At 42.4% G+C, this 144179-nt stretch overlaps 1 protein-coding gene and 1 long non-coding RNA gene across 15 annotated transcripts; both read left to right on the top strand.

The window, feature by feature from the left end:
• The first annotated feature begins 16032 nt into the window (after positions 1–16032).
• LOC139683017 (uncharacterized) lies at positions 16033–20987 on the top strand. 7 transcript variants are annotated; one of them, XR_011699722.1, is made up of 5 exons: positions 16058–16247; positions 16832–16926; positions 19587–19706; positions 19908–20056; positions 20201–20987. It is a non-coding gene; the product is annotated as an uncharacterized lncRNA (long non-coding RNA). The 7 variants fall into 7 exon arrangements; XR_011699723.1 differs by having other exon boundaries at positions 19587–19735; XR_011699727.1 differs by having other exon boundaries at positions 19587–20056; positions 20201–20362; positions 20889–20987.
• Positions 20988–29994: 9007 nt separating this feature from the next.
• Positions 29995–111316, top strand: LOC139683039 (chromodomain-helicase-DNA-binding protein 1-like). 8 transcript variants are annotated; one of them, XM_071577753.1, is made up of 37 exons: positions 29998–30363; positions 31858–32050; positions 60678–60861; positions 63070–63171; positions 64492–64559; positions 66832–66981; positions 67281–67534; positions 75882–76107; positions 76988–77088; positions 77349–77527; positions 78075–78202; positions 78284–78500; positions 79114–79203; positions 80421–80611; positions 81658–81846; positions 82020–82182; positions 83814–83966; positions 84257–84328; positions 88957–89106; positions 89755–89903; positions 90181–90277; positions 90359–90454; positions 93097–93273; positions 93481–93641; positions 94309–94350; positions 94771–94901; positions 95331–95469; positions 95851–96001; positions 98914–99036; positions 99404–99529; positions 101029–101286; positions 101723–101863; positions 104677–104855; positions 108002–108098; positions 108307–108361; positions 109444–109651; positions 109826–111316. In XM_071577753.1, the coding sequence occupies exons 2-37, from the start codon at positions 31998–32000 to the stop codon at positions 110187–110189; spliced, it is 5364 nt and encodes a 1787-aa protein (XP_071433854.1). In that variant the 5' UTR covers positions 29998–30363; positions 31858–31997; the 3' UTR covers positions 110190–111316. The 8 variants fall into 8 exon arrangements, with proteins under 8 accessions (XP_071433856.1, XP_071433854.1, XP_071433855.1 ...); XM_071577754.1 differs by having other exon boundaries at positions 29999–30363; positions 77349–77464; positions 108304–108361; XM_071577747.1 differs by having other exon boundaries at positions 29999–30363; positions 108304–108361.
• The last annotated feature ends 32863 nt before the right edge of the window (positions 111317–144179 follow it).

The following is a 144179-nucleotide window of genomic DNA, read 5'->3' as shown; positions in this document are numbered from 1 at the left end:
ATAGAAACATGATGCCATATGGTATGAAATATCCTTTTGGTCAGTTGATGTCAGCTGTCCTGGCTGTGTCACCTCCCAGCTTCTTGTGCACCTCCATCTTACTTGCTGTGGGAGCAGTGCGAGAAGCAGAAAAGGCCTTGAATCTGTGCAAGCACTGCTCAGCAATAACAAAAATATCCCTGTGTTATCAACACTGTTTTGATCACATATCCAAAACAGAGCCCCATGCAAGCTACTATGAAGAAATTTAACTCTGTCCCAGTTATAACCACTACACTGGAAATGTGAATCAAGACAGTTTGCAAAACTGAAAGCCATTTAGTTTGCCCTAGAGATTGCCAGTGGCCAGTACTCTATCTCTGTACTGACTCATGGATGGTGGCAAATGCCCTATGAGGATGGTTACAGTAATGGAAATGGACCAACTGACAGCACAGATGCAAACCCATCTGAGCAAGATATTGCTCCCCGGATAGAAAACATTGCTTTAAAGGTCCATCATATAGATGCTCACATGCCCAAAAGCCGTGGCACTGAAGAATACCAAAACAAGCAGGTAGACCAGGCTGCCAGAACTAAAGTGACTCAGGTGAGGGAAACTGAAGAAGCTAAGAAGATTAAGTAGAATACAACATAAAATGTAGATTTCTCCCAAATTTTGCAATTAGTAGTTTAACTGCTGAAACAGAACTTTATTCTGCTTGAATCTTAAGCTTGTCTAATATTGGCAGCAATTGCAGGTGAGGTTGGCCAATGTAAATAAAGCACCTCCATTTTTGAGCACATAAAGGGCATGTGCAGGTACTTCCTAGGGGAATTGCATTTTGAGAGATGTTTAGAAGTCTTAGGGACTGGAGAGTATCTCTTGGGTTACAAAGGCTGGCTAGTGTTTTTACAGAATCACAGACTATTCTGAGTTGGAAGGACCCACAAGGATCATCGAGTCCAACTCTTAAGTCAATGGCCCACATAGGGGATTGAACCCATGACCTTGGCGTTATTACAGCCAAGTTTTAACCAACTGAGCTAATCTCAGGGTTAAGTGCTGTGATCAGGAAGCAATTTAGTTTTTGTGGACATAGGCTAGTATCTCTGCTACAGACAGAAAGCAAACATACCTCACAGCCCTAAGTAAACCATTAAACTTTACAGATATGCAAATGATTAATCCTCATTGGAAAAGAGGTAGGTTTAACCATGTTAATTTGGATGCGTAAACTATTGGTGTTGAAGTCCTGGCCAACGAGATAATTTTTAGCAAACCACCCAGTTGTTCCTGCGAGGTACCTTCTGCGTCTGGGGATGCAATCTGCAACAGTATGGTTATTCTCCTGGTCCTGGAGTTTATTCCATTCCCTAGGAGAAAATGTGCTCCCCGCTTTCCCTGACCATGTGGTCCCCTGAGAGCCCGAGAAGGACACACAGAGACCACCGGAGAGGGAGGAGGAGAGAGAGTTTATTGCTGGTCAGGGCTTTATATGGACCTTGGAGGGATCCAAAACCCACCAATAGGAAACAAGAGGTGGTTTTGCTCTGGGCCAATGGGAATAAGAGGAATTACATTCAATAGGAAGGGGGTCAGGTAACATGCATGTCGCAACCTTCCTCTAGACCCCTGAGATAACAGGGTACCTCAAGGTATTCTGGGAAGGAGAAGCAGTGACTGCAAAAAACACAATTGAAACCATTTTGTACATTTAAACAACATTAAAAACATCAGTTGTTAAAGCATTAGAGGCAGCTTCTTCATTTTCTTCATGAATCCATTTCTGGCAGGACTTTCTCCATTCCAGATATTGTAAACCAATCCCTACACCCAGTAGTAACAGATTATAGTAAAAATTATGTGTAATGTCTTCCTGGCAAAGGGGTGTTTGTAGTGGGTGCAAGTACATGCATTATTGCTTAATTATTCCAACATATCATCATGAATTCCAGAGTCTTCTAGAAACCATACAGCAGTTCTCCATGGACATTTGATATGCTGGCTTGGATGTAACTATACAAGTCCTGTGCATCTGCAAAAGGAAGCATGCCACAACAGGTGATATTAGAATTTTGATAGTACTGCTGGTAAGTTTCCCTAGCATGCAACCTTGATGGGAAGAGAGACGGTCCCCGCCAGTCCCCCGAGGCCGGGAGCACAGTTCGCTCAGGGAGACGTGGCGAGAACGTTTATTACAAAATTACAAGGCATTTTACATGGTCCGGCAACCAAGGGGCGACGACGGGCTAGCAGAGGCAGGCGGCAGCCACCCATGCTGCTTCAGCTCACAGAGCCGCCCTCGCTTGGCCACCCCGACCTACCCCCAGCGCCGCTGCTGCCGCCCTGGCAGCGCGGGGGCGAGGGGAGGCCAGGACCGCGGCGACCCTGGGGCCTTCTGAGGTGGGGGTCGGGGGGAAGGGGACCCGCCCTCCCCTGGAAGATGGTAACCCTGGGAACCTGGTAACCCCGGGAGATAGAGAGAACAGGGCAGGGTGTGGTTAGCTGCCCTGCCTGGAGGCGATACGCAGCTTCCCAGGTCTTAGATAATACTTCAGCTCTGCAGCCTGGTGTATTCACCACAATTCTTCCGTACGAGCAACCAGCAGCAAATCCAAGGCAGGTAGCAGCAGCAGCACAGCACGAAAAGTAGTCCGAGGTGGGCAGCGGCAAGACAGCCAGGAAAAAACCCCAGCAGTAACCAGCAGGGCAGCCTGCCTCCTTCGAGCCCCCACTCCCCCGTTCCGCCGCCGAGCCAAGACTCCAGAGAATATCCAAAAAAAAAAAAACCAAAAGAGACAAACCTGCCCCCACCCCAGCGATCAACAGTTAATTGCTTCTTTTGTTAACCGCTGGCCTGGGCAGTTAAGTGGCAGGGGAGAGAATTTACATAATAATCCCAAACTACAACATTATCCACCCCTAAATTCTCTTCCATGCCGATACTCTACATTAAACTTAAATTTTCTTTCAAATAATTAAGTGTTTACAAATACAGTAATATGAGTCGTTTACCCAGAGATAAGTTCCCCTTGAGGTACACATCGTGTCTCTCCATCTTCCTGCATCACCCACCAGGTGGAACCAGATCCTTGAGCAAAGACAACCCCACGAATGGGTTTGCCTTTGCCTGAGGTAGGGTTGATCCAGACTGTTTTCCCTAGCATACCTCTCAGGTGTATTACAGGGACTTTGTCTCCATCTACAGTGTGAAGGGGTTCTGATTGGGCAGGACCGGCTCGATTGACAGAGCCTCTAGTGTTGACTAGCCATGTAGCCTTTGCTAAGTGTTGATCCCAGTGTTTGAAAGTCCCTCCACCCAACGCCTTCAAAGTGGTTTTCAACAGTCCATTACACCGCTCAACTTTCCCGGCAGCTGGTGCATGGTAGGGGATATGATACACCCACTCAATGCCATGTTCTCTCACCCAGGTAGCAACTAAGCTGTTTTTGAAATGAGTTCCATTATCTGACTCAATTCGTTCTGGGGTGCCATGTCGCCACAGCACTTGTTTTTCCAGGCCTAGGATGGTGTTCCGAGCAGTGGCGTGAGGCACTGGGTGTGTCTCCAGCCACCCTGTGGTTGCTTCCACCATGGTGAGCACATAGCGCTTGCCTTGCCGGGTCTGTGGCAGTGTGATGTAGTCAACCTGCCAGGCCTCCCCGTACTTATACTTATCCCAGCGTCCACCATACCACAGGGGCTTCACTCTCTTAGCCTGCTTAATGGCAGCACATGTCTCGCAGGCATGGATAACCTGAGAGATAATGTCCATGGTTAAATCCACCCCTCGGTCTCGTGCCCATTTATAAGTGGCATCTCTGCCCTGATGGCCCGAGGCACCATGGGCCCATCGAGCCAAGAACAGCTCTCCCTTGTGCTGCCAGTCCAGATCTGTCTGTGATACTTTCACTTGCGCAGCTCGGTCTGCCTGTTGGTTGTTGAGATGTTCCTCATTGGCCCGATTTTTGGGCACGTGTGCGTCTACGTGGCGGACTCTCACAATCAGCTTCTCTACTCGGGTGGCGATGTCTTGCCATATATCGGCAGCCCAGATGGGTTTCCCTCTGCGTTTCCAATTGGTTTTCTTCCATCGGTCTAACCATCCCCAGAGAGCATTGGCCACCATCCATGAGTCGGTGTAGAGGTAAAGCTTTGGCCATTTCTCTCGTTCAGCAATGTCCAGGGCCAACTGCACGGCTTTAAGCTCTGCAAACTGACTTGACCCACCTTCTCCTTCAGTAGCTTCTGCAACTTGTCGGGTGGGACTCCATACAGCTGCTTTCCATTTGCGATTAGTCCCTACAATGCGACAGGAGCCATCGGTGAAGAGGGCGTAGCGTATTTCTTCTTCTGGCAATTGATTGTATGGTGGAGCTTCTTCCGCACGTGTCACCTGCTCTTCCTCTTCATCTGCTAGACCAAAATTTTCACCTTCAGGCCAGTTCGTGATGATTTCCAGGATCCCAGGGCGATTTGATTTTCCTATACGGGCGCGCTGCGTAATCACGGCAATCCACTTGCTCCAGGTAGCATCAGTGCCGTGATGTGTACAGGCAGCCTGTCCTGACAACATCCACTTCAGCACTGGTAGTCGAGGTGCCAGAAACAGCTGTGCTTCTGTGCCAATCACCTCTGAGGCGGCTTGAACTCCTTCATAGGCGGCTAGGATCTCTTTCTCTGTGGGGGTATAGCTGGCTTCAGATCCTCTGTAGCCTCGGCTCCAGAATCCAAGTGGTCGGCCTCGAGTCTCACCAGGCACCTTCTGCCAAAGGCTCCAAGACAGGCCATTATTCCCGGCGGCGGAGTAGAGCATGTTCTGTATGTCTGGTCCTGTCCTGACTGGTCCAAGGGCTACAGCCTGAGCAATCTCATGCTTGATCTGGTCAAAGGCTTGTTGCTGCTCAGGGCCCCAGTGGAAATCATTCTTCTTACGGGTTACCAAGTAGAGAGGGCTTACGATCTGACTGTATGCTGGGATATGCATCCTCCAGAACCCTATGGCACCCAGGAAGGCTTGTGTTTCCTTTTTGCTGGTAGGTGGAGACATTGCTGTGATCTTATTGATGACTTCTGTTGGAATCTGACGGCGTCCATCCTGCCACTTCACTCCCAGGAACTGGATCTCTTGGGCTGGTCCCTTAACCTTACTCCGTTTGATGGCAAAGCCAGCTCCCAAAAGGATCTGAATGATTTTCTCTCCTTTCTGAAAAACCTCTTCTGCTGTGTCCCCCCACACAATGATGTCATCAATGTATTGCAGGTGTTCTGGAGCCTCACCCTTCTCCAGTGCAGTCTGGATCAGTCCATGACAGATGGTGGGACTGTGTTTCCACCCCTGGGGTAGTCGGTTCCAGGTGTACTGCACGCCCCTCCAGGTAAAAGCAAACTGTGGCCTGCACTCTGGTGCCAGAGGAATAGAGAAGAACGCATTAGCAATGTCAATAGTGGCATACCACTTTGCTGCCCTGGACTCCAGTTCATACTGGAGCTCCAGCATGTCCGGCACAGCGGCACTCAGCGGTGGGGTAACTTCATTCAAGCCACGATAGTCCACAGTCAATCTCCATTCTCCATCAGACTTATGCACAGGCCAGATGGGGCTGTTGAAGGGTGAGTGGGTTTTGCTGACCACCCCTTGGCTCTCCAGTTCACGGATCATCTTATGGATGGGGATCACAGCATCACGGTTCGTTCGGTATTGCCGACGGTGCACTGTCGTGGTGGCAATTGGCACTTGCTGTTCCTCAACTTTCAACAGTCCAACAGCAGAAGGACTTTCTGAGAGACCTGGCAATGAGTTCAATTGTTCAATCCCTTCTGTCTGTACAGTGGCTATTCCAAAAGCCCATCTATGCCCCTTTGGGTCCTTAAAATATCCATTCCTGACGTAGTCAATTCCCAGGATACATGGGGCGGCTGGACCAGTCACAATGGGGTGTTTCTGCCAATCTCTCCCTGTCAAGCTCACTTCAGCTTCTAGCACAGTCAACTCTTGAGACCCCCATGTCACCCCAGAAATAGAAATAGTTTCTGAGCCCACATGTCCTGATGGCATTAATGTGCATTGAGCGCCAGTATCAACCAAAGCCTTATACTTTTGTGGGTCTGATGTACCAGGCCATCGAATCCACACAGTCCAATAGACACGGTTGTCCCATGCCTCTACCTGGCTAGAGGCAGGGCCCCTCTAACACTGATCCTGGTCATAGCGGTCAGAACCTTTTCTCGATGAGTACACCTGGGAGGTGCCCTCCTGTGGGTCAGATTCTTGCCCGGGGGAAACTGGGACTGCACTTACTCTCACTGACCTTCTTCCATTCTCCTTCAGTTCTTGTACTCGGGCTGCAAGGGCACGGGTGGGTTTCCCATCCCACCGTCCCATGTCTTCTCCATGTTTGGCCAGGAAGTACCACATCTCAGTTCGTGAGGTCTGTCCACTTCCTCTGGCTAGGGGGCGTCTGGCTCTGACTTCAGAGGTTCTCATTCGCACTGGTGCCACTTGGAGACTTTCCCTAATTTCCTCTCTGATCGCTTTTACCTCTGCAGGCAGCGTCTTGAGACTCTCAACCAATGTCTCTACAGCAGAAATACGGGCCTGCATTGGGCTGTGGGTCATGCCTTCATATATCCGGAGCTTATTTGCTACAGCGCCCACTGTTTCTTGGTTCTCTTCCCTATACATGGATGCCAGGAAATCGGTGTATTCAGCTGGCCCGGAGTGTGAAAGGTTCCACCACATATGTGGTGTGCATCTGACCTTGTCAGGGTCATTATTGGTTTGCCCACCTCTTCCAAAAAGCACATCCATCATTGCCATCTCCCTCAGATGTAAAATTCCTTCTTCCATCGTCTTCCAAGTCTTCCTAATATGATGTTCCTGCAGGATTTCTCTATAAACAAACTTCTCTCTTACACTCATTAGAAGTCGTGCCCAGAGTGAAAGGGGCTTTGATTCCCTCACGAACACCTGTTCAATAGCCACATCCTGGGCCAGAGCCCCCAAAAACCTGGCTTCAGCACCATCCAGTTGTAAGGTTTCACCCATAAGGTCCCAAACTCGGATCAACCAAGTCAGGATGGGCTCACCCGGGTGACGAGCAATGTCTTTCCGCAAACTACGGAGATTATCAAATGACAGTGACTCAGTGATGATCTCAGGCTCTGGGTCTGCTTGCTGTGGAGGTGCAGCAGCCCCCTCATCGTCCGCTGGATGGTCTAATTTGGTCTTATATTTCCTTTTCTGGATAGGGGCAACTTCCATAGGCTTGGCCTGTCCTCCTGGTTTAGCCTCGTCCTGCATCACTGTAACATCAGAGGTTTTACCCTCTTCCCTTTTTTTAGCCCCATCCTGCATCACTGTAACATCAGGGGTTTTACCCTCTTCCTTCTCCCTCTTCACTGTAACGTCAGGGGTTTTACCCTCTTCCTTCTCCCTCTTCACTGTAACGTCAGGGGTTTTATTCTCTTCCTTTTCTCCCTTCACTGTGGCATCAGGGGTTTTATTCTCTTCCTTTTCCCCTTTCACTGTGGCATCAGGGGTTTTATTCTCTTGCTTTTCCCCCTTCACTGGGCTAGGCTTCTGAATGCATTCTGGAAAAACCCTGGCCCTACCTTCAAACATTCTGTAAGCCGCAGGGATACAACCTTGCAGAAAAACCATAAAGAGCAAGATATCTCTGGCATCCAGGGAGAATTTAAACATCTCAAAGCTGTTGTAGCAGACTTGAATGGGGAATGGACAAAGGGTTGGGAGAAGAGATTCCCCTTTGTTCCTTCCCAAGGGTCCATACTATTATCACTGAATCCCCAGAGGTAGCAGCTTAGGTTGCGGCAGGAAAACAGTTTGGAGAACACCACCCAAATGACATCCAAAGGCATTGAATTCATGCCACCATAAATCCAGAGTAAGAACTCAATAATAATTGCGGCTATTTGAGTTTTACTCATTGATTTGTTGATAAGACTTAAACCTGCCGCTCCTTTTGGCATGAATTTGTACCAACAAAAAGCCAATATATTATACAGGATGGTCCTGATGAACCCTAAGCTCAAGACCCACATGGTGCCACAAAATAGCAATTATCCTTCTTTGTTTACAAGCCCCACGTTGGGCGCCAAGAAATGTCTCGGTTTGAGGGGAAAAAAAACCAAAATGTTTTACCCACAAGCAGGGGAGGGGCCTCCTCCACGATAATCACACCACTCTTTATCAAATTTAAGAAAAGGAATTTTAATACAAGAAGGATAACTGCTATATATATATATGTAAACAGACTAGTGCAACCCACTTCCCCAACACCACAAGAGAGGAAAAAAAAACAAACAAAAGAAACAAAACAACAACAAAACCCAGCAGGTTTTTTCTCCGGGAGAAAAGGTTATACTTAAGTGTCCTTGTCACAGCCCGGCTGGCTGCAGAGTGAGTTTCAGTCCCTCTCCAGCGAAACAGACAAGCAGTGAGCTTTCAGATGGACTCAGTCTCTTCCCCCTGTGTTCCCCGTCCAAGAAGCAGAAAGGTACGAGCAACCAGCAGCAAATCCAAGGCAGGCAGCAGCAGCAGCACAGCACGAAAAGTAGTCCGAGGTGGGCAGCGGCAAGACAGCCAGGAAAAAACCCCAGCAGTAACCAGCAGGGCAGCCTGCCTCCTTCGAGCCCCCACTCCCCCGTTCCGCCGCCGAGCCAAGACTCCGGAGAATATCCAAAAAAAAAAAACCAAAAGAGACAAACCTGCCCCCACCCCAGCGATCAACAGTTAATTGCATCTTTTGTTAACCGCTGGCCTGGGCAGTTAAGTGGCAGGGGAGAGAATTTACATAATAATCCCAAACTACAACAACCCCAAAAGACACCTAGCAAGGCAAAAGAGAATAACAGTAAAACATTTACTTTCCTGAAATCAAATAAAATGCAAAGTAGCGTCAAGCAGCAGCAAGGCCTAGGACAGCAGGACAGCTGTAGCGTGTCCTGTCTCTACTGCAACCATGATGCCAACTGAACTAAGCCAGTCCTACACCGGCTTTTATATTTTGAGATGATGTTGGAATATGGTATGGAATACCATCGGCCAGTAGTAATCAGCTGTCAGCTAGCCCAGCCCAGCTCATGTCTGCTGATAGTCTCAGGCCTGCTTTGAAATCTAAAGTCTAAATTTAGGCCTACACCTAACTAAACCCATAACAAGGGCCTACCCATTCACCTGTTATAACATCTTTATAGGCAACCTTGGCATCGGTACTGACTTGATTTCGGTGTGCCTTAAAGTGTCTTTGTATGGGTGATATGTCTTGATCTAATCTGTTTAAAAAATTAATGACATATAATGTTTTGTTTAATTTTTCCTGTCGTGTGAGTCCAATTGTAGTGTTTTGCTCTTTGGTTAGCATGTTTTTAAGTGTTTTATGGGCATGCTTTACCACTTCTTGACCAGTGGGAGAGTGGGATCCCCGTGACATGGGAGATGCCCCACATGTTGAAAAATTCTTTTAAAGACTGGGAATTGTATGCAGGCCCGTTATCTGTTTTTATCTTTTTGGGGATGCCCAGAATGGATATTGCTGCTAAAAGATGTCTCTTGACATCTTGGCCCTTCTCCCCAGCATGCGCTGTCGCTACAATAGCAGCTGAACACGTGTCTATGGATACGTGAATGTATTTTAATTTCCCAAATGGTGAATAGTGTGTTATATATGTTTGACAAATGTGAAGTGGGTTAATGCCACATGGGTTTACCCCCTCAGATGGTAGAGGAGTAAATCTCTGGCAGTCAGGACATGCAGAAATAATTGCTTTTGCTTGAGCCATTGTGAGGTGGAATTCTTTTTTGAGACATTTTGCGTTTTGGTGGAAGAAGCTGTGTGACAGCTCTGCCATTTTGAAATTGTTAGGGACTACCACAGTTTGTGCAAGGCGTTCTGTATTTGCTCTTTGGTCTGCCATACGATTTCCTGCTGTGATGGGACCTGGAAGAGTTGTATGAGAACGAATATGGATTATGTGGAATTTGTGTTTACAATGGCTAATCTCAAACAGTAGTTTTCTGAACATATAGGCCAATTGTAATTTAGAGATGTCTTTTAGATATGAATTTTCAATGCGTCAGACAATGCCCACAACATAGGCCGAATCAGAAACAATGTTCAAAGGCTCTGGCGATGCTGTAGGGGTTTTTTGATTTTTCTGATTTTTTCATTTTTATAGATTTTAGAAGTACTTGTAAACTGTAGTAAAAGGCAAATTTTGTGTGTTTATATTTCTGGCAGCTTAAGTTCAATGTCTATACATGCCAACCTCTGCCACATATCAGTAGCTCAAATTCTTTTAGCTGTTTAGACTTCTCTTCAAGGTAGAAAGCTGAAGAATATCAGAAGGATTGCAGAATGAGAGATAAACATGAGCCAACAACCTTGTGTCTAAGAACACTGGTGTCTAGGTTTAAATTGGCTTCTTTGCCAAGCCTAAACTGCTTTTTTCTTCTTTTTCTTACTCTTCTCAGCAAAGGTAAAAAAAACTGAAAAGAAACTGAAAACTCAAAAGAAACTGAATCACATCAGAATATACATATAATTTTTAACATTTACAACTACACATACAACTTGTACACACTATCAAGGGGCTCCCAGAGGAAAAAGGGAAGAGGGAACGGGGAGCAGGAATAAGGAGGGACAAAATAAAAAACAAAACAAATACAATCAAAAACTCTAGAGTAAAGAAACTGGCAAAAATACAATCTCACCAACAACTTCCAAGAGAAAAGACCAGCTCCCTCTGCATGGCTCTGAACAAGGGACCGATGCCTAGACTCCCTCTGCTCCTCCAGCCTCGCTGGAAGAAGGAGGAAAAAAAACCCTTCCTATCTCTCTTAGACATCTTTCCTTGTTACATGGAAAACACATGTGGAATACTTATGTAATGCCCACTTCCCTGGTTACAACTGGTTACCAAGGGGGCCTGGATCAAAGCTATCACATTCTCCAGTCTTTATTTTACACCAGTCTTTTTAAACGCAACATTTATGTTTTTGCGTTTGTTTATATTTGTACATATATACATATATATATAGTTTTTATGTAGTTTTTGAGGCAAATGTTTTGTTACTAAGGATCAGCACTAGTATCAGTTTAGCTTGGATTTTTTGCTTTTTTTGTTACAGTTACAGTTTTGGGTTTAGGACTGGTTCACGGGTTTGGGCTGTCTTATTGTTGGACATTACTGGATACTGGTATCAGCTTTGTTTAGGTTTTTTTAATTTGGTGTTTGGTTTCATCCAAAACACAACTTAAAGCACATAGTTAGTTTTTTTTCAAAGCTAAGTTGCTTTGAGGCACACACTGGATCTTGCTTTTTTTTTCATTACTTACTAGGTATTTTTGGACTTTTGAGCAAAAACAGTCTTACGAATGGGTTTGTCTTGGCTTGAGGGAGGAGTAATTTAAACAGATTTCTCTAGCATGCTTCTTAGGTGAATCGCTGGAACTTTATTTACTGCGTGGAGGGATTCTGCTTGGGCAGGACCAGCTAGATTGACAGAGTTTCTAGTATTAACTAACTAGGTGGCTTTGGCTAAATGCTTATTTTAGTTCTTGAAAGTTTTTTTACTTAGTGCTTTTAGAGTTGTTTTTAACAGTCTATTGCATTTTTTAACTTTCTTAGCAGCAGGTGCATGATATGGAATGTGATATACTCATTCAATACCATGCTCTTGTGCTCAAGTGGCTACTAGATTATTTTTGAAATGAGTTTCTGTCCTAGTTCAGCAGGAGGGACCAGCTAACCCTGTGTGGGGGGATCAAAGCTGTGTATTCTACCCCCTCTATTCATTCCCCAAGGACAATGGGCCATTAGCAGCAGCTGCCCAGGGAGCCATTATCACCTTCACACCCAGCCTGAGGGGGGCGGAGCTGCTAATGGGCCATCAATAGTTCAATACCCCCTGGCTCCCAGAGTTAATCACCCATTGTGTGAGTCCCCGCCCAGGGGGAGGGACTGAGTGCTCCCTGAGGGTACATAAGTGGTGGGTAAGAAGACCTCAGGAACTTCTCGTCAGATCCAGAGCAGCAGCAGGACCTTGACAGGAGGAGATCACTGCTCTCGCCCAGACCACAGCCCTCGCCTGCACTAACAGGTTTTTCTTTTCCTTTTGCTCTGGACTTGGGGGAGCCACAGGGGTCTCAGCACAAGGGCAAACAAACCCCCTTGGGTTTGTGCCCCAGGACACTGGGTTATACTGCTGGGGTTTTGTGAGTTGAAAGCAATCTCCCTTGTGTGTCAGTGTTGTTATTGTAATATTATTATTAAATTTTAGCTCAGACTTATAATCTCTCTCGTGGTGAGTTCATTTCCCCTGCTGGTTCACCTTTAAACCAGCACAGTTTCATTGTCTGACTCAATGTGATCTGGAGTATCATGCTTCTACAGGACTTGTTTTTCAAGGTCCAGAATAGTATTCCGGACTGTTGTACTGAATATGTCTCTAACTATTTGGTGGTTGCTTCTACTATGGTAAGCACATAGCGTTTACTTTGGCAGGTCTGTGGCAATGTGATGTAGTCAACTTGCTAGGCTTTTTTATATTTATATTTGTTTTAGCGTCTACTATACCAGAGGGGCTTTAACTTTTTTGTTTGCTTAATAGCAGTACAGGTTTTACAATTGCGGATAACTTGGGGGATAATGTCTATTGTTAAATTTACTCCTTGGTCTTGTGCTTATTTATAAGTGGCATTTTGGCTTTGATGGCTTGATGCATTATGAGCTCATTGAGCTAGGAAAAGTTTTTTCTTTTGCTGCTAGTCTAGGTCTACTTGTGACACTTTGATCCGTGCAGCTCGGTTTGCTTGTTTGCTATTATTATGTTTTTTATTAGCTTGACTTTTAGGCATGTGGGCATCTCCATGGCGGACTTTTACTTTTAGTTTTTTTACTCTGGCAGCAATGTTTTGCTACAAATTAGCAGCTCAGATGAGGGATTTTTTACACATCTATTTTTTTTTACTGATTTAGCTATTTTCATAGAGCATTTGCTATTATTTATGAGTTGGTGTATAAGTAGAGTTGTTTTTTTTTCCTTTTTTGCGATGTTTAGGGCTAATTGGACAGCTTTGAGTTTTGCAAATTTACTTGATTTGCTTTTTTTTGGTGGCTTTTGCCACTTGTTGGGTGGGACTTTACACAGCTGCTTTTTACTTTTGGCTTTTTTTTACAATATGGCAAGAACTATTGGTGAAAAGGGCGTAGCACGTCTCTTCATTTGGCAGCTGATTATATGGTGGAACCTCCTGGGAAATGCCGGGTGCTGTAGGTTCTAGTCCTGAGGACTTCACTGGCACCGTCCAAGCTCGCTCGGCCGTGGCAGATGAACCTCAGGACTTAAATGGTGGGGCCAGTTCTGCGCACGCTGAGCCTCACCTAAAAATCCACTGCGCAGGCTGGAAGGGCACACCCATGTGGGGACAGCCCTTCCCAAATCTTCGTTCGCGAAGTTTGGCCATACATACATACATATGGTGGAGCTTTTTTAGCTTGACTTACTGACTTTTTTTTATTTGCTAAACTGAAGTTTTTACTTTTAGGCTAATTGGTTACGATTTTTAAAATTCTGGGGCGATTTGAGTTTTTAATTTGAACACGTTGCGTAATTAAAGCAATTTACTTGCTCCACGTAGCATCGGTGGCATGATGCGTAGAGGGCACTTTTTCTTTGAACATTTAGCTTAGCACTGGTAGTTTGGGTGCTAGGAAAAGCTGTGCTTTGGTACTAATTACTTCTGAGGTTGCTCGTATGCTTTCATACGCTGCTAAGATTTTTTTTCTATAGGGTGTAATTGGCCTCAGAACTTTTATTGCTTTGGCTCTAGAAACTTGCTCAAGAACAAAGTAAAAATGTGCACACCTAGGCAACGTAGACATGAAGCGGAACAAACTGACCTGGAGGGGGGGGGAGACAAGAAGTCCCAGGTGCAACCTTTAGCAAAATCAACCCTAGGAGCCAGCCAAAAAATGCAGGAGTTGAAAAGTTCACCGAGGAAGAGGAGCTGGATACGACCACCACCAGATTAAGTAACAGGATCTCCCACCATAATATTCCTCAAATAGACAACTCCACCGATGACTCCGCCTAGACCCCGCCTGCTATGAATATTATAATCAAGTGTTGCAATCATATGAATATTTATGCATGTATGTTGTAATCACTTATCGGCAATGTATAAATACTGCAGCTTTACACTGATGATTTTGGAACTCTATTGTCCGACACTAGTCGGGGAGTTCCCCAATGTTGCACCAATAAATAAATACCTTGACTGTTTTCTGACTAAAATTATGTCTCTAAACAGTTTTATTTTGCCTTTTTGGACTTCACCACCGAGAAAAGGGAGGAAAGGGGAAAAACCCTTCAAACTACATTTCTTCTTAAACTAACTATATATATTTATACAGAAAAGAGAAAAATTAAACTACAATATAACACACACACAAGTTAGAAATAACAAGAAATAACTTCCCACTCACCATTGAAAAGAGATTCTATCACTGTAGATCTATAAGCACCCTAAAAGACACCCAGCAAGAAACAGAAAGTATAACAACAAAATGTTTCTATTTCCCTGAATTCAAACAAAATGCAAGTAGCAGCAGCAGGAGCAGGGCCCAGCACAGCAGAACAGCTGTAGCATGTCCTGCCTCTACTTCGGCCATGATGGCACTGAGTGAACACCTCCTACTTCTGTACTCATATCTCAGGTTTGTGTCATCTGGTATGAAATATTTCTTTGGTTACTTACGTCAGGGGATACCTGTCTCTCCCAATCCATGCAGACTCCTTGAGCCTGCTAATTTGAGGCCTAACTAAAACTACCACACCCTCTTTATCGAATAGCGGTCTGCATTCACTCGCCCAGTGAGGTCCTTTTCTGCAGCGAGGACACAAGCTGTGTGATATTGCAGGTGTTTTCTTTTTCAGCTCAGGGCAATCCTTTTCGAAATGTCCAGTCTGTTTACAATGGTGGCAGGTAGTGTCTTTTTGTTGCTGTTGCACTGCCATAGTCTCTGTTATCAGGGATTTGATGTACGTATGTGACCCTACGTTTTTGCATGCTTTGACCGTATCCATTGGAGTTGGATCTTTCAGGGTTTTTAATATTGCTTGACAATCATCATTGGCTTGTTTAACGGCTAGTTTTAAAAACAGTTCGTCTTGTCCTTGTGACTGTTTAATTTGTTTTGAAATAGCATCTTTCAGCCTCTCAGCAAAGTCTATAAATGGCTCTGTGGGTTTTTGTTATACTTGAGTAAAAGAAGGTGAGGCTTCAGACACCTCTGCAATGGTTTGAATCACTTCAAAAGCCAAATTCTTTGATATTTCTAATTCATTTAAAGGAATTTTTTCCTGTGCCAAATTGGAAATATATGGTCCAACTCTGAACAATTTGTTAAGTGTGCAGTACTAGCATACCAGTGGTGGAGAAGGTAAGTTTGGCTTGTTTTTGAATTAATCTTTGCCATTCGTCCTTAAATAGTGAAGCTTGTATGTGTGTGAAATATGTGTGAGCTAGTGTCTTTATGTCGTTTGGTGTGAATGCGTATACCGTGAAAAGTGACTTGAAAATGCTAATAGCATAAGGGGAGTTAATACCATAATTGGAAAGTGCTTTTTTCACATAATTCAGAACAGGGAAGGGTACAGGTTCATAGGTGGGTGGGTTGTTAAGGTGGTAAAAAACAGGGAATGCCTTCACTACATCTAAATCTTCCACTGCTGTAGCCTGTTGCCTGGCATGAGACTAGGGATAGGCTTTTGGGGCGTGGGGTGGGGGGGGGGTGGGGGGGCACTTGGTGGTATGGCTGGAGGGACAGCGCCACGTAGTGGTGCGATAGGATAACTGCAACTCGGTGGTATTACACAACCGGCAGTATTTCTGGGCAGCGCCGCAGAAGAAATGCCACTTGGAGTCACTGTGGGGGGGAAAACTCTCCCTGTGAGGCAGAAGGGTACCTCACGCCTGTGGGCGGTGATGCAGGGGGGGCCGCTCCGCCCTGTGGCATGACGGGATACGCCACACCCCCGGGCAGTTTGGGAGGCTCTACGGCGTCACCTTCCGACACAGTGAGGTGCATTGCATCCGTGGGTGCCACCACGGGAGGGGTCCTCCTCCCCAATGGGGCGGTGGGGTAAATGCAACTGCTCAGTGGTGGTGCAAGAAACGCCGCACCTTGTGGCTGCATGGCGAGTTAAGCGCCGCCGCCTTGTGATGTAACCTCTGGGCAAGTAATTTGAATCCTTTGTGTGGGGTAGGAGGGAGCTGACCTTGCCATGTGGCTGTAGCCATCTTGGGTGGGGGGATACCGGGGGTGCCCTGGTCTGTGTATGATGAGAGTGTTGGAAGTGTATTTTCTTTCCCTAATTCTGTTCCCGACTTTTTCCGCGTGCAACGATCACACTTCTGTTCTGTCCCTCTCTCACATGCATGCGTGTTTTCTGTTTCATTTTCTTCTAATGAGTCTAGAATAATTCTCCAAGCTAGTATCGCCTGACATCCTAGAAAATCGCTATTTTGTGTAGCTTCCCAGAGTTTTTTTTTCCAAGCTCATCCCATTTTGTATATGTTATTTTGTTAGGAACAGCATATTTGTTAGCAAAAATCCATTTTGAAAGTGCTTTAAGAGATTCTTTGTCTATTGGATGGCCATGGATATATATTATTGCCTTCAGGCATTTATAAGTTTCTCTGGCGTTTGGAGGGTAGCGCTCCCATTTTTTTCAGGTTTTTTTTTTGTTTTTTCGAGGCTCTGGTGAGGGAAAATAAAAAGGGTTGCTACACAGCTGCTGCCTATCTTTTCTGCGGTAGGTTGCAGTCCAACTCGCTGAGCTGCGGACGCTGTACTGCACGGGATGTTCCACACTTCACGCTTGAGCCAGGAAATCGGGAGAGAAATCTTCACGGTAGAAATTCTGCCTGGGTCCAAGTCCATAGAAGCATCACTTATGCAACGTTGAGGAGAAGAGAGACGGTCCCCGCCAGTCCCCCGAGGCCGGGAGCACAGTTCGCTCAGGGAGACATGTGGCGAGAAAGTTTATTACAAAGTTACAAGGCATTTTATATGGTCCGGCAACCAAGGGGCGAGGACGGGCAGAGACGGGCGGCAGCCACCCATGCTGCCCCAGCTCACAGAGCCGCCCTTGCTTGGCCGCCCCAGCCCTGCCCCCAGCCCCGCCGCTGCCGCCCTGGCAGCGCAGGGGTGAGGGGAGGCCAGGACTGTGGCAACCCCGGGCCCCCTCAGGTCGGGGTGGGGAAGGGGACCCGCCCTCCTCGGGAAGCTGGTAACCCTGGGAAGTTCGTAACCCCGGGAGATAGAGAGAACAGGGCAGGATGTGGTTAGCTGCCCTGCTTGGAAGGTCTTAGATAACTCTTCAGCTCTGCAGCTCTGCAGCCTGGTGTATTCCCCACACTAGCACACACTTGAATAATTAATTTACGCTAATCCTGGTGTCCTAGTTCAGCAACCACTGCCCCGGGCAGCCTTTTCTAATGCTTGACAACCCTTTCAGAGAAGAAATTTTTTCTAATGTCCGATCTAAACCTCCCCTTGTGCAACTTGAGGCCATTTCCTCTCATCCTATCAATTGTTACTTGGGAGAAGAGATCAACTCCCACCTTGCTACAACCTCCTTCCAGGTAGTTGTAGAGAGTGATAAGGTCTCCCCTGCCCCTTCTTTTCTCCAGGCCAAACAACCCCAGCTCCCTCAGCCACTCCTCATAAGACTTTTGCTCCAGACCCTTCACCAGCTCCATTGCCCTTCTTTGGATGTGCTCCAGCACCATGCCCTCCCTGTAATGAAGGGCCCAAAACTGAACACAAGATTCGAGGTGTGACCTCACCAGTTCTGAGTACAGGAAGATTATCACTTCCCTAGTACTTCTGGCAACACTATTTCAGATACAATCCAGGATGCCATTGGCTTTCTTGGCCACCTGGTCACACTGTTGGCTCATGTTCAGATGGCTGTCAACCAATACCCCCAGATTCTTTTCTGCCAGGCAGCTTTCCAGCCACTCTTCCCCAAGCCTGTAGCATTACATAGGGTCGTTGTGACCCAAGTTCAGGACCCGGCACTTTGCCTTCTTGAACCAGATACAACCAGCCTTGGTCCATTGATCCAGCCTGTCCAAATCCCTCTGTAGAGCCTTCCTACCATCAAGCAGATCAACACACACAATTTGGTGTTGTCTGCAAATTTGATGTGGGTGCGTTTGATCCCATCATCCAGGTCATCAGTAAAGATATTAAACAGAACTGGAGCCAATACTGATCCCTGGGGAACACCACTAGTGACCAGCCACCAGCTGGATTTAACTCCATTCACCATCACTCTCTGGGCCCAGTCATCCAACCAGTTTTTAACCCAGCAAAATGTACACTCATCCAAGCCATGTGCAGCCAGTTTCTCCAGGAGAACGCTGTGGGAAATGGTGTCAAAGGCTTTACTAAAGTTTAGATAGACAACATCCACAGCCTTTCCCTCATCCACTAAGTAGGTCACTCTATCATAGAAGGAGACCAGGTTAGTCAAGCAGGACCTACATTTCATAAACCCATGCTGACCGGGCCTGATCCCCTGGTTGTCTTGCATGTGCTGCGTGATGGCACTCAAGATGATCTGCTCCATAACCTTCCCAGCACTGAGGTCAGACTGACAGGCCTGTAGTTTACCAGATCCTCTTTCTAGCCCTTCTTGTTGAACACATCACAACCTGGATCAATGGGCCGAGGGCAGTTGTATGAGGTTCAATAAGGCCAAGTGCCTGGTCCTGTACTTCAGTAACAACAACCCCATGGAGTGGTACAGGCCTGTGGCAGAGAGGCAAGAAAGCTGCCTGATGGAAAAGGATCTGGGGTGCTGGTCAACAGTTCACTGAACATGAGCCAGCATGTGCCCAGGTGGCCAAGAATACCAATGGCATCCTGGCTTGTATCAGAAAGAGTGCGGATAGCAGGACTAGGGAACTGATTGTTCCCCTTGGCACTGGTGAAGCCACACCTTGAATCCTGTGTTCAGTTTTGGGCCCCTCACTAGAAGAAGGACATTGAGTTCCTGGAGTGTGTCTAGAGAAAGGCAACAAAACAGTTGGAGGGTCTGGAACATAAGTCCTACAAGGAGCAGCTGAGGGAGCTGGGGTTGTTTGGCCTGGAGAAAAGGAGGAGGCTCAGGGGAGACCTCATTGCCCTCTACAACTCCCTGAAAGGTGCTTGTGGCAAGGTGGGAGTTGGCCTCTTCTCCCAGGCAACTAGCAATAGGACAAGGGGAAATGGCCTCAAGTTGAACCAGGAGAGCTTCAGGTTGGATATTAAAAAAATTTTCTTCACTGAAGGAGTGGTTAAGCATTGGAACAGGATCCACAGAAAAGTGGTGGAGTCACTATCCCTGGAAGTGTTCAAAAAATGATTGAGCGTGGCAGTTCATGATATGGTTTTGATGCCTAAGGATTTTAGTATATATTTTGTAGATTTTTAGATTTGTATAGGTTACATGGATTTTCCTGGGTTGCTCACATATTAGGTGGTAGTAGAAGTTACTAAAACGTTTTCTCATACATTCTTAAGCTCTCTCAGGGACACGCTGTTTTGAAGATGCCACTTGCAAGACAGCTTGGAGACAAAACACAAGAAGAAGGCCTAGAAATCCTGAGCTTCTCCAAAGGGCAGTTCTGAAGACCCCTATAGGTGGGGCTCCAGGGGAAATGAGAATCATGGTTGGTTATAGATATCTCATATGTTAATTTCTGGAGATGTTATAAAAACTGAAACATCCCTGGTCACATGTGTGCATGTGTGGGCCTGTGCCTGTGTGTGAGCAGACCTTGGGTGTGCACCTTGAAAGCTTTCATCTTTCTCCATTAATATTGTTTCTGTCTACTTCCACAGGAATTTAGACAACAGGCAACAGTTTTGTGGGCATGGGGGTATTAGGCCAAAGGTTGGACTTGATCTTGGAGGTCTTCTCCAACCTTAATGATTCTATGATTTGCTAACTTCCAGTCAACTGGGACCTCCCTGGATAGCCAGGACTGCTGGTAAATAGTTGAAAGTGGCTTCCTCAGTACCCTTGAGTGGATCCCATCTGGCCCCATAGACTTGTACATGTCTAAGTGGTGTAGCAGGACACTTACTATTTCCTCTTGGTTTATAGGGGCTTCATTCTCTTCCCTCTCTTGCAGGTCAGGGGGCTGGGTACACAGAAAACAACCAGTCTTACTATCAAAGACTGAGCCAAAGAAGGCATTAAGTACCTCAGCCTTTTCCTCATCTGTGGGAGAACGTGAAAATGGACCTCCGTGGAGGACGGCACTGGGGAACAGCTTCGACCTGACCCGCTATATGTATGAGACTTTTGTTGTTGGAGTTTAAAAGTTATGCATTTTACTGTAGGTTTCTTGGTTCGGAAAGTTTTCTGTATCCCCCTGTGTGATTGTTGTCCCTTCATGTTTATTCCCCCAGTGGCTTTTTCCCCGATTAGTCACCGCACCACTCACCACCTGTGGGGCAGGCCCTGTCCTGCGCTGCCAATGTAGCTGCTGCTGCTGCTGCTGCTGCACGGCAGCATCTGGGCCAGGGCGGCCCTGTCTGGAGATCGCCCTGCCTCGAATTGCTGATGCCGCCGCCACCACCAGCGATGCACCCGCCCCTTCTGCCTGTTTCCGCCTCTGCCCTAATCCCTCGGGTCCTATTGGTTACTTCTCCCATCATTTGATGAGTTGTTCCCCATTGGCTATCCGGTTGCCAGTTACTCACTCCGTCCCTACCCTCACCCAATCGCGTCCAAGTTCCAGAACCTTCCCCTCAGAACCCTATAAATATTAGTGGCGTTCCTAAATAAATATTCACTTTGTGTCTTTGTTCCATCAGGTGCAGAGTGGGTCATTTATTTCCCCGATCAACGGCCGTCACTCATCCTTTGTCATTATGTTTCTCCCTGCATCTAATAAAGGACAAATATTCTCCTTAGCCCTCCTTTTATTAGTTATGCATTTGTAAAAACATTTTAATTGTCTTTTACGACAGTAGCCAATTACCTTCTAGTCGGGCTTTGGCTGTTCTAATTTTCTCCCTGTATAACCTCATGACATCCTTGTAGTCCTCCTGAGTTGCTGTCGCAGGTTTGGCCTAGCTGTTGCCAACCCTGGACTGGCCCCCCTTCCCCCTCCCAGAACCTTCCCAGCAAAGGAAAGGAAAAAAAACTGAAAAGAAACGCACTCTAAGAAACTGAACTGAATAAAAAGAATAAATTATATTTTCTAACATTTACAATTACACTGTATACACAGTACGTGGGATCCCACCCTCAGGGGAAAGGGAAAGGGAAAAAGGGAATAGGGGACGGAGTCCCTGGAAATTGAGAAGAACACAAAACCAAACCAAAAGAAACAAATGTATCAGACAAAACAACTAAAACCCTCAAGGAAGGGGAATAAATATGAAACAATCTCACCCAGGACAGGAGAACCATGAACAACCGGAGGGACCAGGCTCCAACCACCTCCCACCAGCTCCTCAGCCAAGGAAGGGAAGCCAAGCACAAAACCACTCCCCCCCTGCTATGTGGAAGACACGTGTGGAATACTTGTAACTTCCTTAGATACAATGGTTACTGAGGAAGCCATGGATCAAACTATTACATTCTCCACCCCTTATTCCACACTGGTCTTTCCACGCAATCCTTCTATTCTTGCATTTGCTTGTATCCCGCACATATATATATATATATATATAGTCCATATGCGATCCTTCGAGGCAGATGTCTTGTCATCAAGGATCAACGCCAGCATCAGTTCAGCTTTGGTCCTTTGCCTTTTGATTAGAGTCACAGTTCCAAGTTCAGGCCTAGTTCACAGTTTAGGGCTGCCTTATCGTTGGACATCATGGGATACCAGTACCGGCTTTGTTTGGGTCTTTCTCATCTGGTGTCTGGTTTCCTGCAAAACAAAACTCAAAGCACATAATTAGTTCTTCCCCAAGGCTAGATTGCCTTGGGGCACACACTGGATCTCACCATTTTTCCTCATTACCCACCAGGTGTTTCCAGACCCTTGGGCAAAAACAATCCCACAAATGGGTTTGTCTTGGCCCGAGGGAGGAGTAATCCAGACAGATTTCCCTAGCATGCCTCTCAAGTGAATCGCTGGAACTTTGTCTCCATCTACCGTGTGGAGGGATTCTGCTTGGGCAGGACCAGCTCGATTGACAGAGCCTCTGGTGTTAACCAACCAGGTGGCCTTGGCTAAATGCTTATCCCAGTTCTTGAAGGTTCCTCCACCTAGTGCCTTCAGAGTTGTTTTTAACAGTCCATTGCACCTTTCAACCTTTCCAGCAGCAGGTGCATGATATGGAATGTGATATACCCATTCAATACCATGCTCCCGTGCCCAAGTGGCCACTAGATTGTTCTTGAAATGAGTCCTATTATCTGACTCAATGCGATCTGGAGTGCCATGCCTCCACAAGACCTGTTTCTCAAGGCCCAAGATAGTATTCCGGGCTTTTGCATGTGGTACCGAATATGTCTCTAACCATCCGGTGGTCGCTTCTACCATGGTAAGCACATAGCGCTTACCTTGGCTAGTCTGTGGCAACGTGATGTAGTCAACCTGCCAGGCCTCTCCGTATTTATACTTATCCCAGCGTCCACCATACCAAAGGGGCTTCAACCTTTTTGCCTGCTTAATGGCAGCACAGGTTTCACAATCGCGGATAACCTGGGAAATAGTGTCCATAGTTAAATCCACCCCTCGGTCCCGTGCCCATTTATAGGTTGCGTCCCGGCCTTGATGGCCTGAAGCATCATGGGCCCATTGAGCTAGGAACAATTCTCCCTTTTGCTGCCAATCGAGGTCTACTTGTGACACCTCAATCTGTGCAGCTCAGTCTGCCTGTCTGTTATTATCTTGTTCCTCGTTAGCTCGACCTTTGGGCACATGGGCATCTACATGGCGGATTCTCACGTTCAATTTCTTTACTCTGGCAGCAATGTCTTGCCACAGATCTGCAGCCCAGATGGGCTTCCCTCTACGTCTCCAATTCATCTTCTCCCACTGGTCTAGCCATCCCCAGAGGGCATTTGTTATCATCCATGAGTCGGTGTACAAGTAGAGCCTTGGCCATCCTTCTCTTTCTGCAATGTCTAGGGCCAATTGGACAGCTTTGAGTTCTGCAAACTGACTCGATTCGCCTTTCCCCTCAGTGGCTTCTGCCACCCGCTGGGTGGGATTCCACACAGCTGCTCTCCACTTCCAGCTCCTCCCTACGATACGGCAAGAACCATCAGTGAAAAGGGCATAGCGCGTCTCTTCATCTGGCAGCTGATTATATGGTGAAGCTTCTTCAGCTCGGCTCACTGACTCTTCCTCTTCTTCATCTGCCAGGCTGAAGTTCCCACCTTCAGGCCAATTGGTTATAATTTCTAGAATTCCAGGGCGATTCGAGCTCCCAATTTGAACACGTTGTGTAATCAAAGCAATCCACTTGCTCCACGTGGCATCGGTGGCATGGTGTGTAGGGGGCACTTTTCCCTTAAACATCCAGCTTAACACTGGTAGTCGAGGTGCCAGGAAAAGCTGGGCTTCAGTACCAATTACCTCTGAGGCTGCTCGTATGCCTTCATATGCTGCTAGGATTTCCTTCTCCATAGGGGTGTAATTGGCCTCAGAGCCTTTGTAGCTTCAGCTCCAGAAACCAAGTGGTCGCCCTCGTGTCTCACCAGGCACCTTTTGCCAGAGGCTCCAGGAGGGACCTTTGTCTCCAGCTGTGGAATAAAGTACATTCTTCACATCTGGTCCCGTCCTGACTGGTCCAAGAGCCACGGCATGTGCGATTTCTTGCTTGATCTGCTTGAAAGCCTGTTGTTGTTCAAGACCCCATTGGAAAATGTTCTTTTTACGGGTCACAAAATAGAGAGGGCTCACGATCTGGCTGTACTCTGGGATGTGCATTCGCCAGAAGCCTATGGCTCCCAGAAACGCTTGGGTCTCCTTCTTGTTAGTCGGTGGAGCCATTGCTACAATCTTATTGATGACGTAGGTTGGAATCTGGCGACGTCCATCTTGCCATTTCACCCCAAGGAACTGAATCTCTCTGGCAGGTCCCTTGACCTTGCTCTTTTTGATGGCAAAACCAGCTTTGAGGAGAATCTGAATAATCTTTTGCCCTTTTTCGAAGACTTCTTCTGCTGTGTCTCCCCATACAATGACATCATCAATATACTGGATGTGTTCTGGGGCCTCACCCTTCTCCAATGTGGCCTGGATCAGCCCATGACAAATGGTTGGACTGTGTTTCCACCCCTGGGGTAGTCGGTTCCAGGTGTACTGCACGCCCCTCCAGGTGAAAGCAAACTGTGGCCTGCACTCTGCTGCCAAGGGAATGGAGAAAAACACATTAGAGATGTCAATAGTGGCATACCACTTTGCTGCTTTGGACTCCAGCTCATACTGGAGCTCCAACATATGTGGCACAGCAGCACTCAGCGGTGGCGTAACTTCATTCAAGCCACGATAGTCCACAGTCAGTCTCCATTCTCCATCTGATTTACGTACAGGCCAGATAGGGCTGTTGAAGGGTGAATGTGTTCTGCTGACCACCCCTTGGCTCTCCAGCTTCCTGATCATTTTATGGATAGGAATCACAGCATCTCGGTTTGTACGATACTGTCGCCTATGTACAGTTGCAGTGGCCATCGGTACTTCTTGATCTTTGACTCGGACTAATCCCACAGCAGAAGGGTCTTCTGAGAGACCAGGAAGAGCAGACAACTGTTTGGACTCTCCTTCAATCACTGTGGCTACACCAAAAGCCCATCGGTACCCCTTCAGGTCCTTAAAGTGTCCTCTTTTTAAATAGTCCATACCAAGGATGCTAGGGGCTTCTGGCCCTGTCACAATGGAATGCTTTTCCCATTGGTCTCCTGTTAGGCTCATGTCAGCCTCTACCACCGACAGGTCCTGAGACCCTCCGGTAACTCCAGAAATAGACACAGTCTCTGAACTCTCATGTTCCGATGGCATTAATGTGCATTGGGCACCAGTATCTACCAAAGCTCGGTATTTCTGAGGATCCGATGTGCCAGGCCATCGAACCCACACAGCCCAGTAAACCCGATTATCATCCTCGTCCCTCTCCTCCTCCTGGCAGGAGGCAGGTCCCCTCTATTGTTGTTCTTGGTCGGAGCATTCTCCATCTGACGTGTGCGATGCTCTGTCAGAGGCTCCTTCATCAGCATGGGAGGAGTTGTTTCTTTTGCGTCTCGGAGATCAATGTTTCTTTTCCGGGGTCTTTGCTTCAACTATGTTGACAGCTTTCTTGCCAGCTACTTTCCGTTTTAATTCTTGCACTCGGGCTTTAAGTATGGAGGTGGGTTCACCGTGCCATTTTTTCATGTTTTCCCCTAGTTCGCGCAGAACAGTCCATAAGACACTACGCTCACTCCCTGTCTTACTCCTGGGGCTACATTCAGAGCAGGTACGCGTTGAGCTGTCTGAACTCACAAAAACATTCAGTACAAGGAATAAAATGAGGATCCAGTAGCAAGAGAATATTGTTTATATTAGATGTACCCAAGCAATGCAGATATCAAGGAATGTTTCTATAACAATGCTCCCGAGAGCCCTGCCAACTTTCTGGGACACTTGCTAGTGTCCTTCGTTTGCCGGCCAATGTACCAATTATCTGTCCTGGGTTGAGCTGGCAAAACGCCAACTGTCCAGGACAGGGTGAAGGGGGTTCCTCCTCCCCCCAACCAGCTAAGGGAAAAAGAAGAGGGAGAGGAAAGAAAAACCTTCAAACCAGGTTTATGCTGAAACTAACTACATGTATTTTTACAGAGAAGAGAATATTAAGAGGATACTACAATATAACACACACACAAGTTATGTATAACAAGAAATAACTTCCCACTCCCCAATTAATACAAAGCCCATTACTCTAAATTCATAAGCACTTCAAAAGACACTCAGGAAGAAAGAGAAATTATAATAACAAAATATTTCTACTTCCCTGAATGCAAACAAAATGCAAGCAGAGGCAACAGAAGCAGGGCCTAGCATAGTAGAGGAGCTGCTAGATGTCTTCCTCTTAGTGCAGCCGTGATGGAACTAACCAAGCCACTCCCACACACTGGATTTTACACCCTTTGAGATGATGTAGTATGGTATGGAATACAATATTATTGGCTGGAAGAAGTCAGCTGTTAGCTAGCTCAGCCCAGCTTAAATCAGCTGACAATCCTAGGCCTAGCTGAACTTTAAAACCTAAATTTAGGCTCACCTGGCTAAACCCATAACAGTTGCCTGCCCCTTCTTCCAAAGTTCCTAAACTCTCTTTTTGTCCTGAGTTTCAGCCAAAGCTGTCTGTTCAGTCAAGCCAGTCTTTTTCCCTGCCAGCTCATTTTTCAGCACATGGGGGCAGCTTTCTCCTGCATCTTTAGGATTTTCTTCTTGAAGAATGTCCAGCCCTCTTGAACTCCTTTGCCCTAAATACTTATCAGAGGAATGCCAGAAAACTGTGAAAATATTCAAAATGTTTGCAGACTGGGGGTCTTATCCAACAGCTAAGCACCATGCAGCCACTCACTCAACCTAACCCCAACACAAGCAGGACAGGTAAAAGAATAGGAAGACCAAGAAAACTGTGGGTCAAGCTAAAGATACTTTAATAAGGAAAGAAGAAAATTAAAGAAAACAAAATCACAATTGATGCAAAAAAAACCACTCACCACCTCCCAAAACCAGATTGATGTTCAGCAAGTCTCTGAGCAATGGCTATGTCTCCGAAAACCCTCTCCTCTCAGTTTTTATTGCTGAACATGACATTGTATGGCACAGAATATTCCTTTGGCCAATTCAGGTCACCTGTCCACGTTGTGTTCCCTCACAGCCTTCATGCCCACCCCCAGACTACTTGCTGTTGGGGTATAGTGGGAAAAAGAAAAAGCTTGGATGCTGTGCAAGCATCTTTCAGCAATAGCCACAACAGTGTTATCAACAGTTTTAGTTACAAATCTGAAATACAGTGCCATGCGGGTTGCTACAAAGAAAATGAACTCCATCCCAGTCATACCCAGTAAACCTTGGTAGTGTTTCAGGGTTATCTTAATTTAAATTAAAATTTTAAATTTGAATTTAATTAAAAGCACTTTCATTCTGACATTCTTGAGTTTAAATTCCATTGATCTTGTGGTGTCATTGTCTATCACAATGAAGTATTATCCCTTAAGCTGACGTAAGCAAACTTACATGCCTCAAGAAAGAATATAATCTAATACAGCTTTTTTGCAGGCTTTGAAGCTATTTTCTTGTCTAAACACCTTCTTATGCTTTTTTAATTATTATTTCTAAGGGGGGAATAAAGTTTATTCTGTAACTTCTGAGATTTTGAGGTATTTTCTATGGTGGTTGAGAGATGGACTAGTGGAAGTACCTCACCTAGCCCCTGCTGCTGCAGTCTGGCTCCAAAAAGGAGATGGCATTGCTTTGTATAACAGCTGATCCCAACAGTTGGTGGGCTGAAGGAGCAGCCACAGGAAACCCCTACAGCCCTATTGAGGGGATGGCAGGTGCCTTGGCTGCACAGCTTTGCTCACCCTAGAGGGAGCAGCCATGAGATAAACCCTAGGCCAAACATCTCTAACTGACTTACTGTGACTCCTGGCCAACACAAATCTTCAGGTATGAACTGATTTGACAGTTAATGTAGTCACCTTGCTCTGGCATATCCACATAATGACTCTCTTCTTTCAAGCCTTTTCTTCCTTCATGAGCAAACTATTATTCATGTTAATCTCAATCTCTTTTACTCTTGCAGGGTGCTGAAGAAAATTCCAAGTATGGTACCACATCTTGGTCAGTAATGACCCCACAGTCCTCCCTAGCATAATGAAGTGTGATTACATATGTGTCATGATTTAACCCCAGACAACAATTAAGTACCACACATCCACTTACTCCCCCCATAGTGAGATTGTTGGGAAAATCTTTAATTGTAACAAATAGCGTTTAGTCTTGCTGATACTGACATCTCAAGAGTCAGAAACAGTTACCAATATGCTCAGTTACAGGGAATGAGAAAGGAGTTATGAAACAAGGTTCTGCCTAATTGTTACAAAATGTGGAATATGTAAAAATTTCTTAAGAAAGGATGTTCTTTGATGTTTGGTCTTTGTAAACTTTCAAGCCTAATCAACAAAAAGGGAGATTTAATCCATGAAACAGATTAGCAGCTAGCTAGCAAGCAAGCTCCAGGTGATGTCCATATGTTAGAAAAACAAATTAAAGTTTAGAGCTTGACATGCTTCAATGATCTCAGACCTGGGGGGGGGAGGCTAACAAAACTTGGGAGGAAATGCAGAACTTATGTGCCACAAGGACATTTGGCAGAACTCCCAGGATAGGGAGGAAACTAGTAAAGCCAACTCTGCAATTGTGCTGAAATCAGCTCCAACTGGGTAAAAGGTAATTCTGGTAGGGGGAGATCTGTGACCACTGACCTGAGAAACCCACAGACCCAAAAGAAGAGAAAGACTGAGCATGCAGACTAATTAGCATGAGAAGCGAGAGAATCATTAACCAATGAGAATACTAATTAATAAGAGAACTATATAACTTGTAACCAATGAACACTAATTCCTTTGTTTGCTAAAATGTATAAATAGTTAAAAGTTTTGATAGTTGGCATGTGCATATTAGGAGGAGTGATCCCCCACACAACCAGTGCTGAAATAAAGTAATGCCTGCTTTCTAATACTGAAATTACAGTGCTAGAGTTTTATTTTCACAACATTTTTGGTGACAGGATGGGGGAGAAAATTGGAAGAGTAAAAGTGAGAAAACTTGTGGGTTGAGATAAAGACAGTTTAATAAGCAAAGCAAAACAAGGAATTAATTCAGTGGCAGGCAGGTGTTCAGCCATCTCCAGGAAAGCAGGGCTCCATCATGCATAACGGTTACTTGGGGAAGACAGATGCCATAAATTCGAACATCCTCCCCTTCCTTCTTCTTCTCTCAGCTTTATATGCTGAACATGATCTCATATGGTATGGAATATCCCTTTGGTCAGTTGGGGTCAGCTGTCCTGACTGTCTCCTCTCAACTTTTTGTGTACCCTCAGCCTACTCAGTGGTGGGGTGGTGTGAGAAGCAGAAAAGGCCTTGGTTGTGTGTAAGCACTGCTCAGCAATAAAAGAAATATTCCTGAAATATGAACACTGTTTTCAGAACAAATCCAAAACATAGCTTCATACTAGCTACTATGAAGAAAATTAACTAAACCCTAGCCCAAACCAGCATGATATGTAGGAGTCCAAAGAGGACAAAGAAGATAAATTACTTCCTCTTTCCAACACTGTAATTGTGTTGCTCAGAACATAAGTTTTTCACTGAAACAGCCACTACTTTCTTTCCACTCTGGGAACAGGTAGACTCCAGCAGTAGGACTATTTACTTTTTTTTTTTTCTGATCATGAGCCACTTTAAACAAACAGCTTTCTTATTCATCACTTCAAAACAACTCGAGTTAGATATCAAGAGGAAGGAGTGTTCTGCCTCCAGCTGGGGGATGCTTTCCTCATGAAGGCAAGTGTTTTCTGTGCAGCTGCATGCCAAGCCTTCCTAAATATGCCTTAATGCTAACTGTAACTGCATAGGAAGACTAAGAAATGCATACGTGTTTGTTAGGGGGCTCTGATTTTAGACAGGAAAAACCCGAAAAAAAAAATCACAAACCACACCACACTAAACAGTAACGTGTGACTTAGGCCAGGTTTCCTGCTACGCTGGGCACGCCCTGCCCCCTCACACAGGAGCTGCAGCAGGCACCAAGAGCGGCACCCGCCCCAGCGCCCGTTCGCTGCTGCGCCCTGCAGTATCCGGCGCAACTAGGAAGCCGTTGCGCCATGCCCTCCAAGTGGCCCTTCCTGCCGCCATTGTCCCGGCGGCGCCGTCCCCTCCCGACTGTTGCTCCTCCTCCTCCCTGCTCTGTCCCAGGGCGCAGGACTGACATCACGTCCAGGGTTTCCATTCAACTAATGGAGGAGGAGGTTGAGCGGAACGGCAGCGCGATGGCGGTGGTTGGGAGGACATAAGAAACGGCGGCGGAGCAACAGAGCACTTACTCACCAGGGTTCTCCCTGCTCGGTTTGGGGCCCTATTGCTCAAGCCGGTGGGGGCTGCAGGCGAGCCCACCGCGTGGGCCTGTAAGGAGCCGGCGGCCCAGACCTTGTGGCGGCCGCAGGAGCAGCCTCCGACCTTAGGTTGCAGCACAGACCTCCTCGTGGGGTGTAGCGCCGTCTCAGACCAGAGCAGCCCTAGGAAAGCCAAGGCGGGCACGCACACACGCAGGTAGGCAGAGGCCCGCCATGGCTCCTTTCCTTTGCCCTGGTCCTCAGTTGCGCGGTGGTTGTCGCTTTCGAAGATGAATGGAGGCGACTGGCGTTGAGAAGAAGAGGTTGGATGCCCAGCGTGCCGCTGGGTCCCTGGATCCGGTCGCTGTTTTCTGAAGAGGGAGGGAGAGAGCTGTGAGAGCTGAGGCGGGCAGTCGGGATTGAGCCTCTTTCGCTGGGTCCTGCGGGGGGAGTGTGACGAACCGGCTGGGAGGCCTTCGCTCTTCTCTAGCCATGGGGGGGGGGCGCTGGGAGGGGCGAGCAGGGAAGACAGTGGCAGCCTTGGCAATACTTCCGGGGAGCCTTGGCCAGGAGCGGCGCCTGTGCGGGTCGCGCCACCAGCAGAGGGCCGTTTTCGGGGGCGGGAGGTGAACTCGCGAGAGGTAGGGAGGAAGCACTGGCCTAGGCTCTCCTCGGGAGCGGTCGGTCACGGGAGGCCGCGAGAGCGCGGTGCGGGTGGTCGGGCAGGATCGGCGCGGAGCAGGGAGTGGCTGACAAGGAGAGTTTCATGGCCACTAAAGATCTTTCCTGGGGCCCAGAGAGTGCAGGTCCCGGAAGCGGCAGAGTGTTCGCACCCTGGGCCTGGGAGGGCAGATAGCGCGGATCTTGGCCTCGTTGGGCAGCCAGCGGCCGATCCGTGAGGAACCACCAAGCTGCCTGGCTCGTCGCCGCGGGGGTCCTAGTCTCGTTTCGCGGCTTCTCTGGGGTTACAGGGCTCTTTCCTATAACTTTTCTTCCGTCATTGTCTTTGTTTACTATTTGGAGTGGCCCTGGTGTCTGAGATAGTGTCACAGCACAGGGCTTTTTCCATCCCGCAGCGAGGCGGCCCCGCCTCCATAATGAGCTGTACGTTGGGCTGTATTAAAGAGCACCTCGGGGCCGGCAACCTGCAGGCGAGCCCCTACTCGCTTTCACACAACTAAATCTGTGAGAGGCGTTGCTCTTTAGCTTATTAACAATGAGTTCATATTTGCATTCCATTTAAAGTGAATCTAAACTTTTCCTAGGTGCATCTGACATGGTAGAGATCTGATTTAAGATGTTCCTGTGTATTAAATAACGATCACTCAATCTGTGGCATCTTGTTAGCTTGATGTAGTTGAGCCATTTTTTAAACTACCCCCAACAGAATGTAAACTTTATGTCTGTCTAGAACTGCTTCCGATATGTGTTTTGTGCCAAAATGATTTTGCTAATCAGATCTTAGAGCATTAATAGTCATAATTTTTATTTATGTATTTCAGGAAACTGTTTTCCTTAAAAAGTAAGATCAGGTTGTTCTTAAGACAGGACTATGGCACACCAAAAGCTATTTTCAATTAAAAAGAAGGTGCCAAATGTGATAGATACTCCCTTTCGGTGGTGTTATGACAGGATAGGTTATTTTCAGTATGTTTCAGTTGCAACCATCAAATATTTCAAATTATGTCAACATTTTCCTTTACTATTTTAGGCAATTTGGGAAAAATCTTGCAGAGAACAGTTGAGTAAAAAAATCACCTGGAAAACAGAGTACCAAGAAGTAACTTCTTGATATCTGCCTTCTAACCTGAGTGGACTTCTATTTATCTTTTAAACTTCTTAATATTTACAATGAATGGGCACAGTGATGAAGACATTGTAAGAAACAGTAGTGGAGAGTCAAGGTAAGCACGTTCAGTCCTTGGTTACATATTCTCCTTTATTTTGTTTTTTTTAGAACTGCTTTATGTTTTAACTTTGTGCCAAAGCTTCCTGGTGAGCAAGTGGACTGACCATGCTTTTTTACAGATGCTTAATCTGCTTGTTAGAATCAGTTAGTTTCATTTAATGACTGTAACAATCATGTATATACCTTACATAATAGAATTTTAATTCTGTTTAAGCTCTATCAGCATCACTTTTTTCCTCAAAAGTTGTCTGAAGTGTCAAAAGCTTAAACAGATTAGATTGAAATGATAAAGTAAAGCTCATGTCTATCTATAGAGTACATGGCATGCATACATAATACGTGCTATATAACCCCCAAACTATGCTATCTCTAAAGTTGTAACAGTGGACTGTTAATTCCAGGGAGGCTTTCTTTTTTTTTTTTAATTTTTATTGAGTTGTCAAAGCAGTATAATGGAAAGTGTTAACTTCATGTTTGTTTTCCAAAGTGAAAGTACAGTTTCCCCAGCTATTTTCTTAATTAAAAAACAATCTGCTCCTCTAATGTTGATTACTGATGTTCTAGGATGTGTAGAGGGTTCACTTGGTTGGAAAAGCCTGGTTAGAACTTCCCTGCTGCAAGATAAGGATAACAGTGAACTTGTAGGGGTGGAATTGAATTCTTATTCTAGAACACTGCTAAGTTGAACAAGTATCTACTGCGCTAAGAAATTAATATTTCTAAAACTGGGAATATGATGAATGCTTCAGATTTAAGAAGGCAAGGCAAACTTACAAATAGAAGCTGTTGTGATCATGCTGTTAGTCTACCCATCTGTTTTGTCTGTCTCCTCCTTTTTCTGATCACAGCCTGTTGAACCTGTTAGTTGATTTCATGAGTCAGAGGTCATAAAGAAAACTGAGTTCTGTGGGCTTTAGGAAAAGAGCCAGTTGGGTAGAGGGGATAGATTAAATTATTGGCCCAAGTGAAAAAAAACCAAGAAGATAATGACCAGCTGATCATTCAGCACATGCTGGCCAGTAAGCCAGCATGTAGCATAGTGAGTAATGGGGTGGGAGGAAGGGGGAAAAGAGAAGTGTTTAGGTAATATTAGGTGTAAATTTGTAGGAAACCTATGAACAGTAAAACTAAAGAAACTTAAAAAAATACAAAAAAGTTGTTAATGTCAAGCTTTGATGTTATACCTAGAAATATTCTAGAAAGTTAGTATGCTCCTGAATCTTGTGAATAATTTGTAAGCTTTTTTTGTTGCTAGATTTCTACTTCTAGTAAAGATGGTACTTATTTAATTAGTAAACAAATTTTGTATTTCTTCTAGTAAGTGGCAAAATATTCTGGATTACTTAAAATGAAAAAAATACCCAAACCAACCAAACAACTCCACCAAAAACAAAACCAAAAAAACCCCAACCCAACCAAACAATAAGCCTTGTCAATTGAGTAGAGGAACATGAACAAAATAAAGCAGTGTGACCAAAGCTAGTTTTCTGAACTTTTAGAGAGCTTTAACTAAGCCTCCCCAATAAACATTAACTTACTGGGGACAACTCTGATGACTTTGTATTTAGTAAGTTTTTTTAGTACTTCAAATAAGCCACCAAGCTAATGTAGGAATAATATTGCATATCAAACTATGACCACTTGTAAATAACAGTATATCAAAGTTACTCAAAAGCTGTAGCAATTCTCAAGACTAAACCAACTAAATATCAAAAAAGCATTCAGACAACTTTATTATAAGCAAATATCAGGAAAATGCAAATTACTTAAAACATGATAGTTACCTGTGAAGTAAGACTTTGTTTTGTATCTTAAATGTGCTGCTGAGCACAATTTAAAGCTATAAAGAAGTTTTAAAATTTTAAACTTTTTTCCCTTATGCTTGTATCAGTCATTAACCCTGTAGCCTAATTCAGACAGATCCTGGAAAACCTATTTGTGTGCTTGCCATTTGCTATCAGGAAACTCTTGAATAGACCTTACATCTCTGTAGGTCAAAAAAGGTGTACTCAGTAAAACTTAACTGGAAAGCAGGTGTCTGGGGTGCAATTGTACTTCCTTTTTCCAGGAAGCAGAAAGTGGCTTCTTGCATCAAGGTCCCTTACCATTTTTTATGTTGTGCTGGTTTAAAGGTAAACCAACAGCAGAAACAAGCCCACCACAAGAGAGATTATAAATCAGAGTTACAATTTAATGAAAATATTACAATAAATGCAATAGCACAAAGAGAAAATGGTTTTAACCCACAAAACCCAGAAGTGTAACACAGCACCCTGGGGCACAAACACAATGGGGTTTGTTGGCCCCTGTGCTGAGACCCATGTGGTTCCCCTGACTCCAAAGTAGAGAAGGTGAAAAACTTGGTACAGATGACAGTCACAGCCTGGCCGAGAAGAGTGGTCTCCTCCCATTGAGGTTCTGGTCCTCCTCTGGATCCAACAAGAGGTTCCCCAAGTCCTCAAACCCCCAAGATTATATCCCCTCAGGTCCAGGTGGGAGCACCCAGTACCTCCCCCAGGGCAGGGAGTTACACAATGAGTAATCTGACTCTGATGAGTCATGGGGTATTTGGAATAATTGATAGCCAATTAGCAGACACACCCCCTCAGGCTGGGTGTGAAGGTGCTAAGGACTCCCTGAAGGGAAGTTATCACAACTCTTATCTCCAAGGTGTCTTTCACACCCAGCTCATACCCTGAGGAGTCGGGTGTGCCCTGGGCAGCTGCTGCAAATGGTCCATTGTTAACACTTCTTGGGAAATGAATAGAAGGTGTAGAATACATAGCTTTGGTCACACCCACACAGTGAGAAACTGATCCCACCTGGTGAACTAGGACATATGTTCTTAAAAGCTGATGTTAATACAAGACACTAATTTCTGTGGATTGAATTTGCTTTGTTTATTTAATAATCTGTGGACCACAAAAAATAATTAAGTAAAGCCAGCTCTTTGTTAGCAGGCTTGAATTTACTGTATAAACTCGTACCTTCCACAGAAGATTAAAAAGATAAATTGAAAGCCACTATTCTAAGTTCCTTCTTTCAAGAAACCTAAGTGGGAGTTAAAAGAAAGATTCCACAAATATAATTGCGGAAGTATTTTCATCTATTGGTTTCTTTTTGGTAGAAGTAGGTAATACAAATTAGGAAAAAAGGAAAAAGTGCATATGTAGAGAGAGAGTTAATTTGGTTTATGTGGTGAGGTTTTGGTAGTGAGGAGACTGTAGGAGCAGCCTCCATCAGAAGAGACTAGGGGCTGCTGCTGTGCTGGGCAAAACCAGTTCCAACTGGCTCCAAAATAGATCTGCCACTGGCCAAACAGGAACCAGTGAAGCTGGGGAGAACATTTAAGAAAGGAGGAAATGCTGTACATCAGAGTGTGTGTGAGGGGAGGAATGAGGGGGAAAATGCAAGAGAGAGAGCTTTGCAGACACCTAGGTCAGTGATGGAGGAGTAGGAGGTATTCCAGGCGTTGGAACAGAGATTTCCCTACAGCCTGTGGAGCAGACCTCTCTAGAGCAGATATCCACCCTACAGCTCATGGAGGGCTCCACGCCAGAGCAGGTGGATGTGCCCTGAAGGAAGCTACAGCCTCTAGAGATTGTACCTTCAGAGAGGAGGAGGTTTTCTGTCAGGAATTGCAGCCCCTAGGCGACCCACACTCCACTGAAGGACTGATTCATGCTGGAGCAGTTTGTGAAGGACTGTCCTGTGGGAGAGATCCTATGTTGGAGCAGGAGAAAAGTGTGAGGAGGAAGGAGTGGCAGATAAGCTCTTGAGAACGGACTGCAACCTCCCATTCCACAGGGGAGTTGGAACTAGAAGATTTCTAAGGTCCCTTCCAACCAAAACCATTCTGTGATTTTCTCCCCGTCCCTGAAATGGGGAGGAAGAGGTATAAAGTTGGAAATGAAGGAGTGAAAGTAGCCTGGGAAGAAGGGGGTTGGGGGGAAGAAAGTGTTTTAGTTTTGTCTTTGTGTCTGTCGCTCAGCTCAAGTCATCTGACAATTTCAGGCCTAATCTGAACTTTAAAGCCTAACTTCTTGGCCTACTTGGCTAAACCCATAACAGTGTCTCACCATTCTACTTTATTTTTAATTGACAAGAAATGAATTTGAGTTGTCGGTCTAAGTCAGGAAAAGGGAATCAAGTTCATGCTTCAGAATAGATGAGGACAGGAAATAACACTTCTTGGTAGCCTGAACTTAATACTCTTTGTTCCCTTTGCTTTATATTAGTGGTGATTAATAAGATGAATGTCTTTTACACATCTAAATCAGATTGAGTACTTCAATTTCCTTTAATAAAAAAAAAGCCCACTTGAATTGTATTTGCCTAAATAAACTTACCTATGAACTTTCAGTTTTAAGAGTTTGGCATTTAGTGTCTGTTACTTCTATTCATTCTGAAAGGAGCTCTTCAAATACATGACCTTCCTTGGACCTCTGGTTTATTAAAACAGGGTAAACTGTCATCTCAGATGCTTTTCAAAGACTTTGCTGAAATTAATCTTTTCTGGTTTTAATGGGTTAAATTTTATTTTGCTCAAATTGATGTTCTGTTTCCTGTTGTTTTTAAATTGGAGGATTGTTAAGGCAGTTTAGTGTAAGGAATGCCCTCTAAATCATCAGTGATAAATTATCTTCTCTTTGGTCCTTTATCAAACTAGACCTTATACAGTAGTCTAAATGCTCTAACAGTGCTTTTGCAGCATAGCTTGTGTAACTGTCTGTCTTGAAGTTTCTCTTCCTAGTGCCTTATATAAATTAGCCGACTGTTCCTAGTTGTGTGTTCTGATCGGGGGACCTTGTTTTAAGAAGTAAACTAGTGAGGCTAAACCTAAGGCTACTGAAAAGAACTAGTGACTCTGTGACAATACTTGTTTTTAATGTTTGTCAGTGATGTTTTTCTTTAAGTCTGTCTCTCCTGTCATCTCCCCAAAGCATACTCTGATTTTATTCCATAGATATTTGTCACAAATGAGTGTTTTAGGTCACTCAAAGAATCACTGGCAAAGCTATCAGCAAAAGCAGGTTTAATATAAAAATGAAAGCATGACAAAGTTCATTGGCAAGGTTCACTCTACTATTTACTAGATGGTTAAAGCACACAGAGAAAAATTGGACTAAAATATAAAATCAATCTAAGGCTAAAATGGACAAAAAACATCTACATAGAGGCTAGGGATGGAAAAGAGTAAGGATATAAAGGAATAAGGAAGACCCTCCTGTTGAGTCACAGGGTTCAGAGTGGACCACCTTGCCAAACTGAGCCTCAGACTTGACCAACAGTTTAGGCCTAAAGGTTTTAACTACTTAAACTTAACAGCACTTAATAGCCTAATTTAAACAATTTAACAAGAGATTCTATTGAACTTACTATAAACACAACAGGTACTCACTTATGCACATGCACAGGCCCACACTTGCACACAGACATGCACACCCGTGACCAGGGATGTAACGGCTTTTATAACTTCTCCAGCAATTAACATATGAGATATCTATAACCAACCATGACTCTCATTTCCTTCTGTGCCCCACCCATAGGGGTCTTCAGAACTGCCCCTTGGAGAAGTTCCAGAACCTCCAGGCCTTCTTGTGTTTTGTCTTCACGCTATCTACAGGTGGTTTCTCACAAACACCACGGCCTTGGCAGGGCATGAGAAAGCTCACAATCTGTGAGAAAGAGCTTTAGTAACTTCTAATACCACCTCACCTAATATGTGAGCAACTCAGGAGAATCCATGTAAGTTATATAATCCAAAAAAATCTACAAAATATACTAAAATCTGTAGGTATCAGCCTAACTGAGCATTTCTGAGATCATAATGCAACTGAAGGAGGGAGGGGAAGCACTACCAAAATTGGGGTTTGAAAAATTAACATGTAACAATTATGTCTTGATACTCACAGTATCTTGCTTTTCTTGCAAAATAGTTTGAAAATAAATATTGCTTTTGTGGATCTCTCTTCAGTTGCTCTTGACTATATCAATAATATCCACAGACAGTATCAAACTTTCATACCAAATCAGATTTCACATCTGCTGCTGTACAAATGCAACTATTTGACTCAAGGGCTAGGGGTGTGAGAAGTTTCTTTACTACATATCCTGGAAGATGTTCTTTGTAGACTTTACATTGGTTTGCCAACATACATGAAATGATAATTTTTCATGTAGAAATCCCATACTGAGAGCATGCTATTCACTCAGTATATATTCCTTCATGCCTACTACAGGTTAGCACTGTCAGTTAACTTCGGCATCACTGCAGTGATTTGTTTGCATAGTAGTCTCACTTCAGTAGGTCGGAAGAGGCCATTCTTGCTTTATCCGTCACTTTTGCTTCTTTTTTTCATGGTTCTGTGATGCTCCTGTAACTGTTTTGTACAGTCTCATGCATTCCTGTCTCTGTTTAGTGTTGTTGGTTTTGAGTTTGGTTGTTTTGTTTGTGGGTTTTTTCCAATTGAACAAAGTACAGTCTATGTAATGTATGGTTTCTTATTCAAGAATATATTTTATCAAATAATGCTGTTTTAATTTTACTGGGTTTTATATATATGATATATAAACATATGATATATAAACAATATAAACATTATTTGAAGCACAGAGAGGAAGGCTTATAGGTTCTAATTTAGGCTTAGGTGTCTGAAGATTGCCTTCTACCTTCTAATTTCAGGCAGGCTTTTTTGAGAGGGGAAAAAAAAGGCTGGTTGTGCTGTACTCAAACTCTCTCTTTTAAGCTACTTTAGGTGTCCACAACAGGATAAGTGTGGTGTCCTCTTTCACCTTTTGCTGAACTGTTTCAAGAAAAGCATCTAAAGAAAAGGCACTGACCCTGGACTGTACAGAAGAGATGGGGGCAATAGATGAAGTACTTTGCTTGTCCTCTTATGTAAGATGACCTCTGAAGAGCAGAGGATCAGAATTGCTGTTCCTGAGATTATATTTATGTAACAGCACTGGGTAGCAGGTAATTATGACAGCATTCTGAGTATTTGGTTGAAGAAATATTTGAGTTTTAATGTTCCTTGCATCCTAAAGCTAGAGATACAATACCAGAATCTCAGTAATTAGTAGTACCACTTCAAGGGATTAATCTTGTAGAGGTCAGTGGGGCTATTTTGTGTTAATAGGCATTACTCATTGTGAGAAAAGTTAGACAAATTATGGACCTGTTGTGGTTTAACCGCAGCTGGCAACTAAGCCCCATGCAGCCGCTCACTCGCTACCCACTCAGTGGGATGGGGGAGAGAACCCGAAGAGTAAAAGTGAAAAAACTCATGGGTTGAGGTAAATACAGTTTAATAGGGAAAGCAAAAGCTATGTGCACAAACAAAGCAAACCAAGGAATTCATTCACCACTTCCCATTAGCAGGCAGGTGTTCAGCCATTTCCTGGAAAGCAGGGCTCCATCACACCTAATGGTGACTTGGCAAAATGCCATCACTCTGAGCATCCCCTGCTTTCTCCTTCTTCCCTCAGCTTTATATGCTGAACATGATGTCATGTGGTATGGAATATCCCTTTGGTCAGTTGGGGTCAGCTGTCCTGGCTGTGTCCCCTTCAACTTCTTGTGCATCCCCAGCCTACTCAATGGTGGGGTGGTGTGAGAAGCAGGAAAGGCCTTGAGTCTGTGTAAGCACTACTCAGCAGTAGGGAAAACATCCCTCTGTTATCAACATTGTTTTTAGTACAAATCCAAACCATATCCCCATATTGGCTACTATGAAGAAAAATAACTCTATCCCATCCAAAACCAGCACACTCTCCACCCCTTCCTTATTCCATACCATTTATATCATGCTTAGGTCCCACACTATCCAATATATCCTCATTAACCACCACCTCCCTTTCCATCCTTTGATACAATACACAAATATCATTCCCTTAGTCTATGGACCACCCCTGCAAAATGTCCATAAATGTCCACTGATTTCATTTAGTCCATGACTTTGGGCTCCATCTGTTATGGTGGTCACTCGGGACAGGAGAAGTTGATATGTTGGGTGCAGTTACTGGGCACCAAAGCCAGGTCAGGTCAGGTCACTGATGCACTGCTTCTTGTAAGGCTTCTCCTCCATTGAGTCAGGTGGTTCCTGCTATAGTAATTCCCATAACAGGTGACTCAAATCATTGGTTGCAACATTTTAAATGTATTTCTGCTACAATCTCCATCACTGGTCCCTTTGGACCACTTCCTAGGCTTTAATATTGCAATCAACTCCTCCCCTTTCCCCTGCTCTGGCTTGGACTTATCCACAGACTGCAGTACCTTAGGGGTGTACCTGCTCCAGCATAGCCTTCCTTACCCATGGTTTCAGGCCTTCCAGGGGTGTACCTGCTCTTTTGTGGGCTCATGCATGGCTACATGCTTTGAGGTGCTCCAGAGAGCAATGGTATCTACCCAGCAGAAAGCCATGGCCTCTCTAAGCTCTGCACCCACCATGACAGACACAGCTGCCCTAATAGAGCTCCAGTGGGAAGATGTGTCAGGCTGCAGGGTGTACCCTGCTCTTATGCCAGTACCAGATGTCAGTAGTGAGCACACCTGTGGGAGGTGCAGCTAGGTAGAGAAACTCCTCCACTTAGTGGCAGAGCTCTAGCAGGAAGTGAGTAGGCTGAGGAGTATCAGGGAGTGTGTGTGTGAGAGAGAGAGAGAGAGAGAGAGAGAGAGACTACTGGAATCACACCCTACCTTCCCTGCGTCAGGCCTGACCCGCAGACAAGGTATGTGATATGGAGGACTCCCTATCCTCTCTCCTCCCAACTGAACATGGTGACATAAGGGATAGGGGCCAATGGAGATAAGTGCCTGCCTGGCACAGAAGGCATGTCTCCTCTGTGACTGCCCCACTTTCCCAGGTGCCCTGGCATAATAGATATGAGACTGCAAGTGGAGCTGAATAATAATGAGGACAGTAGTTCATCTAGCATGGAGGTGTCACTGAGGTTGTCGCCCTATGCCCTGCATCAAAACTGCTTCCATAAAGAAAACAGGTTGTTGTTGTAGGAGACTCTCTTGTGAAAGGAACAGAAGATCCCATATGCAGACCAGACCCACTTGGGGAAGTCTTCTGCCTTCCTGGGACCCAGGTTAAAGATGTGAAGAGAAAGCTTCCTTCCCTGGTATGGCCTTCAGATTATTATCCATTATTGATTTTTTTCAGGTAGGCAGCGGGGAAGTTGCAACAAGAAGTCCAAGGGCAATCAAGAGAGACTTCAGGGCCTTGGGATGACTTGTTAAAGGATCAGGAGCACAAGTAATATTCTCCTCCATCCTTCCAGCCACAAGGAATAATGAAGGAAGAAACAGGAAGATCGAGCAGATCAATACCTGGCTCCAAGCCTAGTGTCACTGGCAGAATTATGAGTTCTTAGATCATGGGTTTGTCTGCATGACACCACGTCTGAGTGCAACAGATGGGGTACTATTTTGCCAGGGGATGAGGCTCAGCACAAGAAACACAGACACCAACTTTAAAGAATAATTGTATAAATTTGCTATAATGCAAAACAGCAAAGAATTACAAAAGAAGCAAAGAATTATAAAAGGATAAGCTTAGCAATGCACCTAATCATTACTACAAAGAGTGTCTATAGTGATTAAGAAAGATGCATCACCAGTCACCCTTTAATACATTACCATCAGCATCATCCAGACCCATACGTCAGCTGGGGAGCCCCTGATCACAGTGAAGGGTTGGAGAACCACTCCCAGTAACTGGGAAATCCTACACAGTGCGTCCACTTGTAGGTGAGGTCTCTGTCTTTGCTGTGAAAAGGGTCCAGCTTTTATATTGTTAAACAAACAAGCTTACATAATCACTTAGTGCAGAAAAACATCTGGCTTCCTTCTCTCCTTGGGTTTCACTCAAAGCCTGGCCAGGGCTCAGAGTAAAATCAAGAGGGTCAATTTTGACCATCTACTGTGAAACAAGGCCAGCCATCTACTTCCATGAACTTGACTAGTCTCTAAATACAGAAAGATAGATACATTCAGATCTCATTAATGAGCAGATACTAATCTTCACTAATAAGCAGATACCAATATATCTTACTAACAAGCATACATGTTTACACAGGTGTAATCTTATTATCGTATTTTACTGAGGATTATACAGAATTTTGGCTAATAAGCAGATACATGGCTAAATATAACATTAGGTTGGAAGGTTCATCTAGAGGTCGACTCTGGCTCAGGGCCTGTTGTTCAGGCTTCAGCACTTGAGGTACACCTGTCTCAAAGGGGGGAAAAGATCTTTGCATAGGAGTTAGCAGGACTCATTGAGAGCTTTAATCCAGATTGAAGGGGGGAAGGGATAAACCCAGGCTATCTAGAGATAAGCCTGGAGGCAGCATGCCAGTGTTTGAGGAACTAGTGAGGTCCTTTGGTCTGCTGTCTTAGTGGAGGTAGGGGACGGAGATCCACATGGCAGCAAACACAAGGGTTATTGATGTGTTATAAACTACAGATGCACCTGAGAATGGCCACATAGGAATTAGGGCTTCTGCCCCCCCCCCCCCCCCCAAAAAAAAAAACAGTGTCAGGATCAATGGCCCAACTGAAGTGCACCTACACCAATGCACATAGCATGGGAGGCAAACAGGAGGAGCTGGAAAGCCATTGTACAGCTGGAAAACTATGACATAGTTGCCATCATGAAGATGTGATGGGATGACTTGCATGACTAGAGTGCTGCAATGGATGGCTGTAAACACTTTGGAAGGGATAGGCAAGGAAGGAGAGATGGTGGGGTAGCCCTCTATGTTAGGGAGTGTTTTGATTGTCTAGAGCTTAATGATGGCACTGATAGGGTTGAGTTTTTAAGTGTCAGTATTAAGGGGAAAGCCAAAAAGGCAGATATCCCGGTGGGAGTCTGTTATAGGATGGAGAGGCAGATGAAATATGCTATAAACAGCTGGGATAAGTCTGAGGATCACTAGCTCTTGTTCTCATGTGGAATTCTAACTTACCAGATGTCTGCTGGAAATACAATACAGCAAAGAGGAAACAGTGTAGGAGGTACCTGGAGTGTGTGGAAGAGAACTTCCTGACACAATCAGTGAGTGAGCCAATTAGGAAGGCACCCCACTGGACCTGTTGTTTGTGAACACAGGACGACTTGTGGGTGATGTGATGGTTGGAGGCTGTCTTGGGCACAGCAATCACAAAATGATAAAGAGTTTTATGATTCTTGGAGAAGTAAGGATGGGGATCAGCAGAACTGCCACCTTCGACTTGCAGAGGGCAGGCTTTGTGCTGTTTAGGGGCCTGATTGACAGTCCCTTGGGAGGCAGTCCTGAAGGGCAGAGGAGTCCAGGAAGGCTGAACATTCTTGAAGGAAATCTTAAAGACTCAGGAGCAGGCCATTCCTATGTTCTGAAAGCCGTCGGGGAAGAAGACCATCCTGGCTGAACAGACAGCTTTGGCTGAACTCTGGGAAAAAAAAAAGAGTTTATGACCTTTGGAAGAAGAGGCAGGGAATTCAGGAGGACTACAAGGATGTTGTGAGGTTATGCAGGGAGAAAATTGAAAAGGCCAAAGCCTAACTAGAACTTAATCTGGCCACTGCCATAAAAAGCAACACAAAGCATTTCTATAAATACATCTGTAGGGGTTAACTCAGCAGGTCTGTGGACCCCCTAATGTTTGAGGAATTGATATGGAGCAGGTCAGAGTGTATTCTTGAATGAAAGCAGTTTGCAGTGCACCCCTAAAGGGGAAGAAACCACCTGCAGAATGCAGGAGACCTTTTGGCCAGTAGAATTCTTCCATGTATGTTTGGCTGAGCTGACTGATCAATTATGGGATGACACGGTGTGTGAGAAAGTAGATAAAAGTAAAGTTGTAACTAAGAATAAAGTCCTTTATCCTCAGTGTAAGCTTTCTGGTCTAACTGCTGCCTGAGTTGTCTCTGCCTCCTTGACTGCCGCTAATCTACCTTACCTCAAGAAAGGGTGACCCCCACATACATCAGCAACAAAAGGAGGGCTAAGGAGAATCTCCATCTTTTATTGGATGCAAGGGGAAACATAGTGACAAAGGATGAGGAAAAGGCTGAGGTACTTAATACCTTCTTTGTCTCAGTCTTTAATAGTAAGACCAGTTGTTCTCTAGGTACTCAGCTCCCTGACAGGGATGGGGAGCAGAATGAAGTCACCATAGTCCAAGGGGAAATGGTCAGTGACCTGCTACACTACTTGTCTATGGGGCCAGATGGCATCCATCCAAGAGTACTGAGTGAGCTGGCAGAAGAGCTCACCAAGCCACTTTCAGCCATTTATCAGCAGTCCTGGCTATCTGGGGAGGTCTCAGTTGACTGGAAAGTAGCAAATATGATGCTCATCTACAAGAAGAGCCAAAAGATCCAGGGAACTACAGACCTGTCAGTCTTACCTTACTGCTGGGGAAGGTAATAGAGCAGATCATCTTGAGTGCTGTCTTGTCAGATGCAACCAGGTGATCAGGCCCGGACAGCATGGGTTTATGAAAAGCAGGTCCTGCTTGATTAACCTGGTCTCCTTTGACAGGGTGACCCACTTAGTGGATGAGGGAAAGACTGTGGATGTTGTCTACCTGTACTTTAATAAAGCCTTTGACACTGTTTGCCACAGCATTCCCCTGGAGAAACTGGCTGCTCAATGGCTTGGATGGGTGTACACTGGGTAGAAAACTGGGTGGATGGTCAGGCCCAGAGAGTTGTGGTGAAGGGAGTTACATCCAGTTGGTGGCTGGCTACCAATGGTGTTCCCCAGGGATCAGTATTGGGGACAGTCCTGTTTAATATCTTTATCAATGATCTCGATGATGGGATCAAGTGCACCCTCAGTAAATTTGCAGATGACACCAAGTTGGGCAGTAGTGTTGATCTGCTTGAATGTAGCAAGGTTCTACAGAGGAATCTGGACAGGCTGGATTGATGGGCTGAGGCCGATGGTATGAGGTTCAACAAGGCCAAGTGCCAGGTCCTGCACTTGGGTCACAATAACTCCTTGCAACACTACAGATATAGGGAAGAGTGGCTGGAAAGCTGCCTGGTGGAACTGGACCTGGGAGTGTTGGTCAACAGCTGGCTGAATGTGAGACAGCAGTGTGCCCAGGTGGCCAAGGCCAATGGCATCCTGGTTTGTAGCAGACAGTGTGACCAGCTGGCCTAGAGAAGTGATCATTCCCCTGTACTCAACACTAGTGAGGCCACACCTTGAATCCTGTGTTTAGTTTTGGGCCCCTCACTACAAGAAATACATGGAGGTGCTGGAGCATGTCCAGAGAAGGACAATGAAGCTGGTGAAGGGTCTGGAGGACAAATCTTATGAGGAGAAGCTGAGGGACCTGGGAGTGTTTAGCCTGGAGAAAAGGAGGGGCAGGGGAGACCTTATCACTCTCTACAACTACCTGAAAGGAGGTTGTAACAAGGAGGGTGTTGGTCTCTATTCCCTAGTAACAATTGACAGGATGAGAGGAAATGGCCTCAAGTTCTGTCAGAGGAGGTTTAAATTGGATATTAGAAAAAATTTCTTCACTGAAAGGTTTGTCAAGCATTGGAAGAGGCTGCATAGGGAAGTGGTTGAGTCATCATCCCTGGAGGTATTTAAAAGACCTGTAGATGTGGCCCTTAGGGACATGGTTTAGTGGCAGACTTGGCAGTGCTGGGTTAATGGCTGGACTGAATGATTTTTGAAGTCTTTTCCAACCTAAATGTTTATAATTCTAGGAAAAAGCAGCCACTAATGAGCAGTAGACTAATATACAGTGAGGCAAACAAGCACCATAGCAAGCACAGGATCCTGTCAATTAATAGCTAAACAGCAATAACAGCTATAAATTCTGTCTAGCACATCCTAGTCAATCTGTCATTATCACAAACCCTTCAAGCCAAAAAGGTGCCAAAAAGGACTGTCATGGTTTAACCCTAGGTGGCAAGCAAGCACCACACAGCTACTCACTCACTTCCCCCTGGAATGGGGGATTCAATCAGAAGGGTAAAAGTGAGAAAACTTGTGGGTTGAGATAAAGACAGTTTAATAGGGAAAGAAAAGCCATGCACACAAGCAAAGCAAAACAAGGAATGCATTCACTTCCCATGAGCAGGCAGGTGTTAAGCTATCCCCAGGAAAGCAGAACTCCATTATGAGTAATGGAGACTTGGGAATATAGAACACCATCATTCTGAATGTCCTCCCTTCCTCCAGCTTTATCTGCTGAGCATGATGTCATACAGTATGAAATATTCCTTTGGTCAGTTGGGGTCAGCTGTCCTGGCTGTGTCCCCTTCAACTTCTTGTGCACTCACACTGGCAGGGTGGTACTAGAAGCAGAAAAGGCCTTGACTCTGTGTAAGCACTTCTTAGCAATGACAAATATATTGCTGAATTATCAGCACTGTTTTGGTCACAAATCCAAAACATAGCTTCATATTAGCTACTATGAGGGCAATTACCCCAGCCAAAACCAACACAGGTCCCTAGCTGGACAGCATCAGGTAATATTTAAAGCTCTTCAGTTAGAAGAGGAATTGCTTGTATGCTACACCACAGATAATGCAGGGAAAATCAAAGAAGCCCACGGGCAAAGGAGGAAAAAAATGTGACAAGGATGTTAAAATAGGACTACCTCACAGCTATTGTTTCCATGGATTTACCATTTAAATGCCTATATTATAGAACTTAAATTCTGAGTCTTTTAATAAAAGGATGAAAGGAAACAGTCTTGCTATCATGAAAATATGTTGTGTTTTTCTGGGGGGGGATGTGTTTTCTCTTCCCGTAATGGAACAGCTGTTTTAAAAATCAAATTTTGGTATAGCCTGAAATGCTTTCTCTTGCAGCTTGGTTAGCAATGATAACTTGCAGTGATTATTTCTAGAAAATGTAGATGATGTCTTAAACTGTATATATTTTCGACCTCAAGGAGGATTAAACCTCTTTCTGGCATGCTGTTGATAGAAGTTGTTGGATTGCTTGTCTTTTAAGTTCTCAAAAGAATGTGAACTTTTCTCAAGCTCATTATGATTGGCTTTGCCCTATAATAGCTATTACAGTATTCATTTTAGTGGATCAAGAAAATGTCATCTGAGCTGCTAGAAATGTGTATAAACATATATCTTGTATGGTTTTTTCCTACAAGCTTTAAAAGCTCAAACAATTAGATTTTTAAAGTTATGGCAAACAGGTTCTCTGAACTTAGAGCGATGCTGACAGATGGTGTAGTGTAATTAGTTCTAGAGTACCTTTGGTTTCTTAGGTTTGGGTTTGTTTTTGGTTTTTTTTGCTACGTCAATAATCTTCCTTAAAGAAAGGCGAAAAGGTATTAGACTGCGTAGCATTTTAAGCACTTGGAAAAGCAACTGAAGTCTTGTGATGATGCACTGTGGAATGTTTATGCATGTACTAAAACTGAAAAAAACCACCAAAAGAAAAACCCATTACATCTTAAATTTATTTCTTTATTTTTCCTAAATTCTGTATTGTTTTGAACTGGTTTATACTTTGTTTCAGGACAGGAGTCTTGAGAAATATTGATCTGTTCATTTGCGCTCACTTGTTACACTGTTTTGTGGGGTCTGTAAGTTGGTAGGATGTTTTTTAAAAGCTGAATCTGTTTCTTCTACAGACTGTACTGACACCACTAAGGGGGGTGGTGTGTTGGGGGAAGGTTGGAGAGGGCATTAACACCAATGTCAAAATAAGCTGTTCTCATGGAGCATTACTCACCAGCAGGCAAATACATGGTTTGAGGACCAAGACTGTGTTTTCCAGGTGCTTTGCTTCAGCTATGATAGCTCATAATGCTGCTTTGTGGCATTTTTTGAATCGTTTGAAAATTGTAGAAATTCAAAATGAATGTAGTAGCATTTAAAGTGAAATTTTGAAATTGCTTCTTCTTTAGTTCTCCCCCTATTTGTAAGGAGATGATAGATGTAAGGTTTGGGTTTTCTTTAAACACATACATGTGTGTCACTGTGTCCCTTTTCTTAAATAACTCCTTCCTTCTTCCTAGGGTTAGCATCTGAATTACTGAGGTTTAATCTGAATTACTGCTCATGTGGTAGAGGGTCATAATTAATTCCCTGACAGGGAATAGAGATTTATATTCATTTTTAATAACTAAGGGTTGCTTAATGTATCTGTGTTAGGGAGAAAAGAAAGTTGCTCTCCATTATTGTTTTTTTACCCCTTAGCATGCCAGTAATTTTGTGTTTGTAGTAAAATGTGGGGAGGCTGGGGGAGGAGAATTCTGTTTTTCTTTCATGAATACAACAGCTAAAATACAGTACCAAAAAAATTGACTACAATTAAGTCCTGAGACAGGGTGCATCTGGGCCCTGCTTAGGTGATACTAAGAAGTAATGACGATGTTAAATTTTTACTAGGTCAGCATTAGACAATTGAAACAAAAATAAAAGGCCAAGTACATATATATATTCCAGTGAAGTTACATCTGCATAATCAAAGTGCTAGAAAGAGAAGCTCTCTGGTGGTGAATTGACATGGCGTAGCTGATTGTTTTCATTGTGAAAAATTTTCCTCTTGTATCTAATTGGAATCTCCCCAGGAGTAACTTGTACCCATTACCCCTCCTCCTCTTTTCCATGTAAAAAGAGAGTCTCTATTTTCTTTGTCACCACCCTTCCAATACTGGTGATAAGGTCTCCCCCTAAGCCTTCTTTTCTCAAAGCCAAGTTCTCTCAGACTTTCTTCATATGGCAGACTTCACAGTTCTTTGATGATCTTTGTGGTCCTTCTCTAGACACTCTCTAGCCTATCCACATCTTTTTGGTATAGCAGGGGCCAAAACTTAACACAGTATTCCAGGTGTGGCCTGACAAGGTGCTGAGTAGAGTGGGATAATGACTTCTTTATCTCTGATGGTGATGCCCTTGTTGATGCAACCCAGCATCCTGTTGACTCTCTGCCACAGCAGCTCACTGTTCATTCATGTTGAACTCATTGTCCACCGGGACCCTGTGCTGGTTTAAATGTAAACTGGCAGGAGAAAACGAACCCAACACAAAAGAGATCACAAGTCAGAGCCACAATTTAATAACAATATCACAACAAATGCAATGGCACAAAGAGAAATTGGTCTCAACCCACAAAACCCAGAAGTACCACCCAGCACCCTGGGGCACAAACACAATGGTGCTTGTTAGCCCCTGTGCTGAGACCCACATGGTTCCCCCAAGTCCAAAGCAAAAGGAAGCAAAAAAACCTGCTGGTGCAGATGACGGTCGCAGTCTGGTGAAGAGTGGTGGTGGCCTCCTCCTGTCAAGGTTCTGATCCTTCTCTGGATCTGACAAGTGGTTCCCCAAGGTCTTCAAACCCCCAGATTATGTACCATCAGGTCCAGGTGGGGAGCACCCAGTACCTCCCCCAGGGCGGAGAGTTAAACAATGGGTGATCTGAATCTGTGAGTCATGGGGTATTTTGGAATCATTGATGGCCCATTAGCAGACATGACCCCTCAGGCTGGGTGAGAAGGTGCTAATGACTCCCTGGAGGGGAGTTATCACAGCCCTTATCTCACAGGTGTCTTTCACACCCAGCTCACAACCTGAGGAGTTGGGTGTGCCCTGGGCAGCTGCTGCAAATGGTCCATTGTTAAAAGTTCATGGGAAACGAATAGAGGGTGTAGGATACATAGCTTTGGTTACCCCCACACAGTGAGAAACTGGTTCCACCTGCTGAACCAGGACAGACCCCCAGGTCCCTTTCCATAGAGCTGCTCCCCAGCCAGGTAGATCCCAGCCTGTGCTGTGCTCCTGGATTATGGTTTCCCAGGTGCAAGATCTTACATTTATCTTTGTTGAACTTCATAAGGTTCTTGTTAGTCCACTCTTCTAGCCTATCCAGGTCTTTCTGCAAGGTGGCTCTCCCTTCTGAAGTGTCTACTTCCCCACTTGGTTGGTATCATTGGTAAACTTCATCAGGGTACACTTGATCCCATCCACCAAATCACTTATGAAGATATTAAACAGCATTGGGCCCAATATCCATCCCTGGTGGGGCCCACTTGTGACAGGTTGCCATTTTGAAAAGAAGTTATTCACCACCACTGTCTGGGAGCTTTTGCAGGAACTTAGAGAAAAAAAAAGAGGGTTTATCACCTTTGGAAAAAAGGGCAGGCAATGCATAAAGTGTTTAAGAATGTTGTTAGGTCATGCAGAAAAAAAATTAGAGAGGCAAAAGCACAATTTGAACTGGATCTGGCCACTTCTATTAAGGATAACAAAAAGTGGTTTTAGAAATACATTAATAGCAAAAGGAGGAGGAAGGAAAACTTCCATTCTTTGTTGGACATGGAGGGGTGCAGCATTGAAGGGAAGGGAAAAGGGGTTCTCTGCTCTCCCCTTTGTCCAAGGGGGGCAGAGACGGGAGACAGAGACAAGGAGTTCCAGGCAGTTGCAAGGCAGGAGAGCATGAGAGAGTGGTGTTTATTCAAAAAACCACAAGGTATTATCAAAGCTCTGGGGGCAGTCCCCAGGTCTGGGCTGGACTGGGTGAAAGGTGAGGGAGAGGCAGGGTCAAAGGTCCATTAACCAATGAATTTGGAACAGGGGCAGGGCCTGCCGGAGCCCTGGACCTGCCTCCCCAGCCACGAGGCACAAACGGGGAGGGGAGGAGGGCCCAGGGACCCTCATCACCGGGGCTTCGCATGGGGGGAGACTGTGTCCAGGGACCCCCCAAGAGTGGGGAGGCCATTACCCAGCCTGGGAAGAAACAATAACATGCTCAACCTCAGGTTGATGGCTTGTTAAGAGAAACAAAAAAGCCTCTGGGAGACACAAAGGAGGCTGGCAGCATGTGGTTTAACAGCCCCCCAGGGGAACTGTAACAAACTGAGAGAATGAGACAAACTTTGCAACTAAGCAAGCAAGAACATAATTTTAAAACTTAAATAACAAGTCTCTTAGTTGAATCTTTTCAGATTCGAAGTGCTTTTCCAGCGCAGCTCTGCTTGAAATTCATTCCAGCATCTTCCTACAGAGGGGGGGTAGGACATAGTTACCAAAGATGAGGAGAAGGCTGAGGTACTTAACACCTTTTTCACCTCAGTTTTCAACAATAGGACAAGTTGTTCGCAGGACAACTGGCCTCCTGAGTCAGTAGACAGGGACAGGAAGCCTAATAGCCCTCCCCCGAAATCTAGGAGGAAGCAGTTAGTTCCCTGCTGAGCCACTTGGATCCTCAAGAGTATGGGACCAGATGGGGTCCATCCTGGAGTGATGAGGGAGCTGGCGGAAGAGCTCTCCATCATCTATCAAGAGTCCTGGCTCACCAGGGAGGTCCCAGATGACTGGGAGTTGGCTGATGTGATGCTCATCCACAAGAAGGGCCAGAAGGAAGATCCGGGGAAACTACAGGCTAGTCAGCCTGACCTCAGTGCCTGACAAGGTTATGGAGCAGATCATCTAGAGTGTGATCACATGGCACCTATAGGATGGCATGGATTTAGGAGGGGCAGGTCCTGCCTGACCAACCTGATCTCCTTTTATGACCAGGTGACCCACCTGGTGGATGAGGGGAAGGCTGTGGATGTGTCTACCTGGACTTCAGCAAGGCCTTTGACACTGTCTCCCATGACATACTCCTGGAAAAGCTTTTGGCCTGTGGCTTAGACAGGTGCAATCTTCACTGGATTAAGAACTGGCTGGATGGCCAGGCCCAGAGAGTGGTGGTGGTTGGTGCTGCATCCAGTTGGTGGCCAATCACTAGTGATGTCCCCCAGGGGTCAGCGTTAGGCCCAGTCCTGTTTAATGTCTTTATTGATGATCTGGATGAGGGGATCAAGTCTACCCTTAGCAAATTTGCAGATGACACCAAGTTGTGGGGGAGTGTCAATCTGCTGGAGGGTAGGAGGGTTCTGCAGAGGGACCTCGACAGTCTGAATAGATGGGTCTAAACCAACAGTATGAGGTTCAACAAGACCAAGTGCCGGGTCCTGCACTTTGGCCACAATAACCCCATGCGGTGCTACAGGCTGGGGACAGAGTGGCTGGAGAGCAGCCAGGCAGAAAGGGACCTGGGGATTCTGATTGACAGGGAGCTGAACATGAGCCAACAGTGTGCCCAGGTGGCCAAGAAGGCCAATGGCATCCTGGCCTGTATCAGCACTAGTGTGGCCAGCAGAACCAGGGAAGTGATTCTTCCCCTATACTTGGCACTGGTTAGGCCACACCTCGACTACTGTGTCCATTTCTGGGCCCCTCAATTTAGGAAGGATATTGAGGTGCTGGAGCATGTCCAAAGAAGAGTAATGGGGCTGGTGAAGGGTCTGGAGCACAAGTCCTCTGAGGAGAGACTGAGGAAGCTAGGGTGGTTTAGCCTGGAGAAGGGGAGGCTCAGGGGAAACCTCATCACTCTCTACAACTACCTGAGAGGAGGTTGTAGTCAGGTGGGTATCGGTCTCTTCTCCTAGGCAACCAGCAGTAGGATGAGGGCACAGTCTTAAGCTGTGCCAGGGGAGGTTTAGGTTAGTGTCTTAGTTTTGAGGGGAAGAACCAAAATGTTTACCCACAAACAGGGGAGTGGATTCCTCCACAATAATCACGTCACCCTTTATCAAATTTAAGAAAGGGAACTTTTATTAGAAAATGGGTATAAGAAGGATAACTGTTCTTAACTGCTATATATATATATATATATATGTATGTGTGTCTAGGTATAGATATAACTGTAAACAGACCAGAGCAAACTGCTTCCCCAATACAAGAAAAAAAAACAAAACACAACAACAACCAAACCAGCAGGTTTCCTCCTGGAGAAAAGTTATACTTATGGGCAATGTCTGTGTCACAGCCCGGCTAGCTGCAGGGTGAGCTCCCAGTCCCTCTCCAGCGAGACAGACGAGTGGTGAGCACTCAGATGAACTCTGTCTCTCCCCCTTTGTCCCTTGTCCCGAACGAAGAAGGAAAGCTGGAAAACGGAGAACTGCAGCGTGTCCCAGAAAGCAGCTGCGACCTCTCTCTCCCGGGTCGCTGCTGCAGCCAGGGCGGGCCAGTCCCAACACAGGAGGCGGCGGTGAGACTGGAGCGGAGACCGGGACCCCAATGCCGAAACCAGGAGCAACAGCAGTGGCAGGGGAAAAACTGTCTTACTCCACAGTAGCAGCAAGGAGGAGCAGCAACGGCCTCTCTCCCACAGCAGCACACACACCGCCAGAGCCGTGTGTAGTTCCCAAGAACAAAAGAGACAGTCCAAGCCCAAGCCCGTTTCCCAACACATCTTTCCCCAGTCTCCTTCAGCCAAAACGATCAAGAAGGAATTGGTAGTAGTTAGCTACTTCTTTTGTTAACTAATGGCATGGGGAGTTACTGGCGGGGAGAGAATTGACATCAAAAGTACTACAACAGTTAGACATTAAGAAGTCCTTTACAGAAGGAGTGATTGGACATTGAAATGGGCTGCCCAAGGAAGTCATGGAGTCACCATCCCTGGAGGTATTTAAGAAGAGACTGGATGTAGCTCTTAGTACGATGTTCTAGTTGACAAGTGTTAGGTCAAAGGATGGACTTGATGATCTGAGAGGTCTTTTCCAACCTAGTTGATTCCGTGATGCTTTGATTTGCAAAACAGCCTATAGCCATCCATTGCAATCCTCCACTCATGTGAGTTGTCCCACCATGTTTCAGTTATTCATGTGTGTACTGGTTTTAAAACCCCTGTGGTTCCCCCAAGTCCAGAGCAAAAGGAAAAGAAAAACCTGTTGGTGCAGGCGAGGGCTGTGGTCTGGGCGAGAGCGGTGATCTCCTCCTGTCAAGGTCCTGCTGCTGCTCTGGATCCGACGAGAGGTTTTCCAAGGTCTTCTTACCCACCACTTATGTACCCTCAGGGAGCACTCAGTCCCTCCCCCTGGGCGGGGACTCACACAATGGGTGATTAACTCTGGGAGCCAGGGGGTATTGAACTGTTGATGGCCCATTAGCAGCTCCGCCCCCCTCAGGCTGGGTGTGAAGGTGATAATGGTTCCCTGGGCAGCTGCTGCTAATGGCCCATTGACCTTGGGGAATGAATAGAGGGGGTAGAATACACAGCTTTGATCACCCCCACACAGGGTTAGCTGGTCCCTCCTGCTGAACTAGGACAAGTTACAATTTTACTGAGGTAAAACTCGCAAATAACACAATACAGAGAAAAATGGTTTACCCACAAAACCAACAAAGGCAAAATGTTACCTGTCCCCCCACCCCTAGGACAAAACAAAAAATGGCTCCTAATCCTATACTATGTACCACGTGGCCTGGGAGAACAAAGTGCTGTGGCAAACAATTTTCCACAGTGTAACACCCTCCCTAGCCAGACAAAAACAACAGGGAACAGGGGCAAAACAAAACCTGTAAGGCTATTTTGTCCAAAAGGATTTATTCTGACAAGATGCTGGAATGGGTCCTGGCATAGCAGTGGCTAGCAAAAGTGGTGGCCACAGTCCCAGACAGCAGCTACAGTTGCAGGCAACAGCTGGCAAAAGCAGCAAGCCATGGCAGCAAGCAGAAAAAAAAGTGGTAAACTGCGGCAGCAAGCTAAAAGTGGCAAGCCGCCGTGGAAGCTTTGGCAACAGCAGTTGCAGTGGGTCCAGTGGTGGTAGCTGCCGTTAAGGCAGCTCTCTCCTGGTGCCAAGTGGCCATGCAGTCCTGACTCCTGGTTCCACCCACCGTCTCCTGCCCGCATGGCAGCAAAAATGGAGAATCTTCCATTTCTGGCTGTGGGTCTTAAAAAGACAGTCCACCAAACATGATGTAAAGGGTGTAGAATATAGTTTTGTCAACCCCATGTAGTGCTGAACTCTGCCTCCTATCCCTGTAACTAGGACACTATAATATAACTTTCTGACTGGGCACGGACCTCTAATTCCTTGTGTTTGTTCCCCAGGCTGAATGCATTAGTGTATATATATACTTGAGGTGGTTAGTCTTCTGGTTCTTATCTTGGGAGGCAGCTAAGGAACACTTGTTGCTGCTCTGGTTGGCCTCACTTATTCCTCGGTTGGGTGCAATGGCATGAGCCTTCCCACCTTGGACTCCGCCCCCTGAGTCCTTCAGTTCAAAGTCTGCCTCACCAAGCTGTCCAGCCTGCTGCCAAAGATTCTCTTGCCTCTTCTAGTTAGGTGGTACCATCCCTCCCTAACAGGCTATACGCATCAAAGAATGTCCTGTTGTCATAAAAGCCAAAGTCCTCGCAATGGCACCAGCCACAAAGCCAGACATTCATTTGCAGTATATGGCTGTTCCCTTTCCTCTAACTGGTAAAATGGAGGAAAAGATAACTTGGGCATCAATACTTTTTGCTTGCATCCCTGGGACTCTGTATTCTGCCCAGGTTCCGACTTGCAGTGTCATTTGTGCCCATGTGAAAGAGTAGCTATGAAGATTGATATGCACACAGTTAACCCCAGGCACCAGGCTACTGCTAAGGTTTTAAGGAAAGGTTTCTTTTTATAGTCAGAGACCCTAATGCACTTGTGCTGGTTTAAAGGTGAACCAGCAGGGGAAATGAACTCACCACGAGAGAGATTATAAGTCAGAGCTAAAATTTAATAATAATATTACAATAACAACACTGACACACAAGGGAAATTGCTTTCAACTCACAAAACCCCAACAGTATAACCCAGTGTCCTGGGGCACAAACCCAAGGGGGTTTGTTTGCCCTTGTGCTGAGACCCCTGTGGTTCCCCCAAGTCCAGAGCAAAAGGAAAAGAAAAACCTGTTGGTGCAGGCGAGGGCTGTGGTCTGGGTGAGAGCAGTGATCTTCTCCTGTCGAAGTCCTGCTGCTGCTCTGGATCCGACGAGAGGTTTTCCAAGGTCTTCTTACCCACCACTTATGTACCCTCAGGGAGCTCTCAGTCCCTCCCCCTGGGTGGGGACTCACACAATGGGTGATTAACTCTGGGAGCCAGGGGGTATTGAGCTGTTGATGGCCCATTAGCAACTCCGCCCCCCTCAGGCTGGGTGTGAAGGTGATAATGGCTCCCTGGGCAGCTGCTGCTAATGGCCCATTGTCCTTGGGAATGAATAGAGGGGGTAGAATACACAGCTTTGATCACCCCCACACAGGGTTAGCTGGTCCCTCCTGCTGAACTAGGACAGCACTGCAATACACTGCTGAATGATCATGCAGCAGGTGGAAAAAGGAAAGCAGGAAACAAGTTTTGGTGCTTTTATATCAACACCTTTTGCATGCACATAGCTTTAAGGCTGTATTCTCTGTGCTTTACGGCCTGCTTGACTCCCAGCAGGGGCCCCTAGGCATGTCTGTGAGAATCTTCTCTCTTCTTGTAGCAGGGGAGTTAGCTCTCTACAGACAGACAGAGAGAACATACACAGCACCATGTGTGAGAAAGAACTCTTTCCCATGCTAGGTCTTCCCTGGCAGCCAAGGTTTCCTTGAGTGAAAGCTAACTTTTCCCTCCTCATAACTTCTCCAAAAGCCTTTGCTCCTGACAAGTTGTGGCATCCTCTTGGCAACATCTCAGACCTTAGCTCCTGGAGTACTGCATACCTCTCATGACTGTCAGGCTGGCAGATCGGTGCCTCAGTGCCCCCTAACGGAAGGTCACCCACTGTTAAAGTTTCTCCATCCTAGGTATCTCATAGCAGAGTTTCAGGCTTTAAGTCCAGTAAGGTAATTTATTTGAGTGGTACAGTAGTAGAAACAGCTTGAGCTGGGTGCTTCCACAGAGAAACCCTGAACAAAGAAAACTCTGGGCATTATATCTTTATAATCTAAATTCCTCACCCCTCTCATGACAGTTCTGACCAGTTGTAATATTAAGGTCTGGGGTCTTCCCATTCCTTACTGGGTCCCTTCATTGTCTCTAGGCAAGCTGTCTCTTATCTCTAAGGCTGCAGCTTTGGCTGAGGAGTGTAGTGGACTTTCTTATCTTCCAACTAGAACAGGCTCCGGGGTCTCCTTTTATTTAACTAGGTAAAGGTTCAGCATATCTAGGTGAAAATTAACAGCTTGCAGCCTAAGGCTTCAACACACCTAGGTACTAATGCTAAGTTATGCTAGGCAACTAATATCCTTTCTTTACACCTGGTATGAGTACTTGCCATTTTTTATTTGTTTTGCAGTATCCATTGTGTGCTGCTGGTACAGTTTCTCCTTGCAGACCTTGCTTGTGGGTGTCTACAGCTGTTAAAGCTTCATATTTGGTTTTGCTTGTAATGCTGAAGGGTGGGGACTGAAGCAGAGTCCTGCTTTTGTGGGTCACTGTTAAGGAAACTTCCTTGTCCGACCATCCAAGAGCCACTCTGGTAGTCACACCCATACCACCTGCGCTAGGACCAAAGCCCCTTTGCACTGGGCAGCTCCAGTGAGCCAACAGGTGCTCTGCTTGACTCCCTACACACACCACACACACACAGTCAGACCAGGTTTCCCATAGCAAAGTCTCAGACGTCCAGACCTTTCAAATAGTTTAATCTTGGAACAATAACTAAATAACAAAGTAACAGCTTGAGCTGGGTGCCTCTGAGGAGGAACCTTCTACCCTCACAGGAAAATTTGGGTCCTTGACTCCTGCTGTCTCAGTGTCCAGTCACCTGGCTTTGCCACAGGTCCCTGTACCCTTTGTTGAGCAAAGAGTTGGTGCCAGTTCACAGCCTCTTGCCTCAGGCTCCAGCCACCCAGAGCTCAACTTGCAGCTCGGATTGCAGCTGCGCCTCAAGCTACCTGCACTAAATGTATTCCTCAACAGTCACCAAGGTCCAAGGTGCCTCATTCTCTGTGGTGTCCATCACAGCAGCAAGTTTCTGAAACCACTTATCTATGTCTTGGCCCTTTCAATACTGCTCAGCGTTTTAACTGTTTCCTGCAATTCGGTCACCTGATGCAAGAGATCATCAACCATCTTTTGCGGGTTCTTACCTTTTCTCCAGGATAAGGGTCTGGGCACTCATTGCAACCTACCATCTATATTGATGTCTCCTTCCTTACCAGTTCTGTCTGGGTGGAAGCGTTAGACATCTTGGGGGCTTTCTCTGTAGAAACACTGGTTTTAACTCTGGGGCGAGTGCTTAACATTATGGCAGAGACCTACAACATTTCCCTGGACTGTGGGCCTACAAGCAGGGTGCATGACCCTTCTCACACACACTCTTCTGAACAAACTGCTGCACCTTCTCAATCCCTCATTGCATGCCCTATTCATATTTTTCCATTTTATTTTTATGCATGTGTATCTATGTGTGTGTATATAAATATTTTCCCCTAGGTTTAAGAAAAAAAATATTTCTATGAGAGAGCAGGGGCAGTGAGTTTGATAGAGGAAGTGGCTAAATTGAATTCCTTGTTCATGACACCTATGTTGGTGTAAAATTGAATTTGAAAGATGCTAGTATTAAGTTCTTCTTTAAAAAATAAAAGTCAGTTGAAGAACCTAGGTTAAAATAATGACCTATCAGTTTTACACTTTCTGAAAGAAGAAATGTTTTAAAAATAAAATACTTTTTTTAAGGTTTGGCCAAAGTATGGGGAAAACAAGGACATAGTCTGCACCTGGAAATATGTGAGAGCTTGTGATTTGCCTTGGAATGAACTTGTTCTCTTCTGGCTCTTAGACTACAGTGATCTCAGTGGTAGAAATAAATATATCCATTTCCTTTCTGATGTTTGGAAAATTTGAGTTTTGGAGGTGGTTTTTGACGTGGCTTTTGGTTATTTATTTAAGTGTAGGATTTCGTTTTTTTGGTGGCATTTTGTCACAGGCAATTGTCTGGTAGGTATTTTCTTGTGTCTCAAGGTTTCTTCTTGCTGAATTTTTTTCTCTTCATCTACCATCTTCCACAGTTCCTGTGACATTTACTTATGGCACTGTGCTATGCTGAGAAATGCTATTGTTTTATAACGCTCTAATTTATCCAACACTAAAGGTAAGGTGAGAGTTGTGTATGATAATACTATTGTATTTAAAATATCTTTGGTGAAACATGGTGGAAATTGCCTTTAATTTTTAGTAAATGTTTTAAACTCCAGTCATAATCCACAGTGGGTGCCTTGCTTTTATTTTTCAAGTCAGGTTAATATGTTAGCATTATAGCATCATGCCTGAAGTAGGCCCTTGATGACAGGAATGGGAAGCAGCTTTGTTGCTCTCCAGTAAGTATAAGTAAAATACAGCAGTTGTATTTCTTCATATCTCCCCACTTCAAAATAAGGAAGCTTTATCATGGTTTGTTTGTTTCTTTCTATCAAGGTCAACAGATGCAAATGGTTGGTTGAGGTGCTGTCTACAGGAATGAGTTTGTGAATAGCTTAATTAATTTTGTTTTCCCTCACTAGTACAATTTAATTGGTATTAGTAACAGGGAGAGTAATGGTTCTGTTTTGTGGCTTTAAATGTCAATTAAGTGTGTTCTAGTGCAGAAGATGATCAACCTACCCCCTCTCCCCCTCCCCCGCACACACACACTTGCTGGTTGACAGCCAGATAGATGAATTGTGCTGGAAGTGATCGGCTTAGACTTTGATATTAGCTCTTGGGTTTTTATTGGTTTGGATTTTGTTATCATCTTTAATGAGAGGTTGTTTCTTTTTAAATGCTAGCAACCCAAGTGTACATAATTTAAGATAATTTTGTTTGTGTGGTGTTGTAACTCCAATTTTTTCCCCCATGATATCTTAAAAGTACAGTAGTATTTAACCTAATGAGGAATTTGATTAAAGTTTTAACTTGGTTCCTTTGTAAAATTATTTTAGAAAACCAAATATTTATATATTTTTGAATAGTCATGAAATAAATGTTTAACTATTTTATTTGAATATGTTAAATCTAGTGTGAAATGGATGTACAGGTGGAATAATCCAGTGGCTCAAGAGTATGCTCAGGTCACTGATTATATGACTTGGTACAAGTCATATAATCAGTGTCAAATTCAGAGTTTGTCTGTGTGGGGAATTTTACTGCTGTTATTTTAACAGTATAAGATGGTCTGTATGGATTTATATTATGTGTGGCAACACACCTGATTTTCCACTTACTTTTAAAAACACTTTATTTAATCAACTGTTTGGTCATATTTTATATATAAATGGTCCAAATCACAACATGAAATGTAGCTTGCAAGTGCTTCCTTAAAGATACTTTCCCTCCAATTCTTTTAATGAAAAAATAAAACTAGGGGAACAAAACAAAGTTTATATTTGCTTTGAAGAAATGCATGCTCAAAATAAAAAATTGAGGGGACATCACACTGCTGATCTAAAAAAACTTAAAACAATTTTGTGTGTGTGTGTATGCAAAAATGTATGGGGTTTGATAGAGTTAAGTAAGGATTTTGGTGGATGAGAAATAGTTTTGTTTGACTCCTCTAAATTAATGACAAATTTTCTACCTTCTTTCTTCTTTCTCCCTTCCCTCCCTCTCCCGCTGCTTCCTCTTTTTGCCTCCATGCCCCCTTCTTCTTTTAAGGTTTAGTGAAAAGTATCTGATTAAACCCTGAATTTTCATTCCTGATTTATTTAATCCAGTGCATTCATTTGTATGCTATCCATGTGTCTGGGCTAAGCTAACAATTGATTTATAGGTGAAGCTAAAGTTTTTTCAATGTGACTTTTTTTTAAATCCTATTTGAATAGCCATTGTGTAATATCCTGTTAACTTCTAACTGCAGCCAGTCGGATGATGATTCTGGGTCAGCATCAGCTTCTGGATCTGGTTCAAGTTCTGGAAGCAGTAGTGATGGAAGTAGCAGTCAATCAGGTAGCAGTGACTCTGAGTCTGGTTCAGAGTCTGACACATCTAGAGAGAAGAAACAAGTTCAAGCTAAACCACCACCAAAAGTTGATGGATCTGAGGTAAAACAAAACATAAATTAACCCTTTGTGGGGAAAAACCACTCTGTACAGAGTAGTTACAAGAGCAATTTTGATTTAAACAAACAAAACCCTCATATTTTTAGTTAGAATGTTGAGTTGATTTGGTTAATGAAGTCACATATTTAGCTCTCATAACAAACAAGACTGCTAAGTTCTACAGTTAGATAATTACCTAAATTTTATCATGCAGAAGCACCTATTAAATTATTGCATGTTTTTGAAGACAAAGCCACACATAATGTTGCTATTTCTAAATTTTTTTCAAGTTGTGTCTCTAATGCTTAGTTTCTTCATATCAATAAATGATTGTATAACAATTTCAGGCTTAGGTATGTCTTGTCTTCTGTCTGGGAAAGAAGTCTGTCAAATTTAGGGAAAAAAAAGTGGTGTCTAGAAATCTCTTCAATGCAATGGATGAAAGTTACCTGAGCTCTCCTTTGTTTTTCTATGTAATATGGCCTTAATTTGGATGATATCATATACATGAGGGTAAAAAAATATTTCCTACTGTAAGATTCAAAGGCTGTGAAGGATTTTTTTTGTGGTTTTTTTTGTTGTTGTTCATGTTCATGCTTTTGATACTGTCTCTCACAGTATCCTTCTGGACAAAATGTTCAGCATACTTGCTAGATAAGTCCATAAAATGATGGGTGAATAATTGGCTGATGGGTTGTACTCAAAGAGTTGTAGTAAACGGGGTTACATCAGGCTGGAGACCAGTCATTAGTAGAGTTCTCCAGGACTCAATATTAGGCCCATTTCTCTTCATTGTTTTTATGAATGATCTGGGCACAGGAATTGAATGGACATTAAGTAAGTTTGCCAACAATACTAGACGAGGAGGAACTGTTGACTTCCTTGAGGGGAGAGAGGCCTTACAGAGAGGTCTGGATAGACTAGAAAACTGGACAATCATCAACTGTATGAAATTTAACAAGACCCAATGCCTGATTCTGCACCTGGGATGGAGTGATCCTGGGTATACATACAAATTAGGGGAGAAGCAGCTGGAGAGCAGAACTGCGGAAAGAGATCTGGGGGTTTGGGTTGATGGCAAGTTGAATACGAGTCAACAGTGTGCCCTGGTAGCCAAAAGGGTCAACTGTATCCTGGGGTGCATCAAGTACAGCATTATCAGCCAGTCAAGGGAGGTGATTGTCCAACTCTACGTTGCACTGGTGCAGCCCCACCTCAAGTACTATGTGCAGTTTTGGGTGCCCCAATATATGAAGGATATCAAACTATTAGAATCACAGAATATTGAGTTGAAAGGGGCCCACAAGGATCATCAAGTCCAACTCTTAAGTGAATGGCCCATATGGGGATTGAACCTGCAACCTTGATGTTATTAGCACCATGCTCCAACCGAGTGTCCAAAGTACTGTGAACAAGATGGTAAAAGGTCTCGAGGGCAAGACTTAAAAAGAGTGGCTGAGGTCACTTGGCTTGTTCAGTTTGGAGAAATGAAGGCTGAGGGGTGACCTCATGGTGGTCCACAACTTTCCCAAGTGGGGTAATGGAGGGGGAGGTGCTGATCTCCTCTCTCTGGTGACCAGCGATAGGTCCAGAAAATGGAATGAAACTGCATTAGGGGAACTTCAGACTGGACAGTAGGAAAAGGTTCTTCACTGAGAGGGTGGCCAGTCGCTGGAACAGGCTCCTTGGGGAAGTGGTCATGGCACCAAATCTGTCAGAGTCCAAGGAGCGTCTGGACGATACTTTTAGTCATATGATTTAGGTAGTCCTGCAAGGGGCAGGAAGTTGGACTCGATGATCCTTATGGGTCCCTTCCAACTCAAGACATTCTATGATTGTGTGTACTTCAGTATTCCCACATGAAGCAAAAATATATCGACAAAGTGGCCTGGAAGGACTTATCTAGATCAGTTTAAAAATTTACTTTAAAAAAAGTTATCCTAATAATAGAGACCTGCCCAACTATTGTTGTACTTACTGTAAAAATTGTGCTGACTATTCTTATATAACATTCCTTTTTACAGAAGTCTCACTATAAAATGCTATCCAATATTATTAATGCATGTGGTATTTTGTAGTGAGTTTTTTATTAATAATAAATTTGAGATTCATCTTAGTAGTGATGCTGTTCAGCTTAAAAAAGGTAAGTATGTGGTAAACTTTAACATTTCAATAGGTTTAAATGACTCTTGTATCTGAATTCCAATTTAGTTTTGGATGTCCAGTCCAAGTATCCTCGCTATGCAGAGATCAACAGTGCTCAAGAAGCAACAACAGCAGAAGGCAGCCTCATCAGACAGTGGTTCAGAGGAGGTGAATAACATATTTTAGTAAATAAAATATAAAAATGCATTTCTCATTACCCCATATGTTAGAATTAAATTATGTAGAGCTAAGTTCTGTTCTATCTGTGTTTAACAAGTCTAGTTGTAGACTATAAAAGTAATATTCAAATACCTGACACGTTTATAAGGAAACATGGGGGGAATATTTAGTTACATGTTTTCAGGTGAGTTATGCCAAAATGATAGCAGTTTAGATTGATATCTTTAGCTAGATATTCTGTGATGCGTGGACCAATTTTTCAAGTCACATTGTATTAACTTTCATTGTATGTCTTCCTTCTGAGCTCTATAAAGACAGTTAAAATACTAAAAGATTTTTCCACTATTGTTTCTATATAAAGGTAGCTGCTGAAGTTTTCAAAAACGCTACATGGAGTAGAAAGCTATGTTTTTGCAACTTTTGTATCAGCTATAAAAGAATGCTCGTCTTTTAAGAACCATACTCCAATTTTAAAGATTTTTAAAACCTAAACCATAGCCTAAAGAAAAGTTGACTTTGTGCAGTATAAATATCTTTTAAGGACACTAGTGACTGTGAATTAGAATTTATTCGAAAGCAGACTTTCATATTTCCTTCATTATTAAAAAATAGTAAGCATTGTAATCGCAAGTCATCATTACTCTGTGTGTCTTTTTTTTGGGCAGATCTAGCTGCTCATCATTAAAACTAAACAAAAGAGTTAATTATATATAGTTAAAATATTGATTTATAGCTGTTGCTAAGTACTCTTTTCCTGAAGGCTCTTTTTCAGGGTAAAAATGATCTAAATTTCATCTCTATGAGATTGGTTTTAGGAAAATAATTTTAAGAGAGTTCATTGATTTATTTATTATTTTTTGTTCAGGAGTGGAGAGAGAAGAAACATACATGCTATTTTAAAATTTTTCTTAGTGGTCTTTAAATGTGAGAGGATATGAAAGGTGAGACAGCTCTCAAAGGGCAAGAGGTTTTATTAAACTTTTGATAGAACCATCATCTTGATTTATTAACTCGCAGTAGTCTAAACTATGACTATACATAGGCATAACAGTTATATTTTAAGACAGTTTTTTTGTAGTGTTTTCTAGAGTTCTGCTGACGTGGTATGTTTGTAGATGGAGAAATATGAAATCAATAGCAATCCTGATCTTATTCAATATCAGTGGGTACACTGAGGGAAGTGAAGAGGATAAGACATGAAGAATATGATTTCAGTTTGAAAGTGGGAGCTGGATTATCATTTAATACTAAAAATACTTCATTCTTTTTTTAGTAATGAATTGTATATATTCTTTTCTTTATCTGCAGGATTCATCGAACAGTGAAGATTCTGCAGATGACTCTTCCATTGAAACCAAGGAGAAAAAACATAGAGAGTAAGATATTTTTCATAATTAATATAATTTTTTGTTATGGCGACATAATGCTTATAATTACCCAGGCTTAATTTCTCTGCATTTGCAATACATAATCTTGAACTTCTCAATTTTGATTAACATTTTTAAGTATTTTAAAATAAATATTCTCAAAGGAACATATATTTGATCTTAGAGGTCTTTTCCAACCTAAATTATTCTATGATATCACTATCATTTCTGAGCAAAAGAGACTGTTTTACCTACAGTGTTATTGGAAAGCATTCATTGACACTTGTTATTTTTAAAGTAGTCTAGTTTATGGCATATTTTTGAGCTGAAGGTCCTCTCTGAAAATTATTGAATAGGGAATTGCTTAATTAGGTTTTCTCAGATAAAATTTGAGTTGGCATCCCATAGTTAATACCAAATTTTTAAACACTTTAGAGGCAACTTTCCCCCCCCACTTATTACAGGTTTGACAGTAATAAATCACCTTGGCTAGTCAATAAAGCTAAGTTGAAATTGATCTGGTTTTAAGCTGTAGATGAAATAGTTTGTGAAAAAGGTTATACTTTCTCATTGGTAGTGACCTGTGTGTATGTGTGTGGGGTGGTGTTTTTCTTTGTGTTTTGTTTTTGATTTTGTGGATTTTGTTTGGTTGTTGTTGGGTTGGGTTGGGGTTTTCTTTAATGAACAGAGTATAGAAATTGAATTGTTTTCTCATTCCTCTTTTCCAGTTAATTGAATCATCTCAATATTCAAGGTTGTCAATATAATATCTTCAAGAAATAGGGGGGGGGGGAGGGAGGAGGAGGCAAAAAAGCCTGCTATGTAAAATAGTATTTCCTTAGTGATAAATTGTCATTCACAGTCTTTTGTTACTTAAGAATGTGATTAAACCTAATAATATACTCTGTTACAGGAAAGATAGTTTAGAAAGTAGTAACCAAATAACCTTATATATCCAGTGCTTCAATTTTGATTTATGCCTATGTTTGCAGTTGTTATCTGACATGCAGAGCTGATTTACATATATATATATATACTTAGTACAGGATCAAAGCCCTATAGAGTATGGTGTTTTATATGTTGTCTATATCCAAATAGATACAGGTTGGGGATTTGCATAGGGGTGGCGGAGTTGTTTGGTTTGGGGTGTGGAGTTTTTTTGTTTTTATTGGAGGGAGGGGTTGTTGTTTGGGTGTTTTTTAATTCACAGCTTACAGAAAAAAATCTTTTAAGGAGACAGATGATTCTATAGTATTTCTAAGACACACAGATGTATTGACCACAATGAAAACATAATTTCTAGAACCACTGCATATTTAATTGAAAGAAATGTCACAGCTCCGATTCTTAGCTTTCCTGATCTGAAATGTAATGAAAAGGTCTTTGAGTAATATTTCACTTTTGAAGGACATTAGTACTGTTTGAGCATCTTGGTCAAAGACCCCTAAACCTGGTAATAGATGGTAGTATAAAGATTAAGTAACCTTTCAAGAGTGCATGCCAGACTTTTTTTCCACCCCCACCCAAGCTACTAAGATTAAATTTCTCTGTACAGAGTCTGAGGTAAGATACTGTTGATCAGTGGGTACATCTTTCCTGTTGCAAAGTAGATCTCAGCTAAGCAGGAGAACAGAGACAGGGCCACAGGAAGTCACAAGTGGCTTACTCATAGTATCTTGCATAGGTGTGAAGCACTGATTTGGAAGCTTGGTGGGGGCTTTTGGGAGCCAGTGCCTCTCAGATTGCCATGGTTGAAGTCTTTCTGTGTGTTTCTCTTTCTGAGTCTGTATTATTTTTTGTTCCTGTGCTGAAGTTGATAATTATTCACATGAAGCACAGGGAACATAGCTATTAGAGAATTTTGGATTCTGCAAAATATAATGTTATGGATTTTATTACTTGAGCATAGGTAAGTTCCAGTAAATATGTATCTTTCCAGCTAAAGTCTTGTTAAAGACATTGGGTTTATTCATGTGAAAATAATTATTAAATCTGTAATTTATACAGAAACCTAGATTTTTGGTTTGATTTGGTTTTTATATCTATCTCTTGATATCAGAAAACTTAATTAAATTCCTTTTGAAGCCACTGGATATATTTACCTGTTATCCATCCATGATAATTTTATGTCATTCCAGCTGAAATTACTATTATATATTTTTATTTCTGTGAAGAATGTTGAAATTAAAGCAGCAAGCCTGTGGTGAATACTTGATTTGAAAAAAAACAACCCCCCCAAAAAACTAATGTGAGTTACTATTTTGTTTTTCAATATGTACAGTGAAGACTGGCAAATGTCTGGGTCAGGGTCAGTATCACGAACTAGTTCTGATTCTGAATCAGAGGAAGATGGAGAGAAAAGCAGTTGTGAAGGTAGTGAATCTGACTATGAGCCAAAAAACAAGGTCAAAAGTCAGAAACCTCCAAGCAGGTAAGAAGTCTTGCATTTTAGATACTCTGGTACTATTTCTAATTCGTAATAAAGTACTGTACTACTATACATGCAAATGAAAACATTAATATTTATTACAGAACTTGAAGACTCTTTTTAATCTACAAAAGATGTTATTATACCAGTGGTTTGTGTTGAATACCTCTTTCCTGTCTGCTCCAACTGAAAGTGGTGTAACTGAGCAGTCATGAAATACATTTATTCCAAAACAAATACAAAAGGCTTGTAGTTGTCCATGTTGTAACCCCACTGTTGTGTTGTATCTTATTGTCTTTAAGAATTGAGCCTAAAAGCGGCAAAAAGATTGCAGGACAGAAAAAGAAGCAGCTTGATTCATCGGATGATGATGACTATGACAAGAGAGGATCTCGTCGCCAGGCAACAGTCAATGTTAGTTACAAAGAAGCTGAAGAAACCAAGACAGATTCTGATGACTTGTTGGAAGTTTGTGGAGAAGATGTCCCACAGCCTGAAGAAGATGAATTTGAAACTATAGAGAAGTTTATGAATAGTCGAATTGGCCGAAAAGGAGGTAATATCAGTGTTCCTAAGATGCTGCACTGCATTGTGGTGCAATGTAAACAGTTATTGATTTCAGCTGTAGGTAACCCACGATGTTTGTGAAGAAGTTTTAAAATACCAGAAAGTAATCTTATTTTGGTTTTCATATTCATAAGGATGTTTCTTTTGTAAGCCTTATAAAATAAAACATGGAAGAGCTTAAGTAACTTAAGTTCTTAAGTAATGCAAAAAGAAAAAATGAAGTGGAATATAGCTCCATATAGCATAAACACATAGCATACTATTACATCACTATTTGTACAGTTTATTGATACTTGATAGGTATAAACTGTATACAGGAGGGTGAAGAAAATGTGGAATGAATAGGAGAGCTAACTTGAATGATGAAGGATGATGTTGGGAAGGCTGAACCATTGAGATTGTGATTTCAGTTATTCATTTTCAATTAGTCCCAATACAGTGCAATCGATGATGAAATATAAAATTTCAGTGATACGCTTGCATGTGCACTTCTAAAAGTGTCATATTTCCAGCAGCTGATGGGATGCAGTGTCCTGCTTGTGTTTCTTTATTTTTCCCCATTGTATTCTTACTCTAGCCCCTTACTCTAATGCACAGTGTCACCACTGTGTTAAAAGCCTTTTGGACTAGGCTTCTTATTTTTTGCATGCCCTTTACTATTGGCATGCTCTGTTGCTATATCTGTCCCCTGCGTCTGGTTAGGTCCACTTCCTTATTTGGCTGTCCTTGCAAAAGTGAGCCTGTTTCTTGCTGCTAGAGTGCTTCAGCTGTAATACTGACTATTTAATTAAAAATTACCCCACATAAGTTTCCAAAGGGGAGGGGGAAGTAGTAAAATGAGTTTAGGGAGAAATAGTTCAAGGACAGCCCATCCCAAAGAGCAAGAAGTCAGGCAAAATTGCCAGTAGGCCTGCATAGATAAACAAGGAGCTCTTGGCAAAACTCAAAACCAAAAAGGAGGTATATGGAAGGTGGAAGCAGGGACTGGTAACCTGTGAGGAATACAGAGACTCTCTCCAAGCATGCAGAGACACAGTTAGGAAAGCCAAAGTTCACTTGGAATTGAATATGGCAAGAATTTTCAAGAGCAGCAAGAAAGGCCTCTATATAGGTGACAAAAGGAAGACTAAGGAAAATATGGACATACCACTGAATGGGGCAAGTCCTGATAACAAAGGACATGGAAAAGGCTGAGGTACTGAATGCCTTCTTCACCTCAGTCTTTACTATCAAGACTGGTCTTCAGGAATCCCTGGTCTTCGAGATCAAGGGGAAAGTCTGGAGCAAGGAATATGTACTCTTGGTGGAAGAGGATCGGGTCAGGGAATACTTAGGCAAACTGGACATACATAAGTCTATGGTTCCTGATGGAATGCACCCACAAGTACTGGGTAAGCTGGCCCTCAGATTTATCCACTGCTAGTGGTCCAGGCAGGCAGTGATGACATTAATGGAAGAAGTACCAGGGTAATTAAAAAGGATTTCAAGGTGCTGAGTCCATTTGTTAATGAGACAGGAACACAGATGGTGTTTGCCTCAGTTCCTGCAGTAGCAGGGATGAATGAGGAGGGGAGTAGGAAAGCCCATGTTATCAATAGGTGGCTAAAAGATTGGTGCCACCAGCGGAATTTTGGTTTTTTTGACTATGGGGCAAATTCTATGGTACCAAGCCTGCTGGAGTCAGATGGGCTACATCTGTCTAACAAGGGCAAAAGGACTCTAGCTTGTAAGTTTGGAGGGCTGATCAGGAGGGCTTTAAACTAGGTTTGAATGGGGAAGGGGTTGAAACCAGGCTCTCCAGGGATAAGCCCAAGGGTAGAAAGCCAGAGTTAGGAGTAAAATCAGCAGCCCAGCTGAAGTGCATGTATACTGATGCACGCAGTATGGGCAACAAACAAGAGGAGCTGGAAGCCACAGTGCAGCAGGAAAACTATGCCATAGTCGCCATCATGGAAACCTGGTGGGATGACTTGCATGACTTGAGTGCTTCCATGGATGGCTACAAACTCTTCAGAATGGATAGACAAGATAGGAGAGGTGGAGGGGTGGCTCTGTATGTCAGAGAGTCTCTTGACTCTATAGAACTTGAAATCAGTAACAATAAGGTTAAGTGCCTGTGGACCAGAATCAGGGGGAAGGCCAACAAGGCTGACATCCTGATGGGAGTCTGTTACAGACCACCCAAACAGGATGATGAAGGGGATGAATTATTCTACAAGCAGCTGGCGGATGTCTCAAAATCTCCAGCAGTTGTTCTTGTGGGCGACTTTAACCTGCCAGATGTCTTCTGGGAGCTCAACACAGCAGAGAAGAGGCAGCCTAGGAGATTCCTAGAATATATAGAGGATAATTTCCTGCTTCAGCTGGTAAATGAGCCTATCAGAGGTGGGGCCCCGCTAGACCTGCTGTTCACCATCATAGAGGGGCTGGTGGGAGATGTGGTCGGAGGCTGTCTGGGGCACAGTGACTATGAAATAATAGAGTTGTCCATACTCAGGAATGCAAGGAGGGTCATCAATAAATCTTCTACCCTGGACTTTGAGAGGGCTGATTTCAGCCTATTCAGAAGACTGGTTCAGAGTGTACCATGGGAAACAGCCCTTGAAAACGAAGGGGTCCAGGAGGGATGGATGTGCTTCAAGAAGGAAGTTTTGACCACGCAGGAGCAGCCTGTCCCAGTGTGCCGAAAGGCAAGCCGGCAGGGAAGATGACCAGCGTGGTTGAACAGGGAGATTCTGAAGGAAATCAGGGAAAAGAAGAGAGCTTACTGACTGTGGAAAAAAGGGCTGGCTACTCATTAAGAGTTTAGGAATATAGTTAAATCATGTAGAAAGAAAATTAGAGAGACAAAGGCACAATTTGTTTGGCTACTTCTGTTAGGGATAACAAAAAGTGTTTCTATAAATACATTAATAACAAAAGGAGGGGCAAGGAAAACCTCCATTCTTTGTTGGACTTGGGGGGGAACATAGTTAACAGAGATGAGGAGAAGGCTGAGGTACTTAACACCTACTTTGGCTCAGTTTTCACCAGTAAAGCAGGTGACCCTCAGGACAACTGGCCTCCTGAGCTGGCAGACAGGGATGGGGAGCTGAATAGCCCCCCTGTAATCCAGGAGGAAGCTGTTAGTGCCCTGCTGAGCCACTTGGATTCTGACAAGTCTATGGGACCAGACGGGATCCATCCCAGGGTGATGAGGGAGCTGGCGGAAGAGCTCGCCAAGCTGCTCTCCATCATCTTCCAACAGTCCTGGATCTCTGGGGAGGTCCCAGATGATTGGAGGTTGGCGAATGTCACCCCAATCCACAAAAAGGGCTGCAAGGAGGACCTGGGAAACTACAGGCCTGTCAGCCTGACCTCAGTGCCTGACAAGGTTATGGAGCAGATCATCCTGAGTGCAATCACACAGCACCTACAGGATGGACAAGGGATCAGACCCAGCCAGCATGGGGTTAATGTGACGTTCAGATCTGTGTAATTTTGATGCAGATTGAACTACAAGTTCGAATCATTCTCTTGAGCAAAATTAAAACTCAAACAAGTTATCTGTAAATACCAAAAACTTTTTTATTAATTGATTGCTAGAGAGATGCGAAAGGAAAAGAGGAAAAATAAGAAAAGTTAGGAAAATGCTTAACATTATTTATAGAAGCAGAGAAAAGATACCACCATCTTCCTGCAGTCAACAGATACTGAAGGAGAACCCTCCCTGCCCTTCCTCTCAGTTACATCGATAAGGCACTCAAGTAGTTTTTTCATGGTGGTATCTTTTCTCTGCTTCTCTAAATAATCTTAAGCATTTTTCCTCTTTTCCTTTCCTTTTTGTAGTTCAATCTGCATCAAAATTACGCAGATCTGAACGTCACAGTTAGGAGGGGCAGGTCCTGTCTGACCAATCTGATCTCCTTTCATGATCAGGTAACCCGCCTGGTGGATGAGGGGAAGGCTGTGGATGTGGTCTATCTAGACTTCAGCAAGGCCTTTGACACTGTCTCCCATAACATACTCCTGGAAAAGCTGACAGCCCCATGGCTTGGACAGGGGCACTCTCTGCTGGGTTAAGAGCTGTCTGGATTGCAGGACCCAGAGAGTGCTGGTGAATGGGGCTGCATCCAGTTGGCAGCCAGTCACTAGTGGTGTTCTCCGTGAGTCAGTGTTGGGCCCAATCCTGTTTAATATCTTTATTGACAATTTAGATGAGAGGATTGAGTCCATCATTAGGAAATTTGCTGATGACACCAAGTTGGGAGGGAGTGTTGACCTGCTGAAAGGCAGGAGGGCTCTGCAGAGGGACCTCGACAGGCTGGAGACATGGGCTGACTCCAACAGGATGAGGTTCAACAAGGCCAAGTGACAGGTCCTGCACTTTGGCCACAACAATTCTATGCAGTGCTACAGACTTGGGAGAGAGTGGCTGGAGAGTAACCAGGTAGAAAGGGACCTGGGAGTTTGGATTGACAGGAAACTGAACATGAGCCAGCAGTGTGCCCAGGTGGCCAAGAAGGCCAATGGCATCCTGGCCTGTATCAGCACTAGTGTGGCCAACAGGTCCAGAGAAGTGATTGTTCCCCTGTACTCAGCACTGGTGAGACCACACCTTGAGTATTGTGTTCACTTCTGGGCCCCTCAGTTCAGGAAAGATATTGAGGTGCTGGAACAGGTCCAGAGGAGAGCAATGAATTGGTGAAGGGACTTAAGCTCAAGTGCTCTGAGGAGAGGCTGAGGGAGCTGGGGTTGTTTAGTCTCGAGAAGAGAAGGCTCATCCCTCTCTACAACTACCTAAAAGGAGGTTGTAGCCAGGTAGGGGTTGATCTCTTCTCCTGGTCAGTCAGCAATAGGACAATAAGGCAAGGGCTTAAGCTCTGCCGGGGGAGGTTTAGGTTAGATATTAAGAAGAAATTTTTTACAAAGAGAGTAATCAGGCACTTAAATGGCCTGACCAGAGAGGTGATGGATTCACCATCCCTGGAGGTTTTTAAGATGAGAGTGGATGTGGCACTTAGTGTCATGGTCTAGTAATGACAGTGGTGTTCGATCAAGGGTTGGACTTGATGATCTCAGAGGTCTCTTCCAACCTAGTTGATTCTATGATTCTATGTCCCTGCAAGGCCAGTCTCAATAATCTTTGATTGATCATGCCAACAGGGAGAATTGCCCGAGGACTGGAGGTGAGCAATTGTCATAGAATCATAGAATGGTTTGGGTTGGAAGGGACCTTTAAAGGTCATCTACTCCAGTCCCCCTGCAATGAGCAGTGACATCTTCAGCTAGATCAGGTTGCTCAAAGCTCCATCCAACCTGACCTTGAATGTTTCCAGGAATAGGGCATCTACAACCTCTCTGGGCAACCTGTTACAGTGTTTCACCACCCTCATCAGAAAAAAATTCTTCCTTATATCTAGTCTTTTAGTTTAAAACCATTACCTCTTGTCATATGGCAATAGACCCTATGCAACTAAGCCCCACACAAGCGTTCACTCACTTTCCCCCATGGGATAGGGGGGAGTATCAGAAGAGTAAAAAAAGTGAGAAAACTCATGGATTGAGATAGGGTAAAGCAAAAGCTGCATATGCAAGCAAAGCAAAACAAGCAATTCATTCACTTCTTTCCGTTGGCAGACCTCTATTCAGCCATCTCCATGAGAGCAGGGCCCCATCATGCATAACACTTACTTGGGAAGACAAACTGCCTCTCCCAGCTTCTTGTGCACCCTCAGCCTATTCACTGGTGGGGTGGAGTGAGAAGCAGAAAATGCCTTGACTTTGTGTAAGCACTGCTCAGCAATAACTAAAACATCTCTGAATTATCAATGCTGTTTCCAGCACAAATCCAAAACATAGCCCCATACTAGCTAATATGAAGAAAATTATTTCTATCCCAGTCAAAACCAGAACATTTTAATAAAAAGTTTGTCTCCGTCTCTTTTATAAGCCCCCTTTAAGTACTGAAAGACCACAATAAGGTGGAGTCTTCTCCATGCTGAACAACCCCAACTCTCAACCTGTCCTCACAGGAGAGATGCTCCAGCCCTCTAATATTCATGGCCCTCTTCTTCACATGCTCCAACAGGTCCATGTATTTCCTATACTAAGGACTCCAGAACTGGATGCATTAATCTAGGTGGGGACTCACCAGCATGGAGTAGAGGGGCAGAATTGCCTCCCTTGACCTGTTGGCCACACTTCTTTTGATGCAGTCCAGAATACAGTTAATTTTTGGGCTCTGAGAGCACATTGCCAACTCATGTCCAGCCTTCCATCCACCAGTACTCCCAAGTCCTCCACAGGGATGCTCTCAATCTCTTCATCCCCCAGCCTATATTGATACCAGAGATTGCTCCAACCCAGATGTGGAACCTTGCACTTGACCTTCTTGAACCTCATGAGGTTCCCATGGGCCCGCTTCTCGAGCTTATCCAGGTCCTTCTAGAATGTCAACCACACCACTCAGCTTGGTGTCATCTGCAAACTTGCTGAATGTGCACTCAGTCCCTCTGTCTATGTTGATGAAAATATTAAACAATACTGGTCCCAAATGGACCCCTGAGGGACACCACTCATCACTGATCTCCATCTGGACATTGAGCCAATTCCTTATCCATGAAATAGACCATCAATTTAGAGAGAAGGATATTGTGGGGGTCCATGTCAAAGGCTTTACAGAAGTCCAGATAGATAACATCACTAGCTCTTCCCTTATCCACTGATGGAGTCACTCCATCATAGAAGGCCACTAGGTTGGTCAGACAGGACTTGCCCTTGGTGAAGCCATGCTGGATGTCTCGGATCACCTTGCTGTCCTCCATGTACCTTAGCATAGCTTCTAGGAGGATCTGTTCCATGTTCTTCCCAGGCACAGAGGTGAGGCTGACAGGGCAGTAGTTCCCAGGGTCTTCCTTTCTACCCTTTTTAAAGATGTGATGCCGTGAGAGACCCCAAAAAACAGACTCCGAGCCAAGTTAGTGTGGGATAAGATAAAAAGGTAGGTTCTTTAATATCTAGGCTTAGGGCTTTTAGGAATACATGATGACATGCCCCCCATGAACACTGATTTCCATGGGTTTTATAATAATGTCCACCCAATCCCCAGTTTACACATCTCTTGGTCTAGCCCCGTCCTGCCCCTGTTCCACCCCCTTAACATTTGAGGCTGGGGTCAGTGGGACCTTCTCTTCATTTTTTTTTCCTCAGCACACGTAGGGCTCTTGGAGGTTTTCCAGTGTTCTTAGACCCAAGGCTGTTCGTTTATGTTTATGTCTTCTTTTGCAGGCCTTCTGATATTCTTTAGCCTTCTACCTTGAAAAGATGTTTAAACACTAAAAGAATTTGAGCTACTGATATGTGGTAGGGGTTAGGATACATAAACAATGAACTTAAGCTGCCAGAAATATTAACACACTACATTTGCTTTTTTACTAAAATTACAAGTACTTCTAAAATCTATAAAAATGAAAAAATCAAAAACCCCAAAGGCATCAATGGGTACAATGTTTCCCTTTTTCCAGTCTCTGTGGACTTCACCTGACTGCCATGGCTTTTCAAATACCATGGAGAGGGTCTTGGCAACTACATCAGCCAATTCCCTCAGGACTCTGGGATGCATCTCATCGGGTCCCATAGACTCATGTATGTTCAGATTCCTCAGGTGGTCTTGAACCTGATCTTTACTTACAGTGGGAGGGACATTGCTCCCTCAGTTCCTGCCTTGACTGAGGCAAAAAAGTCGATGAGTACCTCATCCTTCTAGTCATCTGTTGTTTCCAATTTGCATGTTGGAGTTGTCCAGAGAAGTGATGGAGTTGCCCTCCTTGGAGGTATTCAGAAGCCATTTGGACATGGTCTTGGACAATGGTGACCTTGTTTGAGCATAGAGGTTGGACCAGATGACCTGTAGAAGTCCCATCCAATCTCAACCGTTCTTCAGTTCTGTGAATTCCATTTATGGCATCCATAGTAATAATTGAATAGTAGGCTATTGAAGTCTTAAGGCTGATTAAGCACAATTTCAAATATCTGTTATATTCTCAGAGATGAGAAGGACATAGCAAAGATTACAGCAGGGAGTGTTAGTGGAGCATTCTCTGGGGATCACTAGAAATGCTAAGAAAATTCTCATGAAATGAGATACTGTAGGTTAGATGCAGTGGGTTTTGGTTGCTTTTTTGAATCTTTGAATCATCATAATTCCTCAAATAAAAAGAGTGACATAAGCATTGTAGATATAATTAATCGAGTTGCATCCTCATACAAAAGCATCACAAATTGCTTTCTGCAGTGTTTTTTAATTTATGGCAGTGCACGTTTAATTGAGCCTTGTGGTGTGGTTTCTTTATTAGCCACTGGTGCTGCAACTACCATCTATGCAATTGAGGCAGATGGTGACCCAAATACTGGGTTTGAAAAGTCAAAGGAGCTAGGAGAAATACAGTATCTTATTAAATGGAAAGGCTGGTCACACATCCATAATACATGGGAAACTGAGGAAACACTGAAGCAACAAAATGTTAAAGGAATGAAGAAACTGGACAACTATAAGAAAAAGGATCAGGAAACAAAATGCTGGTGAGTATTTTTATAACTATTCCCATTTTGCATATTTTTTGTAACAATATATATGTTTTTAAGTGCCTGTACAACAGGAAGACAAAGCTTTAAAGTTGAAGCTTCCCTAGCACCTTATGGTCCTGGAAGATTCTGAGCATACCAACTTTTCTTGAGCAAGTGACAATACTCACACATCTTGTAAAATCAGGCCTTTAAGCAAGCAGCCTCTGCACCTAGATTTTAATATGTCTGTTATAAATGAAGTTTTAATAAAATGGTGGTAGGTTTTCTGTTTTTTTTTTAATCTTACCTTTTACTAATTTGTTATTTTCATCAGAGTTCCTCGGGAATTGCTGCAGAGATGAAAAAAATCAGAAATGGCGAAAGCACTCAAAACATTACAGCATTTAGTTTTCTTGGCTCAAACTTTTGTAAAAGCCTCAGAATGAAGAAAGGAAAAAAATCCTTGTTTTAATACTATGTTTTGGTATTCCGGTTTATTAGTATGTTTAATATAATCTATGAATAGTGGTGGAATTTTTAGTGACTCCTACTCATAAGATAGGTTCTTATAGTGAGACATCAGTGCTGTTCTGTGAAAATACCATGTGAAGTACACTACTGTGTTGAGGACAGATATTGTAAATTATCTGCATGACTAGTACAAGCTATAACTGATAGTAATTTCTCTTGATAACCTTCCTCAGTCATCAGCGATGAACAACCTAGGCCAGATGCAACACTTTTATAGCAGGAATTCCAGAGTTGTAGCTTCTTCAAAGAAGCTCTCTAAGCAGCATTCTAATCATGCTTACATTCAGAGCTTTAAAATTGTCAGATTTTCTTAGTTTTAGAACTACACAATGTAGTAAGTGCTGCAAATAAATTCCCGTTTCAGGCTGAAAAATGCTTCTCCAGAAGACGTGGAATATTATAACTGCCAGCAGGAACTTACAGATGATCTACATAAACAGTATCAAATAGTGGAGAGGATAATTGGTATGTGACAAACTTCCACATGGAAAACAGTGTTGAGAATATTGCAAGTTTATTACTTGCATGTTGAATTTATAGTTAAGAAATTTAGGTTATTAATATCCTTAGTAACTTAAGGCAAAACAAAATCTTTGATGAAGAGAAAAATTGTCATATTGTCTTTGCTGTGAAACTAGTTCATGTTGTCTTATCCCCTAAAATGAGTGCTTTCTTAAAATATAGAAGGAAAATATTGATCTGGTATCTCTGATGTGTTTCTGCAGCTCATTCAAATCAGAAATCAGCAGCTGGTTATCCAGATTACTATTGCAAATGGCAAGGTCTGCCTTACTCAGAATGTAGCTGGGAAGATGGTGCTCTCATTGCCAAAAAATTTCAGGTGTGTATTGATGAGTATTTTAGCAGAAACCAATCCAAGACCACTCCATTTAAGGACTGCAAGGTGAGTGTGTAGTTTCAATGGATTTATACAGTTGCAATAATTAAAAAAAAGCTGATATATTTTATGCATCCAAAAATGCATATTATAAAATATTTTTGAATGCTGTCCAAAACAGTAATAGTGATAGCTATATTTATATATGTAGGAAGTATTACTATAAAGAATAACCTTTCTTGTCCCTGCCCATGGTAGGGGGATTGGAACTAGATGATCTTTAAAGTCCCTTCCAACCCAAACCATTCTATGATTCTGTATTGGTTCCCTACTTATTTTATTGCCATTCAAATATGGAATTGTTTAATACTTAAATTTCTTTTAAAAGTGACCTTTGTGAATGAGTTCATGTCACTTCTGTTGTGGAATTTAGATTAGCAAACTAATTTTAGCTTGCAAATGGGTCATTATTGTTATATGGCCTAGATGTGTGTGATGAATAAAGACTAGACTTGGTGGCCAAACAGAATCCTACTGCTACTTTGTTTCTATAAGAAGACATTTTGGTAACTTCACTTAGTAGTCGGACTGATACTCAATTTGCTTTTGACAGATTCTAAAACAGAGGCCAAGGTTTATTGCACTAAAGAAGCAACCATCTTATATTGGAGGACATGAAGGTTTAGAGTTAAGAGATTATCAGTTAAATGGACTGAACTGGCTTGCTCACTCATGGTGCAAGTAAGTAGTCTTAAATTAGTCTTGCTGTTTTTAACTTGAAAGCATTTATAAAATTTGTTTGTTTGTTTGTTTGTTTTTTAGAGGGAATAGTTGTATTCTTGCAGATGAAATGGGTCTGGGTAAAACAATACAAACAATTTCTTTTCTGAACTACCTGTTTCACGAACATCAACTGTATGGGCCTTTCTTGTTAGTCGTGCCACTTTCTACCTTGACATCTTGGCAAAGAGAGATTCAAATTTGGGCTCCTCAGATGAATGCTGTGGTTTACTTAGGAGATATAACTAGCAGAAATACGGTGAGTATTTTTTTGTATCATTGAAAAAGATTAATGGTAAACAAGACTCACTTCATGTTCCTGTCTTATGCTAATCTCCAATATTTTGATTGGGAATGAGCAAATAATTAATTGAAACATTGCATGTAGTTAAAATGCAAATTAAAAGCATACATTTTGATCTGATATGAATGAATGTGAAAAATTTCATTCCTGCTAAATAATAAAAAATATTAAAAATGCAACCTTGCATTTAAAAATAAATTGTCCTTTGTCATGTGATTATTTAAATGCATAAAATAAACATTTAAGACAGACAGACATAATCTTAATTTGTTTCCTGAAAGGAGGAATATAAGTAATCTTATCCATTAAAGTTTAAAAAAACCCCAAAGAACCTCACCCAATCACAACCCAAAACATACACACAAAGAAATCCACAAAAACCCCTAACCAAACAAAACCCAACAAACACCCACCACCCATTTAAGAAAAAAAGCTTCACGTTATGTTCCTTTTCCATTATCAAATTGTTGTATGTCACTTAACATCTATATTGCTATAGTACCAGAAGTCATCCTGATCAGTAAGACCATTTTTCTCTACCTTATAGTTTGCTTGATTCTTCTTGTAGATAAGAACTCATGAATGGATGCATCCACAGACCAAGCGATTAAAATTTAATATACTTCTAACAACTTATGAAATTTTGCTGAAGGATAAGGTAATCACACTTAGTTCTTCAGAGAGATAAAAATAATTTGTAGAATGTAAAATTCCTTTAGAGTTAGCACATATTTGGATTCTGGACCATTAAACGGATGGGCAATATGACAGCTTTACTCTTGGAAGTATGAAGGTCAAGTTGTCTTCAAGCACTTTTAGATTTTATGTATGTGTGGTGAGACTTTGTGCCCCCTCCCCCCCCATCAAGTGGGTAAAACTTACTTTTTTTTTTCAGTTTGCTTGTGCTTCACATTGCTATAGTAATTTCTTTGCATCTCAAAATCTCTACTTTCCTGTTAGATGGTCATCCAGGAACTGAAGAAACAAACCAGTCCCAAGCCCCAAACACCTGTGATTTACAACTCTGAAATCCCATGTTTTTTCTTTGTATTTTTGTGTGCAGTATTACATATATCTACAGGGGCGGTCCCGTGGTGTAATGGAGAGCACTCCGGACTCCGAATCCCAATGTTGTGAGTTCGAGTCTCAGTAGGGACCATTCCCCCTGGCAGTTAAATGCCTCCCTGCCATCCGATCCCATCAGGTCTCGGATGCTGCAGGGTCAGCCCCGGTTAGTACCGGGTGCTGTAGACAGTCCTGAGGACTTCATTGTCACTGTCCAAGCTCACTCGACCATGACAAGTGGACCTTAGGACTGAAACGGTGGGGCCAGTTCTGTGCATGCTGTGCCTCACCTAAAAAATCCACTGCGCAGGCTGGAAGAGCACACCCACGTGGGGAGAGCCCTTCCCAAATCTGTGTTTGCGAAGTCTGGCCATACATACATACATATATCTATATAACTACTCTCTTTGTGATGGTAGCACATAAAGTTATTGTAAATCCTAACAGCATATGATAATTATAATAAAAAAGTTCTGCTTGTTGACTTTCTATTTCATTTGTTTGTATATGCTGAAGAGAGTCAATAGTGGATTTTTGTGGATTGGGTTTTTTTGGCAATTGAAAATTTATGGATCAGCTTTTTGCTTTCCTCCTCCCCCTAGGTATAAACTTGGTTTATACTTTCTTTTTAATCTTGGGATGCTTGTATAGCCTTTTGTTGAGTCTAGCAAACATAAACCCCATAATTAATACTAAAAACATATAGGTGTCCTTTTTTAATTAAAATAAAAGGAGTGATGGTGTAAAATGTCAAAAATTGCATAATATATTAACTTGTATATCTTCCCCCCTCCCCCCAATTTCTTGAAGTCATTCCTTGGTGGTCTAAATTGGGTATTTATAGGAGTCGATGAAGCTCATCGTTTAAAAAATGATGATTCCCTTCTATACAAGACTTTAATAGACTTTAAGTCTAATCATCGTCTTCTTATTACTGGAACCCCTCTGCAAAACTCCCTCAAAGAGCTTTGGTCTTTGCTGCACTTCATCATGCCAGAAAAGTAAGGAATGTGATGGGGTTTCTTTTGTTTATGTTGGGTTTGGGGTTTTTTTGGGGTGGGAGTGGGGTTGTTGTTTGTTTTTTTTGGTTCATTGGTTTTTGGTGTTTTTTTGTGGTCAAGTTTCTTATGGTCAAATATTGTGGTGATTGGAGAATCAGTAGAGATAAAGAATTGCATTGTGTAATACTGTAAATATTTTTTATAAAATAGATGCACATATTTTTCATGCTGCTCTTGATAAACTGTTTCGGTAGCAGCTGTCATTTTTTTCTGTTTTAGCAGTCTAGAAAAAAAATATGGAATGATGTACGGCTATGAACCTTGAAAACATGCTTCATCTTAATTTAAATGGAAAATCACTTGGATTTACTGTAGGGAAATAGAATGGGGCTGACAATGTCATCTTTTCTTTATTAGTACCATGAATGAAAACAAGATATACCACTGTCTTGGGTTGAGCTGGCTAAATGCCAACTGCCCAATACAGAGTCAAAGCCTTTCCGCCCACCCCCACCCCTTCCCCCGACGAGAAAAGGGAGAAAGGGAAAAAAATAGAAACTCAGAACAGGTTTAAACCCAAACTAATGATATATACTTATACAGATAAGAGAAAATTAAGAGAAACTACAATATAACACACACACAAGTTAGAAATAACAAGAAATAACTCGCCATCGAGAAGAGATTCTATCACTGTAGATCCATAAGCATCCTAAAATACACCCAGCAAGAAACAGAAAGTATAACAACAAAATGTTTCTACTTCCCTGAATTCAAACAAAATGCAAGTAGTGGCACTGGAGAAATTAAAATTCAGTATATTGTTTTGAATTTTCATTCTGCAAAATTTGTTAATTTCCATTCTCCTATTTGCAGACAAAATATTTGGAATTTCTTGTAAGATGCAAATTCGAAACATTTAATAAAACAGAGGGAAGTGGTGAAGAAATACGTATATGTCTGTGCACATATGGTATATTTATGGTCTTTGTGTGTCTGTGTTCATGGTATGTCATTATTTTATCTTTATTCTTTCTATGTTGAAGGTTTTCTTCCTGGGAAGATTTTGAAGAGGAGCACGGCAGAGGCAGAGAGTTTGGTTATGCAAGTCTTCACAAAGAACTTGAACCATTTTTACTCAGAAGAGTTAAAAAAGATGTAGAAAAATCTTTACCTGCTAAGGTTGAACAAATTTTGAGGATGGAAATGAGTGCATTGCAGAAGCAATATTACAAGTAAGTAATGACACTTTTTAATTTCCGCTATTTTAATGACATATCTATATGAAAATTACTGAAGTGTAATAGTTCTCATAATGCAATTTTAACTGATATTTTGAGAGCTTGCATCCTTCATATTTCCACAAATGGTTAGAAATTATTTCCATTGTGCACATTCTATATCATAGGTGGATTTTAACCAGGAATTATAAAGCACTGAGTAAAGGTTCAAAAGGCAGTACCTCAGGCTTTTTGAACATTATGATGGAACTCAAGAAGTGTTGTAACCATTGCTACCTCATTAAACCACCGGATGATAATGAATTCTATAATAAACAGGAGGCCTTACAGGTAATACCTTTTTTTGAAAAAAAATTTTAAGTGATTTTACATCTCTAATATGTATGCAGTAATTTTATAGTGTCCTGGAAATTTATTTGTTCTTATTAAATTATGTTAAGAAAGACCAAGTTCTCTATCAAATGTGCATCCTGGGTTTTAGAGGTAAGTGAAATGATTACCTTTTTCTTTGTTTCTTAACTGAAACTGAATAATAGAGATATCAATACTAAATAAAATATCCTTGGCTTGAATTATGATCAAAAAAAGGGAAATATTTTGAAATATTCTGTGGATTTTCAAACTTAATGAACTTAAGACCTATTTTAAACCCAGATTAGACTAAAGCAGTTAAATAAACAGGTAAATTGAATATAAGTGCAAATGTATATGGCTGGCAGTAGTACATCAACAATCCATGTGATAGCAGAAAGTAATCTGCAGAATCTCTTTAAGCTTTTTTGCAATAAACGTCCAAAGCTTAGTCTGGTTGTTTTGTTGTTATAAATGAAAGCAATTATAGCATCACTACTAAAGATAATCTATGACTGTGTTGTAGGTTTATAGTTTGGCTTTTTGAAAGTTTAACTAATCTTTGTACTAAAACTATTGAGAAATACACCAACAAATAAAAGCACTGTTATAATTTATGCAGTTTATAACACCATAAATGTTTCTAAAGATCAGGGGGTTTTTCTGTAAACTTTAAGTTCATAATTTAAATACTTTCCCAAAACTACTAGACTGAAATCACGAGCTGTCACTGCACAAATTATTTTATATTATAAAATATTTATCTAAGCTAAAGGATGTTTCATTTGCAATTTGGCACACTCTAACTACTTAAATTTATAATTAATCTCATCAGAACTTTTCAGCCATTATTGCTAATAATTGCATACTTGTAGCAATGATTTCCTTGGCTCATCTGAATAAGCTTTGTTAGCTTTAATTATGAATGATACATCCTTCTCATTTCTGCCATAAAGAATAAAAGCACCTAACTTCTAATTTTTTATTCCCCAAAATTCTATTCTGAGCCTCTTCAACTAGAGACACCTAATGTTTTCAACAGTAAATTCAGCATGCACCTGAGTTTCTGTTCTAGTTGTTTCCACTGGTGCTGAGAAGGCTGAACATTGTAACCTACCTAAAGCATGTTGACTTAACAGGATTCCTCTCACTTTTATCTTGCCAGGAAAAACCTGACTGATTAGACATTGTTTAAAAATACTTAGAGGATCAAGTAGCAATGCTTAGGTCTGTTCAAAAGAGAGAAAGTAAAGAGCAAGTAGTATTAAGGTAGTCAGGTAGTCTTTGTTGTTGTTGTTGTTTATTTGGTAGAAGAGAATTTGAGTCTACACTTTAACTGCTCTAACTCGTAGCACAGTATATTTGCTTAACATTTTAATGAAATGTTAATATGCTGTTTTATAAGCTGGAGCTGAGAAATGCATTTATTTGAAAAACATGCTAGTCTTGTTAATTTCCATTAGAGTGCTTAACGCTTTTATGGGTTTTTACGAGGTCAGGACTGACTAAATGCTTATAAAACTTTCATGTTCAGTTAATGAATGTCTAACCATCTGCAGCGTATGTTAGAGTTGAGGTGAACTTATTTTGCGATACACGTTGTCTTGTAGCATTTAATACGTAGCAGTGGGAAACTAATCCTTCTTGACAAGCTACTGATTCGCCTACGAGAACGTGGCAACAGAGTACTGATTTTCTCTCAGATGGTGAGGATGCTAGACATCCTAGCAGATTATTTGAAGTATCGTCAGTTTCCCTTTCAGGTATGAATTTTGCTGGTAGTAGCCAAGAAGCCTTGATCTTTGCCATTTTATTTTTAAAAAAGTGTCCTTTTTGTAGAAAGATTTATTGAAGTTTATAATTTTGTTCAGTAAAAGACTATAAATTGCTATATACTTAATAGTATTTTGAAATTAAACTGATTAGTTGAAAGTGTTACATTACTCTTATTTCCCCCCAATTGTTTTGGCAATTGAGAATTCAAGATGCTCTGACTAGAATATGGTAGGAGTTCCTCTTTAACTGTATTACTAACTATATTATTACTCTTTAGAGACTTGATGGATCAATAAAAGGGGAATTGAGGAAACAAGCATTGGATCATTTTAATGCAGAAGGCTCAGAGGTATGGTATTAGTGGGTGGCTGGGTTTTTTTAATCCGCTCAGCTTTATTTTCTTTCCCCCAGGAAATATAACAAATATTGCACAAAAACTGAAGATAAAGTGAGAGATGTATTATGTTGAAATTCCACTGCTGCTGCAGATAGTCTAAGGTTTACAACTCTTAAACAAGCATAAAAACACAACAAAAAATCCCTTAAAACAAACAAGCAAAAAAAAAGCTAAGAGCAAGTTAAATAAGAAACAGAATTTATGAAAATAATGTTTATAAGTAATATAACTACATAGTTACATTTTTAGATTTTTGTCAGTGCTTTTTATCAAATAAATTTTAATCACTGTTTAGAAACTGAAGAATTTATTTTGTTTGTGTAGGACTTAATCCTTCAATTTTTACAGAAGCACTGAACTTTAACACAAGCTTTTGACATCAAAAACCTACTTAGGCAATGGGCAGAATTGATTTTTGTGTATCCTTGCATAAAGAAAAAAAATCTTGAATAGCTTTAAATCTGACTTCTGTTATCTTCATTTTTTGCCTTTTATTTCCTTGCCCTGGAAGAAACTGAAGAAATAGATTTCTAGCCATTGTTTATGTACCATTTAAGCATGGGGGTTTAAAGATAAACTGGCAGGAGAAATGAACCCAGCTCAAAAAGAGATTACAAGTCAGAGTTACAACTTAATAAAAAGATTAGAATAAATACAATGATACGGATAAAAAACTGGTTTTAACCCACAAAACCCAGATGTATAACATAGCACCCGGATGCACAAACACAGTGGTGTTCGTTAGCCCCTGTGCTGAGCACCATGTGGCCCCCTTGAGTACAAAGTAAAGGAAAACCTGTTGGTGAGGATGATGGTCGCAGTCTGGTCAAGAGTGGCAGTCACAGTCCTGTTGAGGTTCTGGTCCTCCTCTGGATTTGGCAAGTGGTACCAGAAGTCCCAAAACTCAAAGAGTATATATGCCCGGGGTCAGGTGGGAATACCCAGTACCTCCCCAGGGCGAGGAGTTTCATAATGGGTGATTTAACTCTGTGAGTCATGGGATATTTTTGGAATCTTCGATCTAGGCCATTGCAGCTGCCTGTTGTGCCAGTCCCTAATGGCACATGACCCCTCAGGCTGGGTGTGGAGGTGCTAATGGCTCCCTGGAGGGGAGTTATCACACTTGAGTCATGGTGTGAAGACCCTGTCTCACAGGGTTCTCTAACACCCAGCTTGTAGCCCGAGATGTCATGTGTGCCCTGGGCTGCTGCTGCAAATGATCCATTATTAACAGTTCATGAAAAATGATATAGAGGGTGTAGAATACACAGTTTGGGTTACACCCACACAGTAATAAGCTGGTCCTGGCCGCTCTAACTGGAACGTTAGTTTATTTAGGTTTTCAATTATGGAAGCCATTCTATACCTTTGATAATCTTAGATCTTTTGTCCTATACTGACAGGGGTTTTCAGTAATAGAAACATAGCATTTGTCAGTTGCTGTTGGGCTTATGTTTCTGCTGTGGTTGAGGAGGAAGGACTTCATTTCATAACGTAAACTTCAGATGTTTGTTAAATACAGAAATTATTTCTGGTTTAAATTTCTAGTACAGACATAATTGCCTTTTCTTGGAATTTTTGTAGTTGTATTGTACAGTTTTTAAGATTAAATGGGATCCAAATTTCACACAGCATTCAAGAATGAAGGCAAACTATGGAGTTGTGCAGCAATAAAATTACCTGTTTTATTCTCTATTTCTTTCCTAATAATAAACGTCATGCTTTTTTTTTTTTTGCTAATACTGAGCTAAGGTATTCATAGAAATATCTGCAACAACTCCCAAGATTCATTCCTGAGCAGTAATGATTTCTATTACCTTTGGCTGTACTCGAAACTCAAATTTATTTTCTATTTCACTTTATCTTTAGTTTCATATGCTTTTTTTATTGCCTGTCTCATAAGATCCTTCTGTAGTCCCTTGTAGTTGTCCCTGAGTAACTCCCTATCATCTGCAAACTTTTGTCACCTCATTACTCATCTCATTTCCCCTTTGTTTATGAATATGTTGAAGAGCATTGACCCAGGCAAAACACTTCAGTTTGCTTTACAAAAAAAAACCCCAGAGGGACTTGGGTATACATGAGGCTTTAACAACAAGGGGGTTTGTATTTTTGGTCAGTGTTTTGCTTGGGTTTTTTCTCCCCAAGTGGCTTTTTTCATCTTCAAGGATGCCGTTTCCTTTAAACCACAGAGAAGCCGATAACTTCGCAAGAGAAGTTGATATCAGTTTGCTTTATACTTATACCAGATCTGACTGGACTAGAGTTAATTGTCTTCATAGCAGCTTGTATGGTGCCATGTTTTAGATTTGTGATGAAAACAATGCTAATAACACACTAGTGTATTAGCTGTTGCTGAACAGTGTTTACATAGTGTCAAGGCCTTCTCTGTTTCTCACTCTGCCCCTCCAGTGAATAGATTGGGTGGTGCACAAGAGGGTGGGAGGGGACATAACCAGGCAGTTGACCTGAACTAATCTAAAGAGATATTCCATGCCATATAACATCGTGCTCAGCAATAAAAAAGTAGAGAACGGGGTTTAGGGAGGTTAGCCATCTTTTGCCTGGGAATTGGCTGGGAAGGTGGTGAGAGATTGCATTTTCATCCCTTGTTCTGTTTTGTTTTCTTTCTCTCTTTTTTCACTTCTCCTTTACTTATTAAACAATTTTTATCTCGACCCCTAAGTTTCCCTGCTGTTAGTCTTCCTTTCTCCTTCCCCTGTCCCACGGGGGGTGTGGGTGAGAAGTGATTGTGCGGCTGCGTGGTGCTTAGCTGCCTAAAGAAAATACTAGCTGGTCTAAAGAAAACATTGGACCAATACTTGTTGAAGATGAAGGTGATCACCTGATTAATAGGAATGAAGTAAAAGCAGGGGCATTCGATGTGTTTTTAGCCTCAGTCTTTAATAATACTGATAGACCTTGGGCTGCCTGATCCACTGAGTCAGAGGACCATGAGTGTGGGAATAGTGACTTTACATTTGTGGACACTGAAATTGTAAGGGACCAGCTGCATCAGCTGAATGTTCATCAGTCCATGGGGCCTGATGAGATTCATCCCAGAGTACTGAAGGAGCTAGCAGCTGTTACAGCAGGACCTCTCTCAATCATCTACCAAAGGTCTTGGGAGTCTGGGGAGATCCCTGCTGACTGGAAGCTAGCCAGTCTACAAAAGGGCATGAGGGCAGAAGACCCAGGGAATTACAGATGTGTTAGTCTAACCTCAGTACCTAGAAAAATTGAGAAGATTATACTGTGTACTTCTGAAAGGCATTTGAAGAGCAATGCAATTATCAGGCTCAATCAAGATGGGTTCAAAAGGGAAAGTCCTGTTTAACCTTCTACGATAAGGTCACCTGCCTGGTAGATGGAGGGGAGGTGGTAGATGTAGTTTTTCTGGATTTTAGTAAGGCCTTTGATACTGTCCCTCACAGCATTTCGAGAAGTTGTCCAACTGTGGGATGAGCGGGTTCACGGTGCGCTGGGTGAAGAACTGACTGAAGGGCAGAGCTCAAAGGGTTGTAGTTTAATGGGGTTACATCTGGCTGGTGACTCTTTTGAGGGACAAGAGGCCTTGCAGAGGGAGGACTCGAGATAGATTGGAGCATTGGGCAATCATTAATGGCATGATATCTAACAAGAAGAAATGCCAGATTCTGTACCTAGGGCATTGTAATGCTGGACCCAAATATAAATTGGGAGAGGAGTGGCTGGAGATCAGCCCTGCAGAAAAGGATCTGGGGGTGCTGGTTGACAGCAGGCTCAGTATGAGTCAGCAGTGGAACCTGGCAGCCAAAAGGGCAAACTGCATTCTGGGGTACATCAAATACAGCAGGTGATTATCCCACTGTATTCAGTGTTGGTGGTACCTTGAGTGCTGTTTGCAGTTCTATGCCCCACAATTTAAGAAGGATGTGAAGTTCCTTGAATGCATCCTGAGGAGGGCAACAAAGCTGCTGAAAGGGCTGGAAGACGTGTCCTGTGAGGAGCGGCTGAGGACTCTGGCTCTGTCTAGTTTGGGGAAAAGAAGGCTGAGGGGTGACCTCATTGCTCTCTGCAGCTTCCTGAGGAGGGGAAGTGGAGAGGGAGGTGCTGAGCACTTCTCCCTTGTATCCAGTGACAGGAAGCATGGGAATGGTTCAAAATTGTCCCAGGGGAGCTTCAGACTTTACATTAGGAAGCATTTCTTTATGGAGAGAGTGGTCAAACCCTGGAACAGGCTTTCTAGAGAGGTGATCAATGCCCCAAGTCTGTCAGCGTTTAAGAGACATTTGGACAATGGCCTTAATAAGATGCTTTAACTTTTGGTCAGTCCTGAATGGGTCAGGCAGTTGGACTAGATGATCATTGTAGTTCCCTTCCAACTGAAATAGTCTATAGTATTCTAATAGCAATATACTGGCTCTAACCATGACAAACAACTTTTTGTATTACAAGTCTAATATATGTTTCTGATATACTTAAAGAAGTATATGAGTTCACAGTCTTCTCCACAGAACATATAAAGACATGTCATATTGGTTCTTTAAGGGATATTATAGCTAATATATAAAAAGCTATTTCTTATTTTATAATTTCAGGACTTCTGCTTTTTGCTGTCTACCAGAGCTGGAGGATTAGGTATAAACTTGGCATCTGCTGACACTGTAGTTATATTTGATTCTGATTGGAATCCACAGAATGATCTGCAGGCACAGGCTAGAGCTCATAGGATTGGACAGAAGAAACAGGTATGCACACTTGTCTTTTAAGCTTCAAACCTGAAGGAGGGTTTCATTATGTTAGCCATAAGCTGTCTGTCTGGGCCATCACAGTCCTCATGTACTTTGAGAATAACTAATACTTGCCAAAAATGTCTAAAAATGTTAATATTCCTAACTTGCCTTTTAATTTTGTTTTAAAACTTCCTATACAGAGAGATTGCACAGCAGCTGTAGTCTATGGATGGGGAGGGAGAGGATTTGTGGACTTGTCCCATGTTCATTGGCATCGTGTCATTCTAGAAAGTAACTGCTGTACTTCAGGCGCATCCATTTTACTTTGTTTAATATTATGTAATTCTCTTTGGGTTTCTTTCTTGCAGAAGACATCAAGTAGTAATCAGACATAACACATTTCCTTGTGGCCATGCTTGTGCTTAATCATAGAAGTTTAAAGAGGAGAGATCTAAGAATTTCTTTCTTTTTTTTGATAATTTCTATAGAGACTGTGATAACATGATTAACGGGTTTCATATATGCAATACTAGTTCAATAAAATTTAGAAGATTTGTAATATTTCTCCCTGTTGCTCAAGGGTTTTTTGTTAACTTCATCTGAGTATTTTTTCATGTGTAATTTGTGAACAGGTAAATAAAGCCTTTTTTATAATATGCATAGGTTAATATTTATCGACTAGTCACAAAAGGATCAGTAGAAGAAGATATTCTTGAAAGAGCCAAGAAAAAGATGGTGTTAGATCACTTAGTAATTCAGAGAATGGATACTACAGGGAAAACCGTACTACATACAGGCTCTACTCCCTCCAGGTATATTTGTTTATTCTTTCATATTACTTTATGCTTAAGTATACCTGACTATTTGAGTAAAAATGCAAGTCATTTCACTTGGTTAATAAAAGGCAAAAAAAGATGTGGTTAGCAGTTATGTAAGTAAAGACTGCAAAGTATATCGTCTTTGTAATTGTTTTTTTAACATATTAAATATAGTTTTTATTTAAGACAAAAGGAATTTTGACTCATGATTATAGTAATTTGAAACAATTCACTAAGATAAAGTGTTTACCTGAAACTTTCTGTATTTCAGCTCAACACCTTTTAATAAGGAAGAGTTGTCAGCAATTTTGAAGTTTGGTGCTGAGGAACTTTTTAAAGAACCTGAAGGCGAAGAAGAGGAGCCTCAGGTAAGTGGAACAGTGCATCTACTCTTCATGGTCAGAGAAACATATGAATTGTTTTGTTGTAAAGAGAAACTTCTGTTTCAGGAAATGGATATAGATGAAATTCTGAAGAGGGCTGAAACTCGAGAAAATGAACCAGGCCCACTGACTGTAGGAGATGAATTGCTTTCACAGTTCAAGGTATTTCTCTGTTCCTTTCCTCTTTCCTTAATTATACTTTCTCTTATAAATGCTATTTTTTGTTCTTCTTTACCTATTCATCTTTTCTTCATTCTTATATCATTCACACATCCTGCAATGGGTGAATAACTGGCTCATGGGTTGGGCGCAAAGGGTTATAGTAAATGGGGTTGCATCAGGCTGGCCACCTGTCACTAGTGGGGTTCCACAGGGCTCCTTCTTAGGGCCAGTGCTCTTCAACATCTTCATAAATGACTTGGATGCAGGACTTGAAGGGATACTAAATAAGTTTGCAGTTGATACAAAACTGGGAGGAGCTGTTGACTCCTTCAAGAGCAGAGAGACCTGGACAAATTAGAAGACTGGGCAATTGTCCCTTTGGGGTTCCTTCTGCCTCGGTGGTGCTGTCTGTTGAAGGGATGCAATCTGCAACGGTATGGATGATTCTCCTAGTCTTGGAGTTTATTCCATTCCCTAGGAGAAAATGTGCTCCCTGCTTTCCCTGGCCACATGGTCCCTGAGAGCCCCTGAGAAGGACACACAGAGACCACTGAAAAGGGAGGAGAAGAAGAGGAAGTTTATTGCTGGTCAGGGGTTTATATAAGCCTTGGAGGGATTCAAAACCCACCAATAGAAAACAAGAGGGGGTTTGGCTCTGGGCCAATGGGAGTAAAAGGACTTACATTCAATAGGAGAGGGGTTCATGTAGCATGCATGTTGCAACCTTCCTCCAGAGCCCTGAGATAACAGGGTATTCTGTGAAGGAGAAGCAGTGACTTTGCAAAAAGACATTTTAACAAGCATTTTGTACATCCAAACAACATTAAAAACATCAGTTGTTAAAGCATTATCAGTGGCTTGTTGATCTTCTTCACAAATCCATTTCTGGCAGGACTTTCTCCATTCCAAATATTATAAACCAATTCCTACAGGCAATCACCAACCATATGAAGCTTAACAAGGGCAAGTGCCAGATTCTGCACCTGGGATGGGGCAACCTTGGATGTACAGACAGACTGGGGAGCAGCACTGCGGAAAGGGACCTGGGGATCCTGACCATTGGCAAGTTGAATATGAGTCAACAGTGCCCTGGCAGCCAGGAGGGTCAACCATGTCCTGGGGGGCATCAGGCAAAGCATCGCCAGCCAGTCAAGGGAGGGGATTGTCCTGCTCTACTCTGCACTGATGCAGCCTCACCTCAAGTACTGCGTGCAGTTTTGGGCATCACAATATAAGAAACCTATAGAGCTATTAGAGAGTGTCCAAGGGAGATCTACGAAGATGGTGAAGGGCCTTGAGGGGAAGCCATATGAGGAGTGGCTGAGATCACTTGGTCTGTTCAGCCTGGAGAAGAGGAGACTCAGGGGAAACCTCATTGGAGTCTAAAACTTCCTTGTGAGGGGAAGAGGAGGGGCAGGCACTGGTCTCTGTGGTGACCAATGACAGGACCCAAGGGAATGGCCTGAAGTTGTGTCAGGGGAGGTTTAAGTTGGATATTAGAAAAAGGTTCTTCACCCAGAGGGTGGTTGGGCACTTGAACAGGCTTCCCAGGGCAGTGGTCACAGCACCAAGCCTGCCAGAGTTCAAGAAGCCTTTGGACGATACTCTCAGGCACATGGTGTGATTCTTGGGAATGGTCCTGTGCAGGGCTAAGGGTTGGACTTGATGATCCTTGTGGGTCTTTTCCAACTCAGCATATTCTGTGGTTCTGTGAAATGGGTGAAACAGTAAGTCAACTCTTTGACATGCAATATCTATTCACCTATACAGGGTAATTAATGCCAGTGTAAACATATAAAAATACATAACATATTTTGCTAACAAAATAAGAAAGATATTTACAAATACATTAGTCCTTGATTTAATTATTAGAATACTGGAGAGGGCTGTTTCTCATTTAATGCTTTATGCTTTTAGGCATCTGTAGTACTTCTGAAAACAAAGAATGAAATTTGGATTTCTTAGTTGATGACTTTTAGAAATTCCTTTCAGCCCCCATGTAAACATGAATGCCAGATATGCTTAACTGGGTAATACTTAAAATATTGAGTGAGTCCAATTGTGTGCGGTAAGGGTTTTTTGTTTCTTGGGGGCGGGGGGTTGTTTGGTTTTGTAGATTTTTTGTTGTTTAGATTTGGTGTGGTTTTGCTTAGTTTTGTTTAAGTCGAGGCAGGACTTCTTTAGATCAGTAGAGTACTAAATTATTTTCATGCTAATCATTCATTAGCACTATATTGTGATTTCTGCAGTTTATTAATGTTTGGTTACTTCTACATTATTATACTTTCATATTAACTCAGACATATAGTTAGATCTGCTTTCTGCTTTGAAGGAAATTGAACAATCACAGCTATCAGGGATGCATTTCATAGTGTTTTTCATATTACTCAACTTGTAAAAGAAGAAAAATATTCTCATCTTTATATTCAGCCATGTTGCATGAGGTGTGTGTTTTTCATATATGAAAATACTTTCATTAGAGACAGTACTTCATGAAGCATTTTATATGTGTACATTTTGTGTATACACAAATAAATTAAATATGCCATTCTAAACTAAATTTTCCTAATATATTAATTACTGACTGTTTAAATAAAATCATGTATCGATTTGGTGAAAATACTTATGTTCCAATATATAAGGTGGCTAACTTTTCCAATATGGATGAAGATGACATTGAGTTGGAACCAGAAAAAAATTTAAGAAACTGGGAAGAAATCATTCCAGAAGTCCAGCGGCGACGAATAGAAGAAGAGGAAAGACAAAAAGAGCTTGAAGAAATATATATGCTCCCAAGGATGAGAAACTGTGCAAAACAGGTATCTCTGGGTTTTGACCAACTAACTTTGATTTTGTTGTTGTTCTTTGTTGTTTTATTACTGTTGTTTTGGCTTGTACTTTTGAGTTGGGTGGTTTTCACACATGGCACCCACACACACACTCTTCCCCTCGTTTTTGACAGGCTAGATAACATTAATAAAATGTTTTAGTCATATAGCTTTGAACTACTTAATCTGAAATTCCAGATCAGCTTTAATGGAAATGAAGGGAAATGCAGTAGGAGGAGAAGATATTCTGGATCCGATAGTGACTCAATCTCAGAAAGAAAACGACCAAAAAAACGTGGAAGACCACGAACTATTCCTCGAGAAAACATTAAAGGATTTAGTGATGCAGAGATTAGGCGGTAAGATGTGGGAGGACATGCATGTTTAAAGGGACAAAACATTTTTTTGTCATTATAGACTTTGAAAATATGGAAAACAGTCTATTTTTCATTAATTTAGTTAAAAACTTTTATTCTAGGCATTTAAGGCTTTACTCTGTGTAGTTTGGGGTGCTGATGTAAGGAACTGTTATGTCCAGAATTTGAACCTATTTTGGTGAGGAATAGCATTGGGTTCAAAAAATGTTCTACAGAAGGTTCAATGAGTTTTGTTTTGTTAAATTTCTTGCCATTGTAATTGTATTAATGTTATATGATGCTTTTTAAAGCTAAAAATAAACCAAAATCCATTTTGATAAGTTGTGGTTTACACAATTTACTATAAATCCATGTTTGATTTTTATGATTAGACACATCACATTGCTGAATTCTTCATCTTGTGAAACTAATTAGTATTTTTGAAATTAATTGTATCTTTTATTGTTTTCTTTATATCAGTTATTAAACCAAATAGAACTCTGACTTTAAATGTGGGTTGTCTTCGTATACTAAGCCAGCCTAGTCTCTCTAGTTCTTATTTTCTTTGCATTGTCCACATAGCCTTGTACTAAGACTTTACAAATACATTTTTAGAACCAATGTAGTTAAGCATACATTTTTTAACTGAAAAATTATTTTATGTTACTAGGTTTATCAAGAGTTACAAGAAATTTGGTGGCCCACTTGAAAGGTAAATTAATTTGCTTATATTTGTATAGCAACTTGGTACCTTGTTTCCATTAAAATTAGAACAGTACACCAAGAAACCTTAGCTGAAGAGAAAATAGTGTGCCTAATCTTTTGCCTGTACTATAACATGAATTTAAATTAATTTTCTTCCCTTTCATCATATATGATATGTATGTAGACAGCCAGTTTGACAAATCTTTAAATTTTGCAAGACTACTTGCTTTTTCTTTATACTTTACCTACTGTCCTGTTTAATCTGCATTAGTGACAATCGTTCAGTTTTTTTGTTTGATAATTTTACACAGCATAGCAAGTGTGAGTGAATGATAACTTACATGATCACTTCTCTAGTTTCAAAATCTGAAGAAGTTATTTATAATACTAAAGTTTTAGAGCTGTAAAAACATTTGTTTTCTTCCAGGTTAGATGCTATAGCTAGAGATGCTGAGCTAGTTGATAAATCTGAGATGGACCTTAGACGTCTGGGAGAACTTGTACATAATGGATGCATTAAGGCTTTAAAGGACAATTCCTTTGGACAAGAAAGAGCAGGTAAAGTGTGTTTCGGGGTGGGGGAGAGGAATAAAAAGTATCAAGAGATCTGAATGATTCTTGTCCTCTGATTATAGCAAAACAATTGTGTTAGGGGAAAACACTAACAAAATGTTAGCATGCTAGGTGATTTAGGAAAAAGAATTTTAGTAAGAAGACTTTTTTGTTTTTCTTCCCCCTTTCCCTGAGTGAGTTGTCACAGTAGAATACAGTATATTTTTGCTTTGCCATGAAATTTAAAATTAATATGCTGCTATTAACTGGAAGACTTTGAGATTCTGGAGTTTCATTAAAGCATTTGGTTAAGAAAAATTAATTTTTTATAATTGAATGTCTGCTGCTATACCATCAAACTTTCTTTTTTCTCTGTTTGTCTCTACGATACATGTAAAGGCTAAATATTTTAATAATTTGATCCTTTATTTTAAGGAGGTAGATTTGGGAAAGTTAAAGGCCCAACATTCCGAATATCAGGAGTGCAGGTGAATGCAAAACTAGTCATTTCTCATGAAGAAGAGTTGGCACCATTGCATAAATCCATTCCTGCTGATCCAGAAGAAAGGAAAAGGTATGTTTTTTTCTTCCTAAAGGAATCCATAATGTAGAAAGTTATTCAAGGCTTTTATGCATATATTTAAGCAATCCAGACTCAAAGTACACTGCTTATTCAGTTAGCAGTTACACTTCAATAATATTTTAAGCTTATCTTCATGGTTAGCCAGTTCTGACTCAGTCCATGGCCACAGATAGATGTCTGGTTTTTATTTCTTGATCTGCTTTAAAACATGTTTTGGTACTGATTTGAATAAATATTTGATAGAAATTGTAAGAAAGTTATCTGAATTACTTACTAAATATACCAGGATCTTAGCGCTGTGTAGCATGTTCTCCTATCCCTTACTAAGATTGAGAAGTTTGCTTATCTATATTTCTAATTTATTTCTACTAGATATGTCATCCCGTGCCACACCAAGGCAGCTCATTTTGATATAGATTGGGGTAAGGAAGATGATTCCAATCTGTTAGTAGGTATCTATGAATATGGCTATGGCAGCTGGGAAATGATAAAAATGGATCCTGATCTCAGTTTGACACAGAAGGTATGTCATCTACAAAATTTCATCAAGGACTTTTTTTATTTAGGTGATAATGCTAATATGAACAGTTACTAAAAGAGCTTATTTTATGATAACTGAAATTGTGCAGAAGTTAGGTCAGTTGTACTCCTTTGTGTCCTTTTGGTAAATTATTAGATTTTAAGATTTTGAGAATTCAGTTGAAGTATATCTTCTTAGAGTCTGCTATGTTTCTGTATTTCTATGTATTTGTATCTCTGTCACTTGCATTCTCTCTTCCATCTTTTGCTTCCCTAGTTTAAATGCTCTAGTTGTGTTAATTTTAATTAGTTACAGACCTTTGGAAAAAGGAGGCAGCTCAGGAAGAGTACAAGGATGTCATTAGGTCATGTAGAAAGAAAATTACAAAGACAAAAGCTTAACTAGAATTCAATTTGACCACTGCTGTGAAAGATAATAAAAAGTGTTTTTATAAATACATTAACAAAAAATGGAGGGCCAAGCAAAATCTCCATTCTTTATTGGATCCCTAGGGAAATATGAGGAAAAAGCTGAGGTACTTAAGACCTTCTTTGCCTCAGTCTTTAACGGTAAGATCACTTATCCCCAGGACAACCAGCCCCCTGAGCTGGTAGACAGGGACAGGGAGCAGAATAGAATCCCTGCAATCCAAGAGGAAGTAGTTAGTGACCTGCTGTGCCACTTAGACACTCACAAGTCTATGGAACCAGATAGGATTCATTCAAGGGTACTGAGGGAGCCAGCAGAAGAGCTTGGTAAGCTGCTCTCCATCATTTATCATCAGTCCTGGCTAACCAGGGAGGTCCCATATGACTGGAGGTTGGCCAGTGTGACACCCATCCACAAGAAGGCTGGAAGGAGCATCCAGGGTCAGCCTGACCTCAGTGCCCTGCAAGGTTATGGAGCAGATCATCTTGAGTGCGATCACATGGAACATACAGAACAACCAAGGGATTAGACCCAGCCAGCATGGGTTTAGAAAGTGCAGGTCCTGCCTGACCAACCTGATCTCCTTTTATGACCAGGTGACCCACCTAGTGGCTTAGGGGAAGGCTGTGGATATAGTCTATCTGGACTTCAGCAAAGCCTTTGACACCATCTCCCATAACATACTCCTGGAAAAGCTGGCAGCTCGTGGCTTGGACAGGTGCACTCTCTGCTGCGTTAAGCTCTGGCTGGATGGCAGGGCCCAGAGTGTGCTGGTGAACGGTGCTACATCCATTTAGCGGATTGTCACTACTGGAGTCTCTCAGGGGTCAGTATTGGGCCCAATCCTGTTTAGAATCGTTATTGATGATATGGACAAGGGGATCAAGCATATCCGCATTAAATTTGCAGATGACACTCAGTTGTGTGAGAGTGCTGTTCTGCTGAAGGGTAGGAATGCTCTGCAGAGGGATCTGATCAGGCTGAATCAATGGGCCAAGACCAATTGTATGAGGTTCAACAAGGCCAGCTACTGGGTCCTGCACTTGTGTCCCAACAACCCCATGCAATGCTACAAGCTTAGGGAAGAGTGGCTGGAAAGCAGCCCAGCAGAAAAGGACCTGAGGGTGCTGGTCGACAGCCAGCTGAACATGAGCCAGCAGTGTGCCAAGGGGGCCAAGGTGGCCAATGGCATCCTGGATTGTATCAGAAATAGTGTGGTCAGCAGCACCAGGGAACTCATTGTCCCGTTATACTCGGCACTGGTGAGACCAAACCGTGAGAACTGTGTTCAGTTTCGGGCCCCTCACTGCAAGAAAGACATTGAGGTGCTGGAGCGAGTCCAGAAAAGGGCAACAAAGCTGGTGAAGGGTCTAGAGCGTAAGTCATATGAGAATCAGCTGAGGGAGTTGGGGTTGTTTAAGCTGAAGAAAAGGAGGCTCAGGAGAGACCTTATTGCTCTTTACAGCTACCTGAAAGGTGGTTGTAGCACGGTGGGCATTGGCCTCTTCCCAGGCAACTAACAACAGGCCAAGCACCTCAAGCTGTGCCAGAGGAGATTCAGGTTGGACATCAGGAGAAATTTCTTCACAGAAAGGATTGTTAAGCTTTGGAACATACTGCTCAGGGAGGTGGTGGAGTCACCATCCCTGGTGGTGTTCAAGAAATGACTGAACATGGCACTTAGTGCCATGGTCTAGTTGACAAGGTGGTAATCAGTCAGTGGTTGTACTCAATGATCTGAGAGGTCTTTTCCAACCTAAATGATTCTGTGATTCTGTATTTTTATTCTTCATCTTTTGAAAGGAAATTGGTTTGGGGATTTTGGTTTGGTTTTCCTATCCCTGTTTCCTTTGTTTGAAACTCTTTCATTTACAACATGAGAATTGCTGTATTTATCAGGTTAGAAGTAGTGCAATGGCTGCCTAGAAGTAGTGAGAAATATTTAGGGAAAGACTGGAGTGAAGCAAATTCAGCGATACTGCCAACAACCTGTAGCTTTGGGATTTGAGGAACCAGGGTTGTATATAAATCTGTTTAATGATATCCTGCCCCTGCCTTCCATTAATTTGCTTGTTTTATGAAACCATTCATTTATATTTTTGGCTTCTGACATGTCCTGTGGTAACAAGTTAATGCATTTAGAAGCACAAGGCAGAACTAGGAGATCTGTGGATGACAGTAGTACAGGAGCTCTGAATTTTTTAGATAAACTATGAGAGTGGAAACAGAAATCTGAGGATAGTTTCTTCAGTTTACTGTAAACTTTGTGAGACTATTTTCAAGACTACATTAATTGTGTGTTTGAGGAAAAATAAAATGTTTGAGTTCTCCATTCCTTGAAGCATGCCTGCATATTGGTCAGGTATACTTGATTTGTTTTTACCTATTTTTTTAATTCAGCTTTTTCTGTTCCCAGTGTTCCAGACTAGCAATTTCCTAATTTGATAATGTGTACTTGTAGCTGATGCTACCATTGCTCTCCTCAGATTTTACCTGATGATCCAGATAAGAAACCCCAGGCCAAGCAGTTGCAGACCCGTGCAGATTACCTCATTAAATTACTGAATAAAGACCTTGCAAGAAAAGAAGTGCAAAGATTTACTGGTGCAGTAAGTTCAGCTTAATATTCAGTAGTGAGATATCATAGAATGTCTATGGGAATGTCAGCAGATACTTGTTTTATTCTTAGTTCCACTCTCCTTTGCTTTGTGTAATTTTTCTCTGTATTGGTAATAGTATTATATGAGACTAACTCAAGGAATGTATTGCAAGTTTAATATTGTTTTTTTCTCCCTTATTTGTATATATTCCCTACTGTTTCATTAGGCTCAGTCTCCAGTCCTAAGAAAAGTGGTGGTCATTAGTGGCAATAAATAAAATGAATGATTTCTTTAACATAAAAACCAAAACCTTTTTCTACAACTGTGGTGCAGACACTTGTCAGTTGACATAATAAAGGTACTAATTTGCATTCAGGGCAATTCAAAGAGGAAGAAAACAAGAAGTAAGAAGAATAAAGGACCAAAGGCTGCAAAAATTAAAGAAGAAATAAAAAGTGACTCCTCATCAGAAAAATCTGATGAAGATGATGAGTATAATGAGGTAAACATCATTCATATAAAGACTTGAGCATTGTATGTTGTAGAAATGCAATTTTAATTTTAATATAATATTTGAATATAAAACTAATGTTTCTGACTAATCCATTATTACTGCTTAAAATGATTTCTTCAGGTAGCAACTTTTGTTCAGGCTCAGGAAAAAAATCAAGCTTGATTAGAAAGTACAGCATGAATAAACAATGTTTTGAAATATACAAGAGAATGCTTCTTTGTATGTCAAGGCTTTCATTATCACAGAATCACAGAAAGGATAAGGTAGGAAAGGACCACTGGATCTAGTCCAACCCCCCAGCTCAAGCAGAGTCCCTTAGAGCATGTTACTCAGGATCCTGTCCAGATGGCTTTTGAATATCTCCAGAGAAGGAGACTCTACACCATCTCTGGACAGCCTGTTCCAGTCACCCTCACAGTAAAGAAGTTCTTCCTGATGTTCAGGTGGAACTTCCTGTGTTCCAGTTTCTGCCCATTGCCTCTTTTCCTGTTGCTTGGCACCATCCTCTTGACACCCTCCCTTCAGATACTTATATACATTGATAAGGTCCCCTCTCAGTTGTCTCTCCTCCAAGCTAATCAGGGCCAGTTCCCTCAGCCTTTCCTCATGTGTAAGATAGTACAGTCCCTTAATCATCTTTGTAGCCTTCTGCTGGACTCGTTTCAGGAGCTCCATGTCTCTCTTGTACTGTTGCCCAGAACTGGACATAGCACTCCAGATGTGGCTTCACCAGGGCTGAGTAGAGGGGCAGAATCACGTTCCTCAACCTGCTGGCAATGCTCTTCCTAATGCACCCCAGGATACCATTGGCCTTCTTGGCCACAAGGGCACACTGCTGGCTCATGGAGAATTCGTTGTCCACCAGGACCCCCAGGTCCTTCTCTACAGAGCTGCTTTCCAGCAGGTCGGCCCCCAGCCTGTACTGGTGCATGGGGTTATACCTTCTCCGGGCCACGCTGCACCTAATTTTGTGACTTTCAAGGTAGCTGAAAGGACACTAGATTCTTTGGAACATCTCTGAAAAAGAGAAAGTTGAAACTCTGTTCCCTTCTCCTGTGATTGTGACTGTTTAATTTGTGGTCAGTCGAAAGTTACTGGAACAAAACTAACCAGAACAGGTCTTCTATCATCACAATGCCCTGAAAAATCAGCTCAGTCTTGTGATGCCTACTTCCTCATTGGTTTTAGCTCTTTGGAGCTTAACTACCTTTTACGGGGCAGATTTCTTAGGTAATACAAAAGTTGAATGGATTTTATCTCTCACACACCCCCATTACTCCTGCCCAATAAAGACTTGTTTTGTGTCACATCAAGCAAATGAGTGAGTAGTCCTCGTTTTGCAACTGCATCCAGCTCCATTTGATAGGTGTTAAACCTATGTCTAAAGAAATTGCATACAGAAAAAAAGTGCATTTTAATCTGATGGTTACAAAGTTTTTATAGTTAGGAACTCAATTTGATGTGACATATATGCTTGTGTATTGCAGGATAAGATTGTTTCAGTGAAACGACCACATAAAAAAATAAAAGCAAAAGAAGAAAATGAAGAAAAGCCTGAGCCAGATATTGGTATAAAGAAGGAAGCTGAAGAAAAAAGAGAGACAAGAGAAAAAGAAAATAAGAGGAATCTGAACAGGGAAAAAAAAGAAAAAGAGGATAAGAAAGAATTAAAAAGTATTAAAGAAAAGAGGGAAAACAAAGTAAGAGAATCCATGCAAAAAGAAAAAGAAGTAAAGGAAGAAAAGGTAACTAGGTTTATTTTTTTCTTATATAGCACTAGAAAAGGCCGCCAGGTTTTTGTGAATGATTTTGAGTTGAAAAGATATTTTGGATCATTTACTTTGCAGTTGTCATTTCATTGACATGCATCATGTGAAGTTTTATTTTTACCACTTGTGACTACAAGGACAGGCAAATGAAATGGGAAATTACCTTTTTAAAGATCCATAGCTTAGTGGGACTGAGAGTGCGAGTGGTGCAAAGAAACTTGTCTATTCTCCTTCTCCATCCCTCGGAGAGAGAAAATAAAAGGTACTGTCACTGAATGTCAGATTTTTTTCTATTTTTTTATTGTTATTATTGAATAGAATGCAGTAATTACAGTGATTGCCTAATTACAGTATAATTCCAGACCAAAACCTAGGTTTGCTTATCAGATAAATTTTCATGTTTTGTTCTAAGGCAAATGACATCAAGTCTGAAAATAAAGAGAAAAATAAAAAAGTTTCATTGTTGGATATTCCAGTTCATATTACTACAACTAGTGAACCAATTCCAATATCAGATGAATCTGAAGAACTGGATCAGAAGACATTCAGTGTGGTAAGTCCCTTGTGGATAACTTAGTGTTTACACTTGATATTCTAAATTAGCACAATTTCTGATGTTTTTGATTCTGCTATTAGGCATTATAATACAGATATCTATTGCCAGTGAAATCTTAGATCAGTGAAGGTTTATTGACACTATACTAAATTCAGTTTTGTTCTCAGGACAGCAATTTTATTTTATTGCATTTATACAGTATAGTGAAGAGCATTTGTCTACTTGTCTGTGTACTGGATAGTTTTAAAATACAGACTGTAAAGATCCATCCTCAAGAATAATTCCTGGATACTGGTTCTTAAAGGACAAAATTGAATGAATTTTAATGCAGCTGCTGTAGTCTCTGACTTTGCTTTATCAAATACCCCTTTGTTCATTGTAAGCTAACAAGAGAATTTAAGTTTCAAAGTTGCTCTTGAAGTAGTACAAACTTCCTGCATTAGACAGAGGAAGGAACAAATCCTAAAGTCCTTAGATATATCTTGCCAGAGTAATATCTCTGATATGAAAAGAATTTCAGTTATATCACTACTTTTGACGGCAACAGGATCAATATTGGAAGAAAAAAGGGAGGTATGTAACATTTTATATGTCAATTGGGGCCTTTGGAAAGATGCTAAGGAGTTACTTTGAGCAGCTACTTTTCTGCTGTGAAAGTTCTATCATTCAGCTCTCAACAGTTGTTACTGCTAGATAGGTTTACTGGGTCTACTGTGGTGCTGTCTATGAGAAGCAAATTATCTTGTTTTTTCATTGGTATGGTACTGACCAGTTTATGTGGGAGTTGTTGTTTTGTGTTTTGTTTTTTTATCTGAATGATGTTATAAGTGACTCATCCATAATTTCCAGGCTATCTTGTGAGTGGCTAGGTGACTGAAAATCACACAGTTCCCATGTACAATTGCTCTTCTCTGTTCACATCTACACTTAAGCGGTGTACTTTGTAAATTGTCTTTTTAAAGGTTGCTTGAAGCTGTGGTTAGTGAAATAGGTAATGTAGCTGCTTAATTACTTAATGGCATGAACTGATAATGGAACAGCTTCACTGATTTTTGAGTTGTCCCTAGATGTTGCCACAGTGATGGTGATGTTCTCCAAAATCCCTCATATTTTTGATTCTGGATATACAGACTTGACTCTCTTCCTAAGTGGGAGTAATTCTACATTGGGTTTGCATATAGAACATTTTTTTGGCCAGGCCCTCTGTTCTGGAAGGTATATCCATCATTATGCCATAATCAGATGAAATCTAATAAGCATGTTTATCTTTTAAAATGGAAGTTACTGCTGTGGGTTGTTGAGGCTAACTCATTTGACTTCTTGTCTACCTTGTGACAGGTAAAAATATGCATTTCATCTGTCTACCTTGCCATTGTGATTGAATGGTATTTCCAAGCAAGTGTCTATAATTTAAAACATGCTAACTGGTTTATCTGTATTTACTATTAACGTTTGAATTAGTGTGAAAATTCAAGAATACACATAGGAAAAATATCAGTACATATGTGTTTCATCACTGTTACTAATTTAGGCACACCTAAACTAGATTTATCCTAGTATCTTCATAGCACTCAGGCTTAAAAACTGCTCAAAGGAATGCTGATCCTCTGTTGAATGCCAAGTTTAATTGTTGCAGAAAGTATCTACTTAAAATATGTTAAACAATCTCATACTTAATCTTGACACTGACTTTATATACCTTTCAAGACTCTAAAAAGTAAAATAAGTCATCCTTGTCTTGGTTTAAAGACAAATATTGGGAGGCAGGAACTCCAATAAGATGAACTCTCTCCCTTTTTATAGAGGGGGAAAAAAAATGCGAGGAGGTTATAATTAAAAAATAACAGTTTGCTAAAAAGAAATAGCAGTAACTACAAAGATACAGAGCAAATGGTTTACTCACAAAGAGGGGAATCCACCACCCTCGTGGCCCCCCAGGAATAAAGGGGAAACAAAATTACATAGGTTTTTTTTCCCCACCAATCACCTCCTTCAGGTATTAACTGCAGCGGTGGTACCAGTTCAAAGTCTCTGTTCCCTGTCTTTGGAGCAGCGGGGGGTGCAGCTGTCCAGCGATGGGCGAGCAGTGAGCAAAGCAGGGTAGCTCCTGCCTGGCTCATTTGTACCTTGGAGCTGTCCGCTTCAGCACCGCAACTCTGCACTAGCACTCTGGAGGAGAAATGGGAGGAGGAGAATTGGCAGGTGGCAGAAGGGGACAAATTTCGACATGGGGTTTTTGGGTACAGTCCATACCACTTCGACAGCCAAGGCAAGATGGAGCACTTCCGGTTCCTGATGCGGCTTTTCTGCTGGCCTGGCCTGGCAGGGATGGCTTCTGGCCGCAGCTGAGACCCGGGAAACAACTTTTACCTGCGGCAAAACCCTCCCTCCTCTCCAACTCCCCATGCCGGGAGGGCAGATTGGCCCCCATCAGATGATGTAATGATATGAATATTCATTGCTATAACTCTCTTCCCTGGCTTGTAACCATAACAGTCCTATATACTTGTGCTGAAAGTTAAACTCGTGATTGGAAAACCTAGTTATAATAATTCCTTTCTCTCAGAAAATCTTTAATATTTCTTACATAAAATTGAATGCTTTCATATAGGAGTAAATTTTCATCTGGCTTAAAAAATCTACTTTTTCCATATGAAACCTTGTAGTAAAACTAAAAGAGCTGTGAGCAAAGATTTGTTTTTCATTTGGCTTACAACAGTAATGTCTTTGCATATGTAAGGATGTCATGTTTTAAAATTTTTATTATCTTTATATTTTTGAATAATTTATTCCTTTTTTACGTTTTATAGTGCAAAGAAAGAATGAGACCTGTCAAAGCAGCTCTGAAACAATTGGATAGACCAGAGAAAGGCCTTTCTGAAAGGGAACAGCTGGAGCATACTAGACAGTGCCTAATCAAAATTGGGGACCACATTACTGAATGTCTAAAGGAGTACACAAATCCTGAACAAATTAAACAGTGGAGAAAGTAAGTTATTCTGCATAATTTTTCTTGAAAATGGGAAATCCATAATAGCTTCTATTAAGCAGCATAGTTTTTAATTATTTCTCTTATTTCTTATTCTCCCTTTCTTTTATTTTTCTGCTGTATTAAATAAGGACTTATAAAAATATGATTATAAATGGTTCCAACTTTTATTGGATTCAGTTTTTTATACTTGCATAGCAATGCATTTTGTTGAGTAGATGTAGTCATATTACTTTTTAAAACCAAAAGCAAACAGAAAATAACTGTATTTAGAATATATTTAATGTCTGGTGGAAAAGAGTTCTTATCATTAAAGAATCTGACTTTTTCAACTTTGAAGTTTGTTTTGGTTTTTTATTCATGCTAAAAATAGACCATTATAAATTTGTGTGTTTGATTTTGAGTTGCAGAATCCTTTATTCTTTTTAAAAATATACTCTAAATTTAAATCAGATATTAACTGACTTGATAAAAAACATTTATCATAACATACTCCGAAATTTATTTCAAAATGAAAGAAGAGTTTTAAGTGTTCTTATGCATCTGTGTGGTGATAACATTGGGAAAAATAAGAAAAATGTTGCTTTATAAACTTGCTATATTTTGTTGTTAAGTTCTTTATTCATTTTGAGTTAGATCTATCATAATGTGTACTTTATTCCTTTATGGTTGCAAATATGGTTGCACTTCTATGTATGACACTCCTCACTCAAGTGATTAATTTTCTTGCAGACTGTTGTTAACATAGAATATTTCTGCTGTTTGTACTTGTTTTATTTTAAAATATTGAGGTGAACTGAAATACAAAAACAATATCCATGTCTTAAAGACATTATGTTTCTTTAAGTGGAAATTCATAGTAGGATCACAGAATCATAGAATTCTTAAGGTTGGAAAAGACCTCGTTGAGTCCAACCATTAACCTAACATTGTCATGTTCCCCACTAAACCGTGTCTCCAAGTACCACATCCACACGTTTTTTGAAAGCTCTGAGGGCAAGTGATTCCACAACTTTCCTGAGCAGCTTGTTTCAATGCCTGACCACCCTTTCAGTGAAGAATGAGTATAGGAGAGCTACTATAATGTTAATTCTTAATAATGCTACAGTACCATACATAAATTATTAAAATATTTCATCTGTCTTTAATAAGACATAGAATTTAGTAAAGGTATTCATGCTATATTTCTTATACAGATGTCATCAGGAACACCATTGGGTGGCTGTGTCTACTTTTGCAAACCTCTAGGCCAAAACTATAATGTTTAAATCATCACAGTAAAAGAGCAGATAGATGCTTCTTGCGCATACACACTTGCCATGTTTCTAAACTAAACACTAGTTAGATCAGTCCATAGTCTTTTAAGTATTTCACCTGTAAACTGCTAAAAGAATTCTCAGCTAGGTTTTGTCTTCATGATACCAAAAGCACTGTTTTATTTTACTTTCTTCTTTCATAGCATAGATTGGGATCAAAGATTTTGGCATACTGTTTCCATCCTCTTTCAGATTTCTTGTTTGGTTTTAAAAGCTTTGACCAGGCTTTGGAATTCTGTGGAAACATCCTGTCCCTGATATCTGTAGGAAATTAGACACATAGATCAAATTTCTTATATTGCAAGAAATTTCAAGTTTGGAAGAATCTTTACTGAGTAGTAAATATTCAAGTTTTCTGACATATTTCAAACAATCTTTCAAAAGACTTGCACAACGAATTGAAAACTACATTTTTATGCAATTGCACAAATCTTCCTATTAACAGAATTGCCATTAATATTATTTTTCATGCACTTTGCATTCTGCAGTCTTTGTGATAAATACTGCAAAATTACAAATTATTAAATTAATTAATTTCTGTAAAGTTTTAAATACAGCTAAGTAATGATTGCTATGCAGTCAGGTAATATTCTGTGTAACAGACTTTACAATGATTTCAGTTTCCTGAAGTACCGTTGAAATAATTTCATTTAAGTTCATGTTCTGTTGTATGACTGTAGTGAGTTGACCCTGGCTAGACACCAGGTACTCCCTAAAGCCATTCTGTTACTCCCCTTCCCAGACGGACAGGGTAGAGAGAATAATGAAGGGTTCATGAATTGAGATAAGGACTAGAAGAGATCACTAATCAATTACTGTCACGGGCAAAACAGACTTGAGATGGGAATATTAATTAAATTTATTACTGACAAAATCAGAGCAGGATAATGAGAAGTAAAACAAATTTTAAAACACCATCCCCCCACCCCTCCCTTCTTACCAAGTTCTACTTCCTTCTCCCCCAGTGGCACAGGGAGATGGGGAATGGGGATTCCGGTCAGTTCATCACAAGTTCTTTCTGTTGCTGCTCAGAGAGAGGAGTCCTTCCCCCACTCCACTGTGGGGTTCCTCCCACAGGAGACAGTTCTTCATGAACTTCTCCAGAGTGAGTCCATACCACAGGCAACAGTTCTCCACAAACTGCTCCAATATGGGTCACTTTTCCACGAGGTGCAGTACTTCAGGCACAGGCTGCTCCACAGGGTCTCAAGTCCTACCAGGAAAACCTGCTCCAGTGTGGGCTCCTCTCTCCATGGGTCAGCAGGTCCCTGCCAGGAACCTGCTCCAGCATGGGCCTCCCATGGGACCATAGCCTCCTTCAGACATCCACCTGCTCTGGCATGGGTCTCCTCCATGGGCTGCAGGTGGATCTCTGCACCCCCGTGGTCCTTCATGGGATGCAAGGGGACAGGCTGCTCCACCATGGTCTGCACCATGGTCTGCAGGGGAACCTCAGCTCCAGTGCCTGGAGCACCTCCTCCCCCTCCTTCTCCACTTGCCTTGGTGTCTGCAGAGTTGTTCACATGTTCCCACTCTGCTCTTATCTGACTGCCATTTCATCTGTGCAACAACTCTTTTTCCTTCTTAAATATGTTATCACAGAGACATTACTATCATTCCTGATTGGCTCGACCTTGGCCAGTGGCAGGTCCGTCCTAGAGCTCGCTGGCATTGGCTCTACTGGACGTGAGATAAGCTTTTGGCAGCTTCTCACAGAAGTCACCCTTGTTGCCCCCCTGCTACCAAAACCCAGCCACGCAAACCAAATACAATGACACAATAGAAACTAATATATGGAAGAATTATAACCTCTCTTTCCTTTTTCTTCAGAAACTTGTGGATTTTTGTCTCTAAGTTTACAGAATTTGATGCCAGAAAGCTACACAAGCTGTATAAACACGCAATCAAAAAACGCCAAGAATCTCAGGTAATATTTTCAGACTCTCTAAATATGCAAATATATATTCTAAGTTTTATAATTATTATTAAGTATCAGTTGTGTACATTCAATACACTTTAAATGTATTTTACTGTTCATAGTAAACTAGTCTGTTTTCTTAGGATATTTTCCGAAGAATTCAGATGCAACTCTGGGATTTATCAATTACTATTTTTATACTTGTCTCTTTTAGCAGCACAGTGACCAGAATATTAGCAACAACATGAATACACATGTAATTAGAAATCCAGGTAAGAAATCTTGAGCATATTATTGCGCTGGATATCTTAAATGATGGTATGTAAAATGAAATAAAACTGTCTACTAGAACTCCCATACTGGTAGATATTATAGAGATAGGCTGACTTAGCATAACTTCACTAGTTTGCTGATGAAATTCAACTGAGCATGGACTGAATTTTGCACTTACTGATTTTAGTAGCAAGTTATTTGGCCATTCTTTTAAAGTAAATAAATTAATTAAAAAGCCCACGCTTTTTTGTATTTAATTTTGAGGAGGGAGAGAGGCCAACTCAACACTTGTAAACTTCTTGGGAGCTCTATAGCTGTTCGTAGCAGTTGAAATGTCACCTATGTTGGGAATTAAAACTGTTGACATTTTGGTCTGTGTTTTTGCCATTGCCACCTGTGAAAAGATTTATGCTTTTCCTGCCAAGTTCTAAGGAACAAAAGCTGATACAGTGAAAGCTTCGTCCTTGAAGACAGACTTTGCATAAACTAAAGTTACTTGAGTCTCTCCTATTGGTTGGACAGCCTTGGGAGGAGAGCTGATGGGGGTGGGGAGCAAGGAGGAAGAGAAAGAAAAAGAGAGAGAAAGTGAGCAGCAGGGTCTGTGACCTCTTTCTAGGGGGGGGAGTGGCCTCACCTCCCTAGGCAGACATCTCCAGTAGACTCAATAAAAAGGTGAGAGGGCTCGTGCTCTTGGCGTTGGTGGTTCTTTCCCCAGAAAGACAGCATGGACGCCTGCTGTCTGCCAATGCTTAGAAGATGTAGCCCCTGCCTTCGGGGGAGTGTTCTGGGTTGGTAAGACAACCTTACGTGAGTAACTCTGGTGACTGGGGTGCTTACATGTTTGGGCTTAGTGCTTTAGTGTCCCTCCTTCTCTCTCCCTTCTCTTTGGGTTCCTGCTATTTGGTCACTCCTGTTAATAAAGATACTGTTTTTCTGAACTCTCTATGGTGCTCAGCCTCACTTTTCCAGCAACTGTAGAACCCACCCTGTCACATACCATAAGAAAGATATTTTTAAAAAGTTATTTTAAAAAAATTTATACTGCATAAGACTTCCTTATAACCTCTGCTTTATTAAACAGATGTTGAAAGGCTGAAGGAGAATACAAACCATGATGACAGTAGCAGAGACAGTTCTTCTGATAGATATTTGTCACAGTACCATGATCATCATAAGGACAGGTATCAGGGAGATGCTTATAAGAAAAGTGATTCAAGGAAAAGGTCCTATTCAGGCTTCAGCAATGGGAAAGACCACAGAGACTGGGATCACTATAAACAAGACAGCAGGTAAATTGCTCTGTTAAGAATTCCCTTCCTGGTTTCGCAGTATGCTTGTAGTAACCAACAAAGAATCTTTTCTAAGTAATGCAGAATTGCAAAGACATTTCTCTTATGCAGTTCTATTGAATTGACATAATTGTAGTTCTTACTATGTGTTCAGTAATAAGTAAATTTTTTCAGATACTATAGTGATAGTAAACATAGAAAGCTGGATGGCCACAGGAGCAGAGATCACAGGTCAAACCTGGAAGGAAGTTTAAAAGACAGTCGGTCTCATTCAGATCACCGTTCCCATTCAGACTACAGGATACATTCAAATCACCGTTTCACTTCAGAGTACAGCCATCATAAATCTTCCAGAGATTATAGGTACCACTCAGACTGGCAAATGGACCACAGAGCATCTGGTAGTGGCCCAAGGTCACCATTAGATCAGAGGTCACCTTATGGTTCAAGATCTCCTATAGGACACAGATCTCCATTTGAACACTCATCAGATCACAAAAGTACACCTGAACATACATGGAGTAGCTGGAAAACATAACAAAGACTGACATTTTCTGAACCTTCTTTTAGCCATATACAGTAAACTAACATAGTAATTGCCTTATGTGACTTGAAAGATATGGACTGGATATTCTGTCACTAGCAGTATTGTTACTTTCCAGGATGCAAGGTCTATTATCCCAACAATAGAAAAATATTTTTGTATTTAAAATTTATACTGCACTGTGCTGCAAATGTTGTGGCAGGTGGGGGATTTCCCCCCCCCCTCTTTAAGAAATGGAAAATGTTTACTTTTACGGGGACCTCAACACTGCCCCATTCAGACTGGATCTCATAAAATTGTTTTTAGGGTGAACATAGTTTAAATTATGTTTGCAAATGAATTTTTAAACACTGACCTGTGATCATGTTTCAGGGAGAAATGAGGAGTTTGTTTTGCTTTCTTAATAAAGAATCCTCAAGGATACTCGTTCATTTTTCAAAGGTATTTATTTACATTGTACACTGCAACCACCTTGCTGCTTTTCATCACAAGCTTGAATATTTAAGTTCTGTACCTATAACTGTAAAATAGCCAGGATTTCTCCTGTTTGTGATCAGTTATAATAATGCCTTTTTCCAAAATAAAATAAATGGCTGAAATTTTTTTCAAACTAATTAAATGAGATTTTTATTGCTTGTTCCTTTCCCCACCTACTCAGTCCTTCTTGTCACAGTCAGTACACTAATACTTTTTAATAAAATATCTTTATGAAATCACTGTTCAGAATGCAAAAATGGGACAGGAACCTTTTTATTCCATTTAGTGCCTCCTTTTTATTGGATACTTCAGATACATGTTTTAAATTTGTTTTTCTATTAAACTGTCAATATTGTGATTTGTTGTAATGAAATGTTGGGAAATATTCAGCTAAACTGTGATCTGGAAAGTTTTTTCAGTCCATAGGTTTTAAAGAGGGAGTGTTCAATATCTGAACACTTTTGAATCCAAATCAGACAAAATTTATTGGAAATTTGTTTTCCCTCTTGAAATGGACAATAATGTCAAATGTGCTATGCAGCCAGTCAATATTTTAGATTTGAATGGCTTTCTATGACTAGAATTATTACAATACACACTGAATGTACATAGATAACTTCTGTCTGACAAATTAAATTTAAAATTAAATTTGAGCTCATGTTTTCTGCTGGTGTTTTTCTACAGTATGCATCTTTCTTATTTAACCATAAAAATATTAAACTCTAAGTACTAAATATACAACATAATTAGGGAAGACAAATGTCTACCCTGGCATCATGTGGTTGGAACTAATGTTGCTCCAATTTTAATTCATCTTGCAATGTATTGAACATTTCTTTCTAGTTAACCAGGGTTAGATCAAAGTGTTAATATTAAACCAAGAGCTGTTGAGAGTACCTGTCTGTTATGATCTTGCTCTAGGCACGGCTGCTGCACATTCTAAGTAGTCAAGTACATTTAAGCTAATTTAATGTAGGCTGCAACTCAGATAATTAATGCTTCTTCATTTCTTGGCTGTCATCTTCCCAGGATTGGGAGGATTTTGAACTCTGCTTTTGAGCTTAATCACTGAAGCAGTGTTTAGCTAGTGGTGGCTAGTTAGGTTGTGCATGTGTGCTATGCATCTTCTAGTGGTGAAATTCTAGAAGTTGGAGCGTCCACATCCACTGCCTAGATCTTATAGTTTGGATAGTGAGCTGGAATCTTGGATTCACTATAACACATCAATAGAGCTGTCCCATTAAGTCTGCTTTACTATCAGTATAGCTAGACAAAACATGGTGGCTTTGGTTAGAATCTTCACTAATTAGTATATTTAGGTTGTGTTAACTTTAATCATGTTATAGCTGTTCAAGACGTAACTGAACGCAGAGGGGAATGAAGTTTGATGTTAGAGGTGTTCTTCATGGTGATGCCTGAAAAGTCTGTAAAGCTTTCTGTGTGCAGCTCCCAGTCTGGATTTTCAAGGGGTATGTCCTTCAGGTCTGGTCTGCTGGCGTAGAGCTCCTCTAGAGTTTGTAAACAATCATGCTCACGCACACTGTCAGTTAATGTTGAGGACAGAAACATGGCAGGATTTACACTGGATGTTGTTTTCAGGGTAACATCATCCTGCTCTAACAACACAACTTGGTTCTTGAGCATTCTGCTGGGGGATAACCAGTGACCCTCCTTTTGCTCGAGCACCGCCTGAACTGCATGGGGTACATACACAATAATGCATTGTCCCAGGGTGAGTTTTCGAGCTTCTTGGATCAGGATGACGGTCGCTGCCACGGCTCGCAAACATCCCAGCCACCCTTGGCTGACATTGTCTAGCTGTTTGGAGAAGTAAGCCACAGCCCTACGCAGGCTTCCTAAGGTCTGTGACAGTAGCCCCAGGGCAACATTCTGTTGCTCATGTGTGAACAGTTCAAAAGGTTTGGTTAGGTCTGGCAGTCCCAGTGCTGGAGCTGACATTAAGGATTGTTTCAGCTGTTTAAATGCGGCTCTAGTTTCGTCTGTCCATTCCACAACTCCTCCCTTGGCTGCTTTCAGTGCTCCATATAGGGCTTTGACTAATAATCCATAATTAGCCACCCAAAGTCTGCACCATCCCGCCGTGCCCAGGAAAGCCTGCATCTCTCGGACGGTGTGGGGCTCTGGGAGATGGCAGATGGCTTTTCTGTCTGTGCTGAGCTGTCAATGTCCCTTATATATTTCGAGCCCCAAGTAGATGACTATTTCCATTGCAATTAGTGCTTTCTCTTTTGAGACTTTATATCCACATAGACCCAAAAAGTTTAAAAGACTTACAGTGAGTTTGATGCATTGGTCCCGGCTTTTTAGCTGCCAGCATAATATCGTCCACATACTGTAGGAGGACTCCTTCTGGCTGCTGTCTTCACTCCTCTAGTTTTTTTGCCAGTTGATTTCCAAACAGCGTCGGGCTGTTTTTATAGCCTTGGAGTAAAATTGATCAGGTGAGTTGAGTTTTTCTTCCTGTTTCAAAGTTCTACCATTCAAAAGCAAAGAGCTCTTGGCTATCTTTATGCGCAGGAATGCATAAGGCATCTTTGAGATCAAGCACAGTAAACCACCCTAAATCATCAGTTAATGTGGTGAGCAGGGTATATGGGTTGGCCGCTACGGGGTGTATATCCTCTGTTATTTTGTTAATTGCCCTTAAATCTTGCACTAAACGATAGCTTTTGCCATTAACCTTTTTCACTGGTAGGATAGGGGTATTATATTTGGATTCACATTCTACCAATAACTTGAATTTGAGAAACTTTTCAATTAGAGGTGCTAATCCTTTCAAGCTCTCTAGACTCAAAGGGTATTGTTTTTGTCTTACCAGTGTTGCTCCTGGCTTGAGAGTGATGCTTACTGGTTCTGCTTGCTTGGATCTCCCAGGGTAATCACTGGCCCATACTAAGGGGATGACAGCATTCTCTGCCTCTGTTGGAATCTCCTTATGATTTTCCTGTATGAAAAAGGCAGCTGCCTCGATATATTTAGTATCAGGAATTATGACTTATTTCCCCCCCTTTGCAAAAGTTAATTTCAGCTTCTAATTTCTCTAACAAATCTCTACCTAGTAAAGGCTTGGGAGAGTTTGGCATATAAAGAAATTGATGAGTTACCCAGTGCTTGCCTAATTTAAACTTCAAAGATTTAAAGAAAGGCCTGGTTTCACTTACCCCTGTAGCACCAACCACAGTTATGGTATCATGACTCAGTTTCCCTTCCAAGGTGTTTAACACAGAATAAGCTGCGCCTGTATCAACCAAGAATTCAACTTCTTCTTCCCCCAGCTTAGCTATAACCAGAGGTTCTGCTGGGGTAGTACCCTCCGGTTGACTTCATGCATTCTGACCCACAGTCAGGTGAGGGACTGGAGAGGAAGAGGAGGGTTTTCGTTCTTTCTCAGATCTGGGCAATCTCTTCTCCAGTGCCCCTTCTTTTTGCAGTAAGAACACCGATCATTTTGGCAATGACATTTACAACCCTTGTGTTGGACATTGTGTTTACAAGGTTCCTGGCAGTTACAGTGTCTGTGACTGTTGATGCCGTGAATGACCCTTCTCCCAAAAACAGGACTTCAAGCCACGTTAGTGTAGGGTAAGATAAAAAGTAAAGGTCCTTTAATAACACAGGGCCTACAGCCCACAGGAATACAGGATGACATGCATGTGTCTCAGTTCTTGTTTCCATGGCTTTTATAATAAGATCCCTCCAATCATTGCTTTACACATTTCTCAGTCCAGCCCCAGTCCCATCCCTGGACCAACCCCTGGAATTGGGTCTGGGGTTGTCAAGACCCTCTGTCTTCATCAACTCTTCTTCCTCAGGCACACAAAGATCTCTTGGAGCTCATCCAGTTCTGGCTTTTGGGTCTCTCTGACCTATGTTTATGTTTCATTCTGTGGGCCTTCTGATATCCTTCAGCTCTTTACCTTGGAAAGGAGTCTAAACAAGATTAATTAACTAAAGGAATTTGAGCTCCCTGTTCTGGGACAGGGGTAGTGATAGAAAGCATTAAACTTAAACTGTTAGAAATATTAACCCTCTAAAAATCTACAACTACTGTGTTCCTAAAATCTACAAAATGTGAAAATCAGAACAAAAACCCCTTTGGCATCACTGTCATCTTCTTCCTCCAGCTCCAGTGCATTTGTTTTACTCTTTTGTTCTCTATTCTGATATACCACCCAAGCTATATCCAGTAATTCACCAATATCCTTTTTATCTCCTGCTTTTTGCAGCTTCCTCCTTATATCATCTGCAGACTGAGCTATGAACAGATTAACTAGATTCTTTTTCCCCATTTCTGATTCTGAGTCTTATCTCTGTATATTTTCTTATGACATCTTTCAGCCTATTCAAGAAATCAGAGACTCATTCTTGTCTTGTTTTACCTCATACATCTTAGCCCAGTTCACTGCTTTTGGAATCTCATGTCTGAAACCATAAACCACATACTCCTGGTAATGTTTCAGTGCTTCCCTCTGTGGTGGGACATTGGGATCCCATTTCAGATCCTCTGGGGGGAATATTTCCATAACTTCCCCTGTAATTTGCCCAGCTGCTCTCAGCAGCTGAATTCCAGCTCTCGCTGCTCTCTTGACCATTTCTTTCTCTGTACTATCTAGTAATGTATCCATGAGGACCTCTAAGTCATACCAGTCAGGATCTTGTGTCTTTATTGCTCTTTCTACATACTTAGCAACTTTATCTGGGTTATCTCTATGCGACCCCACTGAAGTTTTCCACTGCTGCAGCTCCACCAGAGAGAAAGGGATCTTTATATACACAGGACCTTGGTTTCCCATAGCCTGCCTCAAAGGAGCTTCTACAACAGGTTTTTCCTTTCCTTATCCTTCTAGCTACGGGATCTGGGTCTGATAATGCTTCCAGCATACTCTTCCCCTTTTTCTTAGTGGTTCCTACAGAAGCTTTCACTTTCTGTGGTACTATGGGAGCTTCCTCCTCCCCTGTGCTATCTGATTCATCACCTGAAGGCTCTGATTCACTGCTCTTGCTTTTGAATCCTTTGCCTGTGGAGTCAAAGAGGGGAAGACCCCCCCTTCTCTGTGTTCCTGTTCCCTGTTGATATGGACTTGAAGTGGACAATGCCCCTGCTGCCCCCCCGCTCCTGCTCGGAAGCTCTGCATACCAAGGCGGAGCGGTTGGGACAACCACGCCCCCAGTGTACCCAGCCCAGTACAGATATGGGCCATAAGGAATGGGAGGCATTAGGGGAAAGGAGGTAGGTCTGGCCCTGCCTCTAAAGGTGGGACCAAACATTCCCACGTTGTATTTGGCGGGTCTCTCCATTTTAGGTGCCGCCCTGGCCCCTCCCATGGCTCCTCCCCTCACTCCATTGTCCGCACTGAAATCTATTAGGTCCGCAGCTTTTGCATCTCCGTGTACACCTGCTCCCGGAGGGTCAGTCACAGCTCCCCCTGTTGCTATGAGATCATCCCCGGCAGTTTGAATTATCTGTGTGCCTGCCTGCTGCCCAGCCCTGGCTGTTTCTATAGCTCCTGTTGCTCCGGCAACTGCGCCTGCCTGATCGATAGCTCCGGTTCCCCCTGCTGCGCCTGGCTGCAGTGTTGCAGCCCTGCTTCTGGTCGCTTGCAGAGCGTCAGCTCCGCCTCCAACTGCCTGCCCGGTCGGCATCGCTAGCCCCTCCGGTCCTGGCCCGGGGCCTGGTGCCCCACCCGCTCCAGCAGCCGCTGCTGCCACTGCCATTCCTGAGCTGGGTGCTGGCCTGCTCCCATCCTGGGACCAGAAACTCCAACTGCTCCAGCCCTTAAATTTGGAGCCATCAGAAGATCCCAATCCTCATCCCTAGGGATGTAAGTCTGGCTAATGTCTCATCTCTCAGATTTTTCACACTGTTTTCTCTTTGCCTTTCCCAGAGCTAAGCACAGAATCCCCTGCCTCCCCAGCCATGGACTTATCCTTCTCATACTCTCTCATCCATTCTGGATGGGATAAAAAGCCAAAAACAACTCAGCATACACCACTTCATTCCATCTTTCCTCTCTGTGCAGAATTGAAATGAGCTGTAACACATCCTCTGGCACAAAAGACCCAAAGTTCGGTCAAACCTTTTCCCCGCGCATAAAATGTAGTGGCCACATAGTAAGACAGAGCCTACACAGTTCATGGTTTTTAAAGGATGTTTCAGAACCCGTATGATGATTCCAGTGATGTAAAACCAAAGCCAAAGAGGAACCTTTAGGAATCTCTTCTTTTGAACTTTGAATGCAGCCCATAGTGACTACAACAGGCAAAACAAGACTTGGGGTGCACAGACAAATTCATTCTAGTAGCACCACCAGTGCCTCAGGCTAAGCCAGACAGCTTTGACTCTGGAGGTACAAGGGGCGTCCCCCTTGTGGTTGGCTGTTTTCAGCCAGCCAAACTCCTGGGATTCTGCTTGCTGCTTTGCCCTTCCCAAGGCTCCAAGGGACTAATCCTTTCCTCCCCAGGTGAAATCCCTCGCCCTCCCCAGGCCAAGAAACTGGCTAGGCCTAATGCCAGTTCTCCCTCCTGGCCCTCTGTATTCCTAACAGGGTAAACCCCCACTTTCCGTAGCCAACTGCTACAGAAACCCAAAGCAACTGTCCGATTATCTCACCTGTGTGGTTCGGACCAATAATTGACGTGGATTGAGATCCTGTAGTTCCACCTTTTGGGCACCAAACTTATGCCTGAAAAGTCTGTAAAAAAAGACTCCAAGCCAAATTTTGGTAGGAGATAAGATAAGAGGGTAGTGGCTTTAATGAGCACCCAGGCTTACCCAGGTATACATCAAAGCGTGCGTGCGGGCAAGCTCTAATTTCCATGGCTTTTATAATATGATCCATCCAATCATTATTTTACACATCTCCAGTTCAACCTTTTTCCTGCCCCAGTCCCACCCCTGTTCCACCCCCTCAGGATTTGAGTCTGGGGTTGGTGAGACCTCCTCTTCATCAGTCCTCCTCTTCCTCGGGCTTCTGGAGTTCTTCCAATGTTCTGACATCTGGGTCACACTGCCCCGTGTTTATGTCTCCTTTTGATATCCTTCAACCTTCTACCTTGGAAAAAAGACTAAACAGCTAAGGAATTTGAGCTCTCTGTTCTAGGACAGGGGGTAGCAATAGAAAGACATTAAACTCAAGCTGCTAGAAATATTAACACACTAGATCTACTTTACTACAGCTACTGTGTTCCTAAAATCTATAAAATGTGAAAATCAAAAATCCTTCCTGCATCAATGGCTTATGAGACTGACTGTTATGGGATTCTCCTAAATAGTAAGATATGCACCAAATCCTCTGCAAATAAACCATTTATAATTAATTTTCCTTGCATGTAGATGTTGTGGTTGGACCTTGGTTGGATACCAGATGGCCACCAAAGCTGCTCTATCACTCCCTCTCCTCAACTGGACAGGGAAGAGAAAATATAACAAAAGGCTCATGGGTTGAGATAAGGTGTCTTGGGTTGAGCTGGCAAAATACCAACGGCCCAATACAGAGTGAAAGCCTCCCTCTCCTCCCACGGAGAAAAGGGAGAAAGGAAAAAAACTGGAAACTCAAACTAGGTTTATACTTAAACTAATTATATATATTTATACAGAAAAGAGAAAATTAAAAGAAAACTACAATATAATACACACTTACACAAGTTAAATATAACAATTTTCTACCTCCCACCGAAAACAGATTCCATTACTCTAGATTCGTAAAGCACTCTAAAAGACACTCAGCAAGGCAAAAGAGAGAGAATAACAATAAAATGTTTCTACTTCCCTGAACTAAAATAAAATGCGAAGTAGCAGTGGGCAGCAGCCAAGGCCCAGCACAGCACCACAGCAGCAGGACATCCTCTCAGGACTGTAGCCATGATGGGACTGAGAAAATACCTCCTACTCCAGCTTTTGTAGTTTGAGATTATGTCGGAATATGGTACGGAATATTACTGGCCAGTAGTAGTCATCTGTCAGCTAGCCCAGCCCAGCTCAAGTCAGCTGATAGTCTCAGGCCTACTCTGAAATCTAAAGCCTAAATTTAGGCTAAACCCATAACATAAGGACAGGGAGAGATCAGTCACCGATTGCCATCACAGGCAAAACAGACTCGACCTGGAGAAATTAACTGAATTTACTACGAATCAGATCAGAATAGGATAATGAGAAGTAAAACCAAACCTTAAAAACACCTTCCCCCCACCCCCCCATTCTTCCTGGGCTTAGCTTTTCTGTACCTCCTTCCCCTGGGATATGGGGAATGGGGGTTGTGGTCAGTTCATCACATTGTCTCTGCTGCCCCTTTCTCCTCAGGGGAAGGACTCCTCACACTCTTCCCCTGCTCCAGCATGAGGTCCCTCCCATGGGAGACAGTCCTCCACAAACTTCTTCAATATGAGTTCTTCCCACAGGCTACAGTTCTTCACGAACTGCTCAAGTGTGGGTCCCTTCCATGGTATGCAGTCCTTCAGGAACAAACTGCTCCAGTGTGATTGCCCCATGGGGTCAGAAGTCCTACCAGCAAACCTGCTCCAGTGTGGGCTCCTCTCCACAGGTCCTACCAGGAGCCTGCTTCAGCGCAGGCTTCCCACAGGGTCGCAGTTTCCTTTGGGCATCCACCTACTCTGGTGTGGGGGTCCTCCACAGGCTGCAGGTGGATCTCTGCTTCCTCATGGACCTCCATGGGCTGCAGGGGGACAGCCTGCTTCACCATGGTCTTCACCACAGGTTGCAGGGGAATATCTGCTCCAGCAGTTGGAGCATCTCCTCCCCCTCCTTCTTCATTGACCTTGGGATCTCCATAATTATTTCTCTTGCATATTCTCACTCCTCTCTTCTCTGGCTGCAATTGCTTCTATGCAATAACTTTTTTTCCTTCTTAAGTATATTATCACAGAGGTGTTACTACTGTTGCTTATCAGCTGGTCCTTGACCAGTGGCAGGTTCATCTTGGAGCTGGCTGGCATTGGCTCTGTTGGACATAGGGTAAGCTTCTAGCAGCTTCTCACAGAAGCCACCCTCTATAGCCACCCTGCTGCCAAAACCTTGCCATTCAAATCCAATCTTTCCTTTTTTCTTTTATAATGGTAAGTCATTGAAGAGTGTGTCCAGTTCTGAAGTATCCATTTGACAAGGAATCTCTTGTTTCAGATCTTAGTGTTGTTCTCTGCACGAGGTTTTAGGAAGTAAGAATTCTGGCGGCTCCAAGAGAACTCATGCTGCTGATAGAGATTTAGTTGTTTCATCTATCGTGCATAGAATCGTAGAATCATTTAGGTTGGAAAAGACCCTTAAGATCATCAAGTCCAACTGTTAACATAACACTGCCAAGTCCACCATTAAACCATGTCTCAGTGCCACATCTACATGACTTTTAAATACCTCTAGGGAATGTGACAAACACTTTCCTGGGCAGCGTCTTCCAATGCTTGACCACTCTTTCAGTGAAAAAAAATTCCTAATATCCAATCTAAACCTCTCCTGGTACAACTTTAGGCCTTTTCCTCTCATCGTATAGCTTGTTACTTGGGAAAAGAGATTGACCCCCACCTTGCTATAACCTCATTTCAGGTAGTTGTAGAGAGCAATAAGGTCCCCCCTGAGCCTCCTTTGCTCCAGGCTAAACAACCCCAGCTCCCTTAGCCGCTCCTCATAAGACTTGTGCGCTAGACCCTTCACCAGCTTCGTTGCTCTTTGAATATCAAAGACTAAGGCTTCCATCTCAATCCTGTTAAATATTTCTAATCTGCCATCCCCAGTACTACCTAAAAAGAGTAGGTTGTGGTCTGTCTGCAAAAGCACATTAAAAAAATGCATTGCTGCTTTAAGAACAGATAAATGTAGTCTCTGACTGGTTACCTTTGGCTCATCTGCTCTTCTGTTGGAATCACCATTTACCTGTTCAGTCACTTGATGTTTTCCCCATTTTGATCTTCAGTGTGGATGCCCTGGTATTCAAGCTACTCTTAAAGAGCCTCTGGTTTCTGAGACTCTCAGTACTGTCAAGGAAGTATAGGACTTGCAGATGATTTGAGTGCCAATGACCTGCAATCAAGTGAGGACATGGTGGCCTGGGTTGGCAAGCAAAAGGTTCAGGGTGATGTGGACAAAAGACACTTCGGCACCAACAAAAAGGGCAGAAGGGGACTGACTTTAGGTATACATGCACAAATAAAGACATGAGGAGAGCACAGCATGATGGGGGAAGCTCACACCCTTTGCAAAAGTCAGCATGATAGTGTGTAGCGATATTTGTTGTGGCGGACAAAAAAGGGCACGGGTCACAGGTGTCACACACATGATAGTTGATTATATTACAGCAAAAAGAACATGAAGAAGGAAAAAAGAAAGAAAAAAGAAGCCTCTCTCTCTAACTACAAGTTACACAATATGTATTCTGAATCCCACCCATAGTCAATTTTCATAGGTTCATAGGTGTTTATCTGTGTAGGGTTGAACTGGCAAAATGCCAACTGCCCAACACAGAGTCAGTCTCTTTCCCCCCCACACTGAGAAAAGGGAGAAAGGAAAAAAAACCTCTGGAAACTAGGTTTAAACTTAAACTAACTATATATATTTATACAGCAATGAGAAAATTAAAAGAAACTACAAAATAACACACACACAAGTTAGATATAACAACATTTTACTTCCCACCAAAAACAGATTCCATCACTCTAGACCTATAAGCACCCCAAAAGACACCCAGCAAGAAACAGAAAGTATAACAACAAAATGTTTCTACTTCCCTGATCTCAAACAAAATGCAAGTAGCAGCAGCAGCAGCAGGGCCCAAGACAGCAGTTGAGTGTCTTGCCTCTACTTCAGCCATGATGGAACTGAGTGAACACCTCCTACTCCTGTATTCATATCTCAGGTTTGCGTCATCTGGTATGAAATATTTCTTTGGTCATTTAGGTCAGGGGATACCTGTCTCTCCTAATCTACGTAGATTCTCTGAGCCTGCTAATTTGAGGCCCAGCTAAAACTTCCACATCTATAAACTTTATTACAGCTTCTAATTGGATGTTACTCACTGTCCAGATGTACTTTTGTTTCATGAGAAATTTGTCTACACACATTCCATTCCCATGCTTGCTTCTCTCAAATCCCTTCTTATCTCACTTTGTTTTAGTTATCTTGCTAGTTTTCTCACAGTTTTTAATTATCCTTTGCTGTTCCCATCTGTACAAGGAGGTACCAGTCTGCTAAGGCCTGGGGCTGCCTGCAGCCTCAAAACCTTCATAATTCAAAAAACCTTTATAATCCTCACAATAGCAGGCCACTCTTAAGTGTCTGTACATTAATGGATGTAGCATAGGAAACAAGCGGGAAGAACTGAAGGCCTGTATGCACTTGCAGGTGTATAATCTCATTGGGATCGCAGAGAGATGGTGGGATGGCTCACAGGACTGGAGTGCTGCAATGACTGGATGTTAGCTCTTCAGGAAGGATAGACTGGGAAGGCAGGCAGTAAGAGTTGTCAGGGAGGAGCAGGGTTGCCTGAGGCTCTGCCTAAGGATAGATGACAAGAGCTTTTGGATCAGGATTAGCGGACAGACCAACATGCGTAACATTGGGGTGAGTATCGGCTATAGACTGCCTGATCAGGAAGTAGTAGTAGATGAGGCCTTCTTCAGAGAAAGGGATGAAGCCTTATGTTTGCAAACTTTTGATATCTTCTGGAAGGGCAACACAGCAGATCACAAGCAATCAATGTTCCTGGAGTGCACTGATAATGATTTACTAATTTTAGGGGATTACCATTATCTTCTAGCTATATTTAGTTAACTTTATTAGCATTACCCACTATGGATTTAGGCATTTCAGAGCAGATACAAAGACAACATATGCTTGTTTAAGATGCAAAATAAAAAAACCCTCTATTTTGGTACATTGTTTACTAGTAATTTCTACAAAATTACTTGTCTCCTTTCATACTGTTGTTTTTATTAATACCAATAAAATTCAATGTTAAATTAATTAATAAACATTGTTATAGTTTGAGTAGGATGATTTTTTGATTTTCAGTTTCTGTAGTGATCCTAGTGGGAAGACCTCAGAGAGTCAGTGATCCACATAACTGTTAACCTGAGTAGGCCTATGTCTGTGCTGTGTAGTGCTGCATGTACAGCTTGATCTTCAGGCCTGTGTTGTGCTGCACATATCCCTTGACTGCAGGATAACCAGTGCCTTGCAACAGAGGAGCCTGTAGGCAGCTCCCACTTGGTACTAGGCCTTGCCTTATCTAAAGCTGCAGCAACATTATTTTGTTGGGCAGTAGAAATAATGAGTAGTTTTCATGTAAGAAAATCCAGTAAGAACTTAAAGGAACAAAACAGGGAACTTTTGCATGGATTGGATCTGCACAGTGCACTGTACCCTGATCAGAGGTCCATTTGATGCTGTACAACTTTGAATTCCCAGCATCTGAAGATATGTAAAATTATCTATACTGTCTTCTCTTTTATAGTGTTAGCTCTAATGAATAGCATTTTAAATGATACTTAACAGAGTCTGTGTGCCTTTCTTACTGGGATCATAACGAACCAGCACCTCCTGGTGCAAAACAGTTTCTCCTAACAAAAGCATCTTAAATTATGTTGTTAGAAAGCTTCAACTATAGTTGCAGTGACATAAGCAGGATCAGCTCCAGCTGAGAGAAAATTTGGTTTGGCACAAAGGTACATTGTGACTAAGGTTTTTCAAATCCATCTGCCACATGAATGTCATGCCACACTACTGTCTCTACAGGAAGATGTGCCAAAAAGGCCAATTCTTTGAGTCTTGCAGTGGCAGTGATGCCAAGAAAATTGTGTGATGGATTGATAGAGCATACTTGTGACTGATTGTACATAAGAATGGGAGAAGATGGGAGATGTGGGTCTCAGGTGGTTCAGTGGATGATGTTTCAACCTTTGGCTCTTCCTACCTTCAATTTAAACATTTTCATTTACATTGCAAATTTTGCAGAATCCCAAGAGAAATTAAATTACCTGACATAGTAATTTATGGTACATCAATTTCATGCAACAAGGAGAAGCCATTTGTTATCACCTCTTGAAAGAATTTGTCAGCTTTCATTGGGAACAAAAGATTAGTTAGCAATTAGGGCAAAATCTGACTAGTTATTTTCCAACACCTGAAAACAAACACCTTTCTTCCTGGACTTCCTGACAGCTGCCAAACAATCCAGTTCAGTCACTTTGCTGACTACAATGTACTGCTGAAAGACAGGGCAGGGAGCGTGATTAGGCTAACGAGAACAACTGCTCTTTAGAAAGTATTTTTCCTTTTTTTTTAAGTGCTTGATAATTACATGTCTTAGTTTTGAGGGGAAGAACCAAAATGTTTACCCACAAATGGGGAAGGGAATTCCTCCCCAATAATCACATCACCCTTTATCAAATTTAAGAAAGGGAACTTTAATCAGAAAATGGATATAAGAAGGATAACTGTTCTTAACTGATATATATATATATATATGTAGGTATAGATATAACTGTAAACAGACTAGAGCAAACTGCTTCCCCAACACCACAAGAAAAAAAAACAACCCCCCCAAACCAGCAGGTTTCCTCCTGGAGAAAAGTTATACTTATGGGCAGTATCTGTGTCACAGCCCAGCTGGCTGCAGGGTGAGCTCCCAGTCCCTCTCCAGCGAGACAGACGAGCGGTGAGCACTCAGATGAATTCTGTCTCTCCCTCTGTGTCCCTCGTCCCAAACGAAGAAGGAAAGCTGGAAGCGGAGAACCGCTGCATGTCCTGGAAAGCAGCTGCTACTTCTCTCTCCCAGGTCACTGCCCCAGCCGGTGCGGGCAGGCCGCGACGCTGCAAGTGGTGGTGAGACTGGAGCAGAGACCGGGACCCCAAAATGCAGAAACCAGGAGAACAGCCGTGGCAATGAGAAAAGAACCAGCTCACCAAGAAGCAGCAGCAGCAGCGAGGAGCAGGAGAAAACGTCTTCCCTCCTCAGCAGCACACACACCCCGCTCCTGCGTTCAGCCAAGCTAAAAAAAATGGAAAAAAACATCCCCAAAACCAAAAGATACAGCCTGCCCCCCACCCAACCGATCAAGAAGAAGACAGTAGCAGTTAACTACTTCTTTTTGTTAACTAATGGCATGGGCAGTTAGTGGCAGGGGAGAGAATTTACATAATAATTCCAAACTACAACATTACATTATTGGTTCCCAATCTTGAAAACAGTTAAGCAGATGAATAAACATATTGTGAAGAGCAATGAAATGGAACATGCTTTGATAATGATTTAGGAGTGGTTTGTTTACAATTATAGTGAAATAACCGTTTCATGGGAAGAATGATTTTGCTTCTCTCAATTTTCATGTAGAGCATTTTGCCTCATTTGAAAAAACAGCTTAAGAAAGCTATAGATAAAGTGGTTTTGATTTAGAAGTTCCAAGCACACACTGTATGGATCTAATAGACTGTCAAAAGCAAGGAAATTCAGGTGGAAGGCTGCCAATACGTATTTAATTTGCTCTGTTTCATATACTCAAAGTTTCTCAGAAGGAAGGTTTTAATATAAAAGCTACTAAGTGTACCTGCAGATATTAGGAAGAAATTCTTTACTGTGGGGATGGTAGGGTAAAACAGGATGCCCAGCGGTTGTGGACTCCCCATTCCTGGAAGTGTTCAAGACTAGGCTGGATAGGGCTCTGAGTAACCTGGTCTAGTGGTAGGTGTCCCTGCCCATGGCAGGGGAGTTGGAACTAGATGATCTTAAGGTCTCTTCCAACCCAAACCATTCTAAGATTCTAAGAAGGATGTGGATGAGGTGCTCCAGGCGCCAGAGCAGAGATTCCCGTGCAGACTATGGTGAGGTAGGTTGTCCCCCTGCAAACCATGGTGGAGTGTTCCTGCGGGGTTCCTTCTGCGTCTGTGGGGCTGTCTGTTGTAGGGATGCAATCTGCAACGGTATGGATGATTCTCCTGGTCCTGGAGTTTATTCCATGCCCTAGGAGAAAATGTGCTCCCCGCTTTCCCTGACTACGTGGTCTCCTGAGAGCCCCGAAGAAGGACACACAGAGACTGCTGGAGAGGGAGGAGAAGAGAATGTTTATTGCTGGTCAGGGGTTTATATGGGCCTTGGAGAGATTCAAAACCCACCAATAGAAAACAAGAGGGGGTTTGGCTCTGGGCCAGTGGGAGTAAGGGGATTTACATTCAATAGGAGAGGGGTTCAGGTAGCATGCATGTCACAACCTTCCTCCAGAGCCCTGAGATAACAGGGTATTCTGTGAAGGAGAAGCAGCGACTTTGCAAAAAGACATTTTAACAAACATTTTGTACAATTAAACAATATTAAAAACATCAGTTGTCAAAGCATTATCAGTGGCTTGTTGATATTGTTCACAAATCCACTGCTGGCAGGTTTTCCCTTATACCCAGCTGGGCTGTGGACTGACGGTGAGAAGAGCGCAGGCACAGCAGTCATCAAAAGGCTTGATCAGAAGGCTCACATCTTAAGAGTTTATTCAAGATAGGTTAACAGACAGTTCTCATAGCTCATAGTAGAAGTAGATAGTTCCTATTACATCACTTCACATCCTAGTAGATCTAGATCTGACTGACTCTCATGCAGTAATATCCACACCTTTTATGCACTCTCACATCCAACATGCTAACACATAATTGGTTAACCAATTCACCTTGCATACACCACAGCCTCTCATTGGTCTCTTAGCCACCACACATACTCCAGGTAGCTCTGTTCTCTTTAAGGTAGAACTCCAAACAGCTTTCCTTAAGGGATGCACTTACACTCACCGCTACAATTCCCCCTCTCTGTAATTGTGTTACAAAAGAGGTTACTGTAATCTTCTACAGGGCCCTTGTAGAAGACTACCTGCACCTGATTTTAATGTCACCACAATTATCTGAAAAGACTCCTAAAGTAAAAAATGTTGATATTTTGAGCTCCCCAGGTTTCAGCGCAAGAGTCAAGACGTAACCTCCATAGGAGTATCATCAGTGCTCTGATTTATTGTTTACATTACACACACACACATATCACATATTTTCTGAGTCCACGAATAGTACAGGAACATCATTGGTCAATGGCTAGGGCGTGCTACTAGTTGGATTGGTACTTTTCTCAAAGCTATGCCCTTCTGTATCAATGTGTTTACCTGCTTCTCCCAGCAGCTTCCTCATTCTTTCTATTGTTTACTGCTCTTCTTGAAGCAAGCTCAAGGATACAGGAGCCTCGTTTCCCTCTCCATGGCCTGGGCTGTGCACATAGGCTTCCAATAACACACTATGGCCTGTGTTATTGAAATATTCCTCAATAAATCCCCTTTTTTCTTTTTGCACAGCCCAGGCCTGGTTGACTGACTTTACCACTAGCCGTTTTATACAACCTAAGGCACAGCTAAGCACAAGCAAGCAGATTAAAATAGTAGCTAAACACACAACACCTTGCTTAAATAACTTTTGTAGCTACTTGGTAATACACAATGACTTAAACCAATTACTGAAGGGAGAAGTTGAAACTGTTAATTGCTAAAAACTTTCTTGCAGTTGTTTGTTTTTTAGCCATCTTAAATCTGCACAAAAAGACACTGAATGATTTGACAAATTTATGCAGCACATTTATTCGATTTTTCAAAACTAAGGACTTGAGTTAAAAGCTGTGCTGAAAGCAAAGAAAATCAAAAGCAACTTTAATTTGCAATAATGCATACTTAATACTTATCTAAATCAGTGGTAAGATAGGGCATTTAAATTCTTCAGGTAGTTCTTTGGCTTTTTAAAGATGCATTCATCAGTCATTACAAACATCAGAGAATACACACACACACACACACACACACACACACACACTGTCATTCTGACAATTTTCTCTTTTTGTAATTGTGCCATAAAATATAGCAACAATAGCTTTCTGCAGGGCTCTTGCAGAAGACCAGTTGCACTTGGTGTTAACTACAGCACAATTGTCACAATTACAAAAAATCTCCAATTTAGTTTTCACCATAGATAAAAACGTTTTAGTTATAGTCATCTATAGTCCATTTTGAAGCAATTTGTTTAGCTATTTTTATTTATTATTCACTCATTCACTCTGTCATTTACTTTTACTGTCACTTTTCTTCCCCTTTTTATTTTTTAGAACCAGTAACTTAAATGCTGCTCTATTTGCAATGTAGCAAGCTTAACTTTAAATAGGAAAAGTACTAGTTAACAATATAGTTAAAGCTATAAATGTAACTTTAATGACTTAAACTTTTACTAAATTACCATGACTTTGCCAACTTAAATAACATTTTAACTTTTAACTTATTTTGCTTAACATTATTATCTATAACAAATGAAAAAATATTTTTTGCCGGCATTGTCAGTGATGCATCAAGAAAAACTTAAAAATTTTAACATAAATATAACAACACTACACAACATTACTATTATAAACTGGTTATGTTGCACTGAGTTTTACATTCATAGAAACAGATTTCAACACTTTTAAGTCTTGCAATTCTAGTGTTATTTATGGTAAATATTCATTCTTGTATTTAAAAGAACATAACTAATTTAACGCTTTATAACTAAAACCATTATTTGTTTTAATTTACTTGGGCATTTTAAAAGGAGCTATTTTATCTTGAAAATGCCTAAAACTAACAGATGGAAACACTAAGCACCACCAGGTGTTATGAATCTTGAATCTGAGGGATCAAACTTAAAGCTTTAATTAGTCACTTTAAAGTTCTGTCATCTGATCTTGATTCAGTCAGAGGAAACTGGTTGTTCTTATCCAACGTTGACTTTAACCTGTGGAGACAAAAATAGAAACTTTTTCCTAGATTATTAAATGCTTACAACACTTTATAACCATTTAATAAACACTGAAATAACAAGGGAATTAGTTTAACAAATCTCTTTTAGGCTTTTGTGTTGCTGTTTGAATTGCTGGAGAAAGATGCTGCATTTTGTTTTGCATGCTGTATTGCAGAACTGAGATCGCAGGGCGTGAGGTGCTTGTGTCCCGTTGTTTCAAAGGCACACTCTGCTGATGTGTGTTAAGGTCTGTTTAGGCTGCTTGTTTTCTGGTTAACTGACAGGCTTTCAGTTCGTCAGGGGTATGCTGGAACCACAATTCCCAAGGTTCTTTGCGTGAATACTACATTTTCCATAAGCCGTTGCAAGGAGCTGATGACTTAATGCAAGGCTTTGCCTGTCCAACTACAATAACCACAATGCCTTGCGAGACTTGCGCATGACAGAAAGCTCGGTGACGCATAAGAGGGAACTCACCCCCCCTCCCCATTGGAGGGGAGGCTGGCCCTTCCCATCTCGGAGAAGGAAGTGCCATTTTTAAATTACTTAGGAAAATTCTCTTGCATCAGAAAGTTGGAATACAACTGGAAACAAGGTTTTGCAGCCTCCACAGATGAAAACAAAGCAAAACAGAGTTAAGAGAGCAGTTTTTGGCAACTTACGGCTTTTTCCAGGCTGAAGAGAACGTGTGGAGCTCAGAGACGATACAGAACAAAGCCCACGTGGCACGATCGGGGCTATACTGTTCTTTGCAAGTACAGATTCGTGTCCCATGTCCTGTTCTGTGCTGTCTTTCTTTCTTGCGCTGACTCTGGGATTGTGTGCAATGCAGCGAGGGGCGGCGGGAGGGGAAAAGCGGCGATCCCAAGGCAGTGAAAAAAAAAACCAGCAGCGGGCGGGAGCGGCGTGTGGCGGTCGGGCAGCAGTCCCCAAAAGCGGCGAGAGCTGGAGCCACAGCGGTGGTGGCCAGGGCTGAGGGGGTAAAGGGGTGGCAGCAGCTTCCCACAGAGACTGGAGCCGGACCCGCAACGCCAGCTCCGGGCCAGCGAGAACCAGCGGCAGGAGCAAGGGGAAAGCCAGCAGTTGTGCGCGACTTCTAAAGGTGTCCCCGCCAGGGTGGCTTGCAGCGGGGGGCTGCGGCGACGGGAGAAGGAGCCGATCACGGCTAGTACGGAAAACCGCACCAGTCCTTTCGGTTTTTACATTTCACCACGCGTCCCTTACAAGTTTCCTCTTATTTCTGAGTTCATACCAGAGGTTTTTTCTCATGGCTTCCCACATAAATAACGTGGGTGGGCTTTGGAAAACGTCTTGCTCTGTAGCCCATACAACGAGCTTTTTAAACAATTTTTCGCTGACTGCCTCACTTCGCTCAGCCAGTATACCCAGCAAAAGCCATATCGCAGCAGCTGTCTCGGCTTCCATCTGTTCAATAAGCCAAGACCCTTGGTAGGAGGGAGAGAGCGACTCTTGCTTTTGCTTACCGCGGCCTGTGCACTTTGCTCCGCCGGCAGCCACTCCTACCCCGCCTCCTCAACGTGAACGACCAGCGCAGTTCCACCGGCACCGATCTCAGCTACCTGGTCCAGTCTCCGATATCAACCTGTGTGGATAATTTATCGCCACTTCTTTGCCCGCAAACTCCACCAAGTAAAGTAAGAAATGTCGATATTTTGAGCTCCCCAGGTTTCGGCGCGAGAGTCAAGACGTAACCTCCATAGGAGTATCGTCAGTGCTCTCGCGCCGAAACCTGGGGAGCTCAAAATATCGACATTTCTTACTTTAGACTCCTTCAGTTATAACCCATCTCTAGTTCATCCTTAAAGTTCTTTGTTCAGCTACCTTCATTCATCATTCATTCATCACTCACCGCTCTTCCACTCACTTTTTCCACTTTTTCTGGTTTTTTTCTTTTTTTTTGTATTTTTATAACATTTTAACACCTTTTTCTTCTTCTCTTTCTGTTTTTTCACTTTTTTCAACACTTTTTTTTTCTTATTTTTATAACATCTTTTAACACTTTTTCTCTTCTTTTCTTTCTTTTTTTTTCACTTTTTTTTACCACATGCACTAGTAACAAAAATGTTAGTTGCATTAAACCATATCTTAGCTGCATTAAACCATAGCAAACTTAACATCATCTTCTAGCAGTATGTTACCCCATGCTATAAATGTTGTATTACTCTATATCCATTTAACATCTTAACACCTTAATTTTCTGCATTCTTGACTTTCTTAGCACACCAAACCATACTATGACTGTTTCAAGTTAACACCAGTCTTTTTGCATTACCAGATGTTCACTTGCAAGAGCAAACCCAAACCACATAAGCTGAACTATTATTTGTTATTCCCAGCACTGCAACAGTTCTTGTCCACTGTTGATCTTGACCTGTGGAGACAAAAAACCCAGAAACCTTTTTCAAGTTATTAACTGTTCACATATAATATTAACTGACCACACTGCTTTTCACCATTTTAGCAAAAGTCCAGTTCACTACTCTAGGTCTCTTTGCTGCTCTCTCTTCTCTTTTGATGTTTTGTCTTCTCTAAAATGTGTTTTGCTGCTCTCCTCTTCTTCTCTGTTGTTTTCTTCTTCTCTGAGAGGTGCTTCTGCTGCACTCCTGCTCTCTGCAACTGACTCCAAGGCTTCTGTCCCAAGGTTCAAGGTGTCTGCCTTTAGCTGCACTGCAAGCAGGCTTCAGCTGGTGTGCATCACTGTCAAACTCGTTTCAGCTGCTTGCCTTGTTGTCATGATGATGACCTTGGAGCCAACCAGGCATTGTGTTGACTACAATTCCCGGCAGTACCTTCGCAACTGATGGACTTCAATGCCCAGCATTCCTTGCAGTAGCCAACACTCATGACATGGAGAGACCTCCCTGGGGGTTTTAGTCTTGCCCCCCGGAGGGTTGGTCCCTCCCTTCTCTGTGGGGTTTGGCGCCATCTTGAAACACGCAGTTGAAATTCCTTATCTTAAGCAAAGTTATCAACATGCAGCCAATAAGCTGTTACACAGTCTCTCAGAGCAACAATTGACCCAAACTCAAACTTAAGGCAGCATTTCTCGGTAAGAAAGCTTCTCCACAGTCTTAGCAGGCAACATGTTTCTATGTCGGCAATAAATCTACCTCTCTTCTCCTGCTTCTGTTTTTCTTAGCTAGCTGGTACTTTTCTTATCAGTTCAGCTTGTCAGAGTCCTTGTACTAATTAGTATCAGTCCCATTACCAGCGCCTTGATTTACTCTGCAGAACAGAAAACCTCCAAGTTAACCCTTACAGCATGAGATTTCTTAAGTCAACAGTTTCTTAGCTTTTCTACCCTTACAACATGCAGTAACAGTCCTTTCTTTTGATCCACCTTATCTCTGCCTTCTCTTTCTTGCTTCTTAAGTTCATTTACCATCCTCAATCATTCTGAATTGCACACTTCTGTGTGCTGTGTCTTCATGATCTTAAAGAGATAATTACCCCCTTCACTTTAAGCATTATCACGCTCTTCTCCAGAGATCTACTATCTCGAGGTTATCTCTTGGGATTACTCTAGTGGCTCACCTGAAAAAACTCCAGGTGTTCTTGCGTCAACGTCTTTACCGCTATCCCCACACCAGCGGTCTTTTCCGAGATGCCATCACAGCTGCAATAGCCATCCTGGCGAATATATTTTAGATTCTGTTCTCAGAACGGCTTTTCCGTGACCTTGACCACGGCGAAAACTCTGCTACACTAAGGGATACCGTCGTCTGTTACCTTCAGGAGGTCACCTCCATCATCAATCACCCACGGCTCATCGACACCTCGGCATGTCCGCACATCCGGGGAAACGTTGGGTCTGCACGTTCGGGGTCACCAGATATAGGGGGAGCCCCCTACACTGAGCTGGGTTGTGGACTGACGGTCAGAAGAGCTCAGGCACAGCAGTCATCAGAAGGCTTGATCAGAAGGCTCACATCTTAGAGAGTTTATTCAAGATAGGTTAACAGACAGTTCTCATAGCTCATAGTAGAAGTTCCTATAGTTCCTATTACATCACCTCACATCCTAGTAGATCTAGATCTGACTCACTCTCACATCCTAGTAAATCTCTCTCTCACGCAGTAATGTCCACACCTTTTATGCACTCTCACATCTAACAAGCCACCACGTAATTGGTTAACAAATTCACCTTGCATACACCACAGCCTCTCATTGGTCTCTTAGCCACCACACATACTCCAGGTAGCTCTGTTCTCTTTAAGGTAGAACTCCAAACAGCTTTCCTTAAGGGATGCACTTGCACTCACCCCTACATTTCTCCATTCCAGATATTGTATACCAATTCCTACAGTGGAGCAGATATTCACCCACAGACCATGGAGGACCCCCCATGGTGGAAGAGTCTGTTCCTGAAAGACCTCACTCACCATGCTTTGGTTCACATCTTGAACTGCATGAAATGGCTCCTTTCAGATAAAACTAAATCAGAAGGAGGAGTCCATAAGAGCATATAATACACTCAAATGGTTGATGAGCATTTGGTCTATTTGAACTTATCCAAAGCAAAATCCTCCAAAAATTGCAGGGGTGGGCACTAGATCATCAGAACCAAAGATTTCACTCTACATTTCTGCTTCCGTTGGGCCACATAGGAGTAATATCCTAATACTTTTTTGAACATAAGTCAATTATTTGTTTCATGTTTCATAATTGTGAAATTAGACATTTTGCCATGGAATCTAAACCCAGAAGTAGAAAGTGTTTCCATTTGCAAGGCTGCGTTTTTTTCTTCTTTTTATAAACAGTTACATCAAGACTATCAGGTTTTCTAAATAGATCATCAATAACAAAATTACAGCAAATAGAGAAAGAAATAGAGGAAGCTAAACAATAATCCACAAATTTACAAGGGTTAGATGAATCTCTGCTGACAAAGAAGAAAATTTTACCTTGTTTGTCAGCGAACATGCATGTCTACTTGTAGAAAGCTTTCAAAGATTCAAAATGTGGTGTGTCATCACTGAAGGATTTCATATGTATTGACTGAGGCGTTTAAAATAGTTGGGGAGGGGGAGAAGATTGTCATAGATGTACCTGAAATTATTTTTCACCTGAGGCATATCTACATCTGATTTCCCATTGAGAATATTTATTCCTCCCTTTACTGTATATAAAAGCAAACTTATTTGTAAGATGAAGCAAAACTTGGGAATTGTAATAAGTACATAAAACCCCCACACCTTCAAATACTCACAAGCATGAGTTGTGCAAGTCACAATTTAATTATCATGGAATTTTATAAAGGATTTACATTTTAAAAATGTACATAACATTATTTATTAACTTGCCTTAGCCACCAGAAGGGTTGGCCACTCCTGAGCTAGCTCACATGCCCTTAAAAAAGACAGGTATGGAAAAGCTGGTTAGTACTTCTGGGAAAGAATAGCTCCCAAATCAAGCCTATGGGATTCTGTTGTGGCTTAACCACAGCCAGTAGCCAAGCCCCACAAAGCCACTTGCTAACTCCCCCATCAGTGGGATTGGGGAGAGAATCAGAAGGGTAAAAGCTAGAAAACTCGTGGGTTGAGATAAAGACAGTTTAATAGGGAAAGCAAAAGCTTAATTAATTACTTGGAAGCAGGACTGGAAGGGATGCTAAGCAAGTTCACAGATGATACAAAACTGGGAGGAGTCGTTTACTCCCTTGAAGGCAGGCAGGCCCTGCAGAGAGACATTTATAAATTAGAGGACTAGGCAATCACCAACAGTATGAAGTTCAACAAGAGGAAGTGCCAGATTCAGCACCTGGGATGAACCAACCCTGGATGTTCATACAGACTGGGGAATGAGATGCTGGAAAGCAACGCCATGGAAAGAGACCTGGGAATCCTGGCTGATGGCAAGTTGAATATGAGTCAGCAGTGCCCTGGCAGGCAGGAGGGCAAACCATGTCCTGGGGGGCATCAGGTAAAGCACTGCCAGCCAGTCAAGGGAGGTGATTGTCCCGCTCTACTCTGCACTGGTGTGGCCTCACCTTTACTATTATGTAGTTTTGGTAACCGCAGTATAAGAAAGATATTAAGCTACGTTATAGGTTTAAAATTGTCTCTTGGAATTTTACCATACCACCAGTAGGTGTTATGCACTGATAACGGCACTGTGATCTGCCGGCGCAACCTGTGCCGGCACCTGCTGGAGAGGGGTTGAGGGCGGGGCCAAGCTTTAAAGTGTTTGCCACTGTCACGACACCTGAACTACACAGACACAGTTCTCAACTGAGCCTTTTTAGGGCCTTCAGAGACTCTGACCTCTATCGTTAAATAAAGCACTTGACTGCATCTAGTTTTATGGGTTTTTCTGGCAGTTTATTTCTTGGTCCTCTTCGTCATGAGTTACAGTTACCAGGTAGTCATGGAAAAAAGGGAAGAAGAATTAACCATGTTTACATCAACACATTTTTAACTATTCCTGTGCAGGAATATACAAGTTACAGGAGGGACTATATGCAGAACTAATTTTTCACACAGTTACACAGAATCTTAAAACCTACACACACCATGCAAACTATCTAACATCAGACAGCTATAGCAATTATTAAGTAATATATATTTCCCAAAAATTGCTAGATCTTAACAGTCTTTATGCAACTTATTTTAACTTTATAAAGAGCTCTTTTGATGTTACTCCATGGAGTTTCTGCAGGCTTCATTTCCAGCTCCTGTGTGGGCCCAAGGTCTCCAAACAGATTCCATTCTGATCTCAGAAGCTGGCACCTGCAAATCCGTCCTTGGTTCGCTAGCTTGAAAAGGCATATGTTCCCCAACATGCCACTGCGAGATCAGGGGAGCAGGGGGAATGAAATCACAGCAAGCCCCATGGGAAATGGAGGGCTATAAAGAATGCTGGTGTCATGTTGCCTAAAATCGAGGAAAAACTTTTTGAGACAGTATTAGTATAGGTAAAATAGAGAGCAGTTCTTTACTGAAAAGCTTTTCAGGTGCATGGAGTATATAGATACATCCTCAGTATAGGGGTCTTACAAATTTATGAGACTACTTAATTACCATAACTAATGATTACATCCAACCCAAGAACCCCTCACGCCTCGTACCACTCTGGTGCCACTCCCAGAACTGCCCTGTTGGAACATCTCCAAGGGTCCTGGATCTTCTATCTTATTTTGACTACAGTATGCCTTGCTATTCTAGTCCTGATACATGTGTCTCAAACATGATGTTCCGGCTGCTCTCTTGAGACAGAAATTCAGGAATGTGGTATAAAGTTAGAAAGTGTTAGCTGCTACCTCAAATGTGAGAAGCTATACATCTATATAAAAACCTACAAATGTATAAAATCCTAAGGCATCAATGTAAGCTGCCTCTTTGTTCCCTGCTCAGCTCTGGACTCAGAGCTGCCACCTCCCCTTCCCTGCCAGCCACCCCTGCCATACCACCAGAGCTCGATCCAGCCCCTGGGAGCTGGAGACCATCGCTGCAACAGCCGCGTTAGATCAAGGGCTTGTTCCATCGCAGCCCCACACCATGGGTGCCCTCTGCCTGCGCCTGCCACTGTTGCCACTGTCGCCATTTTGTCGCCACTATCGCATGGTGGCCACCATTACAGTCGCTGCCACTGAGAAAACCTGCCAGTGTCACCTTCTGGAAAACACATTTACTAGTTCAGCAACACATCAGTGGACAAAGAGACTTTTCTGGGTGATAATCTCTCTCTCTGTTCTTGTGTGTTCCTAGGGGTTTTTTGGTTTTGCCTTCTGGTTTTTCAGTAAACTTGTTTTTCTGTTTATACACTTTTCCTCATGACTATCTGTTATAGTTTTAAACTTTCTGCTAGGGAGAGATAATCATCAAGGTCCAATTGCTTTTCTAGCTTGGATCTGTCCTATTGAAGGGCTGATGGCTTTCTCTGCAGAGGTAGAATGCTTTTGTTTGTTCTGCCATGCCCTAGAGCGGTGTGGGGGGAGCATGTGCAGTGGGTTTGGACTTGGGGGAATTTGCTCACTTCCCTGGCCCAGAGAGTGGTGTGGAGAGGTTCTTGGCATTAATCTTTTCCAGTTACACATGCCTCTTCTCCATGGACACCCCCTTGTAGCAGGGGAGAAGCTTGCATGCCCTCATGAGGTTGTGAGATATGCTGGCAGTGGTATATGCCTCTGGTAGGGTCTCCCATGCCAGACAGGTCTCAACTGAAGGACCAGAAAAGTGTGTCCATGGGCAGGATGGGCTTGCCAGCCTTCCAGGAACCATCCTAGGAGAAGGACAACTCTAACTCCAAACCCAGGCAGATGGAGCTCACTTAGCCCTGTAAGGATATCCATCTAAGAGAAGAATACTCTAGCCAAACCTACGTCCTGAGGACTTTGCTGTCACTGTCCAAGCTCGCTAGGCCGTGGCAGTTGAACCTCAGGAGTAAAGGGTGGGGTCAGTTCTGCGCACGCTGTGCCTCACCTAAAAAATCCATTGCAAAGGCTCGAAGGGTTCACTCACATTGCAAAGCCCTGTAGCGACAGGTGAGGGTTGAAACAGCAGGTAATAAGATGCACTGGAAGCTGCAGGCCCAACCCTGCATGCAGGCGTTTCAGGACATTGGTTGCTCGAGACTGACTCCGGAGATGACAGTCTGGTTCAGCAGCATCCTGAATGACCAAGAAGCCTTTTTTAAGGAGAGCACTGCTTGCTCCACATGGAGAGGGGCCTAGAAAAGGGGGCCTAACCAAAGCTCATCTCCACTCCCCAGCCAGTTGGCTAACCGTGGCCAATGGGCATCTTCTGATGCGGTCAAACAAAAACAAAGAGACAAAGGCATACACCTGCCCTCAAAGGTGTGTTCAAATTGACACTCACATGTTGAAACATCAGAACCATGCTTGATACTGTGTATAGTGGGCGTCCTGAGCGTCGTTCTGCTCTAATTGCCCATGAACTGTCACGACTCAACATCGACATTGCTGGTCTCAGTGAAGTTCGTCTTCATGAGGAAGGCAGCCTTAAAGAACATGGTGTCGGCTACACACTCTACTGGTCAGGCAAACCCAAAACTGAAAGACACCTTTCAGGAGTTGGCTTCAGGATTAAAAACTCCATTGCCCCCAAACTTGAAAATATGCTGATAGGTCAGTCCAATCACATTATCTCCTTATGCCTCCCACTACACAACAAGCAACATGTTGTTCTTTTTAGCGTATATGCCCCAAGTCTCCAAGCTGCCCCGACAGAAAAAGACAAATTTTACACTGACCTGCGCTGAGACGGTCAATAACAGACTTTATTCGGAGGGAAGAATAAAAACATTTTATTGTACAGCTTCTTGCTTAATATAGGGTTCTACAATTCAGGGGCAGGCAACATGCAAAATAGTTCTTAACTAAGGAATTTGCAGTTTGTTTATCTGTCAACAGCAGAGGCCTAAAGCCAATCCATTATTCATGAAACAAGGGGGAGAAGAACAAAGAGTAATGCAACATAGGTTTTCCAGTCTCGATCCCGGATACCGAGCAAGGTTTACATATACAATCTACATTTCTTTTAAATGCAAGGGACAGCAGACAAGCAATATCTGCAGATGTTTATTCCAACTCTGTTACTGGCATCGCTTTTAAGTTCTGCTGATTTTCCCAGACAATCTTTTCCCTGCTGAGACAATTTGTGACTCCACACTGCGCCGCCTCACCCAGAAGGTTCCTACAGATGATAAGATCATAATCCTTGGTGACTTAAACGCCAGAGTAGGTAAGAACTCTGAAGCCTGGAAAGGAGTCCTGGGCAAGCATGGCGTTGGAAACTGCAACGACAACGGACGCCTCCTGCTAGAGTTTTGTGCAGAACAGCAGCTTACCATCACCAACACTATCTTTCAGCAGAAAGACAGCCTGAAGACAATCTGGATGCATCCTCGATCCAAGCACTGGCACCTCATTGACTATGTCTTAGTGCAACAGAGAAATGTTCGCAATGTCCATCATACCCAAGTGATGCCTAGCACAGAATGTCAAACAAACCACAGCCTTGTGCGTTGCAAACTTGACTTCCACTTTAAGCCCAAACCTAAGAGGGATGGCATTCCAAGGAGGAGGCTCAAAGTTAACAATCTTCAAACAGCTACAGTGAGAGACAGTGTTTTGGTTTGAATACTTTGGCAAAATGCCAAGTATAAACCAAAGGACAAAGCTTTCTCCCCATCCTGCTGAGAAAACGTAGAAAAATACTTCCGGACACTTGAACGTAGCTAGTTATATATTTATACAGAAAAGAGAAAATTAAAAAACAACTGCAACATAACACACACCTACACAAGTTAGATATGGCAAATAATTCTTTCACCTCCCCGCTCAACAGAAAACTGAATCCTTCTGAACACAAATCCCACCATGCTAGCTACAAAAGCACCCAAGAGACCTCAATGTCCTGATGGACAGAACCAAGTAGAGAAAATTAAAATAAACATTTTACCTTCCTGTAGATAACATAGCGGTGAGGTGGTACTGAGCCTAATCAGCAGAGCAGCACAGAGCACATCCACTTAGCACCGCAGCCATCAGGAACTCCTCCTACTCTACTGTATTTATATTTGAGATGATGTCGGAATACCATTGGCCAGTAGAAGTCACCTGTCAACTGGCCTGACGCAGCTCAAGTCAGCTGATAATCTAAGGCCTACTCTGAAAACTAAAGCCTAAATTTAGGCCTGGCTAAACCTGTAACAAACAGCTTCCAGGTAAAACTTCAAACTAGACTTGAAAATCATCCCATAGATCCCTCTCCTGAAGCGTTTTGTCAGCATATTAAAAATAGCATCCTACAGTCCTCTGAAGAATCCTTAGGGTTCCCCTCCAAGAAAAACAAGACTGGTTTGATGAAAACCATCAAGAGATCCAGGAATTGTTGAAGAAGAAGAGAACTGCTCACCAAGCACACCTCGCTCAGCCATCTTGCTGTGTAAGAAAAGCAGCCTTTCGTCTTGCATGCAGGAAGCTCCAACAGAAACTTTGAGACATCCAGAACAAATGGTGGCTCAACTGTGGGGTGATAGCCCTGATAAACCTTGATTGGTTGAGGGAAATGCCTCAGCCCCCTGGAGGGATGCTCCTAGCAGAGGCAAACTGATAAGTGGTGGGTGTTACCAAAGAATGGAATGTTATTAAATTAGCATGGCCTTTCTTTGCCACACCCTGTCCCTGCAGACTCAAGGAGCCCACCCCCCTCAGGCATCTGTATCACCTCCCAGAACATTTGACTATAGTCACACGAAACCACCTGAAGGAAAAAAAGGTATAAAAAGAAATGCAGTTTTAACTGCAGGAGAGAGGGGGAAATGCCATGTCTCTGCGAGGGTAATTGCTGGCAGCCTGTCCTGCCTCCTTCTCTTGGAACAATGTAAGGGTGAGGAAACCATGTGTTTCTATACTTTATACTTTACTTTCTTAACTTTACTTTCTTACAAAGCTTATTCCTTTATATATTCTATCTTACATCTTATGCTAACAGCTACTTTGATTCTTACTCCATAAGCACCTCCTTTACTAACTGTGCTTTGCTACCTTAATACTAATAACAGTAACTTGCTTTACACTTTACACGTGTGTTAATAAGAAGCAGCTCTGCTCTTTCCTTTTGTTTTATGTTACAGAGAGAGTGGTGTGCAAGCTATTTTATTGCCCTTTGTTATTGAAAGAGTGTCTAGATAAGTGTTTCAGGTGGCTGTGCTTCGGGTTAGTAGTTTTTTTGTTGCTAGTTTTTGTCTGTCGTGAAAATAGGATACATTGCTGTATTGAAACTTGAGTTTGATATGCTTGTCTCTGTAAAATGTGTTTTGTGCTGGTTTCTTTTGGGGTCTTTTATTATCAATTAAATACAATCTTGCAACTAAACGTTATCACTGGCAAAGCGGAACCCACAATAACTGTCACATACTTGTATTAATAAATGTTATTTCAGGAGCTGTTGTGGGGAAAGTTCTTTTCTAGCTATTAAGTGTTGTCTCATATCAGAGGTTAGAAAACCTTCCAGCCTGTGTTCTGTCCAGCAGTTCGGCAGGCAGTGCTGGGTTCATAAGGCTCTAATTTTTCTGGAAGTGCTTATTTAGCTGATGAGTTCTCTCTGGCTTAAGTGTGGCTTCATATCAGAGGTCAGAAACCCTTCCAACCTGTGTGCTGTCCGTAGTTGCTGTCCATAGTCAACAGGCAATGTTGGGGACATAAGGATCTGATTGTCTGGAAGCGCTTATTGCTAATAATTTCTTATTAATACAGTTAAGACTAGAAATCTTTGCATTTCTGTCTCCCTCCTCCCTTTCACGTGACACTCAACCTAGGAGAAAAGACTCAACTATGCGCAGATTTGGGTGTCCAAAGAGGATTCCATGAGGCCCTGAAAGCAGTGTACGGACCCACACACCAGGTTCAAAGCCCCCTACTCAGTGCAGATGGTCAAATGCTTCTAACAGATAAAACCTCCATCCTGAACCGATGGTCTGAGCACTTTCAGACTCTCTTCAGTGCCAACCATGTAGTACAAGGCTCGGCAATTCAGCACATTACACAACAACCAGTGAAAAATTAATTGGATGCAGCCCCTACTATGGGAGAGACACTCAAGGCCATACAGCAGGTGAAAACTGGCAAGGCAGCTGGGGTTGATGGAATTCCACCCCAAGTCTGGAAGCATGGATGTCAAGCACTCCATGCTAAATTTCACGAGCTTGTTGTGTGTTGGTGGGAACAAGGCAAACTACCACCAGATCTCCGTGACGCAGTCATCATCACCCTGTACAAGAAGAAAGGAGAAAAATCAGACTGCTCAAATTACCGAGGTATTACTTTGCTTTCCATTGCTGGTAAAATCCTTGCAAGAATATTTCTGAACAGGTTAGTGCCTGCTATCGCAGAAGAACTTCTACCTGAAAGCCAGTGTGGTTTCAGAGCCAATAGGGGCACCACAGACATGGTATTTGTTCTCAGACAATTGCAAGAGAAGTGTAGGGAACAGAACACAGGACTCTGTGTAACTTTTGTTGACCTCACCAAAGCTTTTGACACTGTGAGCAGAAAAGGCCTGTGGCACATCTTGGAACATTTAGGATGCCCCCCGAAGTTCCTCAAAATGATCATCCTGCTACATGAGAATCAGCATGGAGAAGTCAGATACAGCGATGCACTCTCTGAGCCCTTTCCAATAACCAGTGGTGTGAAACAAGGTTGCGTTCTTGCACCAACTCTATTCACAATTTTCTTCAGCATGATGCTCCAAAGAGCTACGGCAGACCTCGATGAAGAAAATGCCATCTACATCCGATATCGTACCCATGGAAGCCTATTCAACCTAAGGTGACTGAAGGCCCACACTAAGACCCTAAATCACCTTGTCCGTGAGCTGCTTTTTGCTGATGATGCCACCCTTGTTGCTCACACAGAAGCAGCTTTGCAGCGACTAACATCCTGCTTTGCAGAGGCTGCTGAGCTTTTTGGGCTGGAAGTCAGCTTGAAGAAGACAGAAGTTCTCTACCAACCTGTACCTCAGGAAGTCTTCCATTATTCCCCGCATCACCATAGGCAATTCAGAGCTTAAGTCACTCCAGCAGTTCACCTATCTGGGAAGTATCATCTCCTCAGACAGTAAGATTGGCAAAGAGATAGACAACAAGTTAGCAAAGGCATACAGAGCCTTCGGAAAACTCCATCAAAGAGTCTGACACAATAAACACCCGAAGAAAAGTGCAAAGATCAGTGTCTACAGAGCCATTGTACTGTCTACTCTTTTATATGGGTCATCTACCACCACCACCTGCAACTCCCTGAACACTTACATCAGTGCTGCCTCCGTTCAATCCTAAACATCCACTGGACTGATTATGTGCCTAATGTGTCTGTTCTTGAACAGGCAGGGCTCACCAGTATCGAGGCCATGCTGATGAAAATGCAGCTTTGCTGGGCAGGGCACATCTCCAGGATGGAGGATCACCGCCTCCCTAAGATTGTGCTCTATGGTGAACTCGCCATCGTCTGCCTCAAGAAAGGAGTACCAAAGAGGAGATACAAGGACTCCCTGAAACAATACCTCAGCCTTGGCCATATTGACTTCCACCAATGGTCCACTCTGGCCTCCAATCGGGATTCATGGAGACACATCATTCATGACCCTGCTGCTTCCTTTGAGAACGCATACAGAATCAGTCTCAAGGGGAAAAGACAAAGCAGAAAGAACCGTTCCTCGCCAATGTCACCTAAGGAGACTTTCTGCTGTGCCTTTTGCAGCCAGACTTGCCTATCCTGCATCGACCTTTTTAGCCACCAGCACGTTTGATGCAAGCATGTGTAGAGCCCTTCTGTCTTTGATTGAGCTGGCAAAATGCTAACTGCTTAATACAGAGTCAAAGAGCTTCTCTCTCCCTCTCGCCGAGAAAAGGGAGAAAGGAAAAAACCTGGAAATTCAGAACAGGTTGAAACTCAAACTAATTTTATATATATTTATACAGAAAAGAGAAAATTAAAAGAAAATGACAATCTAATACACACTTACACAAGTTAGAAATAACAACGATTTTCTACCTTCTACCTAAAACAGATTCTATCACTCTAGATCTAATAAAGCATCTCAAAACACACTCAGCAAGGCAAAAGAGAGAAAATAACAATAAAATGTTTCTACTTTCCTGAACTAAAACAAAATACGATGCAGGAGCAAGGCCCAGGACAGCAGGACAGCTGCAACATGTCCTGTCTCCACTGCAGACATGATGGAACTGAGAAACTCCTCCTATCTATCTCAGGTTTGCGTCATCTGGTATGAAACATTTCTTTGGTTGCTTAAGTCAGGTGATACCTGTCTCTCCTAATTTATGTAGATTCTTTGAGCCTGCTGATTTGAGGCTTAGCTAAAACTACTACACCTTCCCAAATCTTCTTTCACAAAGCCTAGCCATGATGACAGATGCCTCCCATCCTATCGACTTTGGCGCTCAGCTGCTGCCTTGCTGGGTCTTGCAGCAGCTCCAGGAGGGTTCCAGCTCACCCTGCAACCCCACACATCCAGTTCTGTCTTCAGTGCGGACTGCCATCACCACTGGAGCTCACGCTGTACTCATCAGGTAAAGTAAACAATTTTCGGCGGAGAGAAAGGACTTCACCAACAAGCTTATGAAGTTTATAGTGAAGCCATTTTATTACACAAAGCACACAGTTTATATAGGGTTAGGACTACAGCTTATTGGCTAAAAGAATTAACACACCACCACGCCAGATACTTCAATTGGTTAAAGCCTATCTCTCACAAGTCCCATGTTTATATTATTTCATCCTGGCTGTTTTCATGCACCTGCAGAGTCCTGTGAATTCCTACTATGTGAATTCTTGGGGAGTAAACCACCTCCCTATCAGCCAGCAGCAGGTGAGCTCCTTGCTGCTTCTGGCTGATAGCTAAGTCTCCCAGGGTTTTTCTATAGATCAGAATTGCTCACTTTTGATTTTACTGTAACAACAATCAGGGGCCAGCACCATCCGCGGAGGAGCTCCCAACCCTCTCCCTCACTCCGTGAAATGGTGAGAGGGTCCTTGCACTGCCCATGGGAAGGTTTCAGACCACCTCTGCCACCATCGTGGCCACCACCATGGTCACATGGGCCTTGGAACTTAGCACCATGCTCTCAGCTGCCCCTTTGCCTCCAGAAGGGTGCAGACACTCCCTGCTGGCTGCAAGTGAGTCACTGCAGTTTCT

The sequence above is a fragment of the Pithys albifrons genome, chromosome 26 (genome assembly GCF_047495875.1).
Source record: "Pithys albifrons albifrons isolate INPA30051 chromosome 26, PitAlb_v1, whole genome shotgun sequence".
Taxonomy (NCBI): Eukaryota; Metazoa; Chordata; class Aves; order Passeriformes; family Thamnophilidae; genus Pithys; species Pithys albifrons.
This window is presented reverse-complemented; position numbering and strand designations above follow the sequence as displayed.

Bases quoted from the DNA above. Each gene is read 5' to 3' on its own strand.
- LOC139683039 (XM_071577747.1), top strand. From the start codon at position 31,998: ATGAATGGGCACAGTGATGAAGACATTGTAAGAAACAGTAGTGGAGAG. The intron at 32,051-60,677 runs GTAAGCACGTTC...TTCTAACTGCAG, and splicing joins AACAGTAGTGGAGAGTCAAG to CCAGTCGGATGATGATTCTG. The intron at 82,183-83,813 runs GTAATACCTTTT...GTTGTCTTGTAG, and splicing joins ATAAACAGGAGGCCTTACAG to CATTTAATACGTAGCAGTGG.